Source organism: Mercenaria mercenaria, chromosome 3, assembly GCF_021730395.1.
Source record: "Mercenaria mercenaria strain notata chromosome 3, MADL_Memer_1, whole genome shotgun sequence".
Classification (NCBI taxonomy): domain Eukaryota; kingdom Metazoa; phylum Mollusca; class Bivalvia; order Venerida; family Veneridae; genus Mercenaria; species Mercenaria mercenaria.
This window is the reverse complement of record NC_069363.1, coordinates 33,630,545-33,752,041: the sequence shown is the minus strand read 5'-3', so window position 1 is coordinate 33,752,041 and position 121,497 is coordinate 33,630,545. Positions and strand designations below refer to the sequence as shown.

General features: G+C 34.5%; 8 protein-coding genes across 10 annotated transcripts; 4 read left to right on the top strand and 4 right to left on the bottom strand.

Moving 5' to 3' along the window:
- Window positions 1-6,414: 6,414 nt before the first annotated feature.
- LOC123525134 (transmembrane protein 68-like) lies at window positions 6,415-26,381 on the top strand. Of its 2 annotated transcripts, none has more exons than XM_045303904.2 (10): window positions 6,415-6,599; window positions 8,631-8,717; window positions 9,682-9,880; window positions 10,456-10,623; window positions 11,459-11,557; window positions 12,186-12,280; window positions 12,610-12,673; window positions 13,668-13,743; window positions 14,626-14,689; window positions 19,077-26,381. In XM_045303904.2, the coding sequence occupies exons 2-10, from the start codon at window positions 8,643-8,645 to the stop codon at window positions 19,179-19,181; spliced, it is 945 nt and encodes a 314-aa protein (XP_045159839.2). In that variant the 5' UTR covers window positions 6,415-6,599; window positions 8,631-8,642; the 3' UTR covers window positions 19,182-26,381. The 2 variants fall into 2 exon arrangements, with proteins under 2 accessions (XP_045159839.2, XP_045159841.2); XM_045303906.2 differs by having other exon boundaries at window positions 6,553-6,626.
- A 7,513-nt stretch (window positions 26,382-33,894) lies between these two features.
- LOC123525836 (teratocarcinoma-derived growth factor-like) lies at window positions 33,895-38,772 on the top strand. The gene is made up of 6 exons (XM_045304991.2): window positions 33,895-33,917; window positions 34,238-34,329; window positions 36,060-36,134; window positions 37,312-37,408; window positions 37,705-37,853; window positions 38,054-38,772. Exons 1-6 carry the CDS (start codon window positions 33,895-33,897, stop codon window positions 38,266-38,268), a joined length of 651 nt encoding a protein of 216 aa, XP_045160926.2. The 3' UTR covers window positions 38,269-38,772.
- A 973-nt stretch (window positions 38,773-39,745) lies between these two features.
- On the bottom strand, window positions 39,746-46,116 carry LOC123523589 (uncharacterized). The gene has a single exon (XM_045301250.2). It carries the CDS (start codon window positions 43,160-43,162, stop codon window positions 41,207-41,209), a length of 1,956 nt encoding a protein of 651 aa, XP_045157185.1. The 5' UTR covers window positions 43,163-46,116; the 3' UTR covers window positions 39,746-41,206.
- Window positions 46,117-49,101: 2,985 nt separating this feature from the next.
- On the bottom strand, window positions 49,102-53,729 carry LOC123523590 (uncharacterized). Its single transcript, XM_045301252.2, has 4 exons — window positions 53,584-53,729; window positions 52,805-52,918; window positions 52,177-52,278; window positions 49,102-49,275 (listed from the first exon to the last, which is right to left on the bottom strand). Exons 1-4 carry the CDS (start codon window positions 53,629-53,631, stop codon window positions 49,150-49,152), a joined length of 390 nt encoding a protein of 129 aa, XP_045157187.2. The 5' UTR covers window positions 53,632-53,729; the 3' UTR covers window positions 49,102-49,149.
- A 1,046-nt stretch (window positions 53,730-54,775) lies between these two features.
- LOC123523591 (uncharacterized) lies at window positions 54,776-56,324 on the top strand. The gene is made up of 4 exons (XM_045301253.2): window positions 54,776-54,932; window positions 55,149-55,250; window positions 55,620-55,721; window positions 56,146-56,324. Exons 1-4 carry the CDS (start codon window positions 54,885-54,887, stop codon window positions 56,269-56,271), a joined length of 378 nt encoding a protein of 125 aa, XP_045157188.2. The 5' UTR covers window positions 54,776-54,884; the 3' UTR covers window positions 56,272-56,324.
- A 13,261-nt stretch (window positions 56,325-69,585) lies between these two features.
- On the bottom strand, window positions 69,586-74,413 carry LOC123523592 (uncharacterized). The gene is made up of 4 exons (XM_045301254.1): window positions 74,282-74,413; window positions 71,860-71,988; window positions 70,722-70,823; window positions 69,586-69,780 (listed from the first exon to the last, which is right to left on the bottom strand). The coding sequence occupies exons 1-4, from the start codon at window positions 74,327-74,329 to the stop codon at window positions 69,655-69,657; spliced, it is 405 nt and encodes a 134-aa protein (XP_045157189.1). The 5' UTR covers window positions 74,330-74,413; the 3' UTR covers window positions 69,586-69,654.
- A 7,232-nt stretch (window positions 74,414-81,645) lies between these two features.
- Window positions 81,646-85,827, top strand: LOC123525136 (uncharacterized). Its single transcript, XM_045303907.2, has one exon. It carries the CDS (start codon window positions 81,837-81,839, stop codon window positions 83,526-83,528), a length of 1,692 nt encoding a protein of 563 aa, XP_045159842.2. The 5' UTR covers window positions 81,646-81,836; the 3' UTR covers window positions 83,529-85,827.
- Window positions 85,828-105,460: 19,633 nt separating this feature from the next.
- LOC123525138 (very low-density lipoprotein receptor-like) lies at window positions 105,461-121,292 on the bottom strand. 2 transcript variants are annotated; one of them, XM_045303908.2, is made up of 17 exons: window positions 121,092-121,292; window positions 120,506-120,646; window positions 118,769-118,888; window positions 118,373-118,498; window positions 117,647-117,763; window positions 116,634-116,894; window positions 116,343-116,459; window positions 114,618-114,755; window positions 114,266-114,283; window positions 112,345-112,777; window positions 111,745-111,984; window positions 111,399-111,523; window positions 110,886-111,167; window positions 110,421-110,690; window positions 110,047-110,180; window positions 109,667-109,788; window positions 105,461-109,464 (listed from the first exon to the last, which is right to left on the bottom strand). In XM_045303908.2, exons 1-17 carry the CDS (start codon window positions 121,162-121,164, stop codon window positions 109,449-109,451), a joined length of 2,733 nt encoding a protein of 910 aa, XP_045159843.2. In that variant the 5' UTR covers window positions 121,165-121,292; the 3' UTR covers window positions 105,461-109,448. The 2 variants fall into 2 exon arrangements, with proteins under 2 accessions (XP_045159843.2, XP_045159844.2); XM_045303909.2 differs by lacking the exon at window positions 114,266-114,283.
- Window positions 121,293-121,497: the final 205 nt, after the last annotated feature.

Here is a 121,497-nt window from a genome sequence, read left to right as displayed (position 1 = left end):
AAGTTAAATGACATTACAGTATTGCATTACATATTAAATTTGGCAAAAAGTTCACTACAAATTATGCATTTGCTTAAAACTTCATCTTTTCTTACCTTAAGACTGGGGTAGATAAATTTTTTCTGAACAAAATCTGTGTTGTAAACATACCATGTCATAATAGGAACATAGATATACAGTGCCATCTGAAATGAAAAGATGCTGCATTACAAATTTACTATCATACATTTATGAAAGATTACTTGTTAAACCATTAGCTATAGTATAGCCATCCAGAAAATTTAAGTACAGTATAATTCAAACAGGACTCTCCAATTCCTCTCCACTTCATATTTGCTGTAACCTAATTCATTCCACATCCTGGTTTGATCCATTTATAGACTGATAGTATTTCGCTGCTTTCTCAAAGTCTCCATGATGCAATCAGCTAAGAAGATTAACTACACAAAAACAAATAAATTTCAACAGTACTATTAACTGTTACCAAAAAGATACTGACTGAATGGCAAACAGTGCAGATCTTGATCAAACTGCATGGATGTGCAGGCCGATCATAGTCTACACTGGTCGAAAAGGCAGAATCATTCATGTCCAGCATGATAAGGGTTAATATGTACAAAATGTATTTGTCCAATCTAGCTCATTTTTAAGATGAGATTACATAAAATAACCATAGCAATATATGAAGATATATTGTGTACTGTATAATTCAAGGGATTAAAACTTTATATGTGCTGATAAAAGAGGTTTCAGGCTCTCCTCTTCCAAATGAAAATTACAAACATCCCACGTATGTGCTTTTCACCTGGCATGCTAAAGTACCAGGGAAGCTTCTGGAACTGGAACATAATACTTTTCCTCCCACTATAAACATTACTAACAGTCTTCTGGATGAAGAATACATAAACTTAAAACCAGTAAACAGACTTTTGAATGATTTTCTGTATGTAAATAACTCAGTCTGGCTTTAAAATTAAATTTAAATTTAATTTCCATTCCACTGAAGTGTTCAGTAAGCATTCCATTGCAAGTGATTGTTTAAATGGACTGCTTATTCAATTGCATGCATTCATATTATAAACCCTCGAATAAGTGGTCTTTGCAATATTTATTATGTATTTTGAAAGTTTTTATTAGAAAAAGTTTTTGTTTGGGTGAAGGTTATTTGAGATTTTCAGCCAGTCTTAGACAATTCTGAATTTTACAAGAACATGAAAAAATGAAGGATGTCCAAGCTTATTAACATTCCCACTACATTTTTTAGCCAGGGTGTTTTCACCTCCAGCCAAACAAAACTGGTGGTGAAACATGAAAAGTGGGGGTAACAAAATTAAAGTGCTCCAAACATGTCAGAAATTTTTAGCTGCGCAATTTTGTTCCAGACAAACATGTGACGTCAAAATTGCGTGGCTGACTTGTGCTGCACAAGTGAATAATTTCCGTACATTACTGATATCACATTATCGAGCTTTAGTACACGTCTCCTCCGTCATGCATCTGGGTCTCCAAAATGAATCGAAAAATAAAGTCAACTGTCAACTCACATCAGAATTGAAGAAATAAAAAAAATTTAATTAGTGACCACAACAAAGTTGGTATACGACGGCGATATTAAGGAAAATTGATTATGGACATTGAGGTCTTTTTTGAATTTTCTATGCGTAATTTCACCCTCAGGAGACTTTTTCGTGGAATGTGAAATCTGTGCGTGAAACATGCATGTATACATATATACATGAATGGGAACACTGTTTTATTATATCAGGGTTCAAATTTAGACAAGCATACAAGCTAAATGCTAGTGGAATTTTAAAATAGCTAGTGGTTTTGAAATGTACTAGCTAATTTCAGCTTGTCAGTAATATAACAAGCAAATGTCTTCAAAGCTTTAATAAAGTTTAATTGTTTTGAAGGTACACATTTTTTCATGAAAGGAATGTTATCATTTATGTTTATGATATTTTATTGTTCAACAAAAATGGCACATGCTATTTAAGCTAATAGAAAACATTTTTGTTTGTGACTGGCTACTAACAGAGATCAATCAGAAAGTTTTGGCCAGTAAAATATCAATAGAGTAAAATAAATATTATTAACTTTAGCTGGTAGGTTTTCATTTTAGCTAGTGGTCAAAAAGGGCACTAGCTAATTTCAGCTAGTATAAATCATTGTTAAATTTGACCCCTGATTATATCATGATGCATAGATGATAATTATTATTCTACTGTGATTCACGGATGGGTAATTAGTTTCTTTCAACTCCACTGCACACATTTTCATGGTCTAGTGGGGGTACCAATGCATTGTAGTCGAACTAATCCGACGCATTTTGTTTGACAGGTCAAACTGGGCACAGGGCAGCGACAGTAAGCTTGCATGGCTACAATGACAGAGAGTTCAAACAATTTGTAGGACCAAAGACTTCAGGGTGATTGACAGCGGCTGCATAAAAATGTTTTGATTTACAGGTGGTCTATTGTCATAAAGTGGTTTGTCTTCAGCTGATAATGGAGAAAAACGAGTTATCTTAGAAGAGCGAGTTATTTTGAGTGCGAAACATGAACGACATACAGAATGTCAGACGGTTTGACCCCTTGACAGTTTGACCCCTTAATTTTTTTTACCAAAGATGACACCTTGACCCCTTAGTGACACTTTGACCCCTATTTTCAGAGACACCTTGACCCCTACTTTTTTTTTATTTGACACTTTGACCCCTTAGATTTTTTGTGGCTAGGGGTATATTTTTCTGCAGTTTAATTTCTTAATGTGCATGTAAGTCATTGATAAAAGCGGTATTGATGGACTTGTACAAGTTCTAGGCTATGAGTAGGTGACAAAGTATGGTTTATGAGTGATGGTTTATGAGTGTTGGTATTATTAACAATGATGTTTCACAAACGTTTGCAGTTATCTAAGAAATTATTTAGATGAAATTACTAATCATGTTAGTAATTAGATATACAGTAAATAACTTCATTTACTAATTGAAATGATAAAATAACTCTCTGTTCGAAACTTCTCATTTACTGGTATACTACTTTATTCATAATTGTACATTTTTATAAATAAATACAAGTAACGCTAAACTATTTACATGAAACAGAAAACATAAATATAAAACATTATACAAAAGACAGAAGACTGTAAAACATAAAAATCAAACAAAAGACAACAAAGACACAAATAAGAAAAATACATCACATAAAACATAAAATACATTGAATAAGTACACTTTTTACACAATTTACATGAAACAGACAACATAAATATTAAACATTATACAAAAGACAGAATACTGTAAAACAGAAAAGTCAAACAAAAGACAACAACGACACAAATAAGAAAAATACATCACATAAATCATAAAATACATTGAATAAAATACACTTTGTACACTATTTACATGAAACAGACAACATAAATATTAAACATTATACAAAAGACAACAAAGACACAAATAAGAAAAATACATCACATAAAACATAATACACTTTGTACACTATTTATATGATGAGCACTGGTCAGTCTATTATTAAGCACTGGCACTGTTTTTTCAATTTAATTGAGTTTTAGATTTACATACGGCCATAGATCTCACCAACCCGGGCAAGAAAGTCTTCACACACAATGTCATGGTCATCGTACTTGTCCCAAAGCTCGCCAATATGATTGTCCATTGACACATACACTTGACGACGGTTTCTGATCACTGCCTGTTGAGAGACAAGAGCAACAGTGATTGATACCAACTTTCCTTCCTGATGAAGAAGTGGAACTAGCACGTAGAATGGGAGCGTGCTGCATCCAGCTTTCTGGTTGAGGCGCCGGTGCCAACCCTCACAGTCGTTGTTTGTACATACAGGCTGCCTGTAGACACTCCACTCGTCATCCGTCCACAAACTTGAGCACAACCACTGGTCCCAGACGTATTGGAAGAGATCCCGCACTGGCTGCGAGCTGGTCATGGCACGGTCCCTCAGACGTTGGAACGCTCTCTCGATGTCCCGACCGGGTAGAAAAGGAAGGGCAAGTAGCTTGCTTATCAGCTGATGAACGGTTGTCCTGTCCTGGTAAGTTTTGGCGAGACCGTGCTCCTTCACATGACGAATGATGGACTGTATCAAAGAAGTTGTATCAGTATATGAATGTGTTTAAGGTTATTGAATTATGATTAATTAAATCACTTTAATGTTTTGCTCACATTTTCTGTAAAGTTAATTCACTATCTTCTAACTTTTAAATATATTCAACTTAGATAAAAACAAGAGCTGTCTCCATAGGATGACACATGCCCCCGATGGCACTTTGAATTAATAGTTATGGCCGATGTTAGAGTTTAGGACCTTTGACCTACGGAGCTGGGTCTTGCACGCGACATGTCGTCTTACTGTGTCACACATTCATGCGTAGTTATTTTAAAATCCATGCATGAATGACAAAGATATGGACCGGACATGTCCATCAATGCACTATCATGAAAAATGACCTTTAACGTCTAAGTGTGACCTTGACCTTTGAGCTACGGACCTGGGTCTTGCGTGCGACACGTCGTCTTACTGTGGTACACATTCATGCCAAGTTATTTGAAAATCCATCCATGGATGACAAAGATATAGACTGGACACGCCCATCAATGCACTATCCTTTAATGTCTAAGTGTGACCTTGACCTTTGAGCTACGGACCTGGGTCTTGCATGCGACACGTCGTCTTACTGTGGTACACATTCATGCCAAGTTATTTGAAAATCCATCCATCGATGACAAAGATATGGACCGGACACGAAAATTGCGGACAGACTGACAGACCGACAGACGGTTCAAAAACTATATGCCTCCCTTCGGGGGCATAAAAAACATTTTGATTTCAAGGAATTTTCATAAAAAATTAGCCTGATAACCTTTAACACCATACATTTCAATTAATATACAGTACCTACTAGTTACATGTTGTGAAGGTGAGACCCCATTAGGTAACATGTTTATTGTATTGTACCTAGATTAGAGTAATTAGGGGCACACTTCAGTTTACAGTGCAGTGTAATCCAATTATCACACCTCAGTAAGTTTTTAATCCAATCACCACCCTATTGATGGAGTTCAAGTATGCCTTTAAACAATAAATTAAATGATAGATAAATTTGATAATCTGTTTAAGAATAATTGTAATTGATGTTATTTTTGAATAATTTTATATTTGAAATTAGTTTAATATTGAAATATCATTTTTATGAAAATACATTGAAAAATTGATAAACGTGAAACAAAATGTTATTATAATAAGTGTTAGACTTTAATTGCTCAAATCTTATTAGTGAAATTTTACATTCCACAAAATATATATATTCATTTACATTAATAAATCAACAAACACATCCTTGATATTCTATCTATTCTGACTGCAATAACTACAATACTATTATACAAATGTACTTAGTAAATCTTATAAAATCATTTTGCATATATTTATCATTGACATTTTTTAATGCAACAAAACATGTTATAATGTACAATTATATAAACACTGCTTTGTGTGATAAAATATGTCCTTGGGTTGTGCAACAACTCTAATAATATTTATAGCTTAGTGGAAAATAATTGCATTTATTCCAACATCTTATCAAACATAGCCAAATATGTGTAATTCCGACAAACATCTCAAATGAATAAGTCAGATTCAATTTATTATGAGTAAACAGAACATTAATTAGACAATGCAGTCCAGATACACAAATGAATTTACAAAATACAATATCAGTTTGACTCAGTTAGATATTAATATAACCATGGTAATATAGAGATATAGAGCTAACATTTTACACTTACCTGACTGACATGTTCTATGAGTCCATCTTTATCTAATTATAATTACTTGCAAATTAGCCCACTTACATAAAATTGAAATCAATGATTTCTTTGATTCAAAGTCATTCTATATTTTAATACAGCATTTATACTTACCATTATATCATTATTGCCTTTTTACATATTCTTTGATGTGTCTTGTGATGTCAAAATCTTCAAATAATGTGATTAAAATTGTATTATTTTCTGATGTCTGTTCCTTTTAAAACACTAAAATAATGTTAAATATTTGAGCCAGAATATCTGTCAATATTCAACAAAAACTGTAAAAGCTATCTATAAATACTGCACATTGACATATAACATGTAAATTTTTCACTTAAACCAAGCAAATCAAAAAAAAAAAAAAAATAGGGGTCAGAGTGTCACTATGAAAAAATTGAAAATAGGGGACAAAGTGTCAAGGGGTCAAGGTGTCATCTTATTTTATTAGGGGTCAAAATGTCAAGGGGTCAAAACGTCTTGCTACCCGACATACACATTTCTGTTTATTTACGATAAGAGTTACCATAATTTATGTAAATGAAACTACAATTTTATACCTTAAATACTTCTGATTTCCAACGAAAACCCTTTATTGCCATGGTAAATTAATTATTTTCTCAAGTTTACGTAATATTTGTGTGTGTTTTTGCCCTCTGATATTGTTGAGAGAGTGGTGTCCCTTTCCAACTCTTTCATTTTTTCGTCGTTGTCGGAAAGGACAACACTAAATGTGAAGAAAGTTGAACTTGTAAACAAAGAAAACAATGTTATTATTGTACGAAATTATTTGTCCTTATACTGTGTCATATTTATATCTTTTGTAGAAATTGTGTTTTCATAGAATCTTTATAACAAATGTACCTCATTTCGGATGTAAGTAATTTTCGGACATGTATCTGTATCGGTACGTAGGACCACTTCTGGTATATATTCTACGGGGAGGAGGCTAGAAGAACCTGTCCCCCCTCCCAATCCGCCCCTGCCAACCTTCAGCCAATATATTTTCGCCTTTTAAATTAAACTGAGCACATGTCTCGATCATACAACAATTTCTGTTACCATTTCAATATGTTTAAAAAATCTCCCATATACTATCAATGCTTAGAAAAACTAAAGACAACTTACTTCGAGTGTATTCAACACAAAATAGCTTGTCCAAGGAATAGGAGAATAGATCTCAGCTTGATGTTGCGCAGTCAAATTTACTACACAGAGCCGGGACACAGACAATATCGTTAGGAGTTAAAATAAAAATACTCGCTCACGACATCACTTACTGCAGCGATGGCCGAGAGAGTTATATACAGACGCTGGTTCTGTGAGCTTATTTTTGGGCACGGCCACGGGTTTGCTCCGCGCTATGGGCAATCTTTTTTTTCTTTTTTTAAACATTTTTATTTATCTTGAGAATATATTGTTAAAAAGAAAATGAAAATATATTATAACATACAAACAAGAGATATTTGATACATGTCTGTCTAAAATGTTAGATGTAGAAAAATTTGTATAAATAACTTTAAACAACTTCTTCTCGTGAACAACTTGATCTGTTGAACTTGGTCTGTAGCATCATTATAGCATTGTCTCGCAAACTTGTTCAAATGAAGGCTCTTGTGCCCTTTTAGGGGCCACTAGAGTTTGAAATAGAAAATCTTTTAAATTACTTTTTCTCGTGATCTTCGTCACACTTCAATTAAATGCAGCATCAGTGTCACACAAATGTTAAAGTTTGCGTACCACCCCAAATATTTTCAAAGTCCATTGAGATATTGCTTTGATATTTTGCATACTTGTTTACCATCATGACCCCAGTCTGTAAAAAGGAGGAGGCAACTCTATCAAGCATTTTGACTGAACTATGGCCCCTTTTCGACTTAGAATATGCTTATTGTAATGTTAAAAGTTTTACTCATTGCTTATATTATACTATCAAGCACTGAGAATAGTCGAGCGCACTGTCCACTGACAGCTCTTGTTAATGATCCCCCTTTAGTAAATATATACATTTGAACATTAGCTTGGTGAAAAGAAGTTTAGGAACTGCAGTATGCAAAAAACATAACTTTTGCATACATATTGAACACCGTAGTTCTTGATAACACTTTTCTCTAACTTATTGTTCACTATTTCTTCTTCTTGGGTACCCATGAAACATTTGCTGCAGCTAGCGGATGGACATGTCCAAAATAGTACTTGTTTAATCTTGCATTGCTTAAAAGTCATGTATGGTGTCCCTTTCATAAATTGAAATTGCTGTACATACACTGATAAAGTGAGTTAGGAATGGGCAGAAATCAAGTTAAAGGTAGTTTATCTGATTTTGGTCAAGTTTTGGATTTGTTGGAAATGTTAACATCTGATCATGTTCACTGAGCACTTAACACATTTTAGATTTCCTTTAATTTGATTTTCTTATCCTGATTACCCAAATAAGATAAATTGATTTTAGCAAAGTTATTTCCAGTATTTGATAAACATTACTTACCGAAGAATAATATAAATATAAGAATTTACATAATACATTTGTCAGAGTTTTGCATTGACAGTTACATATTATGAAATTCAAGTTTGAATAAACTTGTTATTACCTCCCTTTGCCTAATACAGTAATTGCAATTAAAAAAAACACAGTAAAACATATATCTTTGATTGGGATCTAACTCAGTATAGTGGGTCTTTTTGTTCCTTACATAAATCTCTAACAGAATGTAGGAAAAGGGAAAAATGTTGCTTAAACCTTTAAATGTGCATTATTATTTTTAACCATTTTCTGTTGCAGTATCAGTGAACAATGAATATGGCAGAAAGTACATTCACTTACATATGGCTGCAAATTGAGAAGCTGGATATTGAGTACTGGAAATGGGTGAGTAGATTTTTGAAATGGGTGGGTTGATTGGGGAAATGAGCAGGTTTAATGTGGAGATGGGAGAGTTGTTTGCAGACATGAATGAGTTTATCACAAAATAGTGAGTTGATGTTGGAAATGGGTGAGTATTCTATGGAAATGAGCATATTCTCTAGAATGTGAGTTAATTCAGAACATTATTGGGCTGAATGTGAAAATATTGACTATAGGAAAGGGTGAATTATTGTGGAGATGGGTGAATTGAGTTCAGAAATGGGTGAGCTGGTTTTTAAAATGGGCAAGTTGACAAAGAAAACAGACGAGATGGCTTTGGAAATGAGCTAGTTGAGTGGATCATCTAGTTAGAACACTTTTAGCAGATTGTTGGAAGTCAACAGCTATTTTACACAAAAAAAATCATGTTGACAAGGGATCTGATGTGTTGACTAAATTATTCTGTTAACACATAATCATTCATTTGAATATAGTTTGAGATACTACATTAGTGAGGTAGAATTATTGTTTTGCTAATAATTCACCAGGTAGAAAAATCGTTAGAAACAGTTGATATGCAGTCATATAGAACATGCTGTATGATTCATGTTTACATGTATAATGCCTCTAATACTTTCTATGAGAATATTAAACTGTATTTTCTAGTATTACATACATATCTCTGAAGTTGTTATATTTTAACATTACAGGTATACATGTAGACTAATAATATGTACATGTGCATTTGTACATTTAGATTTTGTTTGGAAATTGATTTATTCCATCTTACTTACAAAAAAAATGTTGTGATTTTGGAAAAATTATTAAAAACAAAGTTTGTTGAAACTTTTGATTTTAAAGGACATGCACTAGTTTTATGTATGTTACAGGCTTTTTCTAACTTTAAATTTCACTCCAGGTCTTTACCTATATAACAGTTAGATACATGTATATCCATTTCTGTAAGGCCTCCTTATGTTTGTTTCAGGTAGCATGGATGATATATCCAGTCATAATCTCGTTTCTGTTGCCATTGGTGATTCCAATATGTTTATATTGTTGTGCAATATTCCTGCATGTGTACCAGTATAGACGGAGGTTATGTGATGCGTATGCCCATGACTTCTGGGACGGCGCAAGAAAAACTGTTGCAGTGTTTTGGGAAGCCCAGGGGAGAATTTGGCATGGTATGTTTGCAAAATGTACTGAAGTTTCAAGTGCAAAAGCTATGACAAGTTTAGATTGGACCACATAAGGGAAATTTTGGCCTGAGATGTCTAGATTAAACTAAAACAGTTCCATTTTGATGTAGCTTTTTCATGAATTACTATTCATTTTTTGAAGCATAAGGATAATTTTCTTAAAGTCATGTTTTTAGAGGTACAGAACTGTTGTAAAATGTTGCTTAGTTGTCTAAATTTTGAAGTCATAATATGCTAGTGTAGAAAACTACTATTGTGTATGAGATACATTGTAAATTTTGATGTATAATAAAAAATTCTTAATGTGAACTAATGGGATTTACTTTGAGAAGTCTTGAAATCTTACTGACTGAGTTGCGAGAAAATTTGGAGATAATAACTTTATTAGTAAGAACTGAAATTTTATTTATTCCAAGGAGAAGTTCCCAAAATAAACTTCTAGATTCTTGAGTAATAACTGTTTATTTATAATACCACCTTAGTTGCACTCACAATGTATATAATTATGTAAACAGGTTAAATTAGTTATGAAGTAAATACTGTTATATATTAAATTTTAGGATATGAGATAGTCGGCTTAGATAAACTGCCAGATACAGGGCCGGCTATGGTTATATACTATCATGGTGCTCTTCCTATAGACTTCTACTATGTGATGGCCAAATGTCTGCTGGAGAAACAACGGCAGATACACGCAGTGGGAGACAACTTTCTGTTCAATATTCCAGGTAGTGATTCATAATGTAAAATGCTACATTGTATATCATAAAGAGTTAAAATGTTTAGGTAAGAAAACAGTGGGCAGACTATTGCCCAGGCAGGTTTTTATGAATGGCATGAATTTGGTTATGCATAAATAGCAAAATTAAACTTAAAAGACACTGGCCTGAACTTTAAACTGGTATCCTTGAGTATAGTCATAAAATTTTCAGAGCCGTCATTCAGCACCCAATCACTTCATGAAACTATACAATTAATACTCACAGTTCCATACCTTCAGTATACAAGTTATTGTTCAAATATTAAGAAAATCAGAAAATATGACGCTATTCTGTAATGGTAGTGTAATGTACATTACATATTGAATTTATAAAGCTCAGTAAGTTAAATACCAGTGTTAAAGTAAGTGCTGCATGATTTCTTTTCATTATTCAATGATAGGATCATATTTTGTATACTTTTTATGATGTTTGTTTTTCTCTATTTCATTAAATTAAAGGCTCATAATGCCTTTGTTTAAAATATGGCTACCACATTTTTCATTATTAACAAAAAATATAATAATTTCTTGTTAAATCCTATATATGAAAATTGTTTTCTATAATTTTTGACCAAGGTTTGAATATTGATGAATATAGTAGAAGGTTTTATTGAATCTGTGGGCTTTATTACCTCCCTTTGTAGCTCTAACTGTGTACAGTCGCATGTGTAGTGTTAAAAGTAACGCTTTTCTACCCATATAATTTTGCATAACATCTATTTGGACAGCTGTTTTATCAGTTTAATTTAAAGCTTTATGGAACTTTTAAGAATTGATTGCATATGACTATATGTACAATCTAGGGTTCCGTTTGATGTGTGACGTGTTCAATGTTAGTCCAGGAACTGTTCATAGCTGTGCTGATATTCTGAAACAAGGGCATATACTGGGTATCTCTCCTGGTAAGTTTAGTGCTAATGGATTATATCATCAAACTGTATATGCCTGATTGTACTTAAATGTACCTGTTCTGTGTTAGAATGTTTAAGGGTACAGACTTTGAATTACTTGCCCCTTGGCTGTGTAGGTTCAAGCCCTGGTTGGGTATTCATGTGAAGAAGTCATCCAGCTGGCTTGCAGAAAGTTGATGGTTCTACCAAGGTGCATGAATATGAATCAACTGTTACAACCTCTTAAATAGTACTCATCATATATCATGCTTTCTTAATTATACTCGTATAGTGATTAGGTAAATGTAAATTCTGAAAAAGCAGTTAGAATAGGCGTAAATGATTTAAAATATCCATTTTAAGTTATACACTTTATGTGGCTTTGAAATACAATCTAACAATTTTTAGCATTCTGTTTCCTCTGGCAAATTGACAGTTAAAAATATCTGAGATTGAGTGAGTACAAACTATCACTAAATATCAAAGTGTTTAATGCATACATGGCATTGCATACTGTTACATACAGGGTATGTTTTTATATAGACAGAGCATAAATTATTGACAAAGTCCCAGGTTACACACTGTCACTGGACAGCTCATTTTATATATGAATGTATCATATTGCTCACTGCTGATTTAGGTGGTGTACGTGAGGCACTATTTGGAGATGAGTATTACAGAGTGATGTGGGGTAACAGATCGGGATTTGCTAAAGTTGCTCTCCAGACTAACACTGTGAGGACATATAGCCTTGTTGTTATTGCTGTTAAAAATTTCAAAACTTTCAAATGTATTCAGTTTTATTCTTGTTAGCTTGCTGTGTCGAAATTTCAGCAAGCTATTGCTATATGGTAACGTCTGCATCAGATGTAGATGCTACTTGTGAAAATATTGCATCTTGTTCACTGTATGAAAAATATGTCTGTTTTGCATTATAACAAACAAATGTATTCTGTAATCTAAGATTACCAAAATTTTATGTTGAAATTCTATTCTATTTTGTCAGATTATCCATTAAATTTACAAGGTAAATAAACATTTTAACTGTTATTCTTATGTTTCAGCCTATATTTCCAATGTTCACAATGAATATCAGAGAGTCTTTCAGAACTCCAGGCTGGGGGAGAAGTATGTAAAATATCTTTTATTTGGCCGCGTTTTGCATTTGAGTATTTTGCAATTGAGTACACTTTCTTTGTCAAAGGAACTTACAAACAAAACTACAATTGAAATGAAGTATCTCAAACACTCTTTTCTTGAAACTCTGGCTATCTTGAAGAAATAATTATGTCCCTTAAAATTCCTTCTTCATGTGCTTACATTGTAAGTGTGATTGTATGTCTTTAAACTTCAGTTGCCTCAAAGTAAATTTGAACTTCCATCTGTCAAATTCCTATGTATTTACATCTTGATGTGTTGATGCAAAATTTTTTTCCTAGTATAAACTATTGATTATGTATTGCAAATATTGAAAATATGTTATATGAGGTTACAGCTTCACATTTAGTGAAAAAGCCGCTTGCAAAAAATATCATTTTTAAGTGGCATTTTGGTTATCTCGAAATAAGATGCTTAGGTCCTTTAGATTTTGAGGTACAGAGTTTCAGCTGAATCTTCAATTGACTGTATACAAAGTTTAACAATTAATTTTTTGAACTTGGACTTACTTGGTGGCTTCGTCACGATGAAAAAACTAGAACTTGTAAAAGATTATAAAGACTGTAGAAGAATTCTGCCCTTATCTAGATACAGACCAGCTATCTTTGGGTTACAACTCAAGATAATCTATTACAAGTAGTACCATGCAACATTCATAGAGCAAACACAACTGGAAAAACTGACATGTTTATTGTACAGATCCTGTAGCTATGGAGAAGTTGATTTACTTTATATTAACATTTGTTATGAGGTATTTGCCTGTTAAAGGTGTTATTTACAGACTGAGGTTAATCTGTAGTTTAAAAATAATGTTCTGGCATAACACAATTATTGTGTTCAGAGTAATTTTCTTAGATAATATGCAGTCCTTCCAGACAAAGAACTGATCCCTGCAAAGCCATTTTGAAATCATTTTAGAATGTCATTAGTGTGTTTAACACTGAATGAGTCTTTATAACTGTAGGTTCATTGAGGTGGCTCTATGAAAAGTGTCGACTTCCTATTGTTCCAATCTATGGAAATTTTCCTGTAAAAATGACGTAAGTTTCTACTGTTATTATCAGGCCCTGTGTTCACAAAACATTTTTCGGTCTCAGCTGAGTTTGAGTTTGAATTTTTAATATCAATTTTTTCTAAAACTTCAAGGTTAAATTCCAGCTGAAACTGACCATCATTACTGAATAGTCACTTGAATGTAGATATTAACTTAAAATTCAGTTTTAATCATGCTATTTTGATATAAATGACAAAAAAAGTTTCATTATCAAACTCAGCTGAGACTGAAAATATTTTGTGAACATAAAGCAAGAAGTTCAGATTCATTTCTCATTTTAATGTTTTTGCAGGTAGAGTTTAGATAAACATGATAAATGTGACATGACTTAACAAATAAATTTTGGTTATATGTGTTATTTGCCTGTAGCTTACAAGATGTATTTATGGTGTTCTTAAAAACATTACCAGTGCATTAATACTTTTCAAGAAAGTTTAAGAAATAAGGTCACTTCATACTGCATGGTCAAAGTTATGGACTTTGACAGACTTCTAAGGGGCCTTATTTGAGGATTGGTTAAGATCACTGACCTACTGTTGGATCTGTTTTTCCTGTAACAAGGTTTTATCTTGGTACTAAGACAATGCCGTTCATATTATACATCATTCTAAGGAAAAGGGTGGTAGTAGGTACTATTAAGCTCACCTGAGCACATTTTGGAAAAAAGAGTACACTGAATATGACTGAAATATAGGTAAAATATTCCTTATTTCAGCAAGTAACATTTGAAGAGTTTCTATGAATGTTTACTGAATGAAAATGCAAATGAAAATACAAAGATATGCTTTGTTTGCTAGAAGATTTGATGTTTTTGTTCTCTCACCACCACCACTACCATTTTATGGATGAGTGTATTGCTGTTTTACAGAACATATCTGGGACCACCAATATTTCCTACTGAAGATATGAAAGCTGAAGAATTAGCTGAAAAGGTTGTACTTTAATTTATTTGTTTTATTAGCTCACCTGTCACATAGTGACAAGGTGAGCTTTTGTGATCACCCTTCGTCCGTCGTGTGTGCGTCCGTCCGTCAACAATTTCTTGTCTGCACGATAGTGGTTTCATTTATGATTTTATTTTAACCAAACTTGCACACAACTTGTATCACCATAAGATCACGGTTCCTTTCTTGAACTGGCCAGATCCCATTATGGGTTCCAGAGTTATGGCCCCTGAAAGGGCCAAAATTAGCTATTTTGACCTTGTCTGCATAATAGCAGCTTTATTTATGATTTGATTTTTAACAAACTTGCACACAACTTGTATCACCATAAGATCTTAGTTCCTTTCTTGAACTGGCCAGATTCTGTTATGGGTTCCAGAGTTATGGCCCCTGAAAGGGCCAAAATTAGCTATTTTGACCTTGTCTGCACAATAGCAGCTTCATTTATGATTTTATTTTAACCAAACTTGCACACAACTTGTATCACCATAAGATCTCGGTTCCTTTCTTGAACTGGAGAGATTCCATTATGGTTTCCAGAGTGATGGCCCCTGAAAGGACCAGAATTAGCTATTTTGACCTTGTCTGCACAATAGCAGCTTCATTTATGATTTGAATTTAATCAAACTTGCACAAAACCTGTGTCACCATAAGATCTCAGTTCCTTTCTTGAACCGGCCAGATCCCGTAATGGGTTCCAGAGTTATGGCCCCTGAAAGGGCCAAAATTAAGCTATTTTGACCTTGTCTGCACAATAGCAGCTTCATTTATGATTTGATTTTAACCAAAGTTGCACACAACTTGTATCACCACAAGATCTTACTTCCTTTCTTCAACTGGCCAGATTTCATCATGGGTTCCAGAGTTATGGCCCCTTGAAGGTCCAGAATTGGCTATTTTGGCTTTTGCAGCCATATAGAGACTTCATTTATGATTTTATTTGATACAAACTTCCAAAATACCTTCAACAACAAGAAATCTTGGATTCCATGACAAATCAGATCCAATCATAGGTTCCAGAGTTGTTTTATATCTGATTACCTCCCCTGATTGTAATCAAAATGGATTTATATCAGTAAGTACTTACAGGACTTATTTGAAATTTCATTATTGTTATTAATTGGACTGAGATAATCAGGGTAGATAACTATGGACTGATTTTATGTCAAATTACCTCCCTTTATTTCAAATTAAAATTGTTATATCTCCATAACTAATGAAGATACTGATCTGAAATTTCATTTATGTCAACAGATTTATTTGGCAGATCCTTCTTTTGTCCACTTACAATATTTATTTTTTAGCTCACCTGAGCACGAAGTGCTCAAAGGTGAGCTTTAGTGATCACCCTGTGTCCGGCGTCCGTCATCGTCCGTCGTCCGTCCGTCCGTCCGTCGTCAACAATTTGACTGTTAACACTCTAGAGGTCACATTTTTGGCCCAATCTTAATGAAACTTAGTCAGAATGTTACTCTCGATAAAATCTTGGACGAGTTCGATATTGGCTCATCTGGGGTCAAAAACTAGGTCACCAGGTCAAATCAAAGGAAAAGCTTGTTAACACTCTAGAGGTCACATTTTTGGCCCAGTCTTAATGAAACTTGGTCAGAATGTTACCCTCAGTAAAATCTTGGACGAGTTTGATATTGGGTCATCTGGGATCAAAAACTAGGTCATCAGGTCAAATCAAAGGAAAAGCTTGTTAACACTCTAGAGGTCATATTTTTGGCCCAATCTTAATGAAACTTGGTCAGAATGTTACCCTCAATTAAATCTTGGACGAATTCGATATTGGGTCATCTGGGGTCAAAAACTAGGTCACCAGGTCAAATCAAAGGAAAAGCTTGTTAACACTCTAGAGGTCACAATTTTAGCTCAATCTTAATGAAACTTGACCAGAATGTTAATCTTGATGATCTTAAGGTCCAGTTTGAATCTGGGTCATGTAGGATCAAAAACTAGGTCACCAGGTCAAATCAAAGGAAAAGCTAGTTTACACTGTAGAGGCCACATTTATGACCATATCATAATGAAACTTGGTCAGAATGTTAATCTTGATGATCTTAAGGTCAAGTGTAAATCTGGGTCAGGTGGGTCAAAAACTAGGTCACTAGGTCAGATCAAAGGAAAAGCTTGTTAACACTGTAGAGGCCATATTTATGACTGTATCTTCATGAAACTTTATCAGAATGTTAAACTTGATGATCTTTAGGGCAGGTTTGAATCTGGGTCATGTCCGGTCAAAAACTAGGTCATGGGGTCAAATCAAAGGAAAAGCTAGTTAACACTTTAGAGGCTACATTTATGACCGTATCTTAATGAAACTTTGTCAGAATGTTAATCTTGATGATCTTTAGGTCAAGTTTAAATCTGGGTCAGTTGGGGTCAAAAACTAGGTCACTAGGTCATATCAAAGGAAAACCTTGTTAACACTCTAGAGGCCACATTTATGACTGTATATTCATGAAACTTAGTCAGAATGTTAAACTTGATGATCTTTAGGTCAAGTTCGAATCTGGGTCATGTCGGGTCAAAAACTAGGTCACAGGGTCAAATCAAAGGAATGGCTAGTTAACACTTTAGAGGCCACATTTATGACCATATCTTAATGAAACTTGGTCAGAATGTTAATCTTAATGATCTTTAGGTCTGTAGGTCAGGTGAGCGATACAGGGCCTTCATGGCCCTCTTGTTTTAATTACTTCCCTTTTACGTTACTATAAATAGCTTATTTTTAGTAACTTTTTTTATTAATGGCCGTAGGGAAAACACGAGACCAGTTTTCTGTGGTACAACATGGATGGTACCTCCAATTTTTAGGTGTATTTTAACATATCTATACCTTGTAAGATTTTTTTTTCTTTTTGGTTAAATTTCTTCGCTTTGTTGTTCCTGTCCTTTGGACTTAGATATTTCTTCTGAGGACCTTCTTGTCCTCAAGTGCAATGATAACAGGTGAGCGATATAGGGCCATCATGGCCCTCTTGTATAGTTTTTATTTAGTTTAATATGCTATCTTATTTTAGCTAAGATATGGTGTAGGCTTTAGGCTAATTTGAATTTTATCAGTAAGCTTCCAAGAAAACCTGTACAGGTGTCATATAAGAGGGTATGGTCATGACCTTAATTGGGCTAAATGCCACTTTTCCTCAATCAATTTTAAATTTTGTAAAAAGGTTTACCTTGCCTTTTGTTCCTTGATTATGTACATGAATAGCTTGTTCTTTGTAAGTAATTGACAACTTCTCCACATGATTACTTTTTGGAGAACAAACTGACTTTAGATACATTTTATTCTGTGAGATCATCATAATGAATATGCACCTTGCCCAGGGATCATACTTGCCACCTCTTGTGCATAATCATGTGCCCTGACTAAGCTATAGGGACTGAAAGATGAAAAGACTACAATAATGTGGCTATAGTTAAGACAGTGGGCCTGTAATGACACTCTAAATTTTCCATGTGGTTGCATATTCACATCAGGCAATTCGTCATTCCTCAGACGTAAATTTAGCTTAAAGCGCACATGACTTTCTGTGATAAATGGAGTATGCCTAAATTGCATAGAGAGAATATGTAATTTGCCATTTATCATTGCTGGTCCATTACCTTAATCCTTACCCTGCTAAATTTCTATGATGAACTTGTCCATCTTTCAGTTCAGACAGTACCATTAACTGTTAAAAGGGGTGCATACCAAAAAGTTATTGACTGAATTGCAAACAGTGCAGATTATGATCAGACTGCACAGATGTGCAGGCTGATGGCTGATCATGATCTGCACTTGTCGCTAAGGCAGAATCGATAGTGTTCAGCATAAGGGTTAAAACTTGATAACACATGGTGATTGGAATTTTAGACAAGTTTGAATTATTAAAGTTAAATTTTTGAGTTTTTTTCCCTTAAAAAATAATTCTATTGCCAGTCTGTCAATAGCTGTAGCTACATGGAGTCAGGCTAGGGATAGTACAAAGAAGTTATTTTATTAATAATAGTCATTGTAGATACACTCCTATGAATATGTCACTAGCTATTTTGAAATATGTTATTTTCACAGTAAGTTTTTCTCATGCCCTGTTACTCACTTTATAGGGTACATGAGTGAAATTACGTATTGAATTTATTTAAAGAGTTGAATAAAATGTGGGGCTGTTTTGTCTATGTTAGCTTTTTTTCTAAAAAAATGAATTATTTGGCTTGCAAACGACAATGTTAATTGGGCCAATGTCTTCTTTACTTTTAATGATGTGAACTTCAAAATATTCTTACTCTAAACAAGCTAAAGTAACATAAAAAATAATGCATGGTCTAATTTCACTCCTGCGACATCAGACATGTGATAAAGTAATATATGTTTAATGTACATTGCTAGGTAAAGCTTGGATTAGAAGACTTGATCAAGAAACATCAGAAAGTTCCAGGAAATGTCCTGAGAGCGCTGTCAGAAAGAGTTCTCTGGAAAGAGAAAGTCAGTTAGAACACACTGATTTGTCAGGTTATAAGATTCTCTTCAAACTGGAAGTTGGTAGCACATACACTATGAACTTGTCTCACATTGAGTAATTTCCTGACCATTTGATGTGGGATTTTGAGATAAGTTATTTTATTACCATGATGCTTTGAACCTGTAAATATTAGGTCTTTTAGTACATTGTAGGCCATTCAGCTTGTTGTTAGGAATTGATACATTACTGTTACATGTTACATTTTGAGATACAAAAAGTGCTAGTGTGTTTGAGTAGTTTTCTTCTCAAGTTAAAGAAGGTGAATATGAGGATACATATTTATCTTCTTTTTGGAAGTTTATAGTATTTATATTATTTTTTATTTTGTGCAGATAAAAGCAGACTTGTTACATTTTTTCCACTTTCATATATAAATGATATGACATAATAGAATATTTAGAGTTTTTTAGCTCGACTATTCAAAGAAAAGGGGAGCTATCCTACTCTGCCCGGCATCGGCATGAGCGTTAGCGTCACGAAAATGTAAAAGTTTGCGTACCACCCCAAATATTTTCAACGTCCATTGAGATATTGCTTTCATATTTTGCATACATGTTTACCATCATGACCCCATTTTGTAAACAGGAGCAGACAACTCTATCAAGCATTTTGACTGAATTATGGCCCCTTTTCGACTTAGAATATTCTTATTGTAATGTTAAAGTTTGCGTACCACCCCAAATATTATCAAAGTCCATTGAGATATTGCTTTCATATTTTGCATACTTGTTTACCATCATGACCCCATTCTGTAAACAGGAGCAGACAACTCTATCAAGCATATTGAATTATGGCCCCTTTTCGACTTAGAATATGCTTATTGTAATGTTAAAGTTTTACTCATAGCTTATGTTATACTATCAAGCACTGAGAATAGTCGAGCACGCTGTCAACTGACAGCTCTTGTTTCTTTTTCTTATTTTTTTTTTTTTTGTTTTTTTTTTTAAAAATTGGAATAGGAATGGTGAAAAAGAACATAAATTACAAGCAACAAATAAACATTTTTTTTTTTTTTTTTCATTTTAATATGAGGCTTTACATTTCCATCTTTTTGGCATAATATTATAACTATAATTATGGTAGTATCATCACCAAGTTTTTGCGCTATTAACAAACCTGAATTGGAACAAAAAATATTTATCCTCCTGTATGTGAATAATTAGTCAATGGTTGGCATTAAACCATGAAAGGTGTTGTACTCTTTTTTTAGTGTGAAAGGTACAATTTTATGCCCCAATCATAAATTTTGAAAAAACTTTGCACAAATGACCAACAAAACAAGATGGTGTGTATCCTTCAAGACAGGAACCCCTAGCTCAAAGCTTAAGGTAACTCTTAGAGGTCAAAGTTTTATGACAATGTGTCATGTACGAGTTCCAGACCACTGTTTAAAGGATAAGGTCACATTTAAAGGTCTTATATTTAGGGTATTTTTTCTTGTTAGATCTTTGTTCACTGTTACAAAGTTACATGTCTCATGCAAGACTTGGAGCACTAGCTCTAAAGTCAAGGTGTTACTAAGGGTTCATAAAGGAATGCCACATATGCATGAAAATGGTAGACTGAATTGTGGAGGTATGATGAAATAGGGACCAGCTTTAATCTGCTCTTTGATGTATGTCTTAAACTCAATGTTGTTATATTTTCTGGTCCTTTGGGAACATGGAGTACATTCATTTTTACAATAATAGAATTCTGCTTAGGCTGGTGCTAGTGGGGGTGAGGGATGATGTACATTTCATTTTTCTCTCATGAACAGACTGAATCAATCCAGGTCTGCTATTATGTTACTTGTTTGCGTTCTATGCTTCCAAAGGATCTTTTCACAAACTTTATTATTTATTAATATCATTTTGTTGTTCTTAGAATCTTTTGTTTCTGAAAAACACCATGTTCATTGGTAAAATTATTTTCTAAAATCATTTTTAAGGATACATCTTTTCATACTTACTGTTGTTAAAAAATCATCAATTTTGTCTACTTGTTGTAAAGTTTATGAGTAGATTTGATTGCTGCAGTCAACTTCAGCTGTAGTAAATCATTAATATTTGCAGAGAACTATTTTTCATGGATTTCATAGTTGCAGTTAAATTGATCCTTGAGAACAAATAAAATTTCCATTCATTTTTTCTTCAAGAGTTGAAATCCATGAATTTAAGTCCCAACAAATTAGCCATTTTAATAAAATCCTCAAGATTTCATGTCCATTATAAAAATTAAATTTCACAGTATTGCAATACTGTTGATAAAGGTTAAATTTCATCTGTTGCAATACCTTTGCTGTTTGATACTTGTAACATAGTTTGTTCCATTTTCTTTATAATGACAATAAAATCACATGGAGCAAACTTTTTGGTATCTTTGTCTGGATCTATTTTTCCACCCTGGGACCATTAATAAATGTATATGACAAAAAGTTGTGAATCATGGAGTTTTTGATGTGATATATATTTGTTATTAACACTGTTTTTTGTTGAAATAATTTTTGAGGTGAGAAACGGGCCTCTTTTGGCAGCTATATGATTGACAGTTTTTATGTTTCAATATAACATGTGTTTTGTTTTACTAACTTACTGTGGAGTTTTCATTTAAAGAGTTTAAGTTTGGCCGATTGGGCTGCAGTTTTCATTTTAGAAAATCCACAGAAATAACTTACTAGTCATAAAAAAAGCGATTTTATGTTGCAATACTTAAGTGTAGATCCATGTTTGTTGTAGTGAACTAAATTACATGTTGTAAATGTTAAGCAGTCAGATTTTATTTTCATGAAATAGCTAGAAATGATCAACACAAGGAAATTTCAGAAAGCAATTCAGTCTTGGTGCTATGTGTAATATATTGTTATTGTAGAATACATAATGTGTATTTAGTCATTACGGTTACCTTGTTTTTTGCCATATTGGAACAAATAATTGTACAGCGGACACTGTGCCTCTTGTTTTCATTTGTAATTTAAAAAACAGAGTTTATTTACATGTGTTCAAAGTTAGGCTGTGTTATGGCTTAACTGTTAAGGTCTCTGACTTTGAATCACATGCCCTCACAGATGTGGATTTGAGCCTCATTCCGGGCATTGAATTCTTCATACGAGGAAGCCATCCAGCTGGCCGGTTGATGGTTCTACCAGGGTTCCCTCCTTTGAAGAAATAATGAACATAGGGGCACCTGGGGTCTTCCTCCACTGTCAAAGCTGGAAAGTCGCCTTGTGACCTATAAATTTGTTAGTGCGATGTTAAACCCAACAAAAACAAACTAAAATCAAACCGTCTAGGAGCTTATTAAGTAAAGAAGAAAGAAAACATGTTCATTAAAAATGAGATCTCATTTTGGCTGCTTCAAGATTTAGGATGATGTCATTCTTATGACCATTTCAGATCTGTTTTGTACTTCAGGTCTTTCGTCTTATTGCTTAGGCAGTAACCTGCATAGGGACTTACAATTAAGGATCATATATTTGTTCACCAAATATTTACAAAATTTACTCAATTATATATGTATCGTTGTCAGGACAATATTGTTGAAAAAAAGCAACACCCTTCTTAATTACATTGTAGGCCCTAATAATATACATGTATAATACCTTGTTATGGACCAGATAATGTTACACTGAATTAAGATGGGATGGAAATCCAAATGGTATTTTATTTATCCATGTATTGATTATATGGTAGGCCGATTATTATATACAGATGCAGAATTTTGGAATACCAGTATGCTGATGATTTGTCATGAAGCTTGCAAACAACTACAAATTACTTTAAACTGTGCATTTTCTGTCTTCTACTTTATATTTTTGCGCAATATGCTTTACATATTAAGCAGACTTACCATGTATGTCCCCTTGCATTCTTAGATTTTTAGAACAGTGTGAAATTGATCTCTGTCTTGTTATTCCTAGTGCTACTATACATGTTCAAATCAGTGACAGCCCTAGTTGTAGATACAAAGTTAGTACAAATCTTAAAGATTTATGACAACTTTTTAGCATGTCTGTTCGAAGTTCACCTGTTAACATTGGCGTCTTGACTTGGTTAAGTTTTTGTGTGTAAGCTAGTACATATATCTCAGTAATCACTAGTGGGAATTAATTGAAACTTCACACACTTGTTCACTGTGATGGTCTGACTTGCATATCACAGGTTCCATAGATCTATTCAGCATTTTTTACATAGTTATGTCTTTTTTGATGTATCAATGTTTATGTAATCAGGTCTCTCAGTAACCACTGGTTGAAAGGATAGAAACTTCACACACTTGTTCACTGTGATGATATGACAGGTTTTATAGCTCTATTTTGCTGTTTAGCAATTTTTGGTTAAGTTTTTACACATAATCTGGTATCTCGGTTCCAACTACTTTGAATTGATTGAAAATTTGCTCGCTTGTTTACTGTGATGACCTGATATGCACTGTACAGGTTTCATAACTCTGGTTAGCTTTATAAGAAAGTTGTGCCTCTTTTATGACTGGTGTTCTTGCATATATATTTTTAGTAACAAGACTTAAATAGTCAAGCTTTGCTGTCCACCAACATCTCTTGTTATTTATTAAGTTTGCTTTTAGACGAAATGGTGCACCATGTCTTACAGTAGTAAGTATTTCTCCTGTTATAGTCGTACAGTGTTGTATTAACCACTTAAACCATTTGATGCTAGACTCTAGACTTGGGCACTGATTTTCCTGTGTCATAATGTTTACACTTATGTAGGCTCTTGTAATTATTACTGTTAGATTTTGCTAATGAAATACATTGAAATTTATATTTACATCAATTCAGGAAGAATATGTTTTATAGCTGTTTTCTTTTTTCCAGATATGTTACTGTTCACCTCTATAAAAGGCTTAGTTTAGGTGATACTTTAATACTACAAACATTTGTATTATAATTGTCTCTGCCTTTTTGAAAGACAAAAAAAGTGACATAAAAATGGGCTGCTTATGTCTGTCTTTCCATCTTTTTTTCCATCTGTCCTTATTTCTGTCACCCTTTGTGTCTGATCTGTTTGTCAGTAGGTTCATCACACCTTGTGTCTGGTCCATAAATATGCCATCCAACAAGAGATATTATCTGGAACAAATATTCCCCATAATAAGAAAATATTACTTGTACAAAAGCCAGCTCTCAGTTCCAAAGTTAAGGTCACACTTGGAGATCAAAGGTTAACAGGGTCTGTTTCATGTCTGGTCCATAACTCTCCCATTCATGTAGGACTTCAGTATACCTACCGGTAGGCACAACGTAGTGAGACAAGGTGTCACCTGCAAGATCCAGACCACTGCCTTAAAGATGAAGGTCACACTTAGAAGTCAAAGATGAAGGTCATTTTTCTTAGCCAGTCAGTAACTTTGCCATACATGGGTAGATATTGAAATAACTAGGCACAAGTTATCACCATAATTAAACTATATGCTACATGCAGTACCCCTATTTATATTTGTAAATATGGCATTCACAGGTAGCATTAGAATGATTGTTTGCTGCAGATGAGGTATGCTATGCAGCTTACATCTGCTTGAACTTTCACTGCAGTGTACTAGTAGTTTCAGTAGTACCATATAAAGAAAAACATTTCATTTGTGTACACAAACACATACACTTTAAATACAGATATTAAAGGACAAGGAAAGCCTGACAATAAGTTGTATTCATATGAAAGTCACCCCCATGCCTTTCATAACGCTGAAAGGTTTTTAGCTCGACTATTCAAAGAATAGTCTAGCTATTCTACTCACCCTGGCGTCGGCGTCGGCGTCACACCTTGGTTAAGTTTTTGCTTGCAAGTACATACAGCTATCATTTAAAGGCATATATCTTTGAAACTTATTTATTCTTTTTCTAGGTCAATTACCAACCTCACTGGGTCAAGTTCCATAACTCTGACATGTATTTTGAGCAAATTATGCCCCCTTTTGGACTTAGAAAATTCTGGTTAAAGTTTTACATGCAAGTTACTATCTCCAAAACTAATGCAGATATTGAATTGAAACTTCACATGTGTCTTCGGGGTTATAAAACTAGTTGATAGCACCAAGTCCCATAACTCTGACCTTCATTTTGGCCAAATTATGCCCCCTTTTGGACTTAAAAAATTCTGGTTAAAGTTTTGCGTGCAAGTACATACAGCTATTACTAAAAGGCATATAGATTTGAAACTTATTTTTTCTTTTTCTAGATCAATTACCTACCTCACTAGGTCAAGTCCCATAACTCTGACATGTATTTTGGGCAAATTATGCCCCCTTTTGGACTTAGAAAATTCTGGTTAAAGTTTTGCGTGTAAGTTACATATAGCTATTACTAAAAGGCATATAGATTTGAAACTTATTTTTTCTTTTTCTAGATCAATTACCTACCTCACTGGGTCAAGTCCCATAACTCTGACATGTATTTTGTGCAAATTATGCCCCCTTTTGGACTTAGAAAATCCTGGTTAAAGTTTTACATGCAAGTTACTACCTCCAAAACTACTACAGATATTAAATTGAGACTTCACATGTGTCTTCGGGGTTATAAAACTAGTTGATAGAATCAAGTCCCATAACTCTGACATGTATTTTGAGCAAATTATGCCCCCTTTTGGACTTAGTAAATCCTGGTTAAAGTTTTGCATGCAAGTACATACAGCTATTACCAGCTTTGAAACTTACTTATTCTTTTTCTAGGTCAATTACCAACCTCACTGGGTCAAGTTCCATAACTCTTTACATGTATTTTGAGCAAATTATGCCCCCTTTTGGACTTAGAAAATTCTGGTTAAAGTTTTACATGCAAGTTACTACCCAAAACTAATGCAGATATTGAATTGAAACTTAACATGTTTCTTCGGGGTTATAAAACTAGTTGATAGCATCAAGTCCCATAACTCTGATATGCATTTTGTTCAAATTATGTCCCCGTTCAAACTTAAAACTCTTTTGATATTTAACATTTTGGGTAATAATTTCCTGCTTCTGTGACAATATTTCGAATAGTCGAGCTTGGCTGTCTTACGGACAGCTCTTGTTTAAAATCGGACCACTATTGAAAAAGATATGGCTGTTTGAAAATTAAAGGCGTATGCTAGAATTCCCTGTATATGAGATTGGCGAAAATTTTCCCAATAACAGAATTTCTTTAAACTTAGGATATTGAGGGACAATAATCTAAGAAACAAAAATATGCAATAAAAATCATAGGTCACCGGTATCGAAAAAGAGTTATCTGCCCTTGAAAACGCCATTTTTGGGGGAAATGCGGTTTTCAAGGGCAGATAACTCTTTTTCGATACCGGTGACCTATGATTTTTATTGCATTTTTTTGTTTCCTAGATGATTGTCCTTCAATATCTTAAGTTTGAAGAAATTCTGTTATTGGGAAAATTTTCGGACCAAATTCTAGCATACGTCCTTAAGAAAATTGTTGATCATGGAGGCAGCCATTTTGTGTGTTTATGACATCACTGCTGAATTCTTTAATTAGCAAATAACCTTTTAAATAGATTAATTTTATATGTTTCTTGAGTGTAAGATGTAATACAGTCACGGTAATTTCATTATGGCCAAAAAAAAAGAAAGAAATTATTGTACAGAAATAAGTAAATACAGTTCAAATATGTGTCTAGAAATTAATAAATCTGCCATTTTGTCTTTTGTTGCCATGGAAACAAAATGGCCACCATTTTGATCAAATATTTAATTGCTTATAACTTGCTCATTTTAAAGTCGATTTTAAAAATTCTTTTACTTCTTTGAATGATTAAAGAAATTCCAGCAGATGAAATTAACATCAAAACAACATTGCCTTTCCCTTTAATATTTGAAAGCAATTACCAGTTAAAGATTTCCAGAAGTCTTCAAACTACTTATCCCTTGATCAGCTATATTTTAAGATTGTTGGCCGGTAGAATTCAGATAAAAACAGTTTTAGAATGTTGACCCGCAGTTTGTAGAGGATGTAGTATTGGCTGCCAATATGTTTTGTGAAAAGTGCCTCTAGGCTTGGAACACTGATACATTGTTACAATTTTGTTTGTTTTTGTTAAAATCAGTAGATTTATATTATCAATTTTCATTGATGTGCAATATGTTCATACATAAGATGTATTCAACCGTTAGAATTATCAACCATGGATTAATTATTTGTTTGATTTAAAATGAACTTTATTCTGTACACGATCCGCAGCAGTCGCTATATAAACTTATAGCGAAATCGCCTATACATGAATATATGATAAAATATGGTTGATTCATAAAGGTATGGTCCTTCATCTGTTCATAAAAATTCCTTTATGAGAAAACTGCTTTTTATTTTGGGGTAGGGGGTAGTAAATTTTCATTTTAGAGTTACTAGATTGTTTGATACAAATTGCATTTGTAAAAATAAATGGACTTATTTTGTAAAAACTGCATTTAGATTGTAAATCATTCATCTCAGGTAATTATCCACCTTGTTAGTCAAATTTACCATATGCACTTATATCTTCATATATTTAAAATCAGTTTCATTTCTTACTGTCTTTTATGGAGGTATTTTGTTATGTTCACTGTCAGTTGTTGTAGACCATTTGGTTTCCAGTCAGTACCAAAGAGCACTTTAGCCTCCAGTCGGCAAACTTCTTAAGATGATTGCCGGTGGTCACTAAATGTCCCTTATCTTGTTAAGGGTCAGTAGGTCAAAGGTCAAGTTGACAGTGACCTTGAGACAGAAATAGTTACAGCACAATAACTAAAGAACGCTTTGGCCTACAGTTCTCAAACTTCATTAGAGGATTGCCTGTGGTCAGTAGATAACGCCTTTTGTTTTGGGGTCAGGTTCTTTAGATCAGAGGTCAAGGTCTTAGTGATCTTTAGGGTGGTGATGGGACAGACCATCATGTAGGACATACATCTTTTACAAACAGCCCTTGTTATTGTCTTAGATGTGTATAAAATGCTCATTTTTTAGTCGACTGACAATTGTTAACAATTTACTTTTGGTAAGACCTTTACTTAAACAGCTGGAATCTGTAATACTAAATTGGAACACTATGGTCTTAAATTTGTGTTTATATGTATAAAGGATATTTAAAGAGGCAATTTTATGGCAGAAAAAAGAATAAAAATGTTCAGTTACTGGTAAATTGAATGCAAATGCAGAATGAAAGCTTAGCTAGATTCTTTTATTTTTGCCTCATCAAATTTGCCCTTTTAGATTGCTCGGTAAGCGCACTAGGTAAAGCATAATCGAGAGGTCACAGTCTTGAGTACCTGGCAGGTCTATGTTCTCCTTAATGATTGTTATTCATGTTGGAATGTTGTCAGTAGCTTGTGGAGACAGGTTAACCCTTATCATGCTGGACACGATTGATTCTGCCTTTGCGACCAGTGCTGATCATGATCAGCCTGCACATCCCTGCAGTCTGATCATGACCTGCACTGTTCGCTATTTAGTCAGTATTGTTTTGGTAATCACTCCTTTTAACAGTTAATGGTACTTTCCAAATTGAAAGACTGACAAGTTCATTATAGATATTTAGCAGGGTAAGGGTTAATACTACATAGAGCTCCTGGAACATTGGTCTGGTTAAGTGATCACCATTTATATATAATATTCTTGAAAATGTGTTTCTTCTTTTATTAAAAAATGTTTGTTTCAAGCATTTAAGTTCTACTGAAGTGGAGTTTTTTCCCATTTTTCTATGAACCAATTTGAATTTCTTTAAGCATGGTTGTATCAAACTTTTAAATTGTTGAACCTCTTAATCAGTTAGCATGAGGAATTGTTAAGATAAAAAAAAATGAACAATTTTTTAGAGGACATCATAACTACCAAAATGGCTACAGTTGAAACTTTATATCTCAGACTCCCTTATCTTGAAATTCTGGCTGTCTCGGAACACATTTTCAAGTCCTGTCCCAAAAACATGTGCACAAAATATCATTTTAAGTTGATTTTTGATCATCTTTCGGTCAAGTAAAACACTTGATTGTTTGGAATTGGAAAGTGCTGCTGCTGTATAATGCATGCCGTATTATAGACATGCACTTGTTTTGGTAGTTTTTCTTAATTTATGTAGTATTTAGCCATGCTGCAAGGCAAATTTTTCACTGTGGCAGTTTGATGTAGGAATGATGATACAAAGATATTTGAGATTTGTGTGTTTCCTGTGGGGATGTTGTCCGTGACTTACTCATGTTTTGGAAACACAATAAGTTAAGTGGTTGCATGCGGCGACATGTCTTAATATAAGTGAAATATAATAAAAAAAGTTTATAGATAAAATTCTACATTTACAGTCTACATTTGTGACATAGCCCATCTAGGTCTTTATTTCTGTATTGTTGTTGTTTTTTGTCCATATTTCTTCATTTTTTTTTTTTTTAATTAACATAAATATGTTAGTATTTGTTATTGTAAATTTAATTTATATCACATAATATTATTTTTCTAAGAAAAATCATGTCTTTCATTGATATTGTTGTCAAAGTTTTGACAAATCCTGTTGTAAATTATTATAATAAAGATGAGATTCCTCACTGTGTTTGTTCTGTAGATGTTGAAAGTGGGGTATAGGTGTACTTTCAGTCTTACCTGCTTGAACCATACAAAACTGTTAAAACTTTTGTGGTAGAATCGATGCAATAGTCACTTCTCAATTCATGCATGGCCACAGCAAGTTCATATCCTACTTTTTTTTAGCTCACCTGAGCACAAAGTGCTCATGGTGAGCTACTGTGATCACACTGTGTCTGGCGTCTTGTCGTGCGTGCGTCCGTCCATCATCAACAATTGTGTTTAAATGACATCTCCTCCAAAACCACTGAATGGATTTTGATGAAACTTGGTGTGGATGTTCCTTGGATGGTCCTCTACCAAAATTTTCAAATGGTTCCACTTGGTTGCACATAGGGGCTGCCAGAGCTTTTTAGAAAAATCTTCAAACAAAACCTCCTCCTAAACCGATGATCCGATTTTGAAATAATTTCACACAAATGGTCCTTATGTCACCCTCTACCAAGATTGTTCAAATTATACCAATTCATCAAAAACCATTGCCGCCAGGGGGCGTGGTCACTTTTCCCAATATGTATATAGTGGAAACTTTAAAAATCTTCTTGTGTGAAACTGCTGGCCCAATTTTGAAATAATGTAGCACAAATGGTCCTTGTGTGATCCTCTACCAAGGTTGTTCAAATTATTTTGATTCGTCAAAAAACATGGCTGCCAGAGGGCGTGGTCTCTTTTCCCGATATGTATATAGTGGAAACTTTAAAAATCTTCTTGTGTGAAACTGCTAGCCCGATTTTAAAATAATTATACCCAAATGGTCCTTGTGTGACCCTCTACTAAGATTGTTCAAATTATTCTGATTCGTCAAAAAAACATGGCTGCCAGGGGGCGTGGTCACTTTTCCCTATATGTCTATAGTAGAAACTTAGAAAATCTTCTTGTATAAAACTGTTAGCCGGATTTTAAAATAAATTTACACAAATGGTCCTTGTGTCACCCTCTACCAAGATTGTTCAAATTATTCTGATTCGTCAAAAAACATGGCTGCCAGGGGGCGTGGTCACATTTCCTTATATGTATATAGTCGAAACTTTAAAAACCTTTTTATATGAAACTGCTTGCCCGATTTTAAAATAATTTTACACAAATGGTCCTTGTGTCACCCTCTACCAAGAATGTTTAAATTATTCCCATTCATCATAAAACAAGGCTACCAGAGGGAGTGGTTACTTTTCACTGTATGTATATAGTAGAAACTTAAAAAATCTTCTTGTATAAAACTGTTAGCCGGATTTTAAAATAATTTTACACAAATTGTCATTGTGTGACCTTCTACAAATAGTGTTGAAATTTTTCTGATTCGTCAAAAAACATGGCTGCCAGGGGGCGTGGTCACATTTCCTTATATGTATATAGTCGAAACTTTAAAAACCTTTTTATATGAAACTGCTTGCCCGATTTTAAAATAATTTTACACAAATGGTCCTTGTGTCACCCTCTACCAAGAATGTTTAAATTATTCCCATTCATCATAAAACAAGGCTACCAGAGGGAGTGGTTACTTTTCACTGTATGTATATAGTAGAAACTTAAAAAATCTTCTTGTATAAAACTGTTAGCCGGATTTTAAAATAATTTTACACAAATTGTCATTGTGTGACCTTCTACAAATAGTGTTGAAATTTTTCTGATTCGTCAAAAAAACATGGCTGCCAGAGGGCGTAGTCACTTTCTATCAACAATTTCTTTAAACAGAACAGAACAGAACAGATATTTTATTCAGACTTGTACGTAGTACATCGTCTAATTCACATAGTTCACATATATACTGTCAACGTGAAAATAAACATGAAATAAAGGACAAGTTACAAACAATAGATACAAAATAAATATAATTAAACAAATATAATGATAATCTGATGGAGAATGAACATGAAAATTTAGGCTTCAACATTTAAAAGTGCATTTCTAATAGTAAGAGCTTCTTTAACATATCTGGATAGGTGAATAAGTTCTGCTTTATTAGTTGTATTTAAAAGTTGTATAAATTTATATACTGATGGATGTCTATAATAAAAAGCTTTTAAATATTTCTTTCTAATATCAGCGTAACATCTACATATACAAACAATTGTGAGCGCTTTAGGGTCAATTACCCTCTTGTTCTTTTTGTGTGTGGGGGGGGGGGGGGGGGGGGGGGGGGGTTAAGGTGGGGGGGGGGGGAGATATACTGCTTCAGCAATACATATAGTAAAAGAGAAGATTCCATAACAAGGCTCTATAAAATATTAAACGGTAGCAGTCGGCATATCATTCATACATTATTCTAAAGAACTTTGAGGGAAGAAAACCGTGAGATTATTTATTGATTTTCAAAATATCTTGATTAGTTTTGAATTTATTTTGTCTAAAAAAGACTAATAAGTTATTTTCTTTCTAAATTTCAGCAGTCAGGTTTGGACTTTTAAAAATGTTTAAAATTTCGTATTTGGCTTTATGTGTAGTTGGATTTTTATTTTTTTTTTTAGAAAAAATTGGATTATCTTTAAGTTAGCAGAAAAATTTCATTTGCGAGAATTTTAGACTTTTAAAACTAAATCTTCACATCGCGGCCCGGGCAAGGTCATAGATATCTACGTCAGTTTACGTCCTAGTCGCGGGTGAGAACTCGACAGTGGCTACTACCTTCTCATGCTGTCCCGGTGATTGGACTCCAGTGATTCAGTACTTTAAGCTAACTCAGCTTACCCAGCAGTTGTGTTTTCAACGGATGTAGTTTTATTGGGCATTGTGCATGTCTTGTAGGTGATGTGACACGTTAGACTTCATATGACCAGCTTAGCTCTAAAAGCTATGATAGTCTACAATGCGGGCGTTCTGATTTCCAATCCCCGGTCCCTGCTCAAGCCATGTTCCTAATACACAAATGCTCGTGTTATTTTACCTTGTTTCTTCATTAGCTACAACCATACTTTATTCAAAAGGAGGGCAGCTTATATGAAAGTGAAAAAAAAAAAGATTTTAGCACTGGCTCTCTCTCGTATGGGTTCGTTTACTTTATTATACAACCTAACTAGAATAACCATTTTACAATATAACACAGATACAAAAACTGAAACATCCAATAAAACATGAAGAAGAAGAAACAGCACAATACATAGGCCTAATTACTGTTATATGTTGTTGACGCGAGATTCTTTTATTGCTGGTCTATTTTCACAATTTCTATGATTTTCAGCATTTTTATTCCAGCAAAGTTGTTGAGATATGATAGCATTTACTCCAAGCCTTCTTAGAAATAAAGCAATAATATCCTGATATCTAAAAAATCCTTTATTTTTTACTTGTCGAACGATCTAGATAGATTATATGTTATACATTTCCATTTGAAATTGAAAAGGGTTTGTAACGGGGTACAAGAGGTAAATTGCTTAACAATAAAGCTCGTTCACTACGAGCTCCTCCATGGTGTATCAGTCAAGAAGGTCTGAATGTTAGCCCGGATTCGATTCCAAACTAGGACGTGTTTTTTCTTTCTTCTTGATTTTACATTCATTAGAATAGTTTAGAAATAGAAACTGATGCTGTAATATTCATAATATCACAAAACTTTAATTTTAAAGAAAGATTAATTTAAGCCAAAGTCTGGACTTTAAGTCTCTTTAAGATTGTATTTTTACGTAGTTTAACATGTTGATTTTATATACCAGGTAAAAGATAAATAATATATAGTGCTTATAGAAAAAAAACATTTTCCATAAAATATTTATTGAATTGTTACTTTATCTACAGTTATGCAGTGAGATAGAGCGTGAGCTAATTTTTGACACACGCACAATTTGTTGTTCAATTGTCCGTACAATTGTTTCCGTTTAAATCGTTAATCAACACTTAAATTAAGTGTTAAATCATTAGATAAATTAATCAAAGTTTAAACGGTATTTATCTCACCTGTGAAAGTTCCGCAGGGGCGGACGTATCTGATTAAAGGTGTGATGTCATTGGCAAATTAGCGGCACGTGATAGGTAATCGGCGACACGCTCGACCAATGGGAACGGACGAACAATTTATCGCTTAATTTGTCAACAAAAGCACGTGGATAATATAAAAGTGTTCAGAAACGACTTACAAATCACTTCTAGATTTTAATCAGAACTAATACAATCATAGAAAAATCTGAGTACTTTGAATTATATTGGATCTATATTGTTTAAACATGGAATTGTTGAACTTGAACATGTAAGTTTCCATTTATATATATCCATTCTGAGGTGTTTTATTCGTAGAATACTTTCTTTTACCACTTATGCAAATGTTTAAAATAATATTATGTTAAGATTTAGCTCACAATATAACCATTGTCCTTAGTCTTATCTAGGTTAATTAAAGTGCGAAATCAATGTTATCTTTAAATTAAACTAAGATTTTTTTTAGATATTCCTGAGAGTCTAGAACTTGAGTACTGTGCAAACGAAGGTCGGCGTTTCTGGTCCCAGTATTTCAATTATTTAAAACATATGACAAAAAAATTTAGTAATGTTAAACTAAATAAAAACAAGCATTACATGTACTTTCTGTGTTTTCAGGAGCGTGCTGTGTGTTTTACTGGTCGCTGTCGTTGTTACATTGGATGCAAGCCAAGAAGAGTCAGGTAAGATAAATTTCACTGTTAACAAAGCTGCAACTATATTCTGGCTAAAAAGGCTAATTAATGAAACATAAAATTTCAGGCATAAAACATGTTAGTAATTCGCGAATTGCATTTTAAGTATTACATTATTTTGAATAGTTGGCGTATCTTGGTACTTTCTTATGATTTTACGTTAACCAGGTGTTGTATGAGTTTTTATCATTACTATCATATTAAGCCTGGAAGCCGGGTGTTGTTGTTGCATTATGTACTACAATCCGAGAGTTTGTTCCTGGTTTATCTTTAGAGTAGACATCGCTAGTGATTTCAGTCTTGTATTCAATCTATTAACAAGTCTCTCCCTGGTCAATAAATCTGCATGTTTGTTAGAAAATCCGCTCAAAATGATATTTTATCAAATAAAAAAAACAACAGTATTACAAATAGTTCGTATTCATTGCAATTAGATGGCTAGCAAAAAAAAATGGATGTAAGACTTCAAATATATTTTTACACCAGCCCTTCGGTTATAAATAATATGTAGAGATAAGGTAAAAATCGTTGTTCAGAAAAAAGTGAAAGGCTAAGTGTATAAAGTTACATATTTTGTGTACATGGAGAATTAATATTTTCATAAAATGATAGGGGCCATAGAATTAATTGATTGGAGTAAAAATGACTTCCGTGTAATCTGCTTACAAAACTGGAACACCTTTTTCTAAAACCATATTTACACGGAAGTGCGAAGGGCTAATTAAAGGGAATTTTCCTTTCAGAACTGAAAAGTAGCAGATAATGGTACAAGTGTGTGCTTTTGCTAAATATCTATTGTTACATTATCCCCATTTACCCGTTAAGAGCTTAGTGACATTTTCAAAAGCGATTGCATTTTTTTTTTCAAGTGTAAAATGAAAGGTTTATTGTTACGCCATTATCACCATATTAATATTTTAATGTAATGTATATACACGTAATACCGCAGAAAAGAGCCGTCATTTAATTAAAAGATTTAATGTTTAGTTTCTATTTTACGAAAGCATTTGTATAAGCATGCACTGTTACGCAACCTGTGAGTGGTCTAGATGACTTAAAATATGTTTGGTATACTTGTTTCTGCAACACCGGTACGTCGTAGATATGGAACATTAATTTAACTAGAGAGAAATTCCCACACCTGGTCAGAACGAATGATAAATACGCAAATCTGCATTTTTCTCTGAATAAAAACCAACCATTCCCGTGGTTAAGTTATTTGCACAGACCAAATGAAGAGATGATAAAGCAGATCGCGTTGGTTAGATAGGTAGGGTGAAGTATGAGTCAAAGAACAGTTAATTGGCGACGGACTCTGCACAGATATGCAATTCGCGTGTCTGTCCAAATCATGAATGCTTCGGTATCATGGAAACTCCCTCTTAAGGTCATAAACATTAATTGTTTAATCATGTTTAATCTCTGAACAGTTGTCAACTGTATGAAATGATTTATCATCTGTATACAACTCATTTTTATCATTCGTGTTTGAAGTACCGACTTTGGTGGGAATTAGTAATAATGTAAACCAAAAATATTTTTATATCTTTTAAGCACGGGCGAACTGAATAAAGTAGTCCGTAAGTTAAGATTTCTCTTCATAATATGATATTTTGCGATTATTTATCGATATATAAAGAGATGTATGTTGTTCTTTTAGCAGTTACCGAATAGGCGTTCACAAACTGTATTTGCAACATTTATTTTTTTCTTAACAGATTGGCTGGCAAGGTCTTTGCGTGCGGCAAGCCGCGAGAAAAGGACTCACAACAAAGACAGGAGACATAAAATAGGTATGTTTTTTTTATAATTAAAATAAATGATAAAAAGATGTTGTATTATAAAATCAAACATATTTGCATAATAGTAAGTATGCGAATATGGTCTCTTTAAAAATTTACTTATACTTTTAAACTTTATCCGTAAATGCCCTGTAAATCACTAAATATTTAAACCAATATGAGAAAGCTTAAAAAGATTAGGAAAACGTTGTAAAATTCCGTTTCTTTGACAATTTTAGTGTGATAAGAGATTATTAAAGCCATGATTAGGCCCTTATTGAGAATTAGCGAAAATTTCGTTATCAAGCTGTGTTTACATTGATACAAGTACCCGCGTTTTAACTTGAAACGCGTTGTCCGGCAGCAAGAGAATGTGAGAAATGGGCTATATTTGGCAACATGTTTGGAGAACTTCTACTTATACACCTATAAAAATATAAGACATGCTTGAACTTCAAACTTAAAAAAAAAATACGCGATGAAAATGCTTTAAGAATTGTAGACTTACACTTTCGGAATTATTAGTCAAACACCGATGATGTCACATTTCTAAAATTATGGTTTTATAACACCGGTAATAAAAGTGCTTCAGTATATGTCAGGGGTAATATTGTTACTACTGACTGCTTTATTACTTTAACGCTTATTTTGCCCGTATGTGTCCACATGTCACGTGTCACGCGCAAGGTGTAATACACACCATGCACACAACCACCTTTAACAACGTTCGTGCAATCACCCCTCAATCGATTCCTATATGCAAGGTGTTGACCTCTTGAGATGTGAGAAAATACATGTTGGTGTCGATCACACTTGTTTTTATACATTTTTCTGACAAATGAAATAGCATTATTTCGTCGTTGTTTAAATTTATGTTACATTTCAGTGCCTTCTACTGAGATAAATAACAATCAGAGCTGATGGATAAAGTCCGCTTCTGTGACATTATTCGGCAGTTTTATGGCTTTATGACATGTTTAATCAATGGCTGGATTAACAGTAGAATTGTTGCTTCTCAGCAAATAATATTTATGCAATACAAATCAAGTATAGTTCTACAAAAAGCTACAGATGAGTTTTTAGTATGGCCAGTTTCTCAGATTTCAGATTTTCTAAGTCTGGTCACTATAAGAAATTTCAGTTGCTAAATGAAGACGATATTAACAGAAACCTGTTTTGTATTTTTCAGATGCTGGCAAGAATAGCCTGATAGCAACAGACGAACAGGAGAGTTGTTGTTTCAATGGCGGAATTTGCATCATGAATTCATTCTGTCACTGCAAAAAGTAAGCAGATCTTCACGCGCATTTTTTTACTTTTTTATACTCTAAACTGTATATAAATATTACTTTTACTGTGATATGGCATTTTCTAAAGCATTCAGTAATATATAAAAAAGAGCTAAATGCTTTGAAAGATAATGATAAAGGAAAATCTTAAAGTCGCTGAAAAAAATACACAATCTCTCTACTGACTGTAAGGTATGGGATTCAGTTTCTAAATGCTAGTATTAACTGTCTGTTTAGTCTCCACCTTAGTGATATTCACAATTATTTACAGTGTTTTATTTCATTTATTTCAGGAACTTCTACGGACGCTACTGTGAGCACCGTGTACGTCACCGTTCATGCGGAACTATTCGTCACGGAACGTGGATGGCTGCCGGTTGTCACCTTTGTCACTGCTTCGATGGCGAAATGACCTGCAAAGTTACAACTATTCGTGGCTGTGGTAAGTTATTTTTTCTGTCTGTATTAAAAGTTTCATTTTCTTCTATGGTTCTTATATAATATAATTTAAAATGTTAAATTTCCGAAAACAAAGACTTTAACTTCATTTTAAAATTAAAATACAACATCTCTGATTCTGGCACATACTTCTCTGTTTAAAATACTCTATTAAAATGCATGTTTATCTTTTTTTTTTTCCAGATAAATTATCATACGTCGAAGGTTACGAAAAAGACCCAGACTACATGGTTGGAATGGACAAGAAGGTGGAAGATTACGATAAATTTTATGACGAATACGACTATTCACCGGAAACGGAAGTTCAGATGTCTGGTATCGCTAAATTGGAAGCTTCAGCATGGCTAGTGATTACAGTGGTGATAACGAAGGTTGTCCTAAGAAATTTTGACTCCTGAAGATATTAGAATCGTCTATCGGAGGAAAACAAAGCAACACAGCCATTTGTCTCCCGAAAATGGTTCTCTTGATTATCAGAGAATTGTTTGCTAAAAGCCAACAAGAAGTTGCACGAGGATAGCCTCATTACAGTCAGTGAAAGAATTGTCTCAGTTCGAATGACAATGGACAAAAGGCGAAATGGCCTTGAGCTCGTGCCAATAACTGCGCAGCGGTGTTATGCGCAAACATCGCATGTTCTGTTCAAAGTGAATATGTTGCATGAACTTAAAACGTAGAGGGACGATTATTGTAAAATGTGAAAATGGTATGAACTATTTGCTTTGCTTAATACCATTACATTATGCATGGAAGTCTGGACAAAGACAATGTCAGTGTATACTAAAGTATCTACTTTCATTCCTTAAGTGCTAATTAATTGTAAATACGTGATTCTAAGTCATATGGAAATGTTTGTTAATTTGGTGCAATTTTGTTACATTATTTTCTGCAATAATAAATAATCGTACTTATCAGAAATCTAGTGTTCTTTTGTCTTTTACATTGAAATATACAGGTTATGAACTTTGTACTAAGTAGCTTAAACGCTTTATACGGCGTGATATACTAGTGTGGCAGCACTGTGAAATTATGACGAGAAAGTTGGTTACTTATTCCATATTCCTTTTTCGAATAAGGAATAAGTAACTAAGTACTTTTTGTTACATATTCCTTATTCAAATGCGAATAAGTAACAGACACATTAACACCAGATAAAGTCTCATGTCCTACAAATGTGTTCTGAACACATCTCATATCTATTTCACCGAAATATCATATAAGTCGAATAAGGAATAAGTAACTGGTTTCATTTTATTACTTATTCCTTATTTAAACGCGAATAAGTAACAGTCAAATTAATACCAGATAAAGTCTCATCTCGTTCACCATAAAACTATGGGGGCTGATTTGTGCCATTTCGTTATTTCGTTCTGTCGAAACGACACAACGACAAACGTCGTTATGGCGCCCCGCGGAACGTCGCGCCAAATCCAAATGATACTACACACAACGACACGTATTTGGAATTATTTTAAGCTGAGATATAGTATGGAATTCGTCCGACAAATTTTCTCAAATTGCGAGCATCTGAACTTGAATAAAAGTTTAAACATTGTAAAAAATACTATTGTTTCTATTTCTACGATGCATTGTATCTTAATAGTCTGTTAATTCTAGTACACCAACAACAAGTCTATGGCATGTTGATTACAAAAGTATCCTTTCGAAACATCGATTTACTTTGCAATAATTCACTTCTCAGTGACTTTTTACCAAAGGGAACTCTTATTAAATGCAATATTTGATAAATTCTTTGACAGATGATTTTTACTGGAAGAAATTGAAGGAGCTGATATTAATAATCCTGAAGCTTTCTGGGTTGGGCTATCTCACACTCCAGGCTGTCTGGTCAAAGTTTATGTGATTCTTTTAGTTAAAATTCATACAAGTCCACCGTTATAGAGGGTGTAAAGAAAGTTCGTTCCGGTTAAGCAAACTTTTTTATTTTACCGAGATGAAAAGGACAACAGGAAAGGTAGGTACCATCACTGAAAGTCTAGATACCAATGACCATGTTCTGGGTTTTGCTGTTGGATAAGCTGAGATGAATGTACGACACATGGTGAAAAATCTCAATTTTGTTGTTGAAACGTTTCACAGAATACAATGAACGCGATTCAAGGAAGATCAAGAGACCGAAAAAAGTAAATAATATCATATAACATCACGTATTTATTTGCTATAAATAAAATGAGACACGTATATAATAGAAAAAAAAAAATACGAAAATGCGACTAAATTTGGCAAACATTTACATGTACATTTGTACTAAAAAGAGTTCTTATTAGACTAATCAATACATACCTTTTTTTTTTTTTTTTGGTAAGTGTACAGAAATTAATACATTTTCTTAAACGTTTGTTATCTTTTCTATTTTGATCCATTTGCAGTGGTTTTGGCATGTTATATTATCTCAAAAGAGAAAGCACTGCATTAAGAATCAAAAGGCTAGTTGTTTAAAAACACATGACTAAGGCCTAAAAAAATCTTTGTTTCCGGTAACATGCTCAAAAAATTAGGGTAGGTAGATCGGATTTTTTTTTTGGATATTTTTTTATTAACAAATAAGGTGGTTATGCCTTTAAAGCATCAGTAAGTTGATTTCTAGCATCACACTGACAACGTTTAAAGCATAAAAAGTACAGTTTTGCACTTTTTTATTAAAAAGTTGAAAAAAAAGTTCTCCAAGGCCATAAAAACATTTAGGGTCGGGCCAAAAAATTAGGATAGGTCGGGATACCGGAAACAAACATTTTTTTACGCCTTACCTGGAAATTTTATTCACAATTAAAACAAAAAAAATTAATAATGCTCTAGCAGGTCTTATTTCAAGTGCATACCCAAATCTTGTAATATGATTTTTTATACAAAGAAATACCATAATCAAAGAACACATGATCAAATGTGCATGATACATGAAACAATATAAGAAATAATTATATTCCCCTATTCTAGTTCAAAAACATTTGTTTGTGAAACACTATTTTCAGTTTGCGCTACCTTAAAAATAGTATACTTGGGGTTGGTGAAAAATAACAATTTATACATTTCAGCACATCTTATACCAGAAATTTAGCAGCTTTGTATTATAATAGATTTATGTTAATGAACAGGAAACTTGAATGATACAGAAGGTGACACCCTGGGTCAAATTCTCTTATCATTCGATTTTGATACCGATTTTTTTCTATAAGTGATGGAAATTATTTCAAAATCAGGCTTCAGCCTTCGTGTGTGGCAGTGAGTTTAAGCAACATAAAGTACTAAAACACAAGTCTGATAATCGGGTTAGGTAAGGACTTTTATCAAACCGTCAAGATTTTCTTACCAGATGATCTACTGCAAGAAGTTATCACGAGATTTCGAAAGCACAAGCAAGGTGTTCTGAAAGATGACGTCAACGCGGGCTTGTTTCAGACATGTAATGTACGATGAAATTTTCTTTCTGTACTGTGTAATCTTTCCTTTTGTTATCCGTCTTTCATTGTTGATGCAAACACATCTGGACATAACATACATTGCCAACGCTAAGTATTTAATAGTAACCGTAAAGTAAATTTCTTTACCAGAAGGTTCACATGTCGTGTATAAATTAAATAAGAAAGGATCTGTTGCAAGACGGTCTTTTGTCTTGAAATCTGCCGCAAACATTACATCATGCAAAATGTTCAAACCCAACATTTTTCGCTCTATTTTCAAAATGTTGTCAAGGGCTTTGTCGAGATCTCCGTTTAAATAATGAAATACAGAAATATGTATTATTCCAGAAACATTTTGATCGTTTCGCATTGATATTGGCAAACATAAATCCATGCTTTCTTCTAATAACTCGAGGCACTTTGCTCGGTATTCCCGAAGTGACTTGCCGGCTGAATGCAAGTAGTCTGCAAAATATCTCTTAAAAAGGGTTTTTATACAGTTCTGATACTCAACCGGATATTCTCTCAATACATCATGTATACTTTCTATCGTTTCGTATATCAAAGGAATTTGAACCTCTCGATCATCCGAACCCCTGTCTATTGCGACATAAGCAAGTGTTTCACACTCCATCATGAACTTAGTACTGTCTAATGGATATGATGACGTGCAGTGTTTTGCAAAAGTATGACGTAATGTAGCTTCTGTTGATCGGGTACGCATGTGACGGAAGATATGTTCAAATGGTTCATAGGTGTCGTCGCAAAAATATCCAAGAATATATTTTAGGAAATAATCATCTTCTGTAAAAGATATTATCACAGAATGTGCCATCGCAAGAATTTGCTTGTCGAACTGTTCGAGAAGATTATTTTGGGGGACAAATAGGCTCGGTAATACTCCATGTTTGTAACACAGTTTCAACATTTTTAAACACCATAGACAGTTTCTTAGAAAAAAACGTTCACTCCATTCGGTCTGTGAAATGTTTTCACATGCCCATAGCAACACTGTTTTGATATAGTATGATCGAATTACATCAGTGCCACAGACATGAGCCTCTAAAGCAGGTTTGATTTGCTTCAGGAAAACATAGACAACAAACTGATATGTTGACATATTCCTTATTAGGAATCGTTCAGCTTGTGCAAAAGACAATCTGAATTCTATAGTTGGATCTAAACTGTTATGATGAACGGAAGTAACAACTGTACAAGGAATGGTTTCCGTCATGATTTTCAGCCTTTCATTGCATGGCCAAACTCTCTCGCGCCCAAGATATTCTTGCATGAGTGTCTCCGAATTACGACATTTTAAAGCTAAAACGAAATCTTGCCGAACTAAATCGTCAGATAACGCAGGACCATTGGTTTCCCATGAGCTGTAAAGTGCATTTGATGTCTTAAAATTTTTTACCATGCATGAAGTTTTTAAAAACCATTCTCTTCCGATTTGTTTAACTTCATTTCCAAATGTATCAACATTCCTTCGGTTCAGTCTGTGAAGTTTAAGTCTGCAATAACCAGGAAAACAGTTATTGGTATCAATAACCAAATCATCTTCAGTTGGTTCAATGTTCTGGTCTGGTAAGACAACATTAACTTCGTCGTTGACGTAGATAACATCTCTGTCATTTGAAAGCATTCCTAAACCTTCCCCTAAACTACCAACTGATACGGATTCATTATCGAAATACTTATTCCCCATAAAATCCAGAAGGTCACAAACTGCAACATTTAGTTGCCTAACACATGTATATTGTTTAACCCAGTCAAGAAAAAGAGCGTTAATTGGTTCATAAAATTCATTCCGATACACCACTTCTGTTTCTTGGAATGCCTCTTTAATTATCTCTTTCATGTACGCCTCCATAATAATATTTTATGACATCACATCAATACGAAAAGGAATACTAAAAGTCCACATATTTAATTTTCAAGTCCTATCCTTTAAATCTTTAGTGTGTCCTAAATAAATAGTGATTGTTAAAAATCAATGATAACACAGTGGGGAAACGGGCACCGGATATACCCAAGAAATTGATAAATCTATACACGCTTCATTTTGGTACACGGAAAGTTTCAATTTTTTTTGTGTGATTTATGATGATGTATTCACAAAAAAGAGTTACAAATAGCTTGATCCTATGCAATATACGACTGTGATGGTATTGTGTCTCTCCGCTTATTTAGTGGCATAATTCTCGCTGAAAGTTGCATGATCGCTCACAAATGTTCAGTATGGTGGTAATTTTTCAAAAATATAACAACAAATAGAAAATAAGAATAAGAACTGAATATAGATATTTTATTGCAATTACGTGGTCCGAAGTTGTGTAAATTATCAATACGATATGTTTTGTGGTTACTGAGATATTCATACTTTTTTGTTGGCCTGAAGGCGTACTGGGGATAGACGAAGCAAACAAATTGCTGCACAGGGGATAGCTGTTTAGCGGACTGAGAACAGTAACTATGTATTTTGAACAAGGTAACTGTGAGAATGCTTATCCATCGCATACGACCTTTTACCTCCACGGTCGAAGGGATATGGTTTCAAATTTAGCATTCAGCAATAAGTTAAATACTGGTTTCATTTATGGATAAGGTAGATAAGCGTAAGTCAGCAAGATCTTACCTCTGATAAAGAAAAATGACGGGACATTTGTTTGATTATTTATCACTTTTTGGGGTATATATGCGGTGTCCATTTCCCCACCGTGGATAACGTTTGTATTAGATACTACTATTGGCAACTGAACGTTATAGCAAGTGCAAGTAACTTCTTCTACTTCTCCGTACGCGACTACACTTTCAGACTAGTAGCCTCGATGAAACTTGTGGTTTGCCGCAGATCCTCAATGCCTCCATACAGTTTCTGGTGGACTGAGGTATCTATCGGCCAAGTCGCAGCTCGCTCCTGGTCATGCCTTTTACATTTCTGGAGTATATGCTCAGTAGTCTGACCTTCCTCACCACATGGACAGGTTGGTGATGGTGCCAGTCTGTATTTCTTGTACATGTGAGCATTGGGCTTGTTGTGCCCTGAACGAAGCCTGACCAGCATCACTTGTTCAGACCTATCAAGAAGATGAAAAGCATCTTCCTATATCCTTGGTCTCGTTAGTGCCTTGATGATGGTGACTTTCTCCTTGTAGCTCATAGGTGTTGTTGGTTGTTCTGACTGAGCTCCTAGCTCAGCCAGTTGTCATGGTATGCCTCTTCATTGCCTGCAAGTCCACAATGGAATGTAACCCACTGAAGTGCTACTTTGCAGGTTGGGTATTCTCAGGCTCTGCATTCTCCTGGCTAGCTGCGGAGCTTTATTGTTGATCAGAGCTTCCATGACAGACAGTGCATCTGTGAGAAAGACGACTCGTAAGCTTTCTTCTGTCGAGTCTTCAATAATTGAGACGACCGTCATGAGTGCTTCAGTCTCCGCCTTGTAATTGCTGCAGTGATTTCCTGTGACTGCATGTAGTGTTTCTCTCTTGCCAGATGGTAATAGAATGAAAACTCTTGCTCCTCCATCTTTGATGGCGCATGTGGCTGATCCATCTGTATAGACATGAGTTCATGTTTCCGGAGGATAGTCTTCATCGTTCCCGCGGTCAAGATGAGGAACAGCAAGTCTCACAGTCACTGAAGACAGATAATTCGCTAGAGGATTTATAATGTCTTCTCTACCTAGCGGAGTCGTTGGTATGTTCAGCTCAGTTTTGAACTCTCGATTAGGTTTCTTTGCTTCGTGGATGAAGGCTATGTTTGAGCTGATTGCTGGTGTAGCCATCCAACTTGGCTTTGGGATGATCTTGAAAAGACCTGGGGAACTTCTCTGCTTGAAGCAGGACCTTTGCATGTCTCCTGTCTTGTAACGGCTGTGTACCTGTTAGCTTCTCCATGAAGTGAAAGTGCAAGTAACAAATGATAGGAGTAGAATAATTTTGAAACAAGGAATGCTCTTTTATTTACCATTCGTGTCACAGTATTCTTGCACTGCATAACCTGAACTCTAAATTGCATATTAATTCAAAATATAGGAAATACACATCCCATTATGTACCTAGCATTAATTCCCTTTTTCTCTTCCCAGCTGCAGTTATACCCCTATGCTTGTATACTCGGACAAAAAAAAACACTAAAAAAGACCAATCAGCCGAATCAATGATGACTGCTGTAGTTTGCGGTGTAGAGAGATTAGGTTTTTGGACCGTGGTTTTCCCTGTAGAATTTTTATCCTTCCTTTTTCCCACTTTCGCCAACAACCCTATTATTTTATCTACTCCTTACCCATTTTTATATCTTTTATATCATCAAAATGTACGTGTTGTTTGATTTTTGAACCAACCAGCTTGTCATGTTTCTATCTGCTGTGTGCATGGCTCTCTGGCTCAGTTTAGGGGGAAAATCTACTGTTACGTCAGAGGGAAACAATTTCTTGTTGCAGTAGATAAAAGTTACAGGCAGACAAACAAGCAACTAGTAACAATAACAAAATTTTATTCATGAAATTAAGAAACAATGCAAATAGATTCTACCTTCAAAAATGCCAAAGAGCCGTAAAATCTAATAATATGTAAAAATTGTCCACATCCTGTCCAGGTCAAATTTAAATCCAATCAGAATAAATTACACAATGTTTCACACAGTTCAAAAGTAACTTTAGTATATCCAAAAATTATAATTCCTCTCTTCAAAGATAACTTTTTAAATCCACAAATTTTAGTAAATCCTTTAAATAATCCTTCAAAATATTTTGTTATACAGGCAAGTTTTATCAATATCTAAAGTCCAGGTTCTCATCATACAACACACAGTTTTCTATATAAAGTATCAGGGAAGGTTCCAGAACTTTCAAGTAATACTAAGAATAAAAAGAACATTCTGGTAAAATCAAGGACAATATTTTCTGAAAATAACTGTCATACACTGTTTATCAGTATTGTTACAGAACATAATAAAATATTCTGGACTAAAATTTACATGATGTCTTAAAACTAGGTCAGTAAACAATAATTTTGCCTCAGGGGAAAATGACATATACATAACATTACCCTTACCTTTATTTTTTCATTTTCATTACCATCATCCATGGAAGGTGGAGAAAAGTAGTTTTGGTGTTATCAGTCCGTCCATTCGTCCGTCTGTCCGAGCATAAATATGCTTAACTGTACGTTTTTCTTTGATGTCATTCATTCTGTAAGCTTTTATGTGGCTCTTTTTTCTTTAATATGGCTAAAAGAACAATAGAGAGAACAAAAGAGTAGTCACATAAATACCCATAATGTAGGAACGTCCGTTCGTCAGTCCACACGGCGCCATGTCTAAGACATGGCTTGGTGTATCTAAGTAAAACATGGTGGAAATGTTAACAACCACAAGGAAATGCGGCACAGCAAGTATCAGTCAAGTTTTATCTTCAGAAATATTTATGGTTCTTTGTTCTTACATATACTCGTATTACATATCCTTTCCGCGGCCGTAACGTAATAAAACGTATTAGCGTCTGGTGGCCCTTTCCGTAGAATTAACATTTATTACACGAAATTTATTTTGAAACTATTTCTGAAATGTTTAGGTCTGTAGCCCTAAAATACGGAAATATCTGACATCCGGGGCATATACTGACACTATTTGACAACATCAAAAAGGACCTTTTGAACGATTTGACGAAGTTCCAAACATCCTTGCTCCCCTTTGCGATTTCTGTTTATTCCGAGTGCAAATAGTTTTTCGTCCATGAAAAAAGCTGACATCTCGTGCTAAAGCCTAGGTATTTTCAAATCCTTATAGAAAGTGCTGAAAAATGACTCCTCAAATCACGCTCATACATTTAGACGGAGTGACCCCTGCGCGTGAACCCTGTCTATTGACAAATGCGAATTCGTCTTTCGTTTTCAGGTTTAGCCTGTGTACTTTCATTTTCTTTACTTTCTGGAAAAGCTGAAAGTCATCTGATGTCATTTTGTATGTTGTCAAAACATACGTGCGCCTGGCGAGATTGTATAAAAATGTGCTGACCGTCCTAAGGTTATATAATGCTTTTATTCCATTGTTTGTCCGTCCCGAGGCATATCTTAGACATGGTTTGAAAAATTTCGACAAGAAACCAACGTGCCTCGACTTGGGACATTTTTTTAGCAACATATTTGCCAGTCAGTACAAAATCTTCTAAGTAAGGGGCACCTTGAGTTCTGCTCAACACGGGGCTAGAGGGCGTGGTTCAATCAAGCCGAGCCTGCAACATTTTCGTTTATGTCGTGTTGGGCGACCTGTGGTTTTCCACTTTATTTTATTATCACAGCAGCGTTGTTTGTGCCGTGTGGCGGCCGTAAAGAGTCTCTAGAGCTGTTATATTCCGATCTCTTCAGATCGTTCAGCACGACATTTATGCTGCGTTTGTGTACTGATTATTTTTTTAAGTATCACCATTTCGGTTTGGGTGATTCCAATACTCCAGCTTTAAAAGCTTTGGGTAATATTTAATCACCCCGTGGAAATGGTGCTTGCTTTTTAATTTTGTCTTTTGGCGTTGTCTGTGATATGAAGGCTCCATAACCGTGGATCCCCTCTCTAAATTCCAGTTTGTTTAGTTTTGCCTATTGTTTTCTACTTTAGGGCAAATCCATTATTTTTATATGGGAACCATACGCCGCTTTTCATGGAATTACACTCTGTGCATCATTGAAGGTTCCATGCGCACCGCCGTATAAATACATCTGCGGATGTCTCTTAATTATATTCAGGTACATGTACTTATAACATGTGTAAATGTTGAGTTCTGCTCAACCCGGGGCTTGAGGGCATGGACGGTAGCTTGCATTTCCACTACCGCCTTCGAAAAGGCTCAACCAAACCGAGCCTGCATAATTTTCGTTTATATCGTGATAGGCGACCCGTGGTTTTCCACTTTGTTATTTTATTTTGATGTGAACAAATAAGGTTTGGAATTTAGTTGCTCTATGCTTCTGCTTCTGCTTACGACAATAAGCATTCAAATATGAGGATGTCATTTTTTTATATTGTGCAGTTAGCTCGACATCGTTTCTTTGCTCACTTTGGATACTGAATCTGCTCGACATTCAACATTCTTATTGTTTGGCAATTTCTTGACCACGCCAGCTCGACTTTCAGCATTTCATTACGTTGAGCTAAGCTGACGGCTAACATTCAAATAAACTAAACCTTTTTTTAATACCGATCACCTCGACACACGACGTGTCATATTCAATTCATGTGTTTATTTTTTTTTCTGAATGTCGAGCAGTCTTGACTTATGACATTCGACATTCAGATACATGTAATAACATTCAGATACATGTAATAACATTCAGATACATGTAATATCATTCAGATGCATGTAATAAATTTTAACTTTCAGTCATTTTATGGAGCCTTTGTTCTCTATTTAAACTGGAAATTAATACTAAATATTTACTTGCAATACCACGCGGTTGCACTACAAAAAAAAAAATTATGGAAATATTTGGAAAACCTCCCAAACAATTGCAATCATTCATGATGTACCCCCGCCCCCAACCCATACCACCCCCAAAACCTGCATTCTAAAGAAATGTCTCCTTCATGTAATATTTGAATTGAGAATAGCGATATCTTTGCTATTGAGTTATTACAATGACACTAGATTTCAATCATTTTTCTGTAAATTTATCGAAACCAATTCAAAGGATTCTATCTACAAATGTGAAAAAAATATTTCATCGTTATCAATGCACACATCTACAGCCTGGAAACGGTAGCTCAACTTTTGAAATGACTTTAAGCATAAATATCAGCAAGAATATAACAAAATATTTTTCCCTTTTATTTCAGTAAGCCTGTAATAATAGAATACAATAATCAAGGGCTAGCTTCCTTGTAATACGTTGTTATATGACCACCACATGCATGTGCCGCTTTGGGATTCAGGTCTTCTTTTGTGGCTGTTACCACAGCGTTCGTACTGAGGGCACTCAACAGTTTCAGCTAAAACAGTAAAAAGGCAGTATATGGTGAAATGTCTTAAACGTTGTACTATTGTATCAACAGTTATATGGTTAACTTTCCTAATAAACGTTCGCGGTACTATTGTATCAACAGTTTCAGCTGAAACGGAAAAGGGCAGTATAATATTCCTTAAACGTTTGCTGTACTATTGTATCAACAGTTTCAGCTGAAACGGAAAAGAGCGGTATAACATTCCTTAAACGTTTGCTGTACTACTGTATCAACAGTTTCAGCTGAAACGGAAAGGGGCGATATAACATTCCTTAAACGTTTGCTGTACTACTGTATCAACAGTTTCAGCTGAAACGGAAAGGGGCGGTATAACATTCCTTAAACGTTTGCTGTACTACTGTATCAACAGTTTCAGCTGAAACGGAAAGGGGCGGTGCATGTAATGTATATGGTTCAATTTCTTAAACGTTCGCTACAGTTAAACGTACGTTGTACTATTGTATCGTATATACCGAGATTGGAGTCGACACATAAGCTTCATTTCCTTCTCTTATAAACAGACTCAGTTAAACCAAGTTTGGTATTATTTTGCCTGAATGCTTTCTATGTTTCCACTGGACCTTCTTATAGACTTTCCTTAAGTATTTAATGCCATGTGGCGGTATACACAGTCTCCATGGTCTTTGACTCAGTCTTGTTACAAGTACTGGTATATACACAGTCTCCGTGGTCTTTGACTCAGTCTTGTTACATGTACTGGTATATACACAGTCTCCGTGGTCTTTGACTCAGTCTTGTTACATGTACTGGTATATACACAGTCTCCGCGGTCTTTGACTCAGTCTTGTTACAGGTACTGGTATATACACAGTCTCCGCGGTCTTTGACTCAGTCTTGTTACATGTACTGGTATATAAACAGTCTCCGCGGTCTTTGACTCAGTCTTGTTACATGTACTGGTATATACACAGTCTCCGCGGTCTTTGACTCAGTCTTGTTACATGTACTGGTATATACACAGTCTCCGCGGTCTTTGACTCAGTCTTGTTACATGTAATGGTATATACACAGACTCCGCGGTCTTTGACTCAGTCTTGTTACATGTACTGGTATATACACAGTCTCCGCGGTCTTTGACTCAGTCTTGTTACATTTACTGGTATATACACAGTCTCCGCGGTCTTTGACTCAGTCTTGTTACATTTACTGGTATATACACAGACTCCGCGGTCTTTGACTCAGTCTTGTTACATGTACTGGTATATACACAGTCTCCGCGGTCTTTGACTCAGTCTTGTTACATGTACTGGTATATACACAGTCTCCATGGTCTTTGACTCAGTATTGTTACATGTACTGGTATATACACAGTCTCCGTGGTCTGTATATACACAGTCTCCGTGGTCTTTGACTCAGTCTTGTTACATGTACTGGTATATACACAGTCTCCATGGTCTTTGACTCAGTCTTGTTACATGTACTGGTATATACACAGTCTCCGTGGTCTTTGACTCAGTCTTGTTACATGTACTGGTGTATACACAGTCTCCGTGGTCTTTGACTCAGTCTTGTTACATGTACTGGTATATACACAGTCTCCAGGGTCTTTGACTCAGTCTTGTTACATGTACTGGTATATACACAGTCTCCGTGGTCTTTGACTCAGTCTTGTTACATGTACTGGTATATACACAGTCTCCGTGGTCTGTATATACACAGTCTCCGTGGTCTTTGACTCAGTCTTGTTATATGTACTGGTATATACACAGTCTCCACGGTCTTTGACTCAGTCTTGTTACATGTACTGGTATATACATAGTCTCCGTGGTCTTTGACTCAGTCTTGTTACATGTACTGGTATATACACAGTCTCCGTGGTCTGTATATACACAGTCTCCGTGGTCTTTGACTCAGTCTTGTTGCATGTACTGGTATATACACAGTCTCCACTGTCTTTGACTCAGTCTTGTTGCATGTACTGGTATATACACAGTCTCCGTGGTCTTTGACTCAGCCTTGTTGCATGTACTGGTATATACACAGTCTCCGTGGTCTTTGACTCAGTCTTGTTGCATGTACTGGTATATACACAGTCTCCGTGGTCTTTGACTCAGTCTTGTTGCATGTACTGGTATATACACAGTCTCCGTGGTCTTTGACTCAGTCTTGTTGCATGTACTGGTATATACACAGTCTCCGTGGTCTTTGACTCAGTCTTGTTGCATGTACTGGTATATACACAGTCTCCGTGGTCTTTGACTCAGTCTTGTTGCATGTACTGGTATATACACAGTCTCCGTGGTCTTTGACTCAGTCTTGTTGCATGTACTGGTATATACACAGTCTCCGTGGTCTTTGACTCAGTCTTGTTGCATGTACTGGTATATACACAGTCTCCGTGGTCTTTGACTCAGTCTTGTTACATGTACTGGTATATACACAGTCTCCATGGTCTTTGACTCAGTCTTGTTATATGTACTGATCATTTGAGATTACTGAGTGCGTTCAATGTATCTATGTACTAGATTTCCTACTTAAACCGTTGCTATTGGTAGAAGTACTATGATATATAATATATATATCTTTTTAATTTTATTCTTAAAGTTGTGGATATAGCCAATCTATATCCTAAATCCAATATCATATTACAAACAGTTCTCTGAGAAAAACTGTAACAGACTGGCTTTGTCACTGTTACATAAAGTGAAAGAAAAATTACAAAAATCTAAAACATTGTCTAATCTAGGGGCAGAAGGTGTATTCCGCATTTTGTTACCCCTGTTACTATTTTGCTTTTTTGCATTCCATGCTTCACATCATTTTAAACTATATTTTCTTAAAGAAGAGGGTCAATTAGTTCTACAACAATCAGCTATGTCTGGTTTAATGGTCAGCGTAAATATGAATGGTGTTTAAAACTTCGTTTACCTCCAGCGCTTTCATACCAGCATCTGTGTGTACAGCTGTTCGTTCAGCGTCTGACAGGGAGAAGACGTAGCATTCGTGTCCGGTAACTACAACCATTTGATGCTGGAAGAAATGTGGATAATCTGATAAGTGACCGTGCTCATGGCTACGGTATTATATTTTTTTTGTGGCAAATAAGTTGTAAATGGTGTTCGTTCGCCTCGCTCTGATCCTTATGATAAACTGAAAATACTTATATACCGGTATGATCCTCTCTCAAAACATGGTTGTCAGTGCTATTTGCAGTTTTACAAACAAAATGTTTGATTATGAGGTTCTACGAAAAAAATAACTTCCCAGTACTGAAAAGGGAAGCGTTTTATACTGTTGTCTGATTCTTTTGGAGAATAGTTGATATTAGTGCGGAATTCATGAACACAGGAGGTAATGTTAAATATTGTTAAAAATGTAAAGGCCTACGAAACAAACAAACAAACAAATTAAACTATATTATAGAAGGAATAAATAAAAAAAAACAGCAAGTTCAAAAGAGGCTTTTTCAGACCTGAGAGCGCCTGTCTTGTATCACAAATATGGACAGTTCGTTTCAAAAGATTGGGATGGGTGTATATAACGTGAAAACTCTTACCGCGTGTGGCTCGTACACAAATTTGAAGGTTTCATGTTCTGCTGGCTCAGTCGAGGGTCTAGGATGGTGTGTGTGATGGTGTCGTACCGTTGTCGGCGGTATCGTTGTTGCTGACTGGAATCATTGATAGAGAAAAAATCAGACCTGCACTTGCACGAATATTTGATAATCATTTAGTTCAAAAACTAGAGAGAGTTTATAATATGCAGTTGTCATTTCTTTCTGACTTTAGATTAAATTAACATGACTTGACTCGACTTGATTTTTTCTTTCTGGTATGTGTTTTGATCTACATTATCATACTGTCCAACGTTGGCAAACATGACATATAAATAGAGGCCATCGGTCACATTCACATGTTTATTGTCACTTTCATTAAAGGATCTAAGAACACAGCTTCTTTGGTGTTTCTTGCTTACTGTATTTTGTATTTCAAAATAGATTATTACAGTTTCCAGCAACTATTGTTTAAGAGCACGTGTATGCATCTAAGAAACTTTAAACATAACACGGAGAATAATCGTTTTAGTGCTCTATTCCAAGAAATAGACGGGGCAAAATACCGTTTTTTAAATCAAAATGCATTGGAAACTAGGAGTACTACATTCTAACAAAGCATGTCGTATTTTATGAGCTCTTTTGTAACAACGACGTATTATGACAGAAACGAGGAATATTCTTGGGAGCAAGGTATATGGTAATCAACAGGTGTGCAGATCATTTTTAAATATCTAAAGAACAAATAAGCAAAAGATCAATATTTTAAATATCGTATTTACCCAAACGCTCGCAACACAGACGACGCTGATGATAATTGCACGGATCATTTTCTCTGCTCGTTTAGTTCCAACTGCGACGAGACCAAATGTCAAATAGTACTTATAGTTGGTCAATTTTTATCGCATACACAGCAAAATTGTCACGATTAAAATGTTTAAAATCAGCAATGTCCTATTTCAAATTTATCGTAAAATTTCACCTTAAAATTATGTGAAATCATATAATTTCGTGGTTTCGTACAAAACTGCAGTTTCTTAGGCACTAGAATCCGTAGTTTCAAATCGATAAGATGAAATAAATTGAATACTATATATGTTTTCTATTGAATTCCATTTTGTGGATTGATCCAACCACGACAATTAGCCACCACGAAAATTAATGAGTTTACAGTACTTATTTGTAAGAATCCTGCACTTAGGATGCTATTTTCTTGATATATCATATAGGCTGCTATGCTAAAAGTATTTGTCCTGATTTTGGACATGTGCATGAAGTATTTTCTTTCAGTTATATAAATATGTAGGTATTGGTACATTTTAAGAACATGTACTCGTTGACCAAGGGTTGACAGGCTCAGTAATATCGGTATTACCGCGGTTTTCGTTCGAGTTCAATTACTTACTTAAAAATGATGTTCGCAAAACACCTTACACTTGTTTACCTTAAAATGACTTAGTTTTAAGCCAGGTGCAAACGCACGACTTGATGATGCCGTCACCAGTGGAGCCAGGTGCGTCACATGGAACTGTATTGTCTACTGAAATTAGAGTTGTCTTTTCCCGGTTAAAATCTTGCATACGTGACTGCCTTATAACTATGTGTTTATGAATCAACATCTAATACATGTACATTTCCTTCAAAGGGATGAACATAAACTCTAATCTGCAGGGCCACCAGTCTCGGAAGAGGCCATGTCAAATGTTTACATATTTCGTTTTCAGTGATCAGTATGCATATACCTCTATTTTTAAAGTTGTTCTATGTCAAATATAAAGTTGAAATATTCTTTTGCATAATGTTCTTATTGGAAGAAATGATCTTGGCACAACAATTTGGATTGATGTATCAGATAAATTACATGACACGTAAAAATAATTCTTAAAAAAGCACACACATGTTTTAAGTGCATTTTGACTTACAGTGCTGCATATTAACTGATAAGTTTCAAGTATACAAGACATTTCAGTCGGGTCATTGTTAATTTTAAGCATATAAATCGTGACAATTTTGGTAAGCACGCGATAAGAATTGAACAACTTTTATAAGCTATCACCATTAAATCTTCTCGCATACTGAGACAATGATCCGTGCAATTATCATTAGCGCCGTCTGTGTTTTAAGCGTTTTGGTAAGTATATAAACAATTTTTGTAATTTTATTTTCCTCTGTTATTTTGTACCAAAGAATATATTTGTTTTTAAATTTCATACAGTGCCGACGCACATTCGATTTCACGAAACTCTGCGACATAACAATTATGTATATGGCACGTTGTCGCCATTTACAAGTGGTCATTTACAAACGTTGTAATAAATATTTGATTATTTTCTTTCAATAATTATAGTCAATGTCAACGACAAAAGCGCCACACCACCAACACCATTCTAAACCAACTTCAGAACCTGCTGAGCACGAGGGTTACAAGTTTATCTACGAGCCACATGTGGTAAGACATTTCACTGCAATATAATCTACAGAAAAAAAATAAACTATCGATTACTGCTTCATATGTTTTGGATGAACCAATAAGAAATTTAATTCATCCTTGACCAATGATTTAAGTTATTTAGAAAGAATAGTTAATGTTGGTATGAAATTTATGAAGTTAACTCAAAGCTCAATGCTGTAAAAGAAGCAACTGTTATCGGATCTCGGCACGTGTAATGTAAAAATGAATTATAACTCATATAGAAAAGTGTAAATAAGTATGATGACGTACTGCTAATCACTGCATTTATTATTATGATCAAAACGAACATTACAAGCCATGCCATAAATTAACATAAAAACACAATTCCATATAATTTTCTTCCAGCACCAAATGGTTGTGGTTACCGGACACGATTGTTACGTCTTCTCTATGTCAGACGCTGAACGAACAGCTGTGCACACAGATGCTGGTATGAGAGCATTGGAGGTAATATTTCACTTACATGCGCCGATCATTTACTAGTAAACAATGTTGATTTGGTTTGAAAAAGTGTTAGTTTGTGTTTGGTATTAAAATGTTTCTACGATCAAACATAACCGCTACCTTTCTGTTTGAGTTATATTTTAATAGCAATAACATTGTTATTCAAGAAAATACAGACCAAAGACATGAAAAGTGTTGAAAATGTATATTGCAGCTTTTCATTTCGTGACAAAAGCGCACTGGGTGCGCAGAAATTAATGTAGTACAGTGTATATGGAATATTTCCAAAGAACAAGTTCACAGTTTGTAAAACAGATATCAAATCGAATGGCTGCAATTTGAATCTTTTTTTTTTATTAAGATTCACTGTTACAGCGTTCGTGCAAGAAATGGTACTCAGCAATGGTATATTTTTTTTATATTTTAGCTGAGACTGTTGAGTACCCTCAGTACGAACGCCGTTGTCACTGCCACAAAAGAAGACCTGGATCCCAAAGCGGCACATGCATGCGGTCATCATATTACCACCTTTTATAAAGAAGCCACTCCTTGATTATTACGCTCAATTATAACAGGCTTATTACAATATTAAATACAAAAATTTTATGTTTTTGTTGATAAATTAGGCCGAAGATTTTTAAAAAATTGTGCTAGTATAAAGCCAGTGCTTAAATGTAAACTGGTGTCTGCAACCAAGGAATTCATTACTTTTCAACTTCTCAGATATGATTTAATGGATTATACAAGGTACAAATATTAAAGCGACTGTGATTGATAGAAGAAAACGACATTTATAACCCTTTATAAATCCATAAATATTGTTTTATTCCATTTTCTGTCTGTCAGACATGGTTTGAAGGATTTCAAAAAATCTTCATATCATGGTAATGTTCACGTGGCCCTGCAAGATTCAGTGAAACTCCTTTGATGAGCACATGAGTTATAGCCATTAGTACTTATATAATGTTTACTATGTAGGGCATTTCTTTGCAAATTTTATGTCTTTTTAAGGTCTATCATTTACTAAGGAATATTGTGGCCGAGATTAGTATATATATAGCTTTCTTGGAAACTGATGTACGGTTTGCGTTCTGGTCACTGCTGGGGTCAGGTCAAGGCTGCTGTTTCTAAAAAGATATTTTTGATCAATAACTTCAGTACGGAGTAGGGTACTGCGTCCAAACTTTGAATTAAGGAAGCTTGCATGGAGGCCACGTTTGGTTCAAGATCATCGTTTCTAAAGATAGAAAAGTGGTCTTCTCAGTTAGGAATGAAGTAAGCAGACCAAATCCAGTAAATCAGTAGCTTCAATAGTGACCATTTTTTGTTCCATGATTTTAGGCAGCTTTGCTCAAGGTCATAGTTACTAAAGATTGAAAATAGGTTTTTGATCAATAATTTAGAATGGGTAGTTTTCAAAAAGACTGAAATTCAATTGCATTTAAGTGCATTCTGTAGGGAGGAAATGCTTCTTAAAGGGTGAAACCTTAATCCCGTTTGGCGGAGGATACCAATTCACTGAATTTGCTTGTTATTCTTACTTAAAAGAAAAGATGCCTATGTCTCCATTTTAACTAGTCAGCAAAGCATATGTTCAATAGATATAGTTATGCAAACATCCATTTCAGTCTCGGCATTGTTTTTAAGGATGTACTTCTGCATTAATATGTATGATAATTCATACTTTATGCCTTTCTATGTGATGCGATCAGGAACAAGGACCAAAATGATTCCAAAGAAGGATTTTAGTCTCCTTTTTGTGTTATCATTGGTACTGACGTACATGGTATGGTTGAATACCCATGTTTTAAATAATGCAAAATGATCGCGGATGTACCGTGTTACAAAATAAATCTAGCTGCTTGCATACCTGCCCTAGCTGCTTGCTTACCAAACCTACCTACATAACTTACCTATTTCGCACACTTGCTAGTACCTTGGCAACTAAGAACTTTTCTTTTTCTTTGACACAACACGAATAACTGCGACACGACAAAGTTAGAGGTATACATCTGCATGACTTATTTTATACATACTTTTATGCATGTTCAGTTCTAAAACATTTCTTTTTATAACAGATGTACTTTTTCTAAAACCCCAAGGTATTGAAAATGCGCGGTCGAACAATCTGGACATTTACTCAAACACGTAAGTAAATCGGATGTTATTTATACAACGATATTCTGACTGCAAATCTATTCACTATAAATTATAATTTACAAAGTGAAATTTTAATATTATTTTCTTTACAGTTTGCCCGAGTCTTTGGTCCTTGTGCAGGAATGGAAGAATATTCCCCGATGGGTCATCCGAAACTATAAGTGCTGTCGATGAGGCAGAGTTGTGTGAATGTTGTGAGAGCCATAGGAGGACACACGAAGTACTCGGACGAACAAACTATTCTGTGATTCAGTGACTTTTCACATTGTTAGAATTTTACGTTATATATGTTTCATTTGTTAAGTTTTATACCTATATGTTAGTCAATTGGGATTAAATTACGGGGAAGTAAGTCTAATGTGTTAAATTATATATATTCAAAATTTGAACGAAATCCGTTTACAAATAATCACATCTCATGGCATTATGTGTCGGATTAGAAATGGCCCTAAGTGTATAACAACTGGTCAGGTGATACGTTATAATAGCTGAGTGTGTTGATGAGAAGTAATGGACTTCAGCGCTGTCTCTATCGACTAGAAAACATAGCAACACTGAGTCCAGATAAGGGGATACATATTAGAATAAGAATATCTTTGGAAGTACACAGCGCAGCCTAGGCTCAGACGTGTTTGTGCATAAGAGGTAATGAAATGTGCAACACCCCTCGCGCTCCCTAGTTCTGGTTTAGGCGAGACATATTGAATTGACTCCATGATCCATAAGGACCAGAAGAAATAACAACGCTAATTCCACAATGTGCAACACCCCTCACGCTCCCTCGTTCTGGTTTAAGAACTCTTTTATACAGATATATCGAATGGACTCCATGATTCCTAAGGACCAGAAGAAATACCAACGCTAATTCCGCAATGCTCCAATGTCATTATTGCTTTTTTATATACTCTATTATGGTATTTAAGGGTTTTGGAACACAATGCACAAACTTTTCTGAAGTTCCATGTATACGGTCAGTTTTATACATTAGTATGCTGAATTCGGTATATTAGCATCTTTGAAATGTATTAGTTTTAATATTGTCGATCCTTGAAATACTTTTGATAAAAGCAAGGTACACATTTTCCCTTTTGCACAGGAAATCCGTGATCTGTGAAATCCTTTCAGTCGACAAGACGGCCAACGATATCACCGTCATTTGGGACTACAAATAAAATAATGGGTACAAAAAGATCTCAGGTATACCAAAACGTGCACACAAAATCAATTCCACACTTAGTCACTCTACTGAACATCAAACGATCAAAGTTCGTGTAGATGATCAACGAGATTATGTCTCCAACCCATTTTGAAACCTTAGCTACACAAAAACACACAAAGTTCAATTCAAGTTCGTGTGCTGCAACCAATATTCTAGCCTATTATCATCAATATTGCGATCTTTGGTAAATACATCCAGATGCGTTTCAATTTTTTAATTCTGTACATATCCAGTTATTGCAAAAGCCTTTGCCACCCTTTAGACCAACTTCAGTCTGACTGTACAAGAACACCATACAAGGTATAAAATTCATGACATTAGTATTTTGCGAAACAGAACACTAAGTTTATAGTGATTCAAAGGTAAATTGTGGACTAAACTAATAACATCCATTAAATCATTGTAGAAACAATATTTCTCACATTTTTAGACATTCGTCAGCGTTTAAAATGAACTTTTCAAAGATGCATGCTTACACGCTAAGAAATCTGTAAGATATTGTTTATATCACATGAAATGTATTGGTAACAAAGAGAAATTCGTTAGGACTACATAGAATTTGCGTGATGAAATCTGTATATTTTATATTTCATTAAATTTTAAAGTTACAATAATTGAGGGGAATGTTGCATTTCCAAGTCTTGCTTGATAACAAAAAATGTAGCAAGTTAAAGTTTTTCTGCTTTTATAGACCCTACATTTTTTTATCCGTTTTCGTTACTTCAGAGCAAGCACAAATAGACTAAGAGGAGGCAAAGACTTTTGAAATAGATGCATAGGTACATACTGGAATGCACAGGTGTGTATTTTGATCAGTAAAAGTCTTGCAAACTCCCATCTTCCTAAGTTCTCCCCATTTTATTGAACAGCATTTATGCCAGGTTTGGGACGTTATTGGTAATCACTAGAAAACAAATTATATCTTATATGCGGCCTAGTCGCATATGTCTTTCAAAGATATTTTGTGTAGGGTCTCTCTCCAGATATGCAGGCAGACACTATTAATGCAGTTTTCAATACACCCCACTGTCCTTGTGATATTCCTAATATGGATAATCTGTTTATATATGTTGTTCAAGTATACATTAATATTGGTACACCTCGCCAATTATATATATATATGCACTTTATAGGTTTGCACGTTATGGTCCTGGAGTTGTTCCCATTTACGAGTGACATATAGGCCAGTTCAGTCTTAAGATAAGAACTGACTCTCGTATACATTGAGCACATGCAAGCTATTGTTGTAGACGATACTGGACGCTTAAAAATAATGATTCACACCATCGCAATAGGCTTCCTGTGTGTGGCTTTTCAAATACTGATATTTCTAATTTTATTTCTAAGCATGATATCTGCTCAATATTTATTTTAAAAAAGACATTGGATAATGCTTACAGTCAGTTTATATGAATATAATTTTGACATGACGACATAAAGACATTGATCAAAGAGAACGACAAAATGGCATTGATCAAAGTGAAACACATGATAATATAATCACATCGATCAAAGGGACAGATGTTGCGACATAAAATGACAACTATCGAAAGAAAGGGCCAGGTGATCCTTTTTAACATGGCAGTTCACATTTTTTCAGTCGATGACAACGACGAAAGCACCACATGCCCACCACACAGGACCACATCATGGACATCATCATACAGGACCCACACTGGAACCAGCTGAGCACCAAAGATTCAGGTTTATATACGAACCGCACTCGGTAATATGCTAGCATATCAAGTATAACATACGACGTGAACTTGACCATGTATGGAATACGATCCCGTAGACGTTTAGTACGAGGTTCTATAATAAGAAGAAGTTACAATACAAGATACCTAAATCAAACAAACCCTTGGTCAGACCAATGATTTTGTTTGGATGTGTTTACCGAAAAGACAGGATATGTCGTGAAGAGGATATCTTTATTAGATCGACGCACGTTGAATACTTCGATCAGACTTCATGTGTTACTTGACAAAATCCTCCACCACCAAGATTTTGCAACCAAATTAATGAGAGTTGAAGTTGCAACTGCACATGTCCCTACTGAAACCATCAAATTGCCATATCTGTTCAGAACAAGTTTAATTCACGCGTTTATTTATAGGGTTTGAACTCTGTCAAATATTACATTAACCGGTCTTTGCAAGATCACAGATGACTACTTTGGCACTGAATGCTTCCATTTTTTAATGAATACATTGACATTTTGCAGCACAGGATGTTGGTTTTAACCGGACAAGTAACAGGGCAAGCATGCTACCTCTTTGACCTGTCAGACTCCGAGAAAGCCGCAATACACACTGACGCCGGCATCAGGGCTGTCGAGGTAATCCTTAGCCGGTGCTAAGGGGCATGGGGCGGGGTTGCATATTTCATTAACTCTCATGGCAGACTGAATCAAACCGTGTCTGCTATTATGTTTCTTGGTTGCGTTATTTGCTTCCAAGGGATCTTTTTACAGATTTATTAACTATCACAGCAAGAGTCTCTAAGTGCCGTTGGATGGTTGTAAAAAGTCTCGTCGTACTTGGACTCGGTGTTGTTATATATATTTTCTGGTCCTTTGAGATCGTGAAGAACAAAACATTTTACTGTAATAAAATACTAGTGAATTACGGAGCGCGTTGAGAAAATATTTTTGTCATTTCATCTTCCAAAAGACTCTTGCGCTTTGATAATACTGCAAACAATTCAGTGTATAATGAGGAATATCTCTGAATACAATGCCCAAGAAACGCTTTCAAAAATGTTTGCAGTTAAATGATGTCATTTACGTATGACGTACTGTCATGTTTACCAGCGGCATCTATAATTTGCCCATAATACTTAAAGACGATAATTCTGTCATTTTCTTATTCCAACTATATGTCAAATTAGATATATTTGCTGAAATAATAATTTTAGATCTTTTGTCTGATACAAACAATATTTTGTACTAGAGGTTTATGTAGTATTATTGATCATTGTATGCGAATAAGAAAATGATCTCGGCAAATCATAGGTCATTTTCTGAATATAGATTAGAGAGAAGTTAACTTTTACTTATACATATTACAAATAAACTTAAAAATTTACAAGTTCCCTTTGTATTACCTATTTTTATAGAGTTTACTTTATTTTTGTTCTTCTACATATATTTAATCCATCAATTTCGTCATTTGTTCACTTCTTATTTTCCTTATAAAATGAATCTAAGATGCGTTTCTGAAAAAGCATGACTTTGTATAAATAAACATTGATAGAAAGCTTAGTGCAAGTAATTTTTACTTCAATGAAATTATCTTTGCTTTTATTTATTTCATTTTGAAAATAAAATTGAGCTCAGAACGATTTTTTCCATGGAAAAAAATCCAGCACGAGGGGAGCTGCTTGTAAGTATTCTATGCTTAGAACATTGCGTTTGAATAAAAGCTGATAAACGAAATATACTTACAGTTTAGATTAATATGTGTTTAAAGCTACATCAACTAAAGGATAATAATTTTATTCCCATATTGTTTTTTTATAAAGAAATACGTGGAATTGGTATATTATGCAGTCTTAATTGCTGATGTGTTTCCATTATTACTTTTATAGACTTTAATGGAAAATCATTTTCTACCATGTACAGGGTCGGTGTGGTATATAGCTAATATATTACCCATACAATTGTCGATGTTGGTTTCTTTGCAGAAATGACTAAGAAGATCTTCGAAAAAACCAGTACTTAATTAAATTTTTATAATAATTTTTATAATAAAAATATTAGCCTAAATGTCGTTTACACTTAGAAACATCGAGCCCATGTCGATATCTGACACAGCGTTGTCATTAGGTACAAGCCATGGTGCATACTAGTTGAAATTGCATATATTAAGCGGCTTCATAGAAACAACTGAAATACAAAATAACCGAAAATCTAAAATACCAATGTTTCCTCTTCTTTCAATAAGAATACCTTTTGGAGTTTCTGATTTTTCAAACCTGTAAAAATGAACTGAAGGACAGGACAAACGGAAATGAATTAGCATTAAAACTTCATATTACACGAAATACAAAAAGATGCTGCGGTTCAACTAATTTGAATTTACCCTTGTAACAAGGTAACCTACCTCCTTAATTAAGCCGGTGCTAGCGGGCGTAAAGAATGTTTCTTTGTCACGTTGTATGCTTCCAAAGGCTCTTGCGCTGGTATAAATTTACACAGTGCAAACAAATTCAGTCGTATGTGCTATGGAGGGAATGTTTATTCCTCCTCGGTTTCAATGCAAGTACCATAGCTTTCAAGGTAAAGTGTTTGAAGTTAAGATATGTATAAGTAGGTGGAGTATATTCATTTGCTATGCCAATGTCTGGGCTGTCTTCATAATTTGCCCATAAGTACTACAGAGATGAAATGTATTTTATTTTCTATGCCAGTATCCGGGAAGTCAATGTAAAATTTAGATATATTTGTTGCACCATATGTACATAGAAGGTGAGGTATAATCATTTTCTGTAGTTGATACAAACTATGATCATTTTGTACTAGAGAGGTTATGTGTATTTATTTCGTCATTGGGCCTATCGAGCATACCGAAGAATATTCCTTCGGCCAATATTCGATAGCGGTCAGATTTTCTATATAGAAATAAGAAGAGCATGTACACATTTTACTTAATAACAAAATTACTAAAAATAAGAAACCTTAGGTGCAAAAATATTACCAAAGTTCAACATTTGATTCATCACACGGTATTTTTAAATAGAATTTTATCTTTATTTTTGGTTCGTTCCTAACATGATATTTAATGCCATCATTTCGTCATTTTTTCCCTTCTATTTTCCATATAAAATGTGTAAAAATCCTAAACATGCGTTTCTTAAAAGCAATTTTTTTGTATAAAACCATTGATATGAAAGCTTAGGTGCAAGTAATTTCCTACTCTCACTGAAATTATCTTTTGATTGATATTTATTTCATTTTTGTAAAATAAAAATTTGATTCGTTCTCAGACGGTTTATTTCCACTAATTTGGAAGAAAAATTAACTTCAGCGCGAAGTTGTTGTTGTAGTGTCATATGCAGACGATATTATAATGCCGCGTGAACATGCGGTATTGTGATCAAAAGGTTAAAGTAATGATTTAATCAGTTTAGTTAATTTGTGTTGTAAAGTTTCATTCGAATAAATTGTATTTAATGAAATTTTACTTCGCGAGTATTCGTTTTCTGTTTCATACAAGCATCAGGGCTGTGGAGATATTGGTTATTATGCAGTCTTAATTGCTAAGAATGTGAAGTTTATTCATTTCCTGTGTCAGTATCAGGACTGTTGATGTGAAGTTTATTCATTTTCTATGCCAGTACCAGGGCTGTCGGTGTGCAGTATATACATTTTTTATGCCAGTACAAGGGTTGTCGATGTGAAGTTTATCTTTGCAGATATAATGACTAAGAAGGAATCTTCGAAAACAAAATCACAAGTACTTGAGGATTTAGATCATTTAACTAGCTATTTTTATGAATATACTAAAATATTTAGCCTTAAATGTAGATAGTTTCTACGTACTGTTGTAACATTTCAGCTGAAGTTGTTGAGTATGCTGAGCACAGTCGCTGTCCATGAGGTTACCAAGGACCAGTTGGGTGCAAGTACCGCTCGTGCATGTGGACATGTTGCTCTTTATTACAAGCAAGGTGTTGCATAGTTAAACAAACATGACCATAATACAAAATAAACCGTAAAAATCTAAAAAAAAAAATGTTTTAGCTCTTTTTAAGGCATCACATTTTTTGTTTCTCAGATTTTTCCCCCCAAGAGGATAACAAAGAAGTGGGGAAAAGGGGAAAAGCTATATAAAACTTCTATTATGAATTTCGAAATCCAATGCATTTTGCTGAACATAATCACAATGTCTAGGTCATTTTGGAGAAACAATAAGTAGTATTAAGTGATGCCTAAAAGGTATATGGGTCTGTAGTTATGAACAGAACAGAACATTTTATTTAGGATTTAAACTGTACAGTTTCTCACAGTTTCTCATCCATAAACATAATCACTAATACAAATACAAGGTCAAAATATATAGTAATATATAATAGAGGATGATATATAAACAAATTATGGAAGTGTGGTTTGTAATGTTTTTCCACCAAACACCCTGCTAAACTGGCTGTTAAGGATTCATTACGTGCAGTGTTTTTCATCTTTCGGCAGGAGACGCAATTGTTGTCGCAACGCTTATTATTTAGTGCCAATGTCCCGGATGATATATGCTTTCCTCTTTGTTGCGTGTTCCGTTGCTTTTTCTAGCGTTGGATTCCCCATTAGTCTTGATCTTGATGATTTCATCTTAAATGGTTCGTAATTATCTGTAGCCAAGACAGAAACCGCTGAAGGTGGACTAGAATGTATTTATGTTAATATGCTAAGTTTGTTTCTGGTTTTACAATGTCTGCCTGCTTCTACTGAAACATCTTCCCGTGGCTGATTGCATAAACTATGTAGAGTTTCAACGCTAAAATACATTAAATAAAGTCTAGAAATTGATTTCTAAGTCCTTGAAATAACCAAAAATGATTTTCCAAATGTGAAATTTATGATAGTTTTGTTAATATCAATAACTGAAGTTTCAATATTTAATTTAAAGTTGTATTCCGCGAAGAATGATAACTCTTGCCTTAGGCCAATACTTATGCGCAGAGATATCTATTAGTTTACTTCCCTTGCACGGTTTAAGACGCAGTATCATGCCTTTTTGCACAACAAAAAACATTTAGGATTTATTAATATGTGATTTACCCTTTAAAACCTGCCAAATATGATTTTGTCAGTTTACTTATGGTAAAAAAAAATAACTTTTTACAAGCCGATAATAAAATCAAATACCAATAAAGATTTTATAGTGCAGATAATACAGTTTTGTTTGAATCAAAATGTAACAATGGAAGCACTTTTGTAACACAGAACAGTTAGGATTAGTAAAGGTGCAATTATATTGATCTCTATTTCCTATGTCTAAACTATGTTGTGGTAGCTGGCTCAGGGTCTGGGCTCGCATTTTTGAAGGAGTAATGGTCTATTTGAAATGGAGAGGTCGAATATGTTGGCTACCTCTTAATGGAAATATCATTACTTTATCGGAACTGATATTATAAATCCGTCCAGAACAAGATGGTTTGTTTGGACAGGGCGAGTATTACCATGAATGGTGACTGAATCCTAACTGTTGTCCAGCAGTCCCAGCTATCTACACTGTGGAACGGGAGTGTTGAGATACAGGTATTTCTACTTCTGGCACAATTTTAGAGTTTTATGGCATTCAAAGGTTGAAACGCAAATATCAGTGGTGGTGGCAATGTAAAGTTCTGTGTATGCGATGTTGTCTCTGGCAGCAGTCATCACGCCACCACGAAGGCTATAGGCATGATCCATTCTGACTACAAAGTGATATTCTGCTGGGTGTACTTTACGTTCACAGAATGACTGGTGATAAACTTCTCTATTCCTATGATCATCTTCCGAAAGAAGGAGCCAGACTGCTGCGTAATGGTACTTGCTCATTTGTTGGACAGGATGTTTGTTGTAATGGCCCAATCAAGCTTTTTAAAGAGTTTAAGCTCGCAGCATGGAAGGACGCAGCAAAGATGTCGGGTTGGTACTGTATACTGTAATGTTTTCTGTGGCTTGGGAGGTTGCAATAGTGTCAATGTGGACTATTTCAAGCAAATTAGGTAGTAGAGATGTTAGGGAGTCCTTAAGTGTAGCAAATCCAGCTTACATTGTTGGCAGCCAGGAATATCGACAAAAGCCGGTCCAGTCGCCTTATAGGGCAACCACTGATCACGTGAGTCGCAGTCTGGACTTACAATGGAAAACGTACGGTTGGGCAAAGAAAAGGATGACAGTCACCCGATTTGTAGATATTCACCGCTGATATGTGTACGTTATATCTTGATGTGGGGCATGAAGTAATGCACCAAATTACAACAGTATATGTTGCGAAACAAGCTGGACCCGGTTGTTCGAAACTTTAACAAGTGATTAAGCAAACGGTTGATTAACTTTTAGGCCACACCAAATTGAAAAGTTATCCATCGGTTTTTTTTTCCGAAAAAAAATAATTTAATTTTTTTTTGAGAAAACCAGGAGCGAGAGAAGAGCGAAGAAATATCTTTGTCCTGTTTTGGCTCTCAATTAACTAATAAAAAACTTAAAATAGAATGTACAGCCCTTTTACATTCAATGTAATTCATCAGGGATTGAGAAAATATGGATACATTTTGGTTTGGTTACGTTTTGACCTGTAGGCGCACAACAAAGCGAACTCGTGAAAAAGGTAATAACATTGGCATACAGTACATTGTAATCAAACAATGTATGCGTTTGAAAATGCTATTAAGAAAATATGTAATATACAACAATGCATAACCTTAAACCATAATCATGACATAGATATGTGACTTGAATATTTACTGCTTTGAGAATGAAGCATTTTTTACTCGGCTTTTCGACGTTTTTGATAGTCAAATTATCTCTGTTACTATTAAAGCTTTTGACTTGAGACTTAAAATAAATATTAACTATCAAAGTCTACACCATAAGAAACAATCCCCATAATTCTGATTTGAATTTTGACAGAGTTACGCCCCTTTTTAACTTAGAAATGTTTGGTTAAAGTTTTATTTAACGTCCCATATCTCTGTTACTTTCAAAGCTATTGACTATTATGCCCCTTTACTGGCAAAGCTCTAATTCAGAGTCAAGCACTGAGAAGAGTCGAGCATGCTGTCTTATGGACAACTCTTGTTCTAATTTTAAACCTAATGGATTGATTTTGTGGAAACAAAGCCTCAATTAAGGTCTGAAATGGAGATTAACGTGCATTAACATTATTCTACTCGAGGACTGGAAAATTTGACGATCTAAGTCGGTCTGAACACAATTCCTTACCCCACCCACTTTCGTATACAATGCTGATCATTTGGACAGGAAAAACAGAAAACAGAAAAGTGACATGCATCAATACGTATTTACCCTTACCAAAATAATGTAGATTGATGCTATCAAATAAATTTGCATGTTTTTTCATCCAATTTTCAATGAAATAAATCCGATTTTTGTAGCAACTCGATTTGATAAACAAAGAAAATGGCGTAACTGCATAAGGGGAGATAACTTTAATGCAACTATATATAAGTATCATAATATATGTGTACGTAGTATGTATTTATTGTGTTTAAAGTCCATTTTAGAACAATCTGGGACTGGAATTATAAGCATTTGAACACTGTTACGTCCGTAAAAGTAGCGCACCAACAAATTTTGACTTGGCTTTTTTCAACGGGGCAAGGGCAAGCCAAAAACAAAACAAAATTATTTTTTTGTGTTTCTGAAAATATACGAGCGGCAAATCCGATGGAAAACTTTTTAATTTGGTGAGGCCTTAGAGTTGTATTTCAATATTTTAGAAAACTTTAAAAAAAATGTATGAGTTAAAGATTATGAACTCTCAAACTTATTTACTGCAAAACGAAAACATCGTACTAGTGTAGACTAGAATTTTGAATCAAAGTTTAACAAGCGGTTAGTTTAAGAGCCCGTTTAAATTTCGAACAACGGGGCCCTGGAGGTGGGTTCAAATCTAACATTAAATTTTTTCAGTGCGACTGCGTATCAGTGTACCATTTTTAATTTGATCTATTTCCTTTTCTAGTTTGTAAAATTTGCTAAATATTCTACCCATACTGTTGAGTACTAAACACAGGACACAACACGGCTATAATGTTGTCATTGTTGACACTGGCAGAAAGGACTCTATGGACTAGAAGCTACAAAAAAATCTGAAAAGAAAAAATCAATGTCATGCTTTACCTTTGAAAATACATGTATGTCTCATTTAATTGCATGCATAGAGTATATTCGGGGAGCATATATTGGTTATTTTTTTTTTGTTTTGATAGCTCTTATTTCCTACTTTCAAAACCTTACGTGTGATGATCTGTTGAAAGTTGTTATAATAAAGAATATGTTATGTTGTATAACTGATATTCATACGCTAATGTCCTTATTCCAGTGTTTTTGGGATATTCGGCGAATTGCTTTATCTACAGATAAGCTTTTTAGGATGTCCACATTGATTCACATATGTAAAAGGATGTTGTAAGATATTCACATTTCGCATGTATGATTAATTGAAATGTCTTTTTGATAAATTTTGTTTAAATATATTTTCAAAACTGTTGAAAGACACAAGTCCACATAAATATTTAAATTAAATTTTTTAGCTATCCAGGAGGTTTGACTTCAGTCTGTGATCACCTACTAATTCTGAGCGACTCGTCAATGCACACTGCATGATATGGAATCATAGGAGGTAAAGAATTTCCTTGTGTAAGTCTCCAAGAAATGTCTTTGCCAGATATTTTTCTTATTTTACCAAATATGTTAATACGCGTACTTATATTCGATACTTTACCAAATATGTTTATTACAACACAAAGATAAAACAAAAGTCAGCAAAGTCATCTTTTATTATATTCTTTAAAATCATATTAACAACTTTGTTACAAAACTTCTGAGACTTAAGGGCTAGCTTCTTTATAAAATGCTGTGGCATGTCCTCCACAGAGATGAGCCGCATGAGGGTTCAGCTGGTCCTTAGTTGTAGTGACCACAGCAGAGGTGCTAAGAGCGCTCAACAGCTTAAGCTGCAAACAAAAGTTCATAATACAACGCTACAGAAAGAACGAAACTGGTAACAGCGCAGACAAAACAATCATCTAGACGCGATGAAGTCATTGAAAAGTGGTAAGTTCGGTTGTGAACCATTTAAAATATTCTAGTTAAAGGTCCATTACTAAGGGAAAGTGAGTTGGCAATTTTTTTCATAGCCAGTGCATAGACTTCTGCAAGACACTAAATAATGAAGATTGGCAGGTCAAAATTTACAGAAGGTCTTTGGAACTCAAAGAAATGTATGTGTATTATGTTGAAATTTCAATGAATCGACAGAATGACCCCCCAGGTCTTTTTAACTTTCTTCATACTTCATAGAAAAATAAGTGTACATATACTGCGATTTATTTCGAATTTCTACATACCAACTTTCATTTTCCAATAAAATGAAATAGTTTCTGTGCTTTTTAAAAGAAATTAAAATGTTCACTTTCCTTAGTATTGGACCTTTAAGTAAATAAATATTTTAATAAAATTGACGACTGGTGTCTGACAAATCGTTAGGAACAGGTTCTGTGTATAAATTTCAAAATTAAGAAAAGTTTACAAATTAAAGTAAACAAGAATAAGTAGGCCCTAACTTACAGATCAACTCGCAAGGAAAACCCAGTTTCCATTTAGAGGCAGAGGAAATAAGATAACACTCATCCTTGTGCCACTAAAGAACCAACTGGTTCAGTACAGTAGGATTTGCTCTAATATCGATTATAGATATAAATATCCAGGAAAGTAACTCACAAGATCTGCTTTTAGAGCCCCCCACCCAATCCCCATCCACATCCACACACACCCGACTCCCAGGGCCAATATTTGATGTCAGTAAATTACTCCCGTTTGTAAAATGGCGAGCACAACACCAAAGTTAGGCCCATCGTTATAACTACGTGAAAACCCTAAAAGCAAAATGAAATACCTCCAAAGCTCTGATACCAGCGTCGGTGTGTACAGCTACCTTCTCTGAATCACTCAGCGAGAAGACGTAGCAATCGTGTACGTTTACTACCACCATTTGTTGCTGCAAGTTATTAATTAGAAGATAAAAAATCAGTATCACGTACAAATATTCTTACATGTATAGTAAATACAATAATAATATGGACACTTTATATGTTAAACTTTCGCAAAATTTGGCCACGCTTAGCCTGGCCTGGCCCCGGCCTTGTCGAAAATTAGGCTTATCGGGCCAGGCCAGGACAGGTGAAGCTAAGCCAGACCAGACTAGGCCAGTTATTAGAACATGCCGCTCACTCGCTATTCTAGTGAGGTTTTTCGTGTATGGCTACGTTAGTGCATATTAAAGTAATATATTCCCATTCTGTAAACAGTTTTGATGATTTTTTTGTGCATTTATCATGAAAATGTTTATATTATCGCAATCGAAACAATGTAAAAACATTTTTAATTCATACTAATAAAATGTTTACACTTTCAGTATACAATGCGGTGCCGTTTTAGGCCTGCTATTTATTCACCATTTTGTTATATTTTTGATTCAACTTGTGATATCCTTTACTTATTTTATGATATCATTGGACGCGTTTAGTCTTTAAACATAGTGTATTTAATCGTATCACTAATTTATTTTAAGGTAGCGTTCAATTACGAAACTAATAATATCACAAAGTTTTTGATATCCGTGAATTAATTAATGAAATCACGAAATGAAGTTAGTATACTACAAAATGGTGAATAAATAGTGAAATGACTACCCTATAATGTATTGATATTTGTTTAAGGGATTTGTAAAATCTATTTTATGATACTAGTATTGGTGCAGAGTGCCTTTTCACGTACGTACACGAGTGCTTCATTTTTATAGGTCTTTGTTCTTCATCACATAAATGAGTTCAGAACAGTGTACCTAACTCTTCTTCATATGACGTGGGTTCGAAACTACGGCAACCATGTGTTCAGGACCATGTCCGATAAGAAAACAAATATTTTGTATAGATAAAAACAATATAATGACTTATTAAGATGCAAGGACATATAAAAGACATGCGCATGCGTACGGATCCCGGCGTGTGTCCTCATATTAATTAAAAACTCACCGTGTGTGGTTCGTAGACAAACCTGAAAGAGTCTTTCTCGCCTGGTTCTCGTGTAGTGTTAGAATGTGGTCGATGTGTCGTGTTTGAATGATGATGGCCATGGTGAGGTTTGTGAGTTGTCGTCATAGCCTGAGAGCCAAATTTACCATAAATAATTTGATGCATACACGTAGTAAATCTAACGAAACACTTGACTTTAGCCAATATCTTATTATTGATATATTTAATAGTTCACTCTTAGGCCAATATGTAATAAATAACCTATTAAAATTTCAAGAAAGTCAAATTATGTAATACAAGTAACGACATACTTTTTATTTTCATTTTAAAAACTCATCCCAGTTTTAGAAAGTCCCCCAAAAAAATAAACGTTAAAGAGCGGAGGTGTAGGTATCGACTGTCACTTTGTACCATAAGCATTGGTTTCTGACAAAAAATATATGCTCTTCTTAGAAATGCAGACAATGACATGATTTTGTTTTTGTTAGGAGTTATTGTAAGTTCTAAACATGCATGTGTACAACATGATTATTCAAAATACAGTAAGTTCCACTGTAAAAATTTTACATTTGCTTAAAAACTGCTTTAAATGAATGTTTTTGTTGCCACTAAAAAGAAAACGCAAAGAGCAAGTAACTAAAAGGAAGAAACATACATCAAATCGCTATAAACAAATAGCAGAAAGCACGAAACACGCAATAAAAAACAAATGGTGAAAAGTAAAACGCAAGAAGCTTAATGGATGGCACATCGGAACTTCATAAAATGCAGCTGAGTCAACGATGGCGTCAATTTTATATCTCTAAAATTGCTTTCATTGTTGCCTTTTTATGGAATGCGGAATACTTTTTGCCAGTTGTTATTTGGTAAATGCTATTTGTTATTTGCTAACAGCCATTTGCTATTTTCTAAATGTAATGTTGCAAATTACATATTGCTATTTGCCATTTGCCACTTGCTCAAATGCTAATTGTCAGTTGCCAGTTAACGACCCATCTTCGCCAACTACTGTTCGTTCATTTGCTATATGCTATTTGCCAGTTACTTTTTGCCAATTGCTCATTTGCTAAATGATATCTGCCAACTGCTCAGTTGCCAATGTTTCATTTGCTAAATGTATTTTATACACTCGGGAGGTTGTACGTCGTACGAAATAATTGCACTCGGGCTGTGCCCTCGTGAAATTATTAAGCCCGACGTGTAAGTGCCCATTGTGTATAAATAGTGTTAAAATACGATTTTGCTGTAAATTATTTCTTAATTATAACGCGTATCTCTATGGTAAAGAATAAATGAAAGCGCTTGTATGATAATAATTAATGTTTGACCATGTTAGATCTTCGAGCCAAAAACACTGAGCTTAAACTGTAATGACAAAATATTTGAATGAAACTACATGAGAATCTGCTCACAAAACTTTATCATGGCAAATAAGCAATTGGCAAATGGCATAAAACAAATGAGCAATTGGCAAATAGCATTTGTATGTAGCAAATGAGCAATCCACAAATAAGAATCAGCAGTAAGCGAAGAGTAATAGAGTAATAAGCAAATGGCAACTGCCAAATAGCAAATAGCAATAAATAACTGACAAACAGCATTTAGCAAATGGCACGTCTGAATTCAATATCAGCAAAATGTTAATTAGCATTTGGCAAACAGCGTCCAGCAAATGACATTTCTGAACTCACAGTCAGCAAATAGTTATTAGCATTTAGCAAATGGCAATTAGCAAATGACAAACGGCATTTAACAAATTGCAATTAGCAAATGACAACTGACTATCCAAACCCGCATTCCATACTTCATGGCTGTAAGCAGGTTTGCGTGTCTGTGTGTTTAAATGGCAAAAAAGTAAAATATCAAAACATAAACAACAAGAAGCAAACTTCAAAAATCAGTAGCAAAAATACGGTGCCCCTAAAGTGACATGTTACACACTTTTTTTCCAATTAGGTAATGTGACACTTTTTTATTTCGTTTAAACGAAATCATTTCGTTTAAACGAAATAACTTATTTCGTTTAAACGAAATCATTTCGTTTAAACGAAATAATCATTTCGTTTAAACGAAATAATCATTTCGTTTAAACGAAATAGTTATTGAAATAGTTATTGAAATGATTATTTCGTTTAAACGAAATAACTATTTCGTTTAAACGAAATGATTTCGTTTAAACGAAATAAGTTATTTCGTTTAGACGAAATGATTTCGTTTAAACGAAATGATTATTTCGTTTAAACGAAATGATTTCGTTTAAACGAAATAAGTTATTTCGTTTAAACGAAATAAAAAAAGTGTCACATTACCTAATTGGAAAAAAGTGTGTAACATGTCACTTTAGGGGCACCGTACAAAAATGACTCCATAATTATTATTGAAATTATTCAAATTAATAATCAGTTGAATAGTGTATGTTTACCGTAACGTATGAGACGCACAAAATACTGGCGATAATGATTCGGAGCATGGTGCTGTCTTCGACTGCCACAGATTTGGTTTGAGTCTAACATCCTCTCTCTTAAACGCTCGTACTTATATTCGGCCGAATTTTATATATGGTAACATCTTATCACTGAACTTGTATACGGCACGAATTACGTACTCTTAGTTCTGTACTATATCTTAAATCGTGTCATACACAAATGTTTAGGTCTTGTGAAAATATTACAAAACCATCCAATCTACAAACCTTTAACAATTCTTTGTGAAGAATTGAAATGTGTATGTGTATGTATCGTTCACTGTGAATCAAGAGAATATGTAGGTGTATGTATCGGTTTATAAGAAAAACTGAATTTTTACTACAAAACTGACATGGCCTTTCCTCTTCTCCAGGACAGGACATTTAACATTTATAACACGGTATTTTAATGCTAGAAAGATGTATGCCGAGTATGTCGGGTTTCATCACACTGAATGGCAAATAGTGAAGTCATTTTGCATTATAATCATTTATAAAATTTATGATCAAATATTGTTTCGTAGTCCTTTCGCTTGAGAATGTTTCTTAAATACTTACGGATTTCTTCGCAACCTTAAAGTACGGTGTTCCGTTAGGGCCAGCGCCTGCTCCCTATTAACGCGAAGCGCGAAGGTACGACGGTACGATGGCGAAGCGTGACAGTACGATGGCGAAGCCTGACAGTACGATGGTGACAACACGACAGTGCGATGGCGAAGCGCGACAGTACGATGGCGAAGCGCGACACTACGGTGGTGACAGTCCGTCGTACTGTCGCGGTTCGCCATCGTACTGTCGCGCTTCATCATCGCAGTGTCGCGCTTCGCCATCGCACTGTCGCGCTTCACCATCGTAGTGTCACCATCGTACTGTCGTGCTTCGCCATCGCACTGTCGCACTTCACCATCGTAGTGTCACCATCGCACTGTCATGCTTCGCCATCGTACTGTCGCGCTTCACCATCGTACTGTCGCGCTTCGCCATCGCACTGTTGTGCTTCACCATCGTAGTGTCACCATCGTACTGTCGCGCTTCGCTATCGTACTGTCGCGCTTCGCCAACTTTTCTCTGTTTACTTAAGGGCCGACTTTAATGTACAGAATTGTACGGTCAGACGGAGGGACGTGCTTTGGATATACTTACTAATAATCTTGTTGTTTCTTCAATTAAAACTTTAGGGTCAGTGGTAAAAAGACAGGGTCGGTCGGGTAAGCGGACACAAACAACTGTATTCTAGACCAAATTATCACTTTTGCATAAAATATAGCCAAAAGCTTTATAAGCAAAATTTATACAACAGTGTATTTTCATTATTTTTAGCTGACAATATATACTTTTAACGTTTCATGGCTTGAAATATATGAGCTGATTAAACAACATTTTCTCACAAAACAATTAATTACATGTAAATACATTAACATTTATTTTTCCACAGAGTGGTTAATTTTGAATACAATGGTATTTTGTTCATAAATAACACTCGGTTGGGTGATATTCGTTTTTATTATCCCTTGAGTAAACAAAGTAAAATAGCCATAGATCAACGGAACCTATTTTGGAATGATACATTTCAAACAATCTTAAGGTATGATATTTTTTTAATATCATCATGCCAGATGATATTCATTTGAGTGACACTCTGCCGGGAAATTTTCATTTGAATAACATCAGGTCTGGTGATATTCATTTCAATAATACCCGTCCAATTATTTGATCATTGGACAGAGCTGACAATACTACACAATACAGAGTTTAAGAAAACAGAGCAAAGAAAGTGAAACGCGACAGTACGATGGCGAAGCGCGACAGTACGATGGTGACACTACGATGGTGAAGCGCGACAGTGTGATGGCGAAGCGCGACAGTACGATGGTGAAGCGCGACACTACGATGGTGACACTACGATGGTGAAGCGCGACAGTACGATGGTGAAGCGCGACAGTACTATGGTGACACTACGATGGTGAAGCACGACAGTACGATTGTGACTCTATGATGGTGAAGCGCGACAGTGCGATGGCGAAGCGCGACACTACGATGGTGAAGCGCGACAGTACGATGGCGAAGTGCGACAGTACGACGGACTGTCACCATCGTAGTGTCGCACTTCGCCATCGTACTATCGCGCTTCGCCATCGCACTGTCGTGTTGTCACCATCGTACTATCGCGCTTCGCAATCGTACCGTCGTACCTTCGCGCTTTGCGTTCACAGGGAGCAAGCGCTGGCCCTAACGTAACACCGTATTAAAGACTGTAACTTTTGTCTTACTTTAAAAGAACCAGAGAAAATGGAAATTATTATGCATTACTTCGTATTGAATGATCATTATATGTTAATGTCAAGATAAGAAAATAGACAACTTTTAGTATCAGCTTTCTTTAAGAAAATGGTCTGAGCCCGTGCATGTCTTTTCTTTTTTATACGCCCATTTGCAAAACGGGACGTATTATGGGAACGCCTCTGGTGGGCAGGCGGGCGGCCGGGCAACATCCACAAACTTTGTCCGGAGCATATCCTCTTCATGCATGAAGGGATTTTGATGTAACTTGGCACAAATGTTCACCATCATGAGACGAAGTGACATGCGCAATAACCAGGTCCTTAGGTCTAAGGTCAAGGGTCATACTTAGAGGTCAAAGATCAAATTCAAGAATGATTTTGTCCGGAGCATTTCTTCTACATGCATGAAGGGACTGTGATGTAACTTGGCACAACTGTTCACCAGCATGAGCATGAGACAGAGTGTCATGCACAAGAATCAGGTCCCTAGGTCTAAGGTCAATGTCACAATTTGAAGTCAAAGGTCAAATTCAAGAATGATTTTTTCCGGAGCATTTCTTTTTCATGCATGGAGAGATTTTGATGTAACTTGGCACAGTTGTTCACCACCATGAGACGGAGTGTCACGCGCAAGAACCAGATCCCTAGGTCTAAGGTCAGTGTCACACTTAGAGGCCAAACATCAGATAAAAGAATGAATTTGTCCAGAGCATTTCTTCTTCATGCATGCAGGAATTTTAATGTGACTTGACACAAATGTTCACCACCATGAGACGGAGTGTCATGCGCAAGAACAAGGTCCCTAGTTTAGAATTGCTTCCCTTTGTAACTTTTTTTAAAAAGTGAAAATCTAGAAACTGTAACAAAATTGTTCTGAAGTAGCTGAATTTTATATGAAATATTTGTTAAACGGTTGTGAAATATGCTAAATTTTGCATTTTTGATATTTCATTTCTTTCAGAATTTTATGAAATTTTATACATTCAAACCCAATTTTTAATGTTTAAAAGGAATATGGCCCTATAATGAGACACTCGTATGAATAAATCAAAGTATGCTTATGCAATAAATGATCATTAAATTTTGTCCGCCGGAATGTGTTTAATTCAGTGGAATATGTCTTATTCAATAAAAGATAAAGACAGAAAAATGTATTTTAGCAAAACATTGGTGATTTTTTCAGCATCAAACAGCTTGAAACTATGGTAACCGTTCACATTGCAACGACGATTGATACCTGGATATGAAATACTCCATACATGTTTTTGTCCAATATTGGTTGCTGTGTAAAAGTATGACCCATTTCTTAGCATATGCATTTCGACCCTCTATTTTAAAACAATTGTCTTTACAAAGAACGCACTAGATAAAGAATATTATAGCCACTGAAACGGAATATTTTGAAATTATGAGTTTCGTGAACAAAGTTTCTCAGCCATTTCGCTCTTCTTCCTCTCGATCCGACGGAATTCATCAACGTTCAAAGAAGCAACTATTCAATTTGGTATAACTAAGTTTATAGTAAATATATAAATATATATTGGTAAAATCTAGCTTTAAAAAGGTATATGTAGCAACTGAATACATTTTTGTAAACTAATAAATCTGACAAAATACAGACTTGCACGCATAACTGATAAATATTCTCATAGTAAACCTTGAACAACAAACAAAAAGTTCGTATTCATGAACACATTAACAATTTCCTCATAACTATTATATAATATCTAATTTCTGTGTTGACAAAAGGTATGTTAGATAACTAGGTAATATTATATTGCATGTTAATGCTCCATAAATAGTTTTAAATTTCATCTTTCAAAAGTCTTTAGAATTCGTAAATCTCCATTTTGGTGGGATATGAAACGAATCCGTGTGAACATTTCTTTCTTTACATTTTTTTAATATTTTGTTTATTTTCACTTGAAAATTTGAATCTTTTCCCGCAAACATCGATTTACAGTCTTATAGACAAGAAAGACTGAACAAGAATGCATTTCATCCGATACGGAAGTAAAGATACACTGTGAGACAAGAAAACATCTTAATTTATAGAAGGAAAGTAAGAAACAGCCTCATTACACCCAAGTCTACTTTTATGTTTCTTCCTACGTTTGAAGACCGTATTTTAGTTCTTGTTTTGTTGATCTTGATTAATTCTTGCCTTCTTTGGTATATACTTTTCATTTAATTATTGTTCCACAGTACAATCTATCAAGGTAGGGTATGGGTGTCATTTTTTGAATGCCCGTTATAGTAATAACAAACATTTCGACATCTGTACCTGTAGCCATGCATCTGTCATTTTTTGAGGCTAGGTCTGTTGCTACTAAACTTACTTTTCCGTAACAAGAATTTTTTTTATTTCTTTTGAAATATTAGTCAATACCATTCATATTATACATCATTGTAAAGAACAACGAGACTGGAAATAGAAAATTATTATTTTTTAAATATCTTCCTTCACTTTTTAATTTATCTAAAAACGGTTTTGATAGGGTATTATCTAAGCCATTTTTGGTCACCTACATTTTTTTTAATTTCAGTTCAACTTTTATCAGTGGATGGGTTGTTATAACAATGTCGAGATATCTTAATCAAAGAAACATTTCAAAGTAGAAGCTAAAGAGAAATGTTTAATAAATCAGTTGTAGACTTTGTCATTGGCCAGCATTTTACGCAAGGAAAAACATTTTGGCCATATAATTTACATCCTATTATGACCTTGGGTGTGTATACTGTTAATCTTGCAAAAAAAAATAAAGCCACACAACGAAAAATCGGATTTGGTAGATCAAACAGTTAATTCCTTGTTCATTCTTTCTGTCTGGAACCAAACAGATGTTACATGTGTATGTACCGAATGACTTAAACTATGGGATTTTGAAGTATAACTTTATCTAACACTATCTAATATATGAAACTGTCATGTTTGATTAAAAACAGACTGACCTTAATCTATTGCAAAAAATATTTGCTTATATTCTGTGAAATGGTTGAATTAATTTAAGCTTATTATCATTTCAACCACAAACATAAATAGCTTTTAGACCAAAACTCAAACGGTCAAGGTCGTTTTTGCAAAACCTGATAATGAGGGAACTTGAAGTTTACTGTTGGAGCGAATAATAATAGTGATAAGTTTATCCAACGAGGAAAACATATTTGGTTTTAGCCAGTCTAACATATGAGTATCTAATATAATTATCTTCAATCCTTAGTCTGGCTCCAGTCGTACTATGTGATCAAGGGGCAGATAATCCAGACTAGTAAATCCTTTGTACGTAATATAGATGGTTTAGATATAAGGACACTTTTTAGATTATTTACTGAATGTCAATGATACTTTATTGCTGTATCTTCTATTATTTGTCGATATTTGATCTTTTTTTTTGCCAAAGTATTATCGTCTTAATTGGCTATAATTAATGTTATACATATGTAACGAAAATAAATCCTAACGAATTTGCCCAAAAAGCAGAGAATTTTTAATTTTACATCAACTGTATATTTCTTTATAGCGAACTTTTTAAACCAGGATCTGTTAAACAGCTTTCCCTAGTTTATATCTCAAAATTTCCATTTATACAAAAGTTAATACCAGTTTACTCTGAACTGAAAAAGGAAAATGATAGTTCATCAAAATCTCTTCGGAACTTTTCTAGTGACCAGTAGGAGTAAATAAAAACATTATTTAAGCCATACTAGTAGTAGTTTGTTTTGACAGCGCTCTGAAAGGGGCAAGGAGTTCAAAATTTATACCCGATTCAGTCATCTATCACATAAATAACTATATATATATTTCTTATTTAATTTGTATATAATTTTACGGCAGAAAACCACGGGTTCGTGTACTTAACCGCGAGGTGCACGACCTCTGTGAAAGCCTGTAATTCATCAAACATTTGTACAAAATGGATTCAATATAACACAACATTCTATTTGTGAGATTTAGGTTACTGATGTGATTAATTGATTGTGTTAATGTAAATGCAACATTTAACAAAAAGGGAATTCTATAATGTACCTTGGTCTTGTAATATGATATATTTTAGTTTCAGACGGTATCAATTATTTACCCTTTCAATGCAGGCACTTGATAGCTTAATTGTTTCTTTTCTGTTTTTCATTTGAGTAAGTCAAATATCTAGAAAAAATAACTGCTGAATACTGAAATGATGTTTATTACACTGAGTCTGGGTTTCGAAAAAAAGTATCACTAGAAGTATAGTACTATTCTGATGGGCTTCCACAATAAAATCAGGTGTGAAAAATATACATTTTTTTTTTACTGTATATAGCGCACAAATGCAACAGTTGCCAGACTGACAACATTTAATATTTCATCATATTTGATAAATGTAAAAAGACATAAATATATATATGATAAAGAATTAAAAAAAAAAAAAACATTTCACACATTCACGTTATTTAAAAAATACAGTACATTTTATTTTACTTGCTTATGTGGATGACTGGACCGGGATTAGCCTGGCTCCCTGGCTGCATGGTTATTTTTTATATAAATACTGCAAGCAAAATTAGAAAATCTAAAGCCTCTAAAATAGCACATTTTATCTGATGGCTGAACCATACATTCGGAGCCAGGGGCAATAAAAAATGTCGATGTAGAAATAACCTGCTGGAGTTACTTCCCTCTTAATGAATGAACTTGTATATATGTAAATAAGAACAAACATAGGGACGGGAGCCAGTCTAGACCGGGATTATCGCCTTAAAATGCTTGTTCATTTTCCCCCTTAATGATTCATAATCCGCTTGATATTTGTGTTGTTTTAAAACAGAAACGCTTCAAAAAGATTAATTATTTATGTGGGAAGAATTAACCTATATCCACAAAGAAAACAACAATTTAAAGAATTTACACCTTTTTAAAATCTCTCAAAAGCCTTTTTCCAATGAGTCAGCGTTGGTGGGTAGGTTTGACAATAGGTGAAATAATACGCAAATATATCAACGAAGAAAACCGAGGCGTCACCAATGAAGCGTATCCGGATTTTATTACAAGCGTTAAAGTTGTCCAACGGGTATTCAAATAAGCAGACGACATTGAACAACTAGCAGGTAAATACACACCTGAGATATATATTGTGTTGGCCTATAATGTAGCGCATTTGTGTTCGCTCAGACGTGACAATTCATGTTCAAAATGGAGTAGAAAAGGACATTTCAAGTATTTGTTGTTGTTGTGGCAAAATATTAACGGATTTATGGCGGTTCCCAGCGACGTTACTCTTCCGCAGCCTATATGGGGCACGGAAGCTGTGAATTTAAAGGATGTATTAATGCAGTATGAGTTACCAACCGTCGCGAGAGTGGTCAAAGGCCAGTTTATGAACATTGGTACGTCAAAGTTTAATCCACTGAAGAAATTGCATCAAGATGTGCTTGTCCATTCAATAAAAACAGGATTAAAAGTGTTAGGACATAGTGTTACTAAAGTAGAAAGTCGAGACCGACGGACTACTAGGCTTGTACCGTTAGAACAACGTTTATCAATACCAGTGACTTACAAGGGCTGGTTTGAGCTCTTGTCAGAAGATGGCCGATCTATTAAGCCTATCGAAAGTGTGCAGGAGCTCGCCAAGTTGTTTCCAAAAGTGAATAATGTTCTAGTCCGCCAAAATTTGAAGGCTTATCTTGTCAATGATACAGATGGAAAGATGACATTTGACAAGACAAAAATCGTGATAGCTGGAGAACAGTTGAAGGTGCTGGGTGAAGTACCACTTCAGCTTCCAGCTGGCATGGAAAGAAAAGTTCGATTACTCAAATGTGTAGACTCAAAAGGCGAGAATGTGTTCTTAAGTTTTGACCAGAGAGCTTTGTTTACACCTATAGCTGGGGGTGATGACGTTATGGGAGTCTTCATGATCAAAGACGTTATTCATAAATTTCGGCTCCCTCTTACTGTAAAACTGATACAAGGTGTATGGCCTAAGGTTGATTCAACTCGATTCACTGGACTTATAAGACTGGATTGGGCATATACGGATGAAACAGCTTTCGTCTGCCCACTTGATCGCAACACGCCCAGGATATACCCAATACCAACAGAGGTCAGTCTCCGACTTGTGACAGCCGTTAATAACAGTGAATTGAAAGATAATGAAGCATACACAAACATCATGGTTAAATGTAACAGGCTTGTCGCGAACTATCACAATACTATTCATCTGATAATATCAGTGCCCGAGGGGGCCGTGAAAGCCAAGAGCCACGCAAGAGCAAATATTTATTCAGACACGAATTCAAAACCAGCTCAGCCAGTAAAATCAGCCAGTCAGATGAAACGCTCGAGAAGCAGAGAAGACATTCTTAACGATGAGTTAGATGATCTCTATGGTTACTTAAGAGTAGGAAAACAGCCACCAGTTGGGAAATTCACGAGGGACTCCGATGAGGAGACCTACTACGAGGAACCAGAGTTTGAACCCATGACAAAATTTAGATCACGTTTGGATATGTTAAACAAAGGGGATGTAACAGGTAGTCAAAAAGACACGAAATATTCATTCATTGACCCACGTGCGGCACTGGACGCTAACCACAATCGTTTATCAATGTCACCAGTTAATGGTCACGTGACAAATCCAGCACCTGGTACCCCACCTGAGCTGCCCCCAAGACAGTACAAACGTGCGGATTCATCACCTCAAATTTCCGTGATAAAAACAGTCAGTAACGGTTCTCCGGCAGGGTCGGCCTCAGGGGTACGTGTAATTAGTGCTCAAACTCATGTCCTTAACAGGCGGGTTTCAAAAGAAAATATGAGTAAAGATTCTAAAGGGAGCCGAAGCAGTGGAAGCGATGAGAGAAGGGACTCTGGGTCTAGTAAAAATAGAAGTTCGTCAAAGGGACTAACGTCTCGTAAAACGTCTATGCCACTCTTGTATTTATGAAAATAATTATGTAAAAATTTTGTTCATTTGTACAGCTATATATATTTATGAAAGTGTTATGTACATTTTTAAATAATATATATATATAAATAAGTATTAAAATCAACATGGAATGTAGATTTACTGCAAAAAAATATTTTTGTAAACTCAAAGCTATGTGTATTTGTGGTTGATTTTTAGAAGGTGTTCAATCAATATTTTTGTTATAAACTGCCAGTACATGTCTGTTTATGAAAATTTATGTTTTTGTTGAACATTGGTAAGAGATATTTTGTTTAGTTTTTCCAAACCATTAACCGAAAATTAACACAAAGACTTGAAAACATTTTATTACCACGCTTTATTGTATATATAAGTCGTAACAATTTTCACAGTCATGTAACAATCGCCATTTTTACACGACGTTTGCTGTCAAAGTTTTTATTGCAAATGAAATGATTGTTACGCCATTAAATAAAACATCATTAAATTACCTATCACTAGGACTGAAAGGGATAGGTTTTTTGTTACTTCGTCGAATGATGAGAAATATTGCCTGAAGTGGTTCAATTTTTTGAAACGAAATATTGCCAAAAGCGCCTGTCACTGAAACATTTTTATATAGAATTCAACTATTTAAGTTGGTGAGATAATGATTTATCTTGATAGCATTAATTATAGTGTTATAAGGCATGCTGATTCCAAGATCAATATTGTATCTGGTAGCAGATGCTGGTTTCTTTCAATCACTACCATTTTTACAAGCATCAAACGTTCAAATCGATACGTCGGCTTATAATCCTATTGCTGTATAAAGGCCTGGTTAGAGATTATAACTTTATGCGCTTCAGACGCTGTATTTGGTGACATATCGACATTTTGCCATCCAAATTGCACGATTGTAGCTTTTTATTCTGTTTTTTGAGGTCATAGAGTGCATACAATTGTTCATTGTTTCAATTAAAACCCTACATTGAGTTTCCATGCATTTTATTTCAGTGAGCATTTAAAACAGAGGTCATTTAAAACATCTTAGCAATACAATTCTCAGGAGTGTTGTATCTCAGAGACTGTTTGCTCAAGACTATACCCAGGAACAGTGTTCATTTTTCCGGCCAGAGATTCAAGTTTATGTTTTCACAACAGCTCGTATTGCAGACCGAACAAAGCGTATTTTATTTCATTTAAAAGTATCGATTTCAGTAAACAAGATTGAAGGTTAAAACACATTTCATACTGTAATGACTTAAAATTATGGTTTCGAGCTATTAAATTTTATCTAGGATATTTCTTTTGGGTAGTAATCCACACAACCTGGAGACTAACAGATACAATTGTATACAGTTCTGTTATTTAATATCATAATATCTTCCAGCTCAGCGTTAATATTTTTCGGATAATACTATTCAGATCTTTTGAAGCGCAAAATCATTTAAGCTTATTTTTCCATTATCTGTAGAATTACTATATTGCTTAATCAGCACTGTATTTCAATATTTTTGGTTCATCTATGCATGTAAAAGAAGCTAAAACTGTTTTATTATTAACATTTTTTAAATTTGTGCACTTTCCCTTGCTGATATAAAAATGTTTACCTGTTCTATTAGTTGACAATTTTTTATTGTGCGACAAATTTTGTTAACCTGTCGCAATTGTGCGTCCATCTGTGCGTTTAGTTTACTTTTAATGAATACAGAATGTAAGTTTTACTGAATACATATTTAAAATATATGAAAATAAGATATTCGACATTGGTTTCCAAACAGGAGTACATCTGTCTTTATAGCAAACGTGGAGTACTCCCCAACAATATCCAATCTGTTTTTCACGTTTTTGCTTTACAATAATTTATGTGGTACGATTTATTTATAATGCTTTAAAATAATAAACGGCATATTCTGTTAACCACAAATTTCCCCCAACCTTTAATGCCCGTCATCTTGCAATTTTACAATTATTTATATGCATATGTCTTACTGATGCGCACCAAAATAGATTTGCTTGTTTTTGATAATTAAATTCTTGAGGGATGTTACGTTTATTATTAATTGACTAAACGCTTTTGTTGCGGTGTTGTGAATCTGTTTTTTACCCATAAAACATTATTTCCGTTTCTTTCTCTATTGTTCGGTTCAACTGTGCGATGAGATGTTTTACTATTATTGCCGAAAGCGTAAAAGTCGTACAATTATGTAATATTTTTACACTGCAATTATTATTATAATGAAGATAAAGTCATGAAATATCTTAAAATATTTTATATCTTGATACTTTCTTTGCATCAGTAATACAATAAAAAAATCTTAACAAATAAAGAAAACGTGTGCATGTTGTGTTTATACTAGGTGCGTGTGCACGTGTGTTGCGTATGCATCGTAACGTTAAAATACCGTAAGCCTGAGCAATGTGTTAGGGTATTCATTTTATTTTTAGATAAAAGAAGAAGCCGAAACACGCTTCAAAAGGTCAAAAATACTCGGGTTAAGGGACCCCGCAGAGTGTAAACGTCTTTTATCTATGATCATTTTACTCTGAATTGTTACACAAGTGTCTCCACAAAACCAGTTTCATTTTATCCTTCCTACTTCCGCCCAGTACATCCCAACCCAGCACACTATACAACCCATGAGTAACTTTTTTTGTTATTTTTACTCTCACCACTTTCCTTTATCACTCCATATTGTTTCTTAGTTCCTATTTTATCTACCTACAACCCCACATTACAGATTCCGTCCCCGACCTATGCTTAGATATTTTTCATTCTCCTTAATCTTTTAATTTCTTCTCTTTGAATTCATCCTTGGTTCATGTTATAACCCGCTTGAAATAGTTTTGAACTCTAATGTGACTCCTATCCACATACACACCCTTTCTACTCCTACCTCCATTATCCCTACCCCTCTCCCAAAAGTCCAAAACATTTTTTTCATGCACTTTCCTTTTCCTGTTATATTATAATAGTTTGATTATCCATATTATTTCATCGTATGCAACCCCCAGCCCCCATTTCACCCACTCCTCTAGACTGGTATAAAAGCCGTAGACAGCTCTTGTCACAGAACCCTTGATATATTTTTGTACTTTAGCTCTACTGTCAGCTTAAGAACATATGTCCCAAAATCGTCTCACCATGGGGCCCGACTGCAAAGCGCAAGGATCACGAGGTTATGAGTTCAATCCCCGGGCAGAACTTGTGTTCTCTGTGACAAATTTGTGTCCCAAATCATTCCGTCCTGCACCTTTGAGTTATGTGGAGAAGTTGGCAGTTACTTGCGGAGAACATGCTGGTACTGCCCACCGTTATATAACTGAAATACTGATAAAAGCGGCGCTGAACGCAAAAACAAACTAATTACTTCCGTGGGGATTTCAATGTCACTGAATCATTAATGTAGCAACTAGGAAGTAAAAATTTCTGTACTAACATTTTACCACGAAAACATCCATTATTGATGTTCTGTGATAAGATCTACATGTTGCTACTGTAAAGAATACCAGTTGGACCCAATGGTGATCAATGTAAAATGACACGTACGTCATTGTAACAAAGGTCAGTTGGGGGAAATCTGACTGACCGATCGATGTGGTCCAGCTTGTTAGTATGTAATTATTCGTCTTTGAATTTCATGTTTTTCTGAAGACTGGCGTTTGCAACATATGCATTTGCACTTTTTCAATGGAAAACGACGAAATATACGATTTCACTGCTGTCAGTAACAATCGAATGTGAAAAAAGTGTCTTAACGGGAATGGCTTCCAGGTCGTCCAACAACAACAAAAAAACAAAAAGATATCAAGAAATTATTATTATTATATTTCGAAGAAGGCTTTGAAAGATTGAATATTCTTGAAACACATGAGAATTAGTTATTTTAACTATATTTTTAAATTGAAAAAAAAAAAAAACTTACACCACGATTATTATAGGCCTACGCCCGGCTCTGAAAGAGCGGGGCGTATTGGCGGGCTGGCGATCGGCGTCTTAAAGCATGTCCGCTCTCTAAGTCAAACAGTTTTTATCCGATCTTTATCAAAATTGCCGATAATGTTTGTGGGCATAATATCTCGGCCAAGTTCTATAACCAGCCAAATCGCCCCAGGCACTCTTGGATTATGGCCCTTGAATTACGCGAAATCTGCGAATTTAGCTTGTCCGCCCTCTAAGTCGAACAGTTTTCATCCGATCTTCACTAGACTTGGTGACAATGTTCGTGGGCATCATATCTCGGCCAAGTTCGATAACCACCCAAATCGCCCCAAGCACTTGTGGATTATGGCCCTTGAATTACTCTAAATCTTTTTATCATATGTAACTGAATAATAAGACGGGCGTGTTTTGTGACAGTCTGACACTCATGTTTTTTCCATGTTATTTCTTTAATGATGTTTGTCACGGTGGTACAATGTATTGTATAGATGATCGTTATGTACGAACTCTTGTGTATCGGCCAAGATTGTAGGAAAGTATTTTTAATGCCGCGAGCACTCAGCTTCAATTCCCAACTAAGATGTATGCTTATTCTTGATTAACAATTGTAAGATTGTTGGGAAACAAAAATCAGTTTTTAATGTTCATAATATGATCAAACTTCTATTTTACAGAAAGAACATTTTAGGTCAGTCCATTAAATCTAAGCTTCAGCGCGGGAAGGTGGACCCTCCTAGCACACACTTCTAATAAGTGTGTTAAAAGTGTTTCAACATTGTTTTGCTTGCTATGGCCAAAGAAGTAACAAACGTCAGAATCAAAACTTATAGTTGTTTTCTCGACACTTATTTAATATGTAAAATGCAAAATAAATAAAGATGGGCGTCCATATATGGACATAGTTCGTCAGATCTGTTTTTACTTTATTATAGGATTAAGTGTTCCCTGCGACATTACGCACACATTGAATAAAATGGGGGTTATATAAATATGCGCGTTATAAGGGAGGACTTACACATGCATGAACACCAGTAATATATAATTCAATCCATATAATTTCATATAAATTTTCATATAGATTTCTCATTGCTCTGTTGATTTTGCTCTCGGCACCAAGAATTTCGAAAACATTTTGAGTCGGAAGCATGAGTAATGGATAGATAACATGCATGTGCTCACACTTTCTCTCCGCATTAAATAAGAAAGTTGCTGCTGTTGGTTTTGACATATGCTACACTAAACATTATCAAGAAATATCTTTAAAAATGATGGTCGGCGAATTGTAATAAGGAAAGAAGTTTATGAATTTTTCATCTAACATTCATCTTTCATCTAACATTTGTCAAATTGCAAAACTAAACACCGCACTTTAACAATTTAAATGGTTCTCTTTTATTTTTTCGCAAAGGTTTCGTAGGGTTGCAATTTTTTTCGTTTATTCTTAGACGAATAATTACAGCAGTTGTTTGATGAAGATTCATGAAGTGGTTCATGAGAAGAGGTCATTAAACGTGTTTATATTTTTAGCTAAATTGGTCCCTATCCCCATGTGTTACAAAATAGCAGGAGACCTTACGATATTGTTACACATCGAGTTTGATAAAAAATCCATTACATTTTAGTGGTTAATGCGAAGAAAGGCATATCTGCTTTTAGCTATAGTGGTCCCTAATAGGGCCCAAGTTCCTATATAAATAAATTTGGAAGAGGACCTTATAATGATGCTCCAGACCAAGTATGACAAAGATCCACCAAGCTGTTCATGAGACGCTGTATAAAGGCATTTCTAGTTTTAGCTCTAGCAGCCCCATAAAAGGGATCAAATGTCCCAGCTGAACAAAGTTGGCTGCGGGCCTCATAAAGATGCTACAAATCAAGTTTGATTAGAATACATGAGAAAAAAATTTTTTAGTTATTATTTTTATTTATTTCTAAAATAGGCCAACTGATCCCGCTTTAACAAATAGCATATTCGCTATTCATGAATCTTTGGACAATGACGTCACACCTATAAAAAAGTGAAGGTCAAGCAAAACATACAATTGTAATTATTTCAATATTTCTGTTTCATAAGCAAAGTTTGACCATAGTCATATCACATAGATAAACTGTATGCAGCGTACCTTCATTTCAGTGTAATGAGATTCAGTCATTATATAGCATATATATAATAAAACAGATTTCAACTGAGTTCAATATTTTCATACCATACTAAAGAAAAATATTCAATAAATCAGTTAAATAATTTATAACAAATATATTAAAGCAAACAAGTACTCATTTTAATATGCAATCTGAATAAGTCACAAAGCAAGAAACCTTTTCATATACAGACGACAATTGTAGCAAGGAAAATCTTTTAAAAAGCACTTCTCTACATAAAAGACTCTTATCACACCCTTATTCATGTGATACGCAGACCGTATTCAGCTCTTTCTTTAATTTGATATATGTTGGTATTTGAACAGGTTTTTATCATATTTATTAAACTTACTTATCATTTTGAGATAAATCAATATTCTTGCTAAATATACTGAGCCAAAGTTAGCTTTAAACCTGTGAACAGCGTCGTTTAGGATAAACGCTTTGTCTACATTTCACTCAGCGTAGCACAATCAACAGAGTGAAAGAAATTGACACTCTCGTCCAATCAGGCAGAGTGTAACATAAATCTTCCATTTTGATAAACTATCTATAATGCGTTATCAAGTAGTTTGATTTGCAAACTGAAGTCACGTGGCATAGGTAACGAAAACGAATATAGACGGCGTCGCCGAAAAAAGATAAACAATTGATTGATTTTATAAATGTTTGAATTATAGGTCGTTGATATGGCAGATATTTATTTTTAGATTTCAGAGATTTAGTTACAGTAACACTGTATATGGGAAAACATATAGTAGTTCATTTTATTTAGTGATGACTTGGTCTTATTGACAATAACTGCCAATATCGCAATGAACAAAACGGTTCATGCAAGTTAAAGGGATTTTACCTATATACCATATACTACACCAAACAAATATAAAATATTTATTTTTAAAGCTCTTTGACTATACAAAGTCTAACAAAAAAGACACAAACGTTTATCATACCACTATTACTGGAATATGACATAATGGACTGAAATCAAATTACTGTGCTTCATTTATACCGGAGACAGATCATTATTATTTCATCGATATCAATTATATTTTTAGCTCCGCTATTCAAAGAATAAGTAGAGCTATCCTACTCACCACGGCGACGGCGCCGGCGTCACACCTTGGTTAAGTTTTTCGTACCAGTCCACTTTTTGACAAAGGCTTTTGAGATAAAGTTTTGAAATTTTCAACACTTGTTTACCATCACCATATCCAGTTGTAGGCAAGAGTACATAACTCTATCAAGGATTTTGACTGAATTATGGCCCCTTTTAACTTAAAAATCTTGGTTAAGTTTTTCGTACCAGTTCACATTTTGTGTAAAGAGTTTGACATATGGCTTTGAAACTTCTATCCCTTGTTTATTATTACAGTCTCTATCTGTAGGCAAGAGTACATAACTCTGTCAACTATTTTGACTGAATTATGGCCCTTTTTGGACTTGGAAATTGGTACAATTTGTGTACAAGTCCATGTTTTGTCAAAACTATTTGACATGTGGCTTTGAAAGTTTGCACAATTGTTCATCATCATGATTTATATCTGTAGGCAAGAGTACATAACTCTGTCAACTATTTTGCCTGAATTATGGCCCTTTTTTGACTTGGAAATTGGTTCAGTTTTCGTACAAGTCTATGTTTTGTCAAAACTATTTGACATGTGGCTTTGAAACTTTGAACACTTGTCTATCATGATGATTTCCATCTGTAGGCAAAAGTACATAACTCTGTCAACTATTTTGGCTGAATTATGGCCCTTTTTGGACTCGGAAATAGGTTTTGTTTTCATACAAGTCAACGTTTTGTCAAAGCTATTTCACATGTGGCGTTGAAACTTTTAACACTTGTTTATCATCATGATTTCCATCTGTAGGCAAGAGTACATAACTCTGTCAACTATTTTGGCTAAATTATGGCCCTTTTTGGACTTGGAAATCAGTGAAGTTTTTCGTACCAGTCTATATTATGCCTTACCTGTTTGTCATATGGCTTTGAATCTTTGACCACTTGTTTACCTTCATAGTCTACTTACCTAGGACAAGGACTTGAGCTCAGTTATGGCCCTTTTCTGGACATAGAAATTAGTTAGGTTTCGCATACCATTCGATATTTTGTCTATCAACAGTTTGATATATGGCTTTGACACTTGCTTACTAACATGGTCACACATTGCATTATAGTGCAAAACTTATCCAAATCCACAAATGCAGGTACATTGTCTTATCTGTTCCTTTTCTTTTGTCTGAAAATCTCTGGTATTATTTTGACCCAATACTTCTATCAATGCTTCGAATAGTCGAGCGCGCTGTCAACAGACAGCTCTAGTTATCTATCAGCTCAACTACACCGTTTTCCTAAACTAACAGTATCTGTAAGCATGTAAAATAAATATGTCAGTATGTTAGAAGCATAGAAGCAATTAATTAAAATATTAGCAAACTTGGTTTGAGTCGGTTTATGACAGATATTTAACTGCACAACACCCGTCACGACCTTTAGAACATGCATGAGCTAAACTTTTAATTTTAAAGAACATGGAATGAACTCTGTCGCCTCAAAACTGAATCAAAATACGTAGCGACTTTTTACAAGTCTGAAGGTCAGTGTGTATATATATGGATCAAAAACTATTCCCATGTCAACCCAGTACCGTGAAGTTCGTCAGTACAGTACCATATCTAACATTCGTACAACCAATTGAACTGGCCTAGGGGTCTGTGAGATTTTTATCAAAGTGACACCTGGCGAAAGAAAGAATGACAGAAAAATGTCATATATAGATACGTATGATCAAATACATTAGTATTTATAAGTGTATGGCACCACGGTGTGAAAGTTGACTGGTGCATAGAGTCAACATGTCACAAAGTGCAGGGAGCTGTCACAGATGTTAGCATTTAAGTTTATAAAGTTCATAAGTTCGATCATTGTTAGGAAGCTACTAAGTTGGGTTGTGGAAGGTCTGCCATCAGCAAATCTGGAAAATCGTATTAAATTTGAAACTAATCAGAAAAAATTCAATAATTGTCGTAAGTTTAATTATAAGTTTCTTGTCTGTCAATCGTATAGACGGAACATCTCTTAGCATGTCGTTCATAGCATATCCCATATATATAGAAATGTGTCACCATAGGATACTCGTAAAAATGCTTCTTAGAATATAGTATTTATTTGAAATATGCCGTAACATTATTCTTAAAGGGAGAACTTATACATGTATACCCAAAGAGCGTTTTGCCCGTCATCAGCCCCCAAATGAAATACGAAAGAATTGGTCCATAATTACGTTCTTTCAAAAAGTCTTTATATACTAAAAGAACTAGTATTTATTGGTAAACCCATTTCCTGAATTAAGCTTTTTTTAAATGTCGGCAGGTAACTCAAAATGAATATTTCAAATGTTAACAGACAATCAAATTTGAATCTTGGACTGAGATGAAGGTCCATACCCATATGGCTGTTAAAACGCACCTGTTAGCCAATTAAATAATGTCAACCTGTCTACTTTTATATTTAGTAGAATGTATTTGTTAGCTACTGGGTTGCAAAATACTACATTCGACAAACATTTAATATAGTGTCCAAATCTCTCAGAAATGTGTATGTAATCTATGAGAAAACTTGTGCAAAATGTCACCTAGACTGTCAGATATAATCTTTCAGAAACTTTAGTGTAAAAGTTACATAATCCTAAAGAAACATGGCCGATAAATAGAGACACGTAATCTTAAACAGACTTTGGTATAAAAGTAGCATAATGTATTTTAAAACAGTGAATACGATGTCATACGTTTGCTTATTTCTTCACAATCTGCGAAAATAGTTTTGCAAATGAAAAAAAAAGATCACTTTAATTTATTACCTAATGACATATTCAATGAGTCGCGAAAAAGATATAAATGTCTGCATCAAAAGAAGTGTAATATACCGACAATTCAAGAAAATTGCCTGTTTTATCTAATCGTGATTTAATCTAAACATTTTGTAAGAAAACGAATAAGGCCTTTCAACGAAGTGTTAAATTCAGATCTAATGACTGTATATGTCTTATAAATATTTCTAATGGGAAAATCGTGTCTAATGTAATTCATACCATGAAAATTCACGAAATGAATTAGAAATAAATGAATGACGCACGTACGTTTTCAACTGGCTGAACATTTACTAAAGAAAACGTTACGAGGTACGGCTAGACCGTGTGTGAGGTGCAGAAACTAGGGGTTAATTCGTTCGTGGTCCGCTCACTCACAATACTTGCATATGAAATTTTTTCAGACCTTTTCGTGCAGTTTACTGAGAGAGAAATATTACATAGAAGATTTGTTCAAAACAACCCAGCGAGAAAATGTTCACTTTACAAATCACCGTTTTACTGAAACAAACCATAGAGTGCATAAAGCGGTCAAGAAAGGGTGTTTGACGTGGAAAAAGTAAGTATGTAAGAGTGATTTGTAAACAGATAAAAACTAGCTCGTCAACAAGTTTTAACATAGGATTGATTTCACCATATTCATATTGTATGCTCTCGGTGGTATATATCTGAGTGATTGATCTGTAACCATCAGTATGTCGATATCAATTTTCAATTTTTGTACGCCCAAAGTCAACATATTAAACTATGAATGGCTGAATGAGTATGCAAAACATTTTTCAGTTGTTTTTGTTCCTGTTCATCTACAATATATACTTATAAAATTAGCAGATTGTGGGCTAGGAGAACGCCGTTCTGAATCTGATTAGGATTAAGAAGCTGATTTTTACGGTCTTTGCACGTCAGCCAAAGCAAACTGCTGGCTATAGAAACTGACACCAACCACTGTTAGTCCGTTGTTCTGAAAACTGATTGTTACCATTGTTATTTCAAAGGATAAATGATCTAGTACGAGAACCGGCCAAAATGGTCGTTTGCACATATATTTTTTCGTCCGAAAAACCTCTTATTTGATATAAATTGTAACACAAACCCACCTTTCTGGTGCCATCTATACTTTTCCAGTGAGAAACATCTGACTTGCATGAAGGTGAGCCTCACTGATTACAGTACTCACGCTCTGTACTTACAAAGTCTGTTTAGATCAAATAATCTGTAATAATGTTTATTTCTATCTACATAATGACGCTGCCATTTTCTCAGAAAAGCCTTTTCTCTCTACGCACATCTCAACTCTGCTAGAATCAGAGATGAGTATATTTAAAAAAAAATCAGAAAGTGCTAGTTTTAAAGGACTTTAACGAGTGACGCAGGTCTACCTACGCTCAAGTTGAATATTTCTCATCCAGCATAAAGTAACGTTATTCGGTTGGTTGTGACCGTTCAGATTAATGTTAAGAAATCATAGCTCATCAACGGATATCGTTAATTTTCAGTGTTGAATTAAATTTTGTAATCACTGAAAAACAAGGTAATCAGACAAATACAATTGTCAGATATGCTTACATTGGAGTTTTAAAGGATTATATATTTTTATTAGTAAAATTAAGAAGAAATTATCAATGTTTTAAATATGTCAAAAATCTTAAATCCTTGAATGATTATGTGCTCTAGACAAGTAATCCGATTATACCTGTCAAACGATTAATAAGTAAAATCTTATTAATAACGTAACGCCTAGATAACTGTTTTAACGACTGCCTGCTGAATGTCCACGAACTTTTACTATCTTTCATCAAAATAGAATGTGTGTCTTTTTCCTATAACAATGCACTTCAGCCTGTCCTTGTTTCAGTAATTTGTCAACTCACAAGTCAAGTCTCATGGACAAAAACACCGATGAATTGCAGTTGAACTATAACGGATTAACAAAGATAGAAACAGGATTTCAGAAGCTGTCGAACACGAAGACATCCTGTAGATATGCTAGATAACAATAAACAATAACACACAATCTTAGAGCATTACACAAAGCTTTTGCCATTGATTAGTCAAATATTGCTTTGATACTCTGTAATCGCTTTTCCCCCAAGGCTTGCAAAAGGCTGATAAGTCGCCCTGTCACCATTGTCCTCCTATTCTTGTCTGTGTCTGATAAGAAGTTAGCTACAACAACCATATTAACATTCACTGGTACTGCATTGCTTTCTAAAATACTTATCAGTTTTGCTAGTGAAACACTTATTTGACAGACACCCAGTCCTGAAACAAATTATACAATCCTCCCCAGTCCTACAACAGTTTGATACAATATTGTTAGGAACATCCACAAGCGTTAAACATGTTAAAGCAGTCTGAAAGAAAATCTTGGTTGGTATTTTTACGTGAACGTGATACTAAAACACTCCTCCGCTAAATTCCTTGTATGTTTAGGTTACGACAGAGGTTCTGTGAAAGCGTTTTTCTTAAATTTTCAAACGTTGTCTTTTTATTGCTTTTATAAATTAAGAAATAACCTATGCATATTTGGAAATGTTTTTTTTTTTTTTTTAATTTCTAAATATAAATTCATTTGTACAGCAAAACTAATCATACTGCCTATATTGAGCTACTAAAGCATGTATGTCATTTAACATAAAATGGTTTACCCATTTTCAATTTTTAACAAGGCTAGCTAGGGCTATACTCAAAACTTGTACTGTAACAAAGTGTTGTTACCTGTCTTCAATTTAAGGTAGTAGAGGTGTAATAGCAATGTTTACAAAATAGCATTTGCTTGGTATATTCTTAAAAATGACCGTGTTTCGCACTGCTTTGCAATTTTTTACTAACATTTACCATGCCGTTTTTTTTCAAAATTTTGTATAACTTACGGTATCTCCTCTAGCTCAAGTAGAAACAAATTTCAAAGTGATGACCAATATACAAAACGTTTGCAGAAAACTCAGTTTACCATTTATTTTAATAAAAGAATCATCAAACTATTGGTAAACAAGTATAAAACACAAAATAAAAATATGAGTATCATTTTATCTAGCGTTCCTCGAGTAAACGGACTTAATGATACAGAATTCTAACTTCAACATTGAACAAATAAGGTCGAATCCTGCTGTTTCTGTTTTGAATTTTGCTTACTTCATTCAAAAATGACCTTGGGGTAGACGTAAAACCTACCTAGATTTCTTCCACAATATGTAATCTAAAGAGTGAAAGCAAAATAGAGAACTTTTACCACATGTAACTCAATATTTTTAAAGATGTGTAACTCTACCCCTTCTGTTTAAGTAGTAAATTCACTTTGAACAGCAAGAAATCGCTTATCAAATTATTTTTTTTCCATTTTTGTACAATAAATTAATCATAGATCTTGAAAGAAGTAAAAGCTTACCAGAAAAAAACGGAAAATAAGAGAAAAAAAATTGGTCCCAGTAGGGCTTGAACCTACGCCCCATGAGAACTGCAGTAAAAGTGGGCTTATGTTAGGAATTGAATACTCTTCAAAAAGGAGGTACTCTATTATACATCTACTACCTTAATTCATGCCTGACATGTACATTGACTGAAGGTTATGTCCCAAACCATACCAAAACTGTATTAACATTGAAACAACACAGTTTCTTTCACGGTTTCCTGAGCCACTCAAATACAAACTATTGTCTGTTTGTTTATCTGCCTGTCTGTCTGTATGTCTGTCTATACACAACCAATTTTGCAACGTATTTTCTGTCAAACGGTAAGTCTGATAAAAAGAATAACACCATCACTTTACATGCAGTCAGCAGCTGACTATAATACTACTAGTATATGGTTAATAGGTGAGCATTTTAATATATTATTTTGGAATTATTTTTTCACTCATACAATGCAAATCATATTTTATAAAGGAATTATGAAATTGAGTAACAAATAAGCATAATCAATAGGCTAGCTAAACCTATCCATATTCACCTGGAATTTTTTGGAAGACAAGAAAAATCAACAAAAAGGGGGTGGGGTGTGGTCAAAGCATTTGTTGGCAATAAGATAGATTCAAACTATTAAATACAGTAGGGGATATCTGGTTATACATGTATTGTTATAAAATAAAACAACCATAAGAAGTTATATCATTTACGTATGTTAAATTATCACGCATGATAAATTCAGTGTCTCAGTTAAAAGTCTTTGATATATCATAATGAGATATGGAACCAAAATTTGTAGTCCTGTTTGGCGCCATATCCCTATACTGTGTTGGTGCGCCGTAAAACCCAAATAAATAAATAAATAAATAAATATCATAAACATATTTAATAACTTATCTTATACCAATGTATATGAATTTTATTGTATCACACTTAAGCAAACTGGTACATGGAATGTTGATCTCATTGCCTTGTTTGTTTTCAAAGCAGAGACATATATCTATAGCTGGGACTTTAATACAAGGGACAGTTAAATGTTCCTCAAGGGAAGGTTTTTTGCATGCCACATTTACTGAAACTTTTTTAACCTTTCCCGCAAGCTATATAGTCATGTTTGTTCATAAGAGATATTCTGTATAATTCTCTCCCTTTCCATCTCAAACTACTAAAGGCATTTGCTGAGGTCGTAAAAGCGAAAAGTACAATTAAAAAAAAACAACTTTTTTTTTGAAAGGTCATCTAGTCGGTAGGTTCAGCAGAGCATTAGTGCTAGGTGCATTAGGTGCATGTTATTCATTTTAAAACTCTAAATTTCGTGATACTATATTTATAGGCCCGACATACATTAGGCATCTTGTGTAGCACTCGAGTAGCCATATAATTACTATATTTAAGTCTGGAAGGTTTTCGACCCAGTTTGAGCCCGTATGTCGGGCGAGGAGATAAGACATGAATACTATACATGAACGTGTAGTTATGAGTCCTACCAAGATCAGGTGCCATAGTATTAAACTCTAGAGATTGAGAACAGGTCATAGAAGGTGATTGGAAAGTGTCCGAAGTGAGAATATTTCACTATTTTCAACATAACTGAAAGGTCGAGCCCATACCACCAGAACATACTGTACACATATCCTTTACACAGTTTAAAATTTGGAGTACCCATAGGAACTAGGGTATGTCATACATCGCTGTACCTTATGCACCTGTCAATATTTTGCCCGCCCAGGGGGGCGGCGGGCTGACCCAGGGGAATTTGACATTTAAAAAAAATGTTGTCTAAATCCCCACCCTAGAGACAACCTTTTTTGTCTAAATCCCACCCTAGAGCCTTGTTGGTACATCAAATGTTTGTCTAATTCCCGCCTGTCGGAAATTGCCTTCTGTCTAAAGTCCCGTGTATGCCCGCCGCTCCCCCGGGCGGGCAAAATATTGACAGGTGCATTAATTAGTGTATGTTCAAGTTAGTGTATGGTTTACATATATATCTACTACGTATGAGTCAGTTAATTTAGCCCATATTAAACAATTATGCCTTTGACAGACGGACAGACGTTTAAATTTTTGCGGATAAAAAGGCAAAATACTACGTCGAAATTTTAAGTTTGTATGTTACGTGTCTAATAAATAACATGCTCCTCCGAAGGCTCATATACCTATAAGCCGAAGTTGCTAAGTGAGCGCTCAATGCTATTTAGTAAAAAGAATGATAGAGTCGGTTACCCTTAAGTACAGTATGAATCTAAATTATTTTTTAAGGTGTGGTGCACCCTGTGATTGACTGAATTCTATAGCCAGTGCTTTTAAAGACACGGGTAGTCTGTCTGTAGGACAAAAATGTCACATAGTGTTGAGAGTATACATCTTTCGGAATCACCGAGGTCAGTGGATCCAGGTGCGGTATTTGAAGGGGAATAACTGAACCAAGTGCATTTATATATTTTGTCTAAAGTTGTTCACCTTATTTCGCAACTTCCTGATATGTTTAGCGACCAAAACCATCGAGGCTTCTATCTTTTTTGTTTTGATCCTGAAGACTTACCTAAAACACAGTAACAGGTAGTTTAAGATGTGGCTTCTATCTTTTTTAGTTTTGATCTGAAACTTAATTTTGATAAAAGAACACAGTAACGGGTAGGATATGACATGGAAAGTACTCGAGCGGTACATTACATGTGCAGAAAGATGTGTTATTAACTGGCATTAATAAAGTTATAAAGTTTTCCACTTGACAGTAAAAAATATATAATTCAGCATCAGAAGTTGTGCATCTGGGGTTTCGTTTGAGATATCACCCAGTAAGACCAGAGTTATGACCATTGACTTAGTAAAAAATTGTGTCAAGTATTTGGCCTAGGTTTATAAAACATCATAGGAATATTATTCAGCATGTGAACTTGTGCAACACCAGAGTTATGGCTCTTAACTTAGTGAAAAGATAATAGTTTGTGCCCCATGTATCTCAAAATGTACTTAACATAGAGCCATAAATCATTAGTGCGTTATTTTACAGCATGTAAAGTTGTGCACCTGGTGTACTCTTTTGGATTTCAATAAAATAGGCCAGAGTAATAGTCTTATTAAAAAATGTGTTGCAAGCATCCTAATATTTCACCTAGAGTCAAGAAACCATGTACAGTGACAGGAATGGTAGTGGGTGTGGGGGAGGGATGCGGCACATCTAGTTTCAAAATGACTTAATTTGGTTGAGAAAATCTGTAAAAAGATCCTTTGGAAGCAAAAATGCAACCAAGAAGAGTAATAGCAGACTCGGTTTGATTGAGTTTGTTCATGAGAGGTAATGAAATGTGCAACACCTCTCAAATCTATATCTATATGATATGACAATTATTTGAATAGTTATTGCGATCAAAAAGAGCATATATTTTTAGAGGTTCTAGATTCATTTACTTTGGAATTAAATTAAGGCCAGACTCTTCTTTTACGTTTAGGCCAGAATGTTTACTTACTTTCTCTGACTCCTCAAAATTCAAGTCTTACCCATAGACTTCATCGAAATCAACCGAACAGGGTCTGCACAGTCAACCATAATTATAATATCAATCGCCTTTGATAAATATGCTGCAGTGTTAACATTGTACACATAAGTACGAGAAAATGCTTGTAAACAGAGAAAAATAAAACAAAAGTGCATCAGCTTCTATTTTCAATATTCATTGCATCCACAATTCGTACTTTTTCTCTCTCTCATCTTGGCAGAAAACAGGCAGGCACCGGTCTCCTTGTGTCTCTGTGTAGCTACGGTCCTGCCATATAAAGACAAACTTTCTAACCAGGTTTAATGTATATCAGGTTGAAAATGTTTCCACTATTGTGTTAACAAGTTTTTCCCAAGACCTTGCATAATGTCTTAGTTTTAGACTAAGACCTTGATCTAAATCATTACAAAAAAAATCCACTAGATATCATGTAGATCAGAAGCGACCAAATGAAATATGGGACGGTACTCTGTAAAGTAATGTTACTCATTTTAAGTCTTTTACTTCCCTTTACTCATAAAAAAAAACATAACATTGTCTAATTTTTAGAGTATTTTAAAAACAGATATTGATTTAGACCAAAAACAGTTTCTTTGGCTAATTATTTGCACTCAAACAATTTTCAGGACAACGTCTGAAATTAAGTCTAAGACTTAACCATGGAAGATAGGAAAATAGTTAAATCGCCATAACTTTTATACCGTTTCTATACTAACGAAACTTATTTGAGATGTCTGTAGCTGCCTAATGTACATTCATGCAAAGTTCCATAACAATCTATGCAAATATAACAAAGAACAAAAAATGAATTTTCGAAGTTTAAACGTTGATAAATACAGCCGGTCAAGAATATTTTCTTTAAGGAACAAAGATGTCAGTTTTGACATTTGTAAGATGGCATTACTCCTAAAGTTATTTCAGTTAGCCCCTATATATTGTGTGTTACGTCCACAAAAGCATTTAAATTTATACTTCTTACGTTGCGATCTAAATTACGGTTCAACTTAGTAATAATTGTCATACGTTATGATACGTTACGTTACGGTTTTCCCTTTTCCCAATTTCTGTGGCTATTGCTGTTTTCCCTTTTCCCAATTTCTGTGGCCATTACTTCTTTGATTTTCCCCAGACACTGTATATTCAACTTGGTATTTTTCTTTATATTTCCAGCTTAAGGCAATGGTAATACAGTATTAGCTTACTTTGTCCGATGTATAGCGGAAGAAACGAAAGGTGCAGCTGACTCAATAATGCCTTGTTTGACATAGGACAAAAAGAACATTGCTTGTCTATTTTGAATATATAATAATGTATAATTTTTTTTTTCTTGGATGCAAAGGGGTCGGATTATCCGGATATCGGCATGGTTCACTACGAAGAAATAAATACTGTAGTTCCTTTAACGGCATTAAATTTAAGGTGCGTGGAACCTTATCAACAAAAATGGTGTTAATGACGTATATTTTTATGTATTTCAACATTTTTATCTCTAACAGTCACGATAAACTTCGTAATTTTGACTGTAAACAAACGCACCCAATATTACATACCTTTATCGGGCTTTCTTCCAATTTTTTGTTTGCAAACATGAATGAACGCTTGACATATTGGGGATCATGAAACTACGTTGTCAAACAATCGCCTTATTTCATATATAGTCCCAAAAATATTGTCACGCTAGCTTCTAAAGAATTTATTAAATTGTCGACCTTAACATCCCATCTAGACAGTTTTAAATGAATGAACCGAAGCGTTCACTTTAATGCAGCTCGGGTTTGTAAAAAGACTGTTTTATGTTTAGGATAAATTGTATGATGTAAGTCTTATGTACATAAAATCTCCAAATGAACCGTCTTCCAGGTTGATATGGAGAACAAGAATAACTTAAATTTGGAAATATTTGTTAAAGACTGTAAACACTGGGCCTAATGACGAACATGGAACGTATTTGGCTGGCTCAAAGCTTCCTTAGAGACCGACATGTGCTGCGGTGTCATTTGGAAAGGGATGACTGTGATTGCGAGGGGATTTGGACCAATGACCTCATAGTGTTTCCCGTCACCCCTTACCCTCTGCTCCCCCACTTGCATCACTATATACTTTTTTACTAGTACTACATGTGTCCAGTTTGATGACGAAATGACCTGGATTGTTTTCAAAAAATGTTAAATAACGTAAGGAATGTTTTAATGATTGAACTTTTTGTTGAACTAAAGCCAGGTTTGAAAATTGTATTGGCATAAGTCCTGATTTTTTTTCTATAGCTTGTATTGTATTTATGCTCGAGGTCTACTAAACGTGAGGGAAATTGAGGTCAAACTGTTTTGTTTTGTTTTTTTCAAAATAAATTGTAGTAATTTATATGCAGTATTGAATATACTGATTACTTATCAAATAACAAAACATTGATATACGGCTAATTACAAAGTCAATTGTTAAAACCTGACAAAAATGTGCATTTGGTTTAAAGGTAAAAAACACCATGTTATAGGTAAAAACGACACCTCCAGTTTTAGTACCCGGTATTTAAGAGTATACAGTACTTAAGTTTAATTCAAGTATGTCCGTTAGTCAAAATATATAAATGAAATGATTAAATCTAGTGCAAAGGCTCGTAGGATGTCGATGTTATGTTTTTGACGCGTATTCTACAGACGGCTAACGACATTTTAGTCTATACAACCGATATAGTTTTGTATATAAATCGATGTAAAATAGATTTTCATTTAACATAAGGCAAATATTTGCCGTGATCAACAAGGTTACACATGAGAGCTTAGATCATACGATATTTTGTACTGCATATATATAGGTTCCACAAGAAATATTCATGTCGTGATGTTATACGTTGGTATCAGTTTCATGATTTCTATTCATGAAAACTGGCGGAATGTTATCGCATGATGATGGTGTGTTTCAATGCCAACATTTCGTGTTCAGCATCGAAAGAGTGCACGACTGGAAAAGCTGGTGTACAATTCCAGACAGGGTTACTTTGGACAAGACTGGATGACACAGTCCTGTCAACATCAATATTTAAGGTGGGGTATGTTGGGGTATTAAGCTCTTAAATCAATGTTGATCTTTTAGTATCAACCAGTAGCTTTCGGGTTGCACCAGGCACGGGCATCCAGATATTATTATTAGGTTACTAGCGGCTCGTCCAATATAGTTTTCTCAGCTGGGTACACGTCCAAATATATCTCGTATTATACAGTACAATGTTAATAACCTTTTTATTCTATATCTATTTTATTTTAGTTTGAATTAAAAATGATTCACTGAATATTGTATTTCTTCCTTTTCTGATTTCATAATCAAACTCTGAACATAGAGCGCATACTTCTGTAATCACCCGATTTACATTCGGAACATTTTCACCGTAGGTTTTGAATCGTCCAAATACGGAAAAAATATAGGTATTTTGTGCGCACGTGCGTCCAATGAGGTAATAGATCGTACGGTCACGTGTTGCAAATGAACGTTCACGATTGGATAGATAAAATATAGAATAAAAATATAAACACGCACTACTACTGATCTCCTTTCCTCTATACTTTAGCTGCAAATTAGTTATTTAAGCTTTTCTTAAATGCAGGAAAGAGATATCGACACATCTAAGTATGTTAGATTACACTTTTCCGTTTGACATTGAGGAAAATCTGTTAAAATACTTTCAATAGACCAATGAAAGTGAACGTGTCTAAATATCTAGACTCGAACCTAGTTTAGATGTGTGATATAACTATGAATAGTTGTACCCGCCTGAGTAAATCGAGAACTTCTTGGACGTTTAACAATTATTGTTTTAGCGCAGACAGTCTATTGAAAATGGCCCCTATAAACCGAATGAAACAGTTATTGCTGTCAAATATTTACATTCTAAGAAAATTGCTGTCCCCATTGACCACACTTTACAAAGAATCATAGCGGCTATGGGTCACACGTTAGACTCGCTGACTATTTTGTCTTCAAGTTTCTGAACAGGGCCTACGTGCAATTAACCACTCACGAATTTGTTTTGAAGGCCATGTGAATAAACCGTGTCAGTTTTGTTTCGAAGGCCATGTGAATAAACCATGTCAGTTTATGTCCTAAAACTGTTTGCATAAAACTATAATTTGATTTTAAATGCCAACAGCCGTATCAATATACTTGCTAGGGCTCGGTGGATCAACTCTGCCTCAGGTGAACCCACCCACTGTTTCCTGAAATCAATCTTACTTTATCCCCATCAAACGCAGTTTACATCATAAAAGTTGTCGTTGCCATGTGCCTGCATTAACGTTATTACGTCAACCATCTTTCTCGCCTATCAACTTTTATAAATACTCCAGACTATTTTCAGTATTAAGATTTTAACAGGAAGACCGACCTGACAGGTTGAAATATAGTACATGGTCTCGCAAATCGTACGACACTTCCGTGGGCGTTCAGTACGTTTTTCTATGGCCATAAATAATATAATATTTTATACAGAAACGAAGGAATGTCTAGCACCTTTAAGAATTATAACACCAGTGTTCTGACATAGGCAGGGGTATTCAGAGACATGGCTTTTGTATCTTCAGGCTTCTGTACCTTTCGCGATATTTTTATTATAATTATCTAAAAACATCATGCTTAGTAAAAGAATTTACGATTTATCTTAAGACTCAAGTACGTTTCGTCAACGCAGTGTGGCTAGTGAAGTAACAGTATTAATGGGATTTTGCTTTCTACAGTGCACAATGCCAGTTTTCCTACCTAAAATAATGAACGCATGGCGACTGAAGCAGTTGCTAAGTGAAATAACAGTAACTGGGATTTTGCATTGCCACAGTTTTCCGACATAAAATAATGAAGAACTGTGCAGTAAGATAATTAAGCCAACGACAATTTAAAATATAAGTGGTACAATGACCTTGATTTTTGTTTACACGACGTAGATTTATCAGTGTATGTTACCAGCTGGAATGTATTTTGTTTGCGATATTGGACAAAATATATAACCTTTCAGCTGGTTATCTTCCAGAGCTATAATTGGTTTTTTTCCAAAAGATAATCCATCACGAATTGCATACTGCAAACAAGCAGTCTGACAAACAGAATAATACAAAAAAATCACTTTTTTTTTTTTTACATAGTTTTTATTTTTAAATTTGAAAATGCATTTTCATGAATTTGACACATAATATACGAAATACAAATCGTAGCACTAGATTTTTTACTAATCAAGCACAAGTACAAATATTCAACCACACTTACACAATAATAAATACTTTGTAACTGTAATCATTTCGTCCCAAAGAAAGTTGTGCGTCCCTCACATACAGAGTACATATACATTACTAGGGATTTCTTTGTATAGCTGGCTCCAAACACTAATGGTTACAGTTCAGATTCAAGTGTACTGCAGTCTACATTAACTTGTCATTACAGACCACCTGTAAATAACGACCACTATGAAGCATTGTCGCTATATATAGGTTTGACTGTACCAGGAAAATGTCATTACAGACCACCTGTAAATAACGACCACTATGAAACATTGTCGCTATATATAGGTTTGACTGTACCAGGAAAATTTACACTAGTAACTTTTTATGTAAGCAGAGTATACAAAAATATAGTATGAATTTTGATCTCGAGATAACTGTGTAAATTGTATAACAAAGAACAATTTTAACAGCAACTTCGTACAATAGGAATACAGAATTATAAATGCAGATTGTTTGATATATGTCAGCTTGGTAGCATCCTTTCAATGGCACATAAAAATTTCAGCTACCACTCTTGCAAATCTATCAGAACTACTTACCTAAATAGCATTTACATCTTTTAACCCTTACCCTGCTAAATTTCTAAAATGAACTAGACCATCTACTTAGTATCAATTTGGACTGTACCATTAACTGTTAAAAGGGGTGCTTACCAAAAAGATACTGACTGAATAGCAAACAGTGCAGATCATGATCGAACTTCACAGATGTGCAGGCTGATCATTATCAACACTGGTCGCAAAGGCGGAATCAATCGTGTCCAGCATGGTAAGGGTTATAATATATACAGAACTAAATACAGACCAACATCTACACTGAAGTACCACAGTTATCGCTAGTTAATATTTACAATATTTACATGTATTTACAAACACGCATTCAAATAAATAAACTTTCAACAAAATTGATAACAGAACAGAAGTAAACAAAATGCAACATAGTGAGCAGTGGAGATTCAAGTTTCGAATAGTGTTAAAAATTGTAAGAGGAAATTTCAGCTGCTTTTTCTCACTGTTTGCTGTAAACATAAAGTCAATATCCCTTCATAATTCAGTATTTTCTGCAGTACAAGATCTTTGAACAAATTTGAACAGTGACGGACAGGAAAATCGTGACATAAGGGGATAAATTCACAACCTTAATATACTAAAAAAAAGAAAATATAAATTACATAATCAGCTGTTTCAATGCTTTCTTTAGTATTCCACAAAGGTTTTTGCCTTAGCAAAATATTTCAGTCTACAGACAATACTTATGTCTATCAATAAAGGTAAGAAAATATTTACAAAATGTACACTACTATTTACAACTAATCTCACAATACGTTGTATATGTAGACGAATATGAATTTGAACAATATCCTGCATCACTTAACTGCTAGATTATCATAAATATCCTGTAGTATGACGCAAATGGACTTGAATAAACTTTACTTCAGTCTGAAATACTTTCCTTTCGAATAAAAACCATTTTTGACAAAGAAATTCTAAAGCCTGAAAGAACCAAGGATTCATTTCCTCCATTCGCAACAGTACATAAGAAAAATATGCAATTTTGACATCAAACATGTATGGCTGTAGTTCTGAAATGGCCAGCCCAAGTCCTAATTAACATATTTTTAAGGTGTCTTGCTTGAAAATGATAAATGACAACGTCAAGTTATCTCCTTAACAATGCAAGTACAGTGTTAATATAAACCCAGGAGACTCATAATCAAGAAACTATAAGGACAATATATAAAAAATGATAAACTAGCAGTAACTTGATATATTGTGGCCTAAACAGATGTCGCACTTTTTTATGGATTTGACTTAGCAATGTCTCGACTTTCTTAACATTATACAACACAAGGATGGACTGTTCAATAATAAAACGTATATGCCGTTGATAATAACAGTAGCACTGTGTTTCGAGCACTAGTGGATAAAACCACCAAGTGGGTTTATTTTACCCAAGTAACATCATAAAACGATAAATATATTATGCTTCACTATAGCAATGATGAATATGCGTGTAAATTATTATCAGTTCCATGTCGATGCTCTAACAAACTTACAGTATAGTAGAGAGACTCCTTCAAAAAAGTTTCAGAAACTTGACAATTTCACATTCAAAGTAATTCATAGTAGCCAAAACAATTATATACACTGTATAATGATATAAGGCTTTCTTTCGCAAAATTTGGAAGTTTGAGAAAAAAACATCTGCCGATGAAAACATGGTAATGTTTACAAGTAAGCTAAACACAAAACGAACACTTCACGTTTAATATGCTAATGATGGAATGAAAGACATTTAAATGTTAGCTTAAAATACAATGTTAAATTAGAAAGCACCTGTTTGGGGGTCAACAATTTCACATCACTCGCACTAGGAATTGCCCTTCCCTAATAGAAAACATTATGATTTCTGGTTTGTTCTTATTTTGTAAGATTTTCGGTTTTATATTATTTCTGTAAGTGAAGTATAGGCAAGATTACTGCTAAATATAAAACAATACCAGTAAATTCAGGAAAAAAAAGTAAAACAACTTTCAAAACAGCATTTACACAATTTTAGTTCCCTCAGGAATAACAACTAGGAATGGTAATAAAATCATTCCATATAACAACATACATATAGCACAAGTTGTATCCCAGTAAAAAGTAAATCTAATAGGACCTGGCCTCCTAGAGGGTCCCAATTTGAAAAAAATAACATCATAATGAAATGGTCTCCCCAAAAAAAGCATTAAGCTTCTTAATATGTAATATTAAAGTGCAGCCTTAAGCTAACGGGCACACTATTGACAATACAGCATTTTCTAAGTATGTGATTTGCAGAAACTATGCCAAAACAGTTGCATACTAGAAGTCTAGCATTTTTGTGTAGCTGTTTATGAAAACATAATTAGTGAACACATCACAAACTAAAATAACAATAGCTATCAAGCATACCAAGGACATATGCATGAACAAATGACTCATTATGTAACAATTTAAGGAAATTATGAAATCTAGGAGGCCTGCCAAGAAAGTTTACCATAAGCAAATTTTTGCTGAGCAACAAGTGCTGTACAAAAAAAATAACATGATTGCACAGAAATTCTGATTCTAGTCTACAAAGAACTCCGAAGTACCTTGAAAACACACTTTTACCTGTAAAGTTTTCTCAGTACATGTCCTTTACACACATGGAATATAATTTTATCACATAAGATATGAATGAAAAGAAATACATCTCTTGGCACAGGGAAACACTTTGCAATAAGGAATGTGAGCATTGAGAACAGATTATCAACCACAATAACTACTTTAAAACATCATGCAATGCTGATATGTTGAACATAGATTTGTGATAGAACTATGCTGGTGTGTATAATGATTTGATCATTATCTCATAATTGAGGTTTGTTCCTTTTTTTGGACTCTATTCTCCTCGGAGTACAACATTCTTCGAGACAGCTTGTTTAGACTATGCCATCCTTTAAATTTGTTGTGCTGGAAAGGCGCATACTCAGTAGTCTAAACTAACCTTCAAGAGAAATTTTCCCCCACTGTTCCTAGTAATATGGCTACCTCTTACTGCATCTGATGCATAAATAAATTAACTCCTAAAATATCTCTCTAAATTTGGGTGATCCTAGTTCACAAGACTGAAAAATTGTTGGTTACTCCTATCAGGGTTTCCCTAGAGTCGTGATTGAGATTGATGTATATACCAGCTGTTACGATGACCGATGTTCAGATCTTGTATTAAAAAATTCTTCTCGTCACTTCTATGGAAAATCTTTTCAATTATATTAAAATGTTTTTATCCTAACGTCTCTTTCATATCAAACACATTCGTGCGAGGTTAACGGCTCCATTTGCTGAAAAAGAGAAAAGAAAAATAGCTTTATTTTTCACAAACTTGCAAGGTTTCATTTTCCAATCCCAAACCTTTTTATCACATTTAAAACATTTTACTTCGACATACTGGAAGAAACTATATTCTAAGTTTCTAACCATGTAAAGGACAACACTTTTTCTAGATAGTTCTGAAAATGAAGTAATGACAGTTTGGCTACTTACTGGTTCATCACTTCTGATCGTACAATGATCGTCTGTTGTTGTAGTTTTCCGTTTACAGGATTATCAAAGTTCATACTCTTCTTATTTCTAGAGTTGTACCTTCTAAAGTTGAAACATCCAACCTGAAAATACAGCAAATACATCTAATAGTTTGTCTACATAAGCACCACAACCAGATACACTTCAAAATCATTAAAAGATTAACCTTCTCAAAATGGGCATCAGACTTTGTTGTTTAAGTAACAAGGTTTAGGAAGCAAACGTAAATACAATATATTTCTCACTTATGAAGAAATTTTTATAAATCATTCACATTCAATTTTAAAATATTTTTGTCTCAAAACTCAACAATAATATAAGTGATATATATATAAACTTACAGCAAATACAACAATGAGCAATACAACAACGATGGCAGCAGTAATGGCAGCAATTCCTCCAACGCCATTTCCTTCTTGTTTACCTGGTGTACCAACTGTACTGGTTCCTTCTGGAACAACTGTGTACCCTGATCCTGCAAAATATGCATTATATGTTAGTTCAAAAGAAAAGCTTAATTTAGAAAAACTTAAGACTGTTTTACAAACTTTGTTACATCAATGAGTAAGAACTAGAAATGAGTGGTAAGCAAATTTTTAAGCAGTATGTACATTTCACCTATTAAAAATGTATTACCCCAATTTTTGAAAGAATTCAAACTCCGCGGCAGGCCCTGTAAAATTCTATGTACAGCCAAAAGCAATCTCCGACTCACCTTTGGTAGTTTGTACAGGTTTTGGAGTTGTTCCACTTCCTTTTTGTGTGGTTTCTCCTGTTTTTTGGGTGATTGGTGCCTGGGTTGTGGGTTTTGGAGTGTGTGCAGGAGTTGCTGGGCCAGCCATACAAGATCTTTTATCACTTTTCAACTGTTGGTTGTCAGCACAAACACATGATACTGTGGCATTACTGCTCATCTTGGCTGCTGGCAGGCACATGTATTCACACTGGGCATTTCTGCACAAGTCCTTGGCTTTTTCTTTGAAGTCTTAACATGAAAAGATAAAGTAGAAATAAAATATCAAGCAAATGAAGGAAGCAACAAAAACTGTTTATCATTTCAGTGAGAAAATTTGTTTCCCCAATTTTTCTTCAGTCAAAATTTGTTTCAATTTAATTCTGCATACATTGTCATTTAAGCTTTAAATAATGCAAATTTATTTGTGTTCCAAATTCTTTTTACCTCTTATTTGCCTCAATTCATGGTAGACTTTTATATCCATCACAGAGTAAGAACCAAGGGACAATGTCTTTGCATTTCTACCAGTAATCTTATGGATTGAACGGATGGAGTTTGTGTGCCAGTCTGTCCAGTAAAGAGAATCTTCAAATACGGAGATGGAGAATGGACGACTGATCTCTGTCGCATCAACAAGAACATGTCCCTTGCCACTTCCATCAAAGTTAGCAGTACCAATCTTGTGCAGTTTGGAATCAATCCAATAAATTCGCTTTCCAATATAATCTAAAACAGAAAAGAACATATCAGTTTCTTACTTTGTTCAATATTCTGTTTGCTTCAATGCCAATATCATTATACTAATTACAGTATATAAACAGTAAAAATAAAAATACTTCTATAGCACCAACAACCAATCAATTTCTGATATAACACACTGATCTTGTAAGTCAAAACACAGTTTTTGCTAGTTTTATATTAAAAAACTGATTTAAAAGACGGTGTAATAATACTTACCAATAGTGAGACCATTAGGCCATTGCAAATCATCACCACCATTCACAATTGTTTCTCTGTTCTCACCATTCATTCCACATCTCTCAATCTTTGGGTTCTGACCCCAGTCTGTCCAGTACATATATCTGTAAAGCAAGATCATAACAACTATTGAAACACTTGGCCATTAAAAGCAATAATCTATTATTTTCATTTATTTCAAACATCTGAACTGCTCATAAAAACAGGTAAACTTTAATCAAAACTCAGCTTTGTCTCTTTTCTATACTATTCTATACATTATTCTATATATAAAGGCAATGGACCAACAACTTTTTAATAAAGAATATATAAATTTTGAACTTACCCATTTTCTGGGTCAACACAGATAGCTCTTGGATCATCAAGACCAGTTGAGACGAGTGTCTTGGACTTGTCTCCAGCATAATTTGCCACCCTGATGGTATCAGACCCAGTGTCAGTCCAGTAGAAGTGTTTGTACAGCCAGTCAACAGCAAGTCCATCTGGGGAAAAGGCATCTCCCTTTTCATTACTGATCAACGTTTGAATATCATTAGCAAGAACCGCATCACCACCAACCTTGGCTCTGTTCAGGTAAATAGCAGTTATTAATACCAGAAATCAACATAAAATTTTCAAAAAATGTACATGTTCTCTACAAAGGCAACATATTACTTCACTTCAAATAGTTTGTTCAATCTCAGTATTCCATTATCTAAAGGACAACTGTCATTACCAAACATGCTCATTCATTTAAACAGTACTTTTACCCAGTTTCAGATTTCAAAGTAATTAATATATTAAAAGAGAAATAAAAAATTCATTGATAAGAGAAACATTCTGATTAAAAACTTAAAAGAAGCCCAACAGACTAACCATTCAGGAAGTTCCTCCAATTTAAGTGTTTTAATATTGCAAAAAAGCAGTCAGAGAGAGAAAAATTTACCTCATAATTTTTTCAGTGCCACCATCTGTCCAAAACATCAGACCATCTTCATAATCTATATCTAAAGCAATGCTGTTAGTTGTTTCCTCAACAATAATTTCCATGTATCTAGAGTCAGTCCTCAGTCTACGAATATCCCTACGATTAGTGTAGTACAACCATGCCTTTTCGCCATTAGCTCGGCAGAAATAATGCTTCTCAATGGTATAGCCGGGATAACACTCGCATTTATAGCCACCTCTAGTATTGATACAGATCTGAGAGCAGAGACCTGGCTGTTCACACTCGTCAATGTCTTTACACAATTTCTCCTCCTCTACCCATCGGTATCCACTGTTGCACTCACATTTAGCTACAAGTGTGCTGTCGGAATATGCCTTGTTTACACAGTGAGAATGGTTACCACATTTGTGATGCAAGCATGGATCACGGTCTGAAATTAAAGACCAACACTCTGATCAATCTCATACAAAGCAATACTTCAAAACCTTCCTTACTGGAAATTTAAGAAAAAGAAGTTTCTATCAGATAACTCTTACTAAATAGTTTTCCAATTTAGATCTTTTTAAATCCAATATTTACTAACTTTCAAATGTTAAAAGTCACTTATGTACATGCTTCACCAGCCTGCTGCAATTTAATGTATGATTAGGTTTTTTGAAGATATCTGTCTCATCATCATTCAAGGAAGTGTTTCAGGGAAAAAACTGTCATATGTACAATTATGTTGTTATAATTACATCCAGTCATGAATGCACAGTTCTGTCTATATATGCAAGTTAGAAGAAACATAGTCTTCCAACTCAACATTCTCTCTTTAATTTCTCCAGATAGGAATTTCTGACAAAACAATTCTATCTCTGTTCTAACTTCTTATAAAGACTTCGTATCCTTATGGTTCTTTTCTTTCCTTTAAATCTTACAATATCCTCACCATATTAAGTGTTATTTCTTTAAATAGTGGCATTTTCATATGATACATGATATGTATGTTAAGATTTTCTGGTTTGTTAGTTATTCCTGTCAGGAGATTTTATCTTACATTATGGGATGTGATTCCAATGAATGAAAATGTTTCATGTTCACAGTAACAAAACTGTTTATAGTTTCTGTGAAAGTTCTTAAAAGCTCTTCTTTTCCATCAAAAATGGCTTCTCTTTATAGAAGTTGTCTACTTATTCATCACGAAAGCTAAATAATTGAAGGCAAGACTTGCAAACAATGCCTTCATGCAAACAGAAAAAAAATCCAATTCATTCTGTTTTCTAGCACTGAATATAAAACAAAAGTTCTTTAAAAAATCAATGCATTATAAAAGCAACATATTTCTAAATGCTAACTATTGAAAGCAAACAGCCTGACTTTAAAATAGCAATTTTCAAAAAAACAATCCATTTTACCCAAAGACTTCCATATTAAAAGTGCACTATATAAATGTCTACAATTATCTATTTAACCGGCAGAGTTAATGGCAATGAATACAGTACAAACATTTTCCACCCAAATCAATCTTCAATTTGTCAATTTGTTCTTTCTTTTTCCATAATATATAGAATATACCAGGCCATGCTAATTAAAACTATAAAAATTTATGAAAATAGTATTATGAACCTACACGTTTAAAGAAAACGTATTACAAGGTAAATTTTTGAGAGCCTGATACATTATAAAAGCATAATCACGGCTTTTGAACCATACCATTTTAGAAGAATACATATTATATATCATGCTTTTTAAAAAGCTTCATTCGGACAAACAACAATAACTAACATATTCACACAGTCACATGAGGGTACAACAAAATGGTAAGAAAAGAGTTGAAAATGTTTGTACTCAACACATAGAGAATTGAAGCATGCGAAGAAATTAGGAAACACAGTAATACTAAAGGGGAATGACACTTGTATAGGCAGAATCATACCAGGTTTATCCTTCTTGGCTAGAAATAAAATGAAACTAGGTGAAATTGTGAAAATATCAGGATACCCATGATGATAATGTTAATTATTATGAAACCTAAAATGACAATGGAAAATTTGTTGGTTGTTAACTATGGGAAAAGAAAAAGCTTGTTAAAGAAAACTGCAGCCAATAGTTGTCATAAAACCCTACCCATGAAATGTGGTTTTCTTACACTGTTCCAGTATTTTACCAGGAAAAACAAGACCATGAAAAAGCAATTAAGTAGATGTAGATGGGTATTACATATCAAATCTAATGTGGAAAACGCTAAAACCCAGCACACAAAGTCCAATATCTAAAGAAAAACTTACGTTTACAGAGAGCACTGTCCTCATCTTCTCTGCGCTGACAGTCATTTTTACCATCACATACTTTTTCAATGGCTATACAAAAGGAACTATCACCATAGCAATCAAATTCGCCCAGTTCATCACATGTTTTGTTACTGACTGTAAAAATAAAATATAATCACATTGTACATTACATAATTTCACCATGTTGAATATGCATTTAATGAAGAAAGTATGACATGTTTGGTCAAATGAAATGTACTGCTTCCAGGTTATAAACAGTACATCTAACATGCTGCAAAGAAGACTTTGGCATGGGTTTGCACACAGCTTTTAAGCTGTTGATGTTTTAAAACAAGAGGGCCATGAAGGCCCTGTATCGCTCACCTGACCTACTGACCTAAAGATCATCAAGATTAACATTCTGACCAAGTTTCATCAAGATATGTTCATAAATGTGGCCTCTACAGTGTTAACTAGCTTTTCTTTTGATTTGACCCCATGACCTAGTTTTTGACCCAACATGACCCAGATTCGAACCTGACCTAAAGATCATCAAGTTTAACATTCTAAGTTTCATGAAGATAAAGTCAAAAATGTGGCCTCTAGAGTGTTAACATGCTTTTCCTTTGATTTGCCCCCATGACCTAATTCTTGACCAAACATGACCCAGATTCAAACTTGACCTAAAGATCATCAAGTTTAATATTCTGACTCAGTTTCATGAAGATATAGTCATAAATGTGGCCTCTAGAGTGTTAACAAGCTTTTCCTTTGATTTAACCTAGTGCCCTAGTTTTTGACCCCAGCTGACCCCGATTTAAACTTGACCTTAAGAGCATCAAGATAAACATTCTGACCAAGTTTCATTAAGATATGGTCATAAATGTGGCCTCTACAGTGTTAACTAGCTTTTCCTTTGATTTGACCAGGTGACCTAGTTTTTAATCCTACATGACCCAGATTCAAACTGGACCTTAAGATCATCAATATTAACATTCTGACCAAGTTTCATGAAGATATAGTCATAAATGCGGCCTCTACAGTGTTAATAAGCTTTTCCTTTGATTTGACCTGGTGACCTAGTTTTTGACCCAAGATGACCCAATATCAAACTCGTCCAAGACTTTTTTAAGGATAACATTCTGACATGGTTTCATTAAGATTGGGCCAAAATTGTGACCTCTAGAGTGTTAACAAGCTTTTCCTTTGATTTGACCTGTTGACCTAGTTTTTGACCCCAGGTGACCCAATATCGAACTCATCCAAGAATTTATTAAGGGTAACATTCTGACTAAGTTTCATTAAGATTGGGCCAAAAATGTGACCTCTACAGTGTTAACAAGCTTTTCCTTTGATTTGACCTGGTGACCTAGTTTTTGACCCCAGATGATCCAATATCAAACTCGTCCAATACTTTATGGAGGGTAACATTCTGACCAAGTTTCATTAAGATTGGGTCAAAATTGTGACCTCTAGAGTGTTAACAAGCTTTTCCTTTGATTTGACCTGGTGACCTAGTTTTTGACCCCAGATGACCCAATATCGAACTCGTCCAAGATTTTATGGAGGGTAACATTCTGACCAAGTTTCATTAAGATTGGGCCAAAAATGTGACCTCTAGAGTGTTAACAGTCAAATTGTTGACGACGGACGGACGGACGACGACAGATGCCGGACACAGGGTGATCACTAAAGCTCACCTTTGAGCACTTCGTGCTCAGGTGAGCTAAAAAAAATACTTACCACAATTTTTTTCATCAGATCTATCCTCGCAGTCAGCATTTCCATCACATTTCAATGTATTAGATATACACACATGATTTTCACACATAAATTGGTCAACCCTACATGTGTAATCACCTGAAATGTCCAACAGAAGTATTCTAAATACATTTTTATACAACTTCAAAATCTTCAGTAAAAACTGCACTTAAAAGTTAACTTTAATTCACTTCTATTCCACTAAACAGTACATTTTTCATTTCGTTTCAGTTAAGAAAACTGTGTGGAAAGTGTATCACTAACTTTACTTACAATCATTATTTTCATCAGAGCTATCAGTACAGTCTGGATCACCATCACACTGCCACGACTTGTGGATACATTCTCCAGATGTGACACACTTGAACTCTGTTGATGGCGAACAGATCTCTGGTTCTTCGTGGTTAGTGTAAGTGCAATTGTTAGTTTCATCACTGTGATCTGAGCAGTCAAAATCGCCATCACACTTCCATTTGATGTCAATACATCTTAGTTTATCGTCACATTTGAATTCCCCATCAGAACATGTTTTTTCTGTAAGTACATTATATAAAGTTAAGGATAACATGATGTAATAGCCATATTTCAGATCTTGTAACTGGATGGTAATATTTAAATGAAATTTGGTCACTTTAAAGACATTCAAAATTAAAAACTTTTCACCGAGAGATTTTTCATTTTTTGGGGAGATAATTGGTATTGAAGTTAACATTGATGCCTATGGGAAATACATAATTTCTTTATGAGAATCTAACTTGAGTTATGAGAAAATTTTGCGGTAGAAAGCTGCATTATATGATTCTGATACAAACATCAAAAGAAATTTAAAATTCCCCGTAGGGGAAAGGAGAAAATCATTATTTTCTCATTTTCAGGGGAGATAACTTATGAAAAATTAAAATTATCAGGGGAGGTAATCTAAAGGAAATTTTTGAGAACTCTCTGGCATGATATAACTTGTCAATATGCACCTTATTTCTATCGTTTGACATTTTTAAAGCTTACATTATCAAGTTGTATGTACGCCTTTGGTGAAATTGAGGCCTATTACACCATGTTATCCTTAACTGGTGAAAATGTGTAAATGAAGTTCTTGCAAGTAAAAGCTTTGATTAATGTAATGCAACACACACCTGTAAAAATGGAAAACTTTATGCCCACTGAAATATGCAAAATATATAAAAATCTGATTTTCGAAAAAACAAGCAATAGTCTCAGTGTATTACTTCAAGAGAGTAAACTAATCTCCAAACATTCAAAGATAATCTTACAGTAAATTAACAAACCTCCGCATTCAATTTCATCAGACCCGTCTAAACAATCAGAATCTCCATCACAAAGCCACGAGTCAGAAATACAATTTCCATCATGGCACTTGAACATGCCAACATCGCAAGTTGCAGCTGAAACAGTATGTGTATAACATTACCACTAAAGTTCAGAAAATAACGAAACAATTCATTTATTTATTTTCTTGTGTTTAGACTCACACGCGCACTATATGGTGATTTTTCCACCTTTTTATGGCTGAAGAAGACATCAATGTGCCTCTCATGGCATTCTTTTAAGCATGAGTGGGCACCTGGGTAGAACCACTGATCTTCCATGAGTAGGTCTGATGACTTCCTCAAATAAAGAATATTTCACCCAAAACTAGCGTTTCAAACACGTACATTTGTGAGGGGCAAGTGATTTGGAGTCAGTCACATTAACCACTTAGCAACAGAGGTTGTACTAAAATTCTACTGAAATTGGAATGATTCCTTCTTCCTCGGACTGGTTAACCTGCTGGCAACTCAAAATTGAGGTCTCAAAAAAGCACTAAACTATTCAGAGGTTATGAATTATATCAACCCTATACAGCACATAGCACATTTTGTGAGATAATGTTCAGATAATCAGGGACCATCTTGCAGTATGCCTAGAGATTAATCAAAATGAAAGAAAAGTTTAAAACTTTTTATTGAGATATTCAACTAAAGAAAATTATAAAGTTTAAAATGAAGTCTTACTGCAGTTCATTTCATCAAGTCCATTATCACAATCTTCCACTCCATCACATCTCCATTGCATGCTTAAACAGTGGCCATTGTCACAGCTGAACTCATCAACTCCACAGTGTCCTTTCTCCTTGTCTTCTACAAAGGTAAATGGCCAGTTTTAAGCATATAGTTCCACTACACCCGATTAACTAGTTTCTGTTAATTTTTATCACTGCTAATTTTATACTACTTCATACAAGATGGATTTCTGAAGTACTGTTACCAAGTTAATCATCAATAATGATTTTTCAGTAACATAACTTTTTTTCAACTTAACAGTGTTCTCAAGTATAATAGATTTTGCATAAATTCATGAAATTTGAAATATTTTTCACAACAAACTATTAAAATCAATATTCCACTTACCACAATTGGCTTCATCTTCTCCATTGTCACAATCAGCATCATCATCGCATACCCATCTTTTAGGCACACACTGGCCAGTGCTAGGACAACTGAATTCTTCATCTGCACAGGTCTTTGGAGCTATAATGAACATTAGGTTTAGTATATGTAATGGACCTCAGAGATAAAAAAAAAGAATAACATAAATAGCTGTTTTATAACACTTAACAGACTATGTAGAGTAATCTGACAATTCCACTGGCGTCTTTTTATATGTACTGCCATATCACCACTTAACAGACTACGTAGAGTAATTCAACAATTTCACTGTCTTTTTATATGTACTGCCATATCACCAATTTAATCTATATACTAAGTCTTGGTCTCATTTATGATTTATTATTAGTCTGTATCTGACAACTTCTGTAATGATAGCCATATAGGAGTGATCGCAGTGATGTCACGCATTAACACCTGTTTATCTTGTGGTGGGCAAAACAAATGTTTTTACATCGTTTGTGTACGGGATCTGAATTTTTAATTTTTAATAATTTCTTCACTCATTTATGGAATTTAATAATTCTAAAAGTTTTAAAATGCTAACGATTTTCATATTCAAGTATCTTTTTAAAATAAATAACCATTTTAAATGACATGATTTTAATAGCGCCGTAGTGATATTCAAAACTTTTAGAAAAACACTGTTTAAATAAGCGTTAATGATTCATAGGTATTATTTTGAAATAATAATTAAAATTAATAAATTGCTTGTTTTATACAAAGAGCTATAAAAATAATAACCATTTCATTGATCAACACATTATTGATATAATTTGCGGGATTTGACTTGTTATTCTCAACAAATACCCATCTTGGCAGGGGTCAAATTTAGCAACATTTTCTACTAGCTAAAAGATGCTAGTGCCCTTTTTGTTCACTAGCTAAAATGAATACATACCAGCTAATGCTAAACAATAATATATAATTACTTTATTAATATTTTACTGGACAAAATTGAAATTGGCCATAACCCCTGCTAACTTATAAGAAGTTTCACTATATTTCTTACATTAAATCAAAAAAAAAAAAATGAAGCAGTTCAATGGAATTCTTGGCATATCTTCTGCTGTATGGTAAAACATTGTCCAAAAACTTGGACCAGGGTGTAAACTGTAATGTCTACACTTTGTTCCAGGCCATCTAGCTGTTTGGTTATTCAGTTTGTCACAAATTGTGAGCAGTGATCAAATAGTGTATCTTGCATGAAACCAAAGAAAAGTATGCATGCCTATTCTTTGGCATGCCTATTCTTTTTATTTTTCTTTCTTCTTATTTCAAACTAAGCTGCACTTTCTTTTTTCAAATATTTGCGTTACTATATTGATTCAGGTAAACACTCGCATGATTACACACCCTCGCTTTCGATTGGCTTAAAAGTCAGACCATCTAGTATCAGCCAATCAAATACCAGACAGGGTATGACCCATTTTTTTAATACACATCGGTATCTATAGCCTATTTCAATTAATTAGAGATGTGCCACACCCCCGTTTGCACGTTTTTTTAAAAAAAGAAACAATAATAAGCGGGCAATAATTAACTTCTGATGCGACATAATAAATTCACTACTAAAACTATTAATTATGTTAGATCTAGTAAATATTAAAAAAGCTTCTTATGGTATCACATAAAATATTTTATGACTAGATCTATGTTATGGTTACTGTAGAGTTGTAGAGCTGATAAGCCGTTACTTACGACAGTTTTGTTCATCGGAGTCGTCATCAGGCCCACAGTCGGATCTTTCTGAATCACATTTCCAGCTAAGCGGAATGCATTTTCCACTCTTTAAACATTGCCAATGAGTAGATTCACAAGTTACTTCATTCACATCATCAGCTGTTAATAAAAAAAGAAATGGACTATACAAAAATCGGAAGTCAGTCAAAGCTTTACTGGTACCTTTGAATTTTCATTTTTAATAACATTTTGGCTACTAAGTAAGTGTACACGTTTCCATATGTAACATTCACAAAGTACTTAAGAATTATTAGATTTCTATTAGTAAGTAGATCTACTGACTGCTTAATACTGAACAACTATCCAGCGTGTTTAGGCTTTAGCAGATAAACTTGAAAATGCCGGTATTCGAATCCGTAAATCAAACAAGTTCTAAAAGACAATATATACTGTATATAAGCCGATACATTATTATGTCGAACATCAAAACATTAATCACTTCTAATATGAACGACCGACAGCAAACTGACATAGCCAGTTAGCCTTCAACAGACTGAAAAGTAGAAAAGACTAAAAACTACTTTAAAAAACGTGTCTAACTCACCTCTCAAAAAACGCACACATCCAAATATCAACAATAGAATTAATAATCCGTAATTTTTATTAAATTCCTTCATTTTCAAATATTTTGTCTTGTGTTACTGACAAATGTCTGTTTTGTATTATCACCCAACGTTTATAACTTGACCATGCACAGGTGAAAACACTTCAGCAGAGCTCGTACTATGACAGTTTCGTGTTGTTAGGAAGTACTGCGTCCAATGAAACGACTGGCGCCAATGTTCGGGGTGACTAGAAACTGAAGTTACGCTGTTCCATGGACTCGATAATTGATGAAACTACCTATGATTTTACTACAATAAGAAATTAGTTTCCATTCCAGAATACAAACATGATATCAAATATAAATATTAACTACAAAAATATAACTTTTTATCTTTAAATATTCG

Coding starts and splice junctions, on each gene's coding strand:
- LOC123525134 (XM_045303904.2), top strand. CDS start 8,643: ATGAATATGGCAGAAAGTACATTCACTTACATATGGCTGCAAATTGAG. Junction 10,624..11,458: donor CTTTCTGTTCAATATTCCAG/GTAGTGATTCAT, acceptor TGTACAATCTAG/GGTTCCGTTTGATGTGTGAC. Junction 13,744..14,625: donor AATTTTCCTGTAAAAATGAC/GTAAGTTTCTAC, acceptor GCTGTTTTACAG/AACATATCTGGGACCACCAA.
- LOC123525836 (XM_045304991.2), top strand. CDS start 33,895: ATGGAATTGTTGAACTTGAACAT. Junction 36,135..37,311: donor AGACAGGAGACATAAAATAG/GTATGTTTTTTT, acceptor TGTATTTTTCAG/ATGCTGGCAAGAATAGCCTG. Junction 37,854..38,053: donor TACAACTATTCGTGGCTGTG/GTAAGTTATTTT, acceptor TTTTTTTTCCAG/ATAAATTATCATACGTCGAA.
- LOC123523589 (XM_045301250.2), bottom strand. CDS start 43,162: ATGGAGGCGTACATGAAAGAGATAATTAAAGAGGCATTCCAAGAAACA.
- LOC123523590 (XM_045301252.2), bottom strand. CDS start 53,631: ATGATCCGTGCAATTATCATCAGCGTCGTCTGTGTTGCGAGCGTTTGG. Junction 52,279..52,804: donor TTGTGTACGAGCCACACGCG/GTAAGAGTTTTC, acceptor CATTTCTTCCAG/CATCAAATGGTTGTAGTTAC. Junction 49,276..52,176: donor CTGGTATGAAAGCGCTGGAG/GTAAACGAAGTT, acceptor TTACTGTTTTAG/CTGAAACTGTTGAGTGCCCT.
- LOC123523591 (XM_045301253.2), top strand. CDS start 54,885: ATGATCCGTGCAATTATCATTAGCGCCGTCTGTGTTTTAAGCGTTTTG. Junction 54,933..55,148: donor TCTGTGTTTTAAGCGTTTTG/GTAAGTATATAA, acceptor CAATAATTATAG/TCAATGTCAACGACAAAAGC. Junction 55,722..56,145: donor CTGGTATGAGAGCATTGGAG/GTAATATTTCAC, acceptor TTTATATTTTAG/CTGAGACTGTTGAGTACCCT.
- LOC123523592 (XM_045301254.1), bottom strand. CDS start 74,329: ATGCTCCGAATCATTATCGCCAGTATTTTGTGCGTCTCATACGTTACG. Junction 71,989..74,281: donor TGTGCGTCTCATACGTTACG/GTAAACATACAC, acceptor TTTGGCTCTCAG/GCTATGACGACAACTCACAA. Junction 69,781..70,721: donor CTGGTATCAGAGCTTTGGAG/GTATTTCATTTT, acceptor TTTTGTTTGCAG/CTTAAGCTGTTGAGCGCTCT.
- LOC123525136 (XM_045303907.2), top strand. CDS start 81,837: ATGGCGGTTCCCAGCGACGTTACTCTTCCGCAGCCTATATGGGGCACG.
- LOC123525138 (XM_045303908.2), bottom strand. CDS start 121,164: ATGAAGGAATTTAATAAAAATTACGGATTATTAATTCTATTGTTGATA. Junction 118,499..118,768: donor AGAAGATGAAGCCAATTGTG/GTAAGTGGAATA, acceptor TTACCTTTGTAG/AAGACAAGGAGAAAGGACAC. Junction 116,460..116,633: donor CTCTGATGAAAATAATGATT/GTAAGTAAAGTT, acceptor TGGACATTTCAG/GTGATTACACATGTAGGGTT.